The sequence below is a fragment of the Ochotona curzoniae genome, unplaced genomic scaffold (genome assembly GCF_017591425.1).
Source record: "Ochotona curzoniae isolate NIBS_2020 unplaced genomic scaffold, NIBS_Ocur_1.0 scaffold_3835, whole genome shotgun sequence".
NCBI classification, from domain to species: Eukaryota; Metazoa; Chordata; class Mammalia; order Lagomorpha; family Ochotonidae; genus Ochotona; species Ochotona curzoniae.
This window is the reverse complement of record NW_024467114.1, coordinates 3,079,426-3,182,319: the sequence shown is the minus strand read 5'-3', so window position 1 is coordinate 3,182,319 and position 102,894 is coordinate 3,079,426. Positions and strand designations below refer to the sequence as shown.

At 58.3% G+C, this 102,894-nt stretch overlaps 5 protein-coding genes, 1 long non-coding RNA gene and 3 other non-coding genes across 12 annotated transcripts; 1 reads left to right on the top strand and 8 right to left on the bottom strand.

Annotated features, from left to right (window-relative positions):
• Positions 1–12,588: 12,588 nt before the first annotated feature.
• MYO1G (myosin IG) lies at positions 12,589–24,585 on the bottom strand. Of its 2 annotated transcripts, XM_040964529.1 has the most exons (22): positions 24,387–24,585; positions 22,983–23,191; positions 22,631–22,724; positions 21,712–21,877; positions 21,496–21,549; positions 21,135–21,245; positions 20,896–21,012; positions 20,355–20,579; positions 20,127–20,272; positions 19,808–19,922; positions 19,554–19,724; positions 19,294–19,364; positions 18,001–18,075; positions 17,708–17,840; positions 17,079–17,245; positions 16,550–16,757; positions 15,139–15,362; positions 14,618–14,762; positions 14,060–14,164; positions 13,829–13,942; positions 13,214–13,368; positions 12,589–13,121 (listed from the first exon to the last, which is right to left on the bottom strand). In XM_040964529.1, exons 1-22 carry the CDS (start codon positions 24,479–24,481, stop codon positions 12,965–12,967), a joined length of 3,057 nt encoding a protein of 1,018 aa, XP_040820463.1. In that variant the 5' UTR covers positions 24,482–24,585; the 3' UTR covers positions 12,589–12,964. The 2 variants fall into 2 exon arrangements, with proteins under 2 accessions (XP_040820463.1, XP_040820464.1); XM_040964530.1 differs by lacking the exons at positions 22,631–22,724; positions 22,983–23,191.
• Positions 24,586–26,992: 2,407 nt separating this feature from the next.
• LOC121145673 lies at positions 26,993–28,704 on the bottom strand. Its single transcript, XR_005882065.1, has 4 exons — positions 28,582–28,704; positions 27,928–28,336; positions 27,335–27,477; positions 26,993–27,198 (listed from the first exon to the last, which is right to left on the bottom strand). It is a non-coding gene; the product is annotated as an uncharacterized LOC121145673 (long non-coding RNA).
• LOC121145969 lies at positions 28,053–28,184 on the bottom strand. The gene has a single exon (XR_005882126.1). It is a non-coding gene; the product is annotated as a small nucleolar RNA SNORA9 (small nucleolar RNA).
• An 11,761-nt stretch (positions 28,705–40,465) lies between the features above and the next one.
• CCM2 (CCM2 scaffold protein) lies at positions 40,466–57,934 on the top strand. The gene is made up of 10 exons (XM_040964511.1): positions 40,466–41,959; positions 45,960–46,133; positions 51,639–51,722; positions 52,050–52,233; positions 53,560–53,696; positions 54,351–54,486; positions 55,770–55,827; positions 56,106–56,244; positions 56,378–56,516; positions 57,384–57,934. The coding sequence occupies exons 1-10, from the start codon at positions 41,882–41,884 to the stop codon at positions 57,662–57,664; spliced, it is 1,410 nt and encodes a 469-aa protein (XP_040820445.1). The 5' UTR covers positions 40,466–41,881; the 3' UTR covers positions 57,665–57,934.
• Positions 57,935–59,080: 1,146 nt separating this feature from the next.
• NACAD (NAC alpha domain containing) lies at positions 59,081–66,018 on the bottom strand. The gene is made up of 9 exons (XM_040964499.1): positions 65,937–66,018; positions 61,532–64,060; positions 60,950–61,051; positions 60,257–60,481; positions 60,126–60,214; positions 59,974–60,045; positions 59,577–59,723; positions 59,350–59,496; positions 59,081–59,257 (listed from the first exon to the last, which is right to left on the bottom strand). Exons 1-9 carry the CDS (start codon positions 66,001–66,003, stop codon positions 59,081–59,083), a joined length of 3,555 nt encoding a protein of 1,184 aa, XP_040820433.1. The 5' UTR covers positions 66,004–66,018.
• A 6,899-nt stretch (positions 66,019–72,917) lies between these two features.
• On the bottom strand, positions 72,918–79,234 carry TBRG4 (transforming growth factor beta regulator 4). 3 transcript variants are annotated; one of them, XM_040964871.1, is made up of 11 exons: positions 79,191–79,234; positions 77,247–77,707; positions 76,033–76,356; positions 75,351–75,522; positions 74,979–75,136; positions 74,564–74,674; positions 74,289–74,433; positions 73,891–74,136; positions 73,658–73,769; positions 73,391–73,505; positions 72,918–73,198 (listed from the first exon to the last, which is right to left on the bottom strand). In XM_040964871.1, the coding sequence occupies exons 2-11, from the start codon at positions 77,658–77,660 to the stop codon at positions 73,097–73,099; spliced, it is 1,899 nt and encodes a 632-aa protein (XP_040820805.1). In that variant the 5' UTR covers positions 77,661–77,707; positions 79,191–79,234; the 3' UTR covers positions 72,918–73,096. The 3 variants fall into 3 exon arrangements, with proteins under 3 accessions (XP_040820805.1, XP_040820804.1, XP_040820806.1); XM_040964870.1 differs by having other exon boundaries at positions 77,247–77,980; positions 79,191–79,215; XM_040964872.1 differs by lacking the exons at positions 74,979–75,136; positions 75,351–75,522; positions 79,191–79,234 and having other exon boundaries at positions 77,247–78,354.
• LOC121145967 lies at positions 75,194–75,326 on the bottom strand. The gene has a single exon (XR_005882124.1). It is a non-coding gene; the product is annotated as a small nucleolar RNA SNORA5 (small nucleolar RNA).
• LOC121145968 lies at positions 75,673–75,808 on the bottom strand. Its single transcript, XR_005882125.1, has one exon. It is a non-coding gene; the product is annotated as a small nucleolar RNA SNORA5 (small nucleolar RNA).
• On the bottom strand, positions 78,856–83,495 carry LOC121145582 (WAP four-disulfide core domain protein 5-like). The gene is made up of 5 exons (XM_040964498.1): positions 83,367–83,495; positions 82,813–82,950; positions 82,259–82,470; positions 79,183–79,432; positions 78,856–78,944 (listed from the first exon to the last, which is right to left on the bottom strand). Exons 1-5 carry the CDS (start codon positions 83,446–83,448, stop codon positions 78,856–78,858), a joined length of 771 nt encoding a protein of 256 aa, XP_040820432.1. The 5' UTR covers positions 83,449–83,495.
• Positions 83,496–102,894: the final 19,399 nt, after the last annotated feature.

Below are 102,894 nucleotides of genomic sequence, written 5' to 3'. Positions count from 1 at the left end.
TTGCTGTTATGAATGCTCTGATATTCAGTGCTGACACTTGGTTGGAGCAGTTGATTAATTTGTTCTGTCCTCTGTCCTTTGCCATGGTATCAGGTGTCCTCTGGATGTTCCAATGTACTGCCATATCCTCCATTTGGATATGCTGTCCGCTGCTCCATCTGAGCCACTGAGGAGGCCCAGCTCTGACACATGCATTCCATGGTCAGACCATGGAACCTGCAATTTTCTCTATGGTTGTGGTTCTGAGTCCGACAGTTCATTTGGTAGGGAATCGTCAAAAAAACCTCATCTGAGGCCATCCCAGACCTGGTTCTTGTGTGTGTTTGCCAATACAGGGTCTGGCACAGTCTGGCACAGTCTGGCACGCAAATCAGCTTACGCACACACTGGTAGTTGCAATTGCTGGGTCAGTTCTATCTCCAGCCCTGTATTTTACACAAACCAAAGGATGTTGGAGTCCAGCCTGATCCTACCCACCACATACTTGGCCTTCATGCAAACCAGTGGCAGCTGCAGCCTAGTTGGAGTGACCCACAATAACCCCCACCAGGCCTGCCCCCTATCCTAGTTCCTGTGCGTGCCAGTATGTACAGGTGACTGGTCCCGTCTGCCCCATATCCCATTCGACTCTCATACATGTCAATGGACATTGAAGTCCAGTTCATCTCAACCAGCCCCACTATCCAGTCCACACTGGTGCCAGTGGGTACCACCATCTGTCCAGCCATGCCTGCACCTGGCAGAATTTGCCTCTCGTGCCAGTATCTGCCAGCTGATGCTGTGGCAAAACCCAACCCACCTACACCCACTCTGACTTATGCATGTACCAGAAGGTACAGTTAGCCCAGCCTGGCTTTTCCCTGATCCAGCTCACATATAGCCCATCAAATGTTGTGGCCCTGCCTGACCTGGTCTGCCCCCATCCCAGCTTTCATGCTCACCAGTGGGAGTAGTGGCCCAATAGGGGTACCCCCGCAGTCTCCCCACTGGGTCTGTCCTCACCACTCCCTGGGTTTCATATGTGCTGGTTGGGTGCTGTGGCCTAGTCTGGCACAGCCCGCCTCAACTCAGCAGGACTGTGTCGCTTCTCTGTCTCTACTTGTGCTTTCCAAATAAATAAAAAATGTCTAACAGAACAAGTGCTCACACGTGAATGCATGGCAGGAAGTGTGTGGGGAGAAGCTACTGGTGGCAGAGGGCATAGCCAAAGGCCACAGGGGCCCATGAGGCAAGAAGGGGTACCATGGGGTTGTGCCAGAAACCCCTGGAGGCCTAGAGTGGGCGCAGGGGTAGGCACTGGGGAGGGGGCTGGGGGCTTGGAAAGGGACCAGCGTCCTGGTGTGGAGACAAGGTGGCCTGAACTGCGTGTAGGCACTGAACCTGCCGATGGGGCTGCAGGCAGCAGATGGGAGTGGGCTTTGCCAGGGCTGGGAGGTGGGGCGGGGTGGGTGGGGATGCCAAGCTTGAGGGATGGCTTCAGATGGGCAGTCCTGAGCAGAGCCAGGCCCGGCATTTGATGGAGCTGGGCCAGGAGAATGAGGAAGAGGTGGTTACATGTGACAAGGAGGGAATGACCTTCCAGTTTTGGACTTTGAAATAAAAAATGTCAACTGACTGGGCGGATATAAGAACGGTGTCGTGCTAACCTGCCTCTTCCTCCCTCTCCATTTCCTTTTCAGCTTGTGTGTGTGTGCGTGCCTCTGTGTATGTGCACATATGTGTGTGTGCATTTTTTCATTTCTGTTTCCCAAAACAAGGCCGCTGTCTCACCCAAGTCAGAATTGAGAAAGCAGCACGCGCGCGCGCGCACACACACACACACACACACACACACGCATGCGCACGCACTGCTGCCGCCCCAGCTGGCGTTTCCTCCCTGCCTCGCCCAGTGTCCTGATTGCAGCAAGGGCACTTCCCCAGCACTCAGCGGCGCAGGCCTTCCTTCCCCTGGTCCATGGCTTTCTTGGTTGATTCTTTAGTATACCAACAGCATCTGGAGGAGCAGGGGCTGGGTCTTGTGGCCACTGTCCCCCTGTGGGGTTTGAAAAGCTGCAGGTCCTCAGAAGCTTGCCGTCTGCCCTTCCCCCCACCCCCACCTGGCACACAGACAGTGCTGCCTGATGCCCGGGTTGGCGGGAAGAGCTGCCAGGAAGGCCTGGGAGCCATCCAAAGGGGTTCATGCCTAACCTGGGCTGGAAGCCACGTACAGCTCCCAGAGCCCTTGCTGTGAGCCGTTGTCTTGTCTTTTCCACCCCTTGGCATCTGAAATGAAACTGGAGAAGCAGGTGAGAAGGCAGGCAGCTGTGTGGTGGGCCCAGCACCCTGGCATGGGCGCCCCCAGACGTCCAGGCCAGGCCTCTGTTGCAAATGCGTGGCAGCTGACAGAGCCTAGCATCCAGCTGGCGCAAGCCAAAGCCTCAGGCTTGGATTCATGTGCTCGAAGTACGATTGTAGCTCTCGTACAGTCTGAAGAGCTTGCCTCATCCTGACTCTGGTTGGGGACTTGCACCTGCTGTTTGTTCTGGGGGTTCTGTCTTCCTCACCCTGACACTGGGTTCCAGAAAATGCAATTTCTTCTTGGACTTGGGGCTTATTGGTCACCCTCAAACCCCTCTGTGATTTGGGGCACCCCCAAAAGTGGAGTTTTGATTGTGGAACCTGTACTCCCCCAGCACTGCCCCGGTCCTGGGAGCCCTTAGGAGACATGTCTGTGACAGAGCTGGAGCTGTGGAGTGTTCCAGACCGCTGCAGCCCGGCAGCCTGCGAGTGTGGTCTGCCTGCCTGCCATGTTCCCCTTTCCAGCTGCCTGGCAGGGATGCCCATGAGGTCCTCGCTGAATGGCCTTGAATAGGGAGGGACAGTGCAGCTGCTGCTATGTGTGTGCTGGGCGTCTTCTCGGAAGACCCGGCTTTTACCAGGGTTCCAGCCACCCCCTCCCCAACACACATGCCTAGTTTCAGAGGGCAAATGCAGGTGCCCCAGTGCCATGACCTCCAAGGGAGCGGTACACCCCACGCCAGTCGCCCGCCATGGGCAGGTCTGAGAAGCTTACTCCTGCTGCTGGTGTGCAAGCCCCGCCACCCCACAGGAAGAGGACACACGACAGCTCCTCCCAGGGTGGCCGTGGCTCTTGCAGGCCCTCTGGCCAACAGCTGAGGGGGAGGAGCTCCCGGCTAGACTCCAGCTGCCCTAGCCCGTGCAGCCAGCTGTTGTGTGGACAAAGCCTTGAGTCAGGACTCTGGTGCCAGCTGCCACAGGCAACAAGTTTGTCCTTTCCGGGTGCCCTCGGTCACTCGGGGACTTGGTGTGGGACCGGCCAACAGTCCATCTGCTCTGGCTTCTCACCCAGAAAATCTTGGTGCCCCCCTGTTTTCTTCCCTCCCCTTCCAGAAGCGCCTTCTGGCTCGGACCGTGGCTCCTGCCTTGTTTCTCCGTCTGCTCCTCTGCTTGGCCAATGCCAGGACCTCATGCAGGCTGGCCGGTGCCCAGGTCTGCACTGGGCACTGCTCAGAGCCATGTGACAAGGGGCTAAAGCAAAGTGTGCCCATAGCCTTTAAAAGATCTTCCCCGAAAGAAAGCGGCACATGGAAGGCGGTCTAGCCGTGTGGCATTGGGCTAGAATCAGAGACGGCGATATGAGCTCATGGCTTCATTCCACACGCGGGTGGATGTTGGAATACACAAGCGTAGTCACACACGCAGAGAGAGAAACCCGCGGGTGTGCTCACACACACAAGGAGAGAATCACTTGTGCCTGTTCATACAGACCTAAAAAGAATACACATCTTATTCGCACATAGATTGGTACCAAAATATACATGTGTATTCCTGCATATGCAAATGCAGCAACACCCAGGCACATTTTCCCATGTGCTGATGACCACGTGCATGTGTGTGCATGAGTGTGTGCCCCCTGCCTCCCAGCCATGCTGTGCTCTACGAGGAGCATGCCCTAATCGCCAGACCCATTGCCTGGGGCCCGAGCTCCTGGGAGAGATGGCTGGCGAGAGCAGGAAGTCGTGCCTGGAATATCCTGCGGCTGGAAGGCAGAACGTGCCCGAGAGCGAGGGCACACAAGGACACTCCTGCCGGCTACTGCAGTAGTAGCAGGGCACCAGCTGCAGAGTTAAATCAGAAGCCAGGGACAGGACAGATGTTGACTTGGCAGGTTCAGGTGAGCACCTGTCCCAGAGCAGCCTTCTCCCACCCGCCGCAGTGTGTTAGAGAAAGGATGATGGGAGGGAGACACGCGCTAGCTGGCTGCAGCAGGCTGGATGGGGTCTGGAAGCCTTTCCTCCTGCTGACTAGTTACTAAGGGACCAGCAGCAACTGTCCAGAGTGGACCGTGCGGTCGCTGCCTTCACCTTGTGGCCCACGACTAATGGCAGTGGGGCAGTATGGGCCTCCAGAGAGCATCAGAGTGGGTGTGTCCCTCTGCAAAGGCAAGCCCCGTGTCCGGTTAGAGCGGAGCTGCGGGCAGAGGAGACAGGCTGTGCAGCCTTCACCGAGATGCCATGCAGCAGAAGAGAAGCTGAGACACGGAAGAGACAGGGGATGCAGTGCGCCCAGGCTGTCCTTTGTCATGGAGAACGTGACCATGACATCGAGCGAGGCCTATAGTTAGGATACCCTCATTGTATTATGCTGATCCTTGTACTTTTGTAAAAACAAAACAAAACAGCCTTGCTTTGAGGAAACACTTGCTGAGCTGGAGAGCTTCCTCCCTTTCTCTCTATCTCTGCCTTGCAAATGGACAAATTAAAAAAATAAAAATAGGGCCCAAAGGCGTGGCCTAGCGGCTAAAGTCCTTGCCTTGAACATACTGGGATCCCATATGGGCTCCAGTTCTAATCCCGGCAGCTCCACTTCCCATCCAGCTCCCTGCTTGTGGCCTGGGAAAGCAGTGGAGGATGGCCCAGAGCATTGGGACCCTACACCTGCGTGGGAGACCCGGAGGAGGTTCCTGGTTCCCAGCTTCGGATCGGTGCAGCACCGGCCATTGCAGCCACTTGGGGAGTGAATCATTGGACAGAAGATCTTTCTCTCTGTCTCTCCTCCTCTCTGTATATCTGACTTTGTAATAAAATAAATAAATCTTTAAAAATAAATTAATTAATTAAAAAAATAAAAAGAAACACAGAGTGGTCTCCCTGAGTTCTCACACCCATCGCTGCTCCCAGACAAGCTACGAAAGAGATCTCTTAGGTCCACAACCTCTTCAGCTTTTGAGAAAGCCAGATGTTTAGTTTTGCTACTGCATTGGAAGTGTTCTGTCTGGTCGATCTTCAGGCACAGCTCCCCATTAGGCAGGGGACTGTGTCCTGCCCTCCCAGGCACACTAGCAGGGAGCTGGATCAGAAGCACGAAGCTGGGACTTAACTACTGTTCATATGGAATGTTGTTTTTTTAGGTGGCAGCTTAACCTGTTAATGGTGACTTTACATTAATTTTTAAAAATATTATTTTAGGGCCCGGCGCGGTGGCGCAGTGGTTAAGGTCCTCGCCTTGCACGCCCGGGATCCCATATGGGCACCGGTTCTATCCCGGCAGCCCCGCTTCCCATCCAGCTCCCTGCCTGTGGCCCGGGAAAGCAGTCAAGGACGGCCCAAAGCTTTGGGACCCTGCACCCGCGTGGGAGACCCAGAAGAGGCTCTTGGCTTCGGATCGGCATAGTATCAGCCATTGCGCTCAGTTGGGGAGTGAATCATCGGACGGAAGATCTTCTTCTCTGTCTCTCCTCTCTGTATATCCGCCTTTCCAATAAAAAATAATAATAAAAATAAATCTTTAACAAAATTAAAATATATATATATTATTTTATTTTTATTTGAGAGGCAGAATTATAGAGAGACAGTGATCTTCCATACTCTGGTTTACTCACCAAATGAGTACAGCAGCCTGAACTAGGCTGGTTCACAGCCAGGGCCTGTGGTTTTCCCAGACTGCTCATGTGGTACAGGAGTCCAAGGATGCAAGCTACTCTCCATGGATTTCCCAGACTACAAGCAGGGAGCTAGACTGGACTTGAACAGGTACCATATGGGATTCTGGTGCCACAGGTAAAGGCTTAACCTGCCAAATCATTGCAGTGACCTACTTTTTGAAGTAAAAGAAAGCCAGGTAGGGGCTCACATGGTGGCTCAACAGGCCAATTCTCCATCTGTGTGGCTGGCATCCCATGTAGGCACTGGTTTGTGTGCCACCTGCTCCACTTCCAAACCACTCCTGCTTATGGCCTGGGAAAGCAACAGAGGATGGTTCAAGTCTTTGGACCCCTGCACTCCATGGGAGGCCTAGAAGAAGCTGTGGCTCCCGGCCATCTGGGGAGTGAACCAGTGGATGGAAGATCTCTCTCTTTCCCTGTGTCTGACTCCCTCTTGCTCCCTGTCTCCTTCTGACTTTCCGATAAGAATAAATGAATCTTGAAAAAAAAAAAAAAGCTCCCAGTTGAGTTTCATGCACGGAGGGTCCAGAGCCACTAACCAGTGCAATAAGAACAGAAGCCCCGTGTTCACAGGTGCAGCGCTCAGGGGCTCCCAGCCACGGGTGGAGGAACGGAGGACAGGCACAGAGCTGAGGGCCACTGTCCTGAAGGTGGGCAAAGTGGGGCAGGGGCGCCTCCTGCCTTGCCCTGCCCGCCTCAAGCAGGGTACAGGTGTGTCCATTAGCGCCTCTGCTCCTCAGCAAACCCCGTTTGAGTGTGTCTCACGTCCCTTCGGTGTCCTGCTGACACAGGTGTGATTAGCACGACTTCTGGGAAGCACCAGGGTGCTCTCTCCCTGGGAAGGACCCCAACGGAGCAGGAGCACGCAGATGGTCTCCGGTAGCACTCATTGCCGCTTGCCATACTGCAATGTCACTCTGCCAATAGCCTGCCCCATCCAGGGACACCGCCTTCCTGCTTCCCATGTGAAACCCTGGCAGAGCTCTCCCTGGCTGCCCCAGGTGCCCGTTCTGGTTGTCTGCCACTGCTGACTTCTCTCATCCCCTCGAGCTCCCAGGGCACATGGCTGTACTAGCTGATACCGCTCTGCCTTTGCCATGGTACCCTGTCCAAGTGGTCAGACCTGGGCCTCCTATCTCTGTTGGCTTGCCTGCTCACTTTGCTCCTGGAAGTCCAGCCTCCATATCAAAGTCCATGTGCCTGAGGCCAGCCTCCTGGCCTCCGGCCAGCCCCCTCACCCCATGGTCCCCACTGCCGGAGGCCTGGCCACACCATCTGTCGGGGCTGCCGGAGGAGGGGGCATCAGAGAAAGAGGTGGATGCCAAGAGGCAGTACCCACCCCCACCCCAGCCCTGACTATGCCAGCCCTTGCCAGCTCCCACACTTGCCCCCTGTCGGTGAATGAGCGTAGTAACTGTGTCCTGCTCTCAGGCCATGAAACACTGGAAGGATTTATCTGCGTGGATGTATTTGCAAGACATAGTAAAAGAGGTGACAGAAGTATCCTTTGTGAAAATCTTACTAAAATATTGAGAGACGTTTAAAAGCATTTTTCACCAACTAAACAAATCTGTAAGAGGGCAAAGGCCCCGGATGGGTGTGTCTGCCAAGAAGACAGCTGTGCGCTGGCTCGTGGCACAGGAGGAGATGGCGCATGGAGTGCCCTGGCGCCCTGACTCTCTGGTGGGAAGCTCCAGGCATGTCTGATACTGTGATTGAAACACAAGAAAGCAGGTCCTGGCTCCTGGCTTCAGGTCAGCTCAGTGTTAGCCTTTGTGGCCGTTTGGGGTAAAGAAGCAGATGGAAGATGTCGTTCTATCTCTCCTTCCTTCTTTGTAAAATCTGCCTCTCAAATAAAGATGTATCAATCTAAAAAAAAGAAAAATAACATGAGGAAGCGTATTACTGGGAGCCCTGGGGTCGTTCAGATGGCAGCAGTTCTGCTGGACAAATGTTTAATCTGAGCAATCCACGTCACTTGCTCCCCCCAGATGTCAGCTCCAGGTTTGGGGCCAGGGGTCAGGGGCCAAAACTTGAAGGGGATCCAGGCTGCAACCCACACAGTGGGCTCAGCATCATCGGATATAACATCTTCCTCTCTGTCTCTCTTCCTCTCTGTATATCTGACTTTGCAATAAAAATAAATCTTAAAAAAGAAAAGAAGAAGAACATTGAGCCCCAATTGTTGTGACCCTTTGGGGTGTGAACCCGTGGACGGAAATCAATCTCTCTCTCTCATCACACCATTTAACTCTGGGTCAATAAGGTTGTAGTGCAATGCAGGTAGCCACAGCTGGCTTCCCCAATGGAAGCTTGTGGTCACTGTGTCCAGTGCCTTGTTGGGCTGTGGCCATCAGGATAGCCCACGTGTTGTGGACCCTGGCTCCCAGCTCGCAGGCCCACTTCCTGCTTCTGCCACTCCCTGGAAGAGTGCCTGGCCTAGGCCTCGTATTTGCTGTGGCCACCCACAACCATGCCCTCCAGGCCACCTATTCCAGTTCATCTTTTCTCCGGGGATGTAATGGCTACAGGCGACGCCATGCCAACGTGGCACACACACCTGCAACTGGATAGACTCCTCAGGGACGGCTCAAGCGTGGGCTGGGACCATCAGCTGCTGTTGGAGTCCCTGCTCCTACATTGCTGATCCAGCCCCGTGCTAAGCTGCTGGCAGCCATCTGCTGCGCCAGGCTGGGTGCGTGCAAACACTTCCAGGAGCTGTGCGGGAAAGACCAACCAGACATGGCTCACTTTCCCTGAGTGCCCACTGCTGGCTGCATGCCCCATGGAGAGCTGGACAAAGTACTAAGTCAGGGGTACAAGGGCCTGCCTGCCAGGTCGTGTCAGACGTAGCGCCACCTGTGCAGCGTGACTGTAAGCACCCCGTTCCTCAGGGTGAGACCTCCGGTGGGCCAGCTCCCCATGGGGAGAAGCAGCTGAAGGTTGCAGGAAGCCAGTCCGTGGCCGAGGAACAAGCTGGGTGCCACCGGGAGGCCCGAGAGCCCTGAATTCTCAGCAGGTTGCCGAAGATTCAGCCTAGCAGTTCACTGAGGCTGTCCTTGTGGACCCATTCCACACTGTGGTTGGGAGAGACCCTGATGCCAAACCCCAGTCGCCTGAGCTGTGACAGCACAGGGAGGTGCATGGCTGACACCTGCAGGGCCTGGAAAGGCCCCCCACTCCTGGCCATTCTCTTCGTGTGTCCCAGGGCTGGTGTGATCCCCTCCAGCTGCAGTTTCTCTAACACCAGCCGTGTCTGTGAAATTCATACCTCAGCAGCTATTCAGATTATTAAATAAAAAGAGACTTGGGGACCTGGCGCGATGGCCTATCAGCTAAAGTCCCCACCTTGAACGTGCTGGGATCCCATATGGGTGCTGGTTCTTTTATATATATAATTACACTGCATTATGTGACACAGTTTCATAGGCTCTGGGATTCCCCCAACCCCTCCCCGTACCCTCCCCCCCATGGTAGATTCCTCCACCTTGTTGCAGTATTACATTTCAAATTCAGTCAAGATTCTTTCATTGCAAGCATATACCAAGCATAGAGTCCAGCATCTTATTGTCCTTGTAAATTCAACAGTTTCTTGGGGAGACCTTCTCTAGTCTGAAGGCAGAGCTTCCAGAATATCAGCCCAATCAATTTAAAGTCACAACATAACATCAACGACAATTTACAACATTATGGAATTAATTGACATGGTATTGAGTAAACAATATGTTAAAAAAAAATGCAAGTTCTTAACCACATCCTATGACTACTTCATTGACATTTCAATTTTAGTTTATATACTACCGGCTTCTATACACCTTAAAATGGCTATAGGATGCTATTCAGCTGTCTCGTGTCTATTTAGCAGTTTATAGTATTGAAAGCATAATTTTGCTGAACTTGGCAGATTTTAGGATAGTCTAAACTGGGTTATAACTCTAACAAGGCATATGTCAACAATTGAGGTGCAGAACAGTTTTATGAGGGGTGTGCAGAGAAATCTTCAATACCTTAGTGAGGAGTAACTAATCTTTGTGTCCTACCTAGTAAGGTATGTGTGAGTCCATGCTGACTGTTTCCTGTCTGGTTCTAAGCTTTCCTTTTTGTTCTCTGTCTATCTATTCTAATGTGTGTGTGTGTTTTGGGGGGCGGCTCCGGAGCGACCCTGATGGTCATTGCAAGAGAGTGTGGGGATCCAAAGTTGGAACTAAGTAAGGACCAGAGAGAGCTCCTCTCCCTAGTCCCAAAGGAAATTTACTGTTCAGTTTCTGTGGACCGCTCAGGGTTCCTGACTGTTATTCTGATGACCTTGGATCCTGCAAGGAAGAATTTGGACTTCTTCCATCCCGTGTGGGAGATCCCAAGGGGGTGGATGGCCTCAGAGTTCTCGGCCTCCGAAGGCACTCCAATTCCCTGTGGTCTCTTTGGCAGTTGGGATGTAGTCCTTGGTGATGGGCGCCGGTTCTAATCCCGGCAGCTCCACTTCCCATTCAGCTCTATGTTATGGCCTGGGAAAGCAGTCGAAGATGACCCAAAGCCTTGGGACCCTGCACCCGCCTGGGAGACCCGGAGGTCTCGTAGAGGTCTCCCGGAGGTCTGGGTCTGAAGCTCCTGGCTTCAGATCAGCTCAACACTGGCCATTGCAGTCACTTAGGGAATGAACCATCGGACGGAAGATCTTCCTCTCTGTCTCTCCTCCTCTCTGTATATGTGACTTTGCAATAAAAATAAGTAAATCTTTAAAAAAGAAAAAAGATTAAGATTCCTGCTCCCAGGAACTGGGCAGTGTTAAAAAAAAAAAAATATTTGAAACGCCCACAGAAAGGCTGTGGTCAGCAGAGCTGTCTGGGTCCACCAGGGCCCACTGAGATTCTGGGTGCTCTGAGGTCCCCAAGAACACACAGCAGCTTTCTGTTGCCAGCTTGCCAGTCTCTGGGCACGGGTCAGCTTGTCCTTGCCATAACATCTGCCCAGAGAAGCTACCCAGGAAGGAAGAGGCGAACAGCGCAAGCCTGGCGGCCCATAGGTGCTGGGCCCGGGGGAGGGGCCCTGTGCTGGGAGCAGGGAGCCCCGGGGTTTGTTCCTGCCTGCCGGCCAAGGCCTGCTCCTCGCTGATGGCCTGCTGCTGCCCTGGGCAGCAGGTGACAGCCCAGTCTTTGGGTCTCTGCCGTCCAAACGATGGAGCTGGACTGAGTGTTTGGTCCTAGTTCCAGCCTGGCCCGCCCTGCCTGGCTACTGCGGCATCGGGAGAGAGACAGCACTCTGTCTCTCCAGCTTTCAACTAAAGCAAGTTAAAGGGACTAACTGAGCCCTCATTCTAGCTCTAAGAGTCAATTTTACCTTAATTCTAACTCATTCTAGCTCCCAAATGCTAACCTTATCCTTCACTCCAACTCTAATGCTAACCGTAGTCTTCATCCCCCCAAATATTTAAGCCTAACCTCAATCATAAATGTACTCCTGTTGTCCAACCTAATTCAAACTTAATCCTAACCCTTAATTTAACCCTAACCCAGTACTAATTTTACTCGATCTCAAATGTTAACCTAACTACAGTTGTAAACACCATTTTACTGGCCCTAACTCCAACACTATCATTAACTTTACATTGAACCCTAGCAATACTGCTAATCTCACCATGAATCCTGAACCTGATATTAATTTTGGCATGAAATGGACCCTAGATGGGGCCTGGCACAATAGCCTAGCAGCTAAAGTCCTGGCTTTGAATGCACTGGGATCCCATATAGGTGCCGGTTCTAATCCCGACAGCTCCACTTCTCATCCAGGTCCCCTGCTTTGTGGTCTGGGAAAGCAGTTGAGGACAGCCCGAAGTTTTGGATTCTGGCACCCATGTGGGAGACCCAGAAGAAGCTCTTGGCTCCTGGCTTTGGATTGGCTCAGCTCCGGCTGTTGTGGTCACTTGGGGAGTGAATCATTAGATGGAAGATCTTCCTCTCTGTCTTTCCTCCTCTTTGTATGTCTGACTTTGCAATAAAAATAAAAATAAATTTTAAAAGACTTATGTGTTTTTATTGGAAAGACAAGTTCACAGAGAGGAGAGACAGAGAAAAAGATCTTCCATTCACTGGTTCACTCCCCAAGTGGCTGCAACAGCTGGAGCTGAGCTGATCCAAAGCCAGGAGCTTCTTCTGAGTCTCCCACGCAGGCATAGGGTTCCAAGCTTTGGGCCGTCCTCTACTGCTTTCCCAGGTCACAGGCCGGGAGCTGGATGGGAAGTGAAGCTGCCAGGGTTAGAACCGGCGTGTTCAAGGAGAGGAGTTTAGCCGCTAGGCCATCACGCCGGGCCCCTATTTTCTTTTCTCTTTTCTTAGATATCTGTGTGAAGCTGTTAGGAAAGTGGCTTTACCCATCCTTCCCAGATACTGCTTTCCGATGCAGCCACCTTGGGAGCAGGGTTGCTGAATCACAAGCAATTGTTTTAAAAATACTTTGAGGAAGCACCTGCCTGCTCCTCTTGCAGCTGGCACCACTGCTAGCAGGTGCTCTGTCCCACCCGGTGGCTGGGCCCCTGCTGGCTGCTGCGACCAGCACTGCGGGCTGGGGCAGGCAGTGAGCGGATGTCCGGTCTCAGCCCAGGGAACTCGGGACAGTGAGCTTTACTGAAAGCCTTTAGCAACAAGCCGCCTTTTTGAAAGATCCATTTTATTTGTTTCAAAGGCTGAGTTAGAGTGTCTGGGGCTGAAGCACCCTTGGGCAGTGTTTTCGGGACCTTGGCCCCCTCGGCCATCCTCTCTCTAAGCTCCCGTTGCCCCAGATCGGACCAGATCCCCCGCCCTAGGGTGGGGGGAACAGGGTATGCTGGTGGACAGTGGCCAAGTAGGTGGGTAGTGCAGGTGGCCGCAGGCTTGAGCCACCAGAGTTTCACTCATATGGCAGGCTGCCCTGCGATGCCCATTCAGCTCCAGTCATGCTGGCAGGAACATGCACCTTGATTGGGGGCAGTGCATGGGCTTGGTCCTTGGTGTGGCCAGCACCAAGGGCAAGGATGGGCGAAGGTAGTTAGCGGCCTGGCCATAGGAGAGTGAAGGCCCCACGGCTACAGCGGAAATCTGGCTCCTGCTGCTCCGGGCAGGCCTCCACGGACACGAGGCGCCGGGCCCCACGCTGGCTCAGCGGGATGCAGTCGGAGACACGGACCTGTAGGGCTCGCCCCTCCCTGGAATGGGGGTAGAAAGGGTCAGGGACAAGGGTGTGCAGCACACCGGGCCACACACCTGTGCCTTCTTCCTGCCATCCCGCCAGACTCACCCTTGGCAATGTGCAGCTAGCACGCCCACCAGCTCCCCAATGCGGTTGTCCAGCGGGGGCTGGGAGCGGTGCAGACACACCACGAGGTCGTCCAGGCCCTGGGCATGCAGCACCACCAGCTGGTCTGGTCCACTGGTCACGCTCAGCCCTGTCACCTGACAGGCAGCCCACAGTCAGGGGTGCTGTGAGCCCAGCCCTGGGTCCTGCCCTCAGCCGGGTACTAGTGGCATAGTCCCTTCCTCCCAACTCTGGTCCCTGCTGACAAAGGGAAGCTTTGGGACACCACAACCCTCTGCTGTGAAGGAATGTTCTAGATGCTTTTTGTCTGACGTGGCGGCTACTGCTCCCCTGTGGCTACAGAGCACTTGGCTGGGAACTGAGGTTTTTCTTACATGTCATGTTCCACATTTAGACAGCTCCCAGGGCCATCCACCAGAAGACACCCTCACCCACAAACTACCTGAGATCCAGGAGGACCTGGTAGGCTCCTGCTCCAGGAACAGGAATTGTCAGGTGGGAAGCAGGCCAAGCCTCCACTCCCCAGCAATGAGAGCCACTCCCCAGCGGCTGGGGGAGGGAGACGAGGCAGGTGCCCTCCACAGTCCCGGGGCTCACCGCCTCCAGGGGCACAGCACGCATGACCCGGTACTGGCGTCCTGGCTCCAGCTTGTAGAGGTGCCGGTCTGTGAGCAGGAGGGCCCGGTCCCTGCTCTTGCGGAAGCGGTTCACCTGTGGGGGAGTGGGTGGGAAGGCTGTGCCCAGGCGGCCGCTGCCCCACTGCCCACATGCATGACCACTCCCAAAGCTCCAGGAGCCCCTGGACAGGGGCTGGGCAAGGCTGCTCACTTTGCGGACGTGGCTGGAGAAGAGCACGGCTCCAAACCCGTCTTTGTCCCGCAGTGCCCTCAGCCGCTCTGCAAACAGGCCCGAGGCTGTGGGGTTGTCGCTGGCCTGGGGACCAATATGGGGGGTGGGGAGGGCAGTTGGGAAGGCGCCTGGGCAGCACGGGTGGCTTGGCCCGTGTTGGAGCCAAGGCACCCTGGGGCCCGAGGGCACGGGGAATGAGGGCTGTGGGGAGCAGCAGCAGCGGCAGAGCCTGCTTGCCTTGCTTCCTGCTCCTGAGCCTCTCCTTCCCACCCTTCCCATCCTCCCTCTGGCCCCACCCTACAAGAAGCCCATCCCCCAACCCCAATGAACTCCTACTCCTGGGAACTGCCTTCTGGCAGCAGAGGGGGCTGAGGGTGTGTTGGGATGCTTGGGGGAGTGTGATGGGGGCCTGCCCTGTGAGGTCTGGTGGAAATCCTTCAGCCTTGGGCTTAAGCTACTGGGCTGCGATGGGGTCCCGGTGGGCCCAGGCACTGGGGGGCTCTCCCCGGCAATACCCCGCAGCCAGCGTGCACTCACCGAGGACAGGTAGTCTCGTGCCCAGGCCCGCCTGCAGCCCCAGTCCTGACGCAGGCCCTGCAGGGCTCCCATGGCAGCCACCTTGGCCTTGATCTGAGCCATGTCCGAAGGGGGGATGTTCTTCACCAACTGCCGGGCCCGCCACCTGAGGGAGTGCAGCAGTCCCCTGGGCTCAGGCCTGGGCCTCAGCCTTCCTGACCTGTCTGCTTCTTGTCCCTGGATGGCGGTCCCTGGGACCCAGCTCCTTCCTGCTCTGGGTTTCGGCTCTTACCCTGGGGAACTTGCACTCCATCCTGGTGGCCCTGACCTGGAGTGCCCTGCACTATGCCAAGGGATGACCACCAACCATGGAACTCGGGGACCTCGGCCAGTATGGCTCAACCCCACCCTGCTCAGCAAGGGCTTGGCAGGTCTCTAGGGGAAGCTGCAGGCTGGGTCGATGACGGGCTAAGGGTCAGAGTGTGCTGGCTGGGTCCTGAGCGGGCTGGGAAATGGGTGAGCCCAGTGGGTGGCGGTTGTACCTGCAGAAGAGTGCCTGGCAGGTGTCTTGGAAAGGCTGCAGCACAGCGGGAGGTGGGGGCCACACAATATCACGGCCATAGAGGGGCGGCTGCCGTGCTGCCTGGAATCGCCGCTGCAGCTCTGCCAGGTGGGCGCGCACCTTGTGTCTCCGGAACCAGCGCATGATGGTGTAGACAGCACGCAACCGGCGGCAGCGCCACCTGGCGAGGGTGCCCCGCCAGGCCTGGGTGGGCCGAGCAGGGTGGGATGCACCATCAGGCCCAGCCAGGTCTCTAGCCCTGATCCTGAATCCCTCTGGAGCACGCCCACCGTGGCACTCTGGAGTCACACCTGGCTAACACAGACTGTTTCCCAAGTGAGAGTACGCCTGCAAGGCCCCTGCGGACTCTGGGGCCTGGCCCTGATGTGGCCCATAACCCCTCAGTAGAGAGTTTGCCTGGACAGAGAGGTGGGAGCAGAGGGCAGGGCTGTCCCCCATGAATGCCTCTGCAGTGAGCCCACATGCTGTCCCAGTTGCTCTAGGCTTAAGCTCCTGGGAGACCCCGAGACAGGGGACACCCCAAAAATGTGGCTGCCAGAATGCAGACTGGAGACTCTACCAGGCAGGCACCCCACACCTACGTGCTAAAACAGCCTTCGGCAGTTCAGCAACTGATGCAGTGATGAGTCCTGCCTGCTACAGAGCAGAGTTCCACCATCACACGGCTGGGAACCCTTCAGCCTTGGGAAGGCTGAGAACGGTGGGCAGAGAGCTGCGCAGCCTGTTGCAATGCCCACCGCTGTGTCCGAGGAGCCGCAGAGGAAGCAGCAAATGCACAGAGCACTTGCCAGTCAGAGCCCAGAGGGCGGAGTGGGCAATGGGGCAACAGACTCACGTGCGTGTGTGTGCGTGTGTGTATGGAAGTCATCAGGAAGGGAGGGAGGGAAGGAAACCAGGTTCTTGAAAATCTTTCTATGGGCACCCGTGTCCACCTGGCCCTGAAGCAGCACTAAGCAGACCCTGACACAGCTCGCATGAGCTTACCTCAGCTGCCCTGACACACACACAGATACACACACATGCATTCACAGCTCACTTGAGCATGCGCCAGCCACCCTGACACACACATACGCCCCACATAGATACACACAGATAACACAGATACAGATATGTACATATAGACAAACATCCACACGCACACATAGCTCCTCCACTCACACCTGCACATTCACATATATCCAAATCCATACCCCTCACACCCACACGCTCATACACGCATACAGCTGCCCACAACCCCACACCCACACACCGATACACGCACAGACACCATCCACACGCCCCACACCACAGACACCCACCCACCCACACCCATGGGTACACCCCCAGCATCCCCACATATGCACTCCCACGCACCCCCAGTGGCCCCACACCTTCTGCAGCAGCAGCACAATGATGGGGATGAGGCGGGCTCGGCTCTGCTCCAGGGCCACCAGCGTCTGTGGCGAGCGGATGAACAGCTTGCTGTGGCCAAAGGCCACGTCTCCCTGCAGCCTGTGCTGCTCCACCAGGGCGCCCACGGCCGCCCGGTCGGAGCCCAGCAGGTGGTTGGGCCACGTGTACTCGCAGGTCATCTTGTACCTGTCACAGAGGTCAGGGTGGTGGGGCCTGGCCTCAGGGAAGTGTGTGGGGCTGGCTCATCCCTGGGTCTCCGAGGGCCAGAGTCCTCGCAGGATGTCCCTGTGCACGTGTCCTCACACACCCCAGTCACACACACATCCTCACGTGTCCTCACATACGTCCTCACATGTGTCTTCAAACACACATCCTCACTTACATCCTCACACATTTCAGTGTCAGGGGCCAGCAGAATGCCACTCCCTAAACACGTCAGTGCGCGGGAGATGCTGCGCAGGGACTGTGCTCTCCCTCGGGGCCGTGCCCGGAGTGCCGGCACCGTACCTGAGCAGGAACCGTGAGTAGGGCTGGCGGGAGGCAAAGCCCGCCCTGCGCACCCTCACGTTCTCCAGCAGCCCCAGGTAGGCCACCTGGTGGCGACAGTGCTCCTCATCCAGCCGCCCGGCCACCTTGTCCTCATTGGGCTTGATGCAGCGCACGTAGAAGGGCTCCTAGGGGAACAGAGGAGACTTGAAGGCTGGGCCTGTGGCTGCCATGTGTCCTGTCCTGAACGGGGGCATCCCCCAGCCCACGAGGGCTGCAAGGAGACCGGGCCCAAGCCAAGTGCCCACCTGTTTCCCTGGAGTTTACCATGCCATGCCATGTACCCTGTTGCTGCCTCTGACTTGGGGCTGGAAACTTCCCTGGGAAAATGGGTGTTGGATCCCTGGCTTGTGGTCCCAGCTGCCAGCAGGGTCTCCTCTCCTACCGACTGCCTCAGAGGCACTGGTGCAGGGGGAGGTGGGCTTGAAGTCCAACCCAGTTCTCAGTGGCTGTTATAAACTGACCAGGTCCTGGAGCCCCACTCCCCTAGCCCGACCACAGGCAGGGTCCTGTTGGAGTGGACAGGACAAGGATGGATTACCCCGCCCATGGCAGGCCCCCAGGGCCCAGAGTGAAGGGGTCAGGCGTACCTTGGATGCCAGGTTCTCCACCAGGGCCACCATGGAGTTCTTGAAGAGTGTGCCGGCCGTTAGGGGGCGCTTGGTCACTTCGGTGATGTCCTGCTGCCCATCTGGCCACATGGCCCGCAGGGTGGGGTCCGCACTGCACACACAGGCCGCATGCCCAGCCGCCCTGGAGGACAGCAGCCCCGCCCGTCCCCCCACTTGCCACTGGGAGCTGTCAGGTGTCTGCCTGTAGCCTCAGCTGTGCACTCTTCGTGGGGCAACCAGAGCCCAGGAGTCAGACGTGGCGCCACACTCACCTGTTGTACAGTAGCCGCTTGATGTCCTGGAAGAGGGAGTCCCGGTTCTTGTCAATGAAGCCCTCTGCAGAGTACCTGTGGGGATAGGGGAGGGTGCAGGCCAGGCCGCTGACCACCCCAGGAAGCTCCTGCCCACTGGCCCAGCTCTCTGAGGTCAGGCTGCCTCCCTGCCCATTGGCTCCTGGCCTCTGCCTCCTCACATCTGCTTTCTCTCTCATCACCCAAGGAACCCTCTCTCAGGAGACATTTCTCTCCTGGAAGGAAAATCAAGCAGTTAAGCTCTTGGCTCTAAAACCAGTTGTCCCAGGCTTGATTCTAGACTTGACATGTGCACATTGTGTGCCTGTGGGTGTGTGTGTGCCATGTGCCCATGGGTGTGTGTGTGCCGTGTGCCCGTGGGTGTGTGTGTGCTGTGTGACCGTGGGTGTGTGTGTGCTATGTGACCGTGGGTGTGTGTGTGCTATGTGACCGTGGGTGTGTGTGTGCTGTGTGACTGTGGGTGTGTGTGTGCCGTGTGCCCGTGGGTGTGTGTGCTATGTGCCCGTGGGTGTGTGTGTGCTATGTGACCGTGGGTGTGTGTGCCGTGTGACCGTGGGTGTGTGTGTGCCGTGTGCCCGTGGGTGTGTGTGTGCCATGTGCCCATGGGTGTGTGTGTGCCGTGTGCCCGTGGGTGTGTGTGTGCTATGTGACCGTGGGTGTGTGTGTGCTATGTGACCGTGGGTGTGTGTGTGTGCCGTGTGACCGTGGGTATGTGTGTGTGCCGTGTGATCGTGGGTGTGTGTGTGCTGTGTGCCCGTGGGTGTGTGTGTGCCGTGTGACCGTGGGTGTATGTGTGTGCCGTGTGATCGTGGGTGTGTGTGTGTGCCATGTGATCGTGGGTGTGTGTGTGCCGTGTGCCCGTGGGTGTGTGTGTGCCGTGTGACCGTGGGTGTGTGACTGGGGATACATGCATGCTTATATACCGTGTAGCCGTGGACAGGCCATGTGACCTCTCTGTGCTCTGAGTAGCTCTAACCCACTTGGCGATGGTGGGAACAGGTGAATGAAGAATCCTCATGGTGATGACTCGAAGCACAGCCTGGGCCATGGAGAGGCCCCATCTGGGAGAAGCTTTCAAGGACTGGGCTATGGCCCCTCTTTCCCCACCTCAGCTCCTGTCAACAGGTGTTGGCACCACACAGGCCTGGGATGAGGGCAGCCTGGGCTGAGAGCCACTCCTCTCAAGACTCTGTATCCTGCTCCAAGGTGGTCTGTGACATATGCATTGGCACTCCAGCGCGTGGGGACCCTTACGTGACATCCCCTGCATAGTGCTTGATGCGGAAGTCTCGGCCAAATTCCATGGTCTTGTCTGTGGGGCAGAGCTGCGGAACAGGCACAAGAAGGGGCAGGCTTTCCCAGGGGCACAACCTCGCATTCCAGCCTGCCCAGGGTGGAGGAGTAGGAGGCTACCCCCAAGGTACAGCGGCATCAAAGCCCCAGGAGGCCCAGTAGCATGGCATGGTTTGGCACACCCTGCCAGCCCAGCATGCCTGCTGGGACAGCTGGAGTACCTGGCGGCTGGTGTAATGCAGGTGGTGGCGATGGTGCGTGTCCAGGGTCTGCAGGAAGATGCGATCGGTGATGGGGCCAGCTGTGCTGCAGGCCTCATCCAGCACTGCCAGGATGCCCCGGTGGGGCCGCTCTACCAGCTCCACAATAGCCGCGTTGTTGAAGTACTCAACCTGTGGGGTGGGTAGGTATCAGGTGGCTCCAAGGCTGCCCGGCCAGCGCCCCCCATCCCTGCTCAGGTCCTGCGGGTGCTTACGCTCTGCCAGGCGATGCCCTCACGCTCGTATTCCTCCTGCTCCTGCTTCAGCACCAGCTGGATGAAGAGCTGCTGCAGCTTCTCGTTGCAGTAGTTGATGCAGAACTGTTCAAAGCTGGGGGGCAGAGAGCCTTCAGGGCAACTAGGACCCTCCCTAAGGGGGCTCCCAAGGTCTTGTCTGGTTACGCATCTTGCTCCTGATCAGTCCCCTTCCTGGGCAGACTTGAGTGCTGTTGCCTCCCCTAGGGCTCAGCCAGCTGGGCCATGGCCAAGGCTGCCTTAAGGTCAGCAACCTTGCGGCCATGGCCAGGCTGCCCACCTGTTGATAGAGAGCACCTCGAAGCCGTAGATGTCCAGCACACCAATGACTGTGTCCTTGCCATCATGCCGGGGGTCGCGATCCTTGGCTGCCATGATGCTGTTGATCTTGTCGACCACCCACTCAAACAGCCGCTGGTACACAGCCTGAGGGCAGAAGCTGTTTTGGCCCCATCTCCCTCCGGAAGGCCTCCTGGGTTTAGCTCCCTCTGCCCTCACTACCAGGTACCTTGGCACAGGCATCCCGCGCGTAGCTGGCCTCAGCCACACTGTGGCCTTTCTCGATGAGCTCCCGGCCTCCAGAGGCCACGGTGCGAGCCAACAGGGAGCGCAGCACCAGGTCCCGGGGTGTGGCTGTCAGTTCGGCCACATGGTCCACCAAAGACTCCTCCACCACCGCGAGACCCCCCTTCTGCTGCCCGTCCTGCTCTGTCTCCACAAATTCGATGTTGCCCTGAGAACAGAGGAGCCATGAAAAGTCTAGGCCCTGGGTCCCGGGGTGCTGGATCACCTGGGACAAGCAGGGGGCAGGGCCTTGTGGCCAACTACCTAGCTCCTGCTGGCCTGTGGGGCCACGCACAGCAGAGACGCGGCCAGGAGCCCAGCAGCACAGTATGTGCAAGGGACCTGCTGTACCTGCCGGGCACCTCGGCAGCCCAAGGCTAAACACCGACTTGTGTCCCACCCTGTTTCTCGGGTGGCGCCTGGCCAGGACAGCTACGTGGAGAGGGCTCCCACCGCACCGTCAAGCACGCCGGTGCTAGGCTCACCAGGTGCAGGATGGCAGCCAGGATGCGATGGACAGACTCCACCTCCTCAGCACTGAAGCCGATGAGCCTCATGGCATCTGTCACCTCCCGGTAGCTCCCTTCATCACTGTCCAAGGCCTGGGGAGGAAAGGGTTCCCCAGCTCGGGGTACCAGGGCACTCTGTGCTTTCTCCCAGGCACAGCACAGCACCCTGGCTCCTTGCCCACTCCCAGGCCCCGGGTCCCAGGCATATCACTCACATTGTGTGGTCCCATACTGAGCCCAGCTCCCTGGCGTGTGAAATTGTACAGAGCCGGGTTCCTCTCTAGGTGTAGCGCATCCAGCTCCTGGTCCGTGCTGCCTCTCAGCAGCTGGAGGACACACATACGCACCTGAGTCAGGACCACCCATGGCCACAGCCTTCCTTCCAGCCGTCAGTGGACACACGGGGAAGGTTCCCACACAGTGGGGCCCTGGGGTGCTGGGCCTCAGTGGGCACTCAGGACCCCACGGAGACACTCCCCTAGTGCAGGGAGCCTCCTTCTGCATGGGTCTTGCTGTGTCTCCCAGTAGCTCCCTCCCTCATGTGTGGGCAGAGGGGTGGGGAGTGGGAGTGGTCACCTGATAGAAGGCGTGGAAGTTCCTCTCGCCCACGTGCTGCTTGAGGACCCGAGACTGAGGAGAGAGGACGGCTGGGCTGTAGGACCGCTCTTCCAGGACCCCAGCCGTGACGGCCAAGCTCAGCCTCCCTGACCCGTGGCCTGGGGGTGATGTGTTCAGGTCCAAGAAGGACCTCAGCCAAGTCCCCCTTGGGGTCTCCTTGGCCTACCTGCCTACCTTCTCTAGCAGATAACTGTGGATGTGGCCCCCGATGGGGTCCCCCTTGAAGTCAAAGTTGATATCCATGTACTTGCCGAAGCGGCTGGAGTTGTGGTTGCGGTTGGTGCGGGCGTTGCCGAAGGCCTCCAGCACGCAGGTGGACTTGAGCAGCACGTCCTTGACCCTGTGGGCCAACAGCCAAGTCTGGAGCCGAGTTGCCTGGGGACCAGTGTCTCCCCCACACCCCTCTCTGGCAAAAACCCCAGCATTTAGGGCTGAGAGGGGCTAGGGCCGGCTCGGGGGTCTGTGGATTGGGGTGGTACTGGCCAGACCTGGGGCTGTCACAGGCCATGCAGCTGTCACACACTGCAGCTCTGAGGCCTGGCAGCTCTTTGTTTCTTGTGTCTCTTCCTCTTGCTCCTCCCAAGGTCACAGGGTGCGTGCCCTGCCTGGGGTGGGGGAGGGGGCTGCTCTAGAAGGCCGCTGGACCTCCAGCCTCAGCCCATGCCTGGGTGTGGCCCTGTGCACGGGAGCTCTATTTGCTGGTGCTCTCTGTGCCCCACCCTGCCACGTCTTGACAGGAAGAGACCGGCCACACAGGAAGGTGCTTCTGCAAGGGCTGTGCTGAGCGGCAGCCCTGGCTTCCCAGTCTACAGCCACAGCCCACATGCCTGTCTGGGGTGCCTGGCTGTCCCGGAGAGGCACCCCTGGCCCTGCCTGACTTCCCCTGACTCCAGGCTCTCCTGTCCACGCCACCTGCTCCCCAGCTGGTAGCCTGGATCCTTTGGCTGGATCTCATGCCACCACCCGTGGGTGGTCCCTGGTGTCTCCTAGCCAGGTTTTGCCTCTGAGAGTAATTAGGGGGTCCTGAGGGGTCCCGCAGGCCCCGCCCTTGGCCTGCACTGGCTGCAGGCTCCTGCCTGCTGGCCGTGCTCACCTCTGCACCTCGGCCCTCTGGCTGGGGTTGGTGACGGCAGCGATGTACTGCATCATGTGCTTGCTGGCCTCCGTCTTCCCGGCCCCGCTCTCTCCTGCCGGGGAGATGGAGCTGAGACCCCCCGCAGCCGACTCCCTCTTAGTGCATTGATTTAAGGGAGAGAGACAGAGAACCCTCCATCCGCCATTAGCTGGAAGCAGGACTGGGAGTGAAGGAACTGGGACTCAAACCGCCACTGCTGTCACAAGAGCAGCTTCACTGGCTGAGCATGGGCCCGCCCCACCTGTGCCCCAGCCTGCGGGAGAAGTCCAGCAGCCCAAGGCCCGGGTGCAGGTGGCCCAGGGAGCGGTACCTGAGATGACGATGCATGTGTCCCTGGCCCGCTGCTTCATGGCCTTGTAGGCGGCGTTGGCTACGGCATAGAGGTGGGGCGGCCGCTCATAGAGCTCCCGGCCCTGGTACTTGGCAATGGCCTCGGGCCCGTACAGGGGCAGCGGCTGGTAGGGGTTCACGGACACCAGCACCTCGCCGATGTAGGTGTAGATACGGCCCTTTTCGAACCTGGACGTGCAGAACTGGGTCAGCGTGCTGGACTAGCGGCACACACAGGCCTCTGGCCGCAGCCACATGAGAAGGGGGCGACTTTAGTCCTGTCAAGTGCCCCCCCCCAACCTAAGGGGCTGAGTGTGGGAAGGGAGAAAGGGGTGAGTGTCGCCTTGTGCTCCCCCTGTGCCATCCTGGCTGAGCTGGGCCCCCAAAGGGCACAGGGTGGGGTCCACACTGCTCATGAGGGTCTCTGAAGTCCTAGGATGCCGGATCATCTTGGGTGTGGCTGGGTCAGGGCTGTTTCTGGGCAGACCCCACAGGGCAGGACAGGTGGGGAGAGGAAGGGGCTGGGCTGCAGGAGGGAGAGGATTCTGCAGTTTCTGGCCTCAAGACCAGGGTGGAACCCAGTGTAAGGGGCCCCACCCAGCCCCACCCAGACCACAGGGATGGCTCAGGGCAAAACTGTGGAACCCACACTGGCTGTCTGTCCTTGTCTATTGCCGCAGCAGCACCCGCAGCACCTCCGCAGACTCCTGAAAGCCTTCCACTCCACTTCTAGACCTGTGTCTGTGTGAGCAGGGGTGGCTTCTCTGCCCCTCAGGCTGGGTGTCCCTGGTGTGGGGGAACCACCCTCACCTCTCGCTGTCAGGGTTCCTCTGACCAAGTCACTGACCTGGGCGTCTCCAGTAGCAGTGTGCAGAGCTCGGGACCTCGTGTCCCAGAGAGGAGCATGGCACCCTGCTCCTGGCCTGCCCCACCCTCCCCTCTGCTCCACCTGTGTGAGTGCCTGGGGCTGCCAGGCCAGGGGGCTTTCCAGCACACTGCCCTCGACCCTGGGCCCCTGCCTGCCTTGTCTGCCACCTGGAATGACAGCTCAGGCTCCAGTGCCCCTTCTGCCAGACATGCATGTCCTGTGGCAACCCCCCACACAGCTTCCCCTGTCCCGCCTTGCCCCAAGCATCTTGTCGACCAGAGTGGGGTCTACCTGCCCAGCACAGCACCCCAGGGTTCGGGCTCCAGGGTGAGATGGGAGATAGCATAGGTAGGCATCCCCTGGGCTGGGCTTCAAGGAACAAGGGTGTCTGGATGGGCGGCAGGAGGGTGCTGACCCAACCCCTGGTGACCCCTCCCTTCCTTGGGAGGTCTCTAGGGGTGATGGGTAGAGGGGAGAGCTGAGCCTAACACCCTGTGCCCCTGCCAACCCAGCTACCTGAGCTGCAGGTTCTTCATGAAGTCCTCCATGGTCACCTGGTCCAAAAGCACAAAGTCAGCCTTGCCGTACTCGGGGCCTTCATCATCCTCCATGCTGTGCCTGGAGACACCAGGGCCAGAGGGCCGGATCGCCCTGTGCGGCACGCGGGCAGTGGGTAGGCGGGCAGGCGGAGGCCCCTGGAGGTCTGGGGAAGGCCCAGCTGCTGCAGTCTCCCCTGGGGCTCTGAAGTAGGAAGTGGGTTCTGGCCCTGGGAGGGGCCTCCCTGCCCCCAGCAGCCGCCTCGCCTGTAGGTGCTCCAGCAGCTTCCTGCTTCCCCGCCCTGCCGTCCTCCTGCTCAACTCCCGCTAGGTCCTCCTTATGCTTGCCCACCCCTGGACAACCAGCAAGTCTTGGTGGATTGGTCTGCAGTGCATGCTGGGTGTGGGGGTCACCCGTGGTGCTCCAGAGACCTCTTCACATGACAAGGGGGCGTCGTGGTGTGTGTTTGTCCTCTCAGAACTCAGTACCAGTATACTTCCCGGCGCACACATTAGCCAAGGACAAGAAATGGCGCTGGTGTCCCGACCTTCGGGACAACAGGGTGTGTGTTGCCTAACCCTAACCCAAAGCCAGCAGCAGGACTGCCCTGGAGTGCGATCCTCCGGGTTGCCCAAGCAGGTGCAGGGTCCCAAGGACTTGGGCCGCCCTCTGCTGCTTTCCCAGGCCCTTAGTAAGGAGCTGTATGGGAAGTGGAGCAGCTGGGACATGAACCGGGTGCTCTGATATGGCATGGCAGAGTCATGAGACATGGTGTGACCCACTGTGCTCCGGAGCTGGCCCCAAACAGCTCCAAGTTTAAAATGAGATGACTGAGAGACACAGTGTTAAACTGGCGTTTGTGCGAAGCTCCAGCTCCTGGTTTCCGCCTGGCCCAGCTCTGGCCGTTGCAGCCACTTGCAGGAGTGAAGCAGGGTACAGAAGTTTCTGTGGCTCTTTCAAATGAGCAAGGTGAAACAGAAAACAGAACTTCTGAGTTGCTTGGTGAACAAGTCATTTTCTTCTTAAAGCCTTGAAACGAGTCCCCTCCCTGCAGCTGACAGGCAAGGTGCCCAGCAACCTCCAACTTGGAAAAGCGGGCTCTGGCTCTACCCTCTGCAGTCTGGGTGTCCCCTTGGGCCAGCGCCCCGGTATGGGGTTGCCCCTCCCTACGCCCACCTTTTGGGCTGGGGTTTTGGAGGGTTTCCCAAACTGAGTGGGAGCCTGGGGGAAATTCTTTTGTTTCACTTCCCCAAGCTCAGGAAGTCAGTGGGGACGACGGATTGTGTCACCGTTAAAGGGAGCCTACGGGGCCGGCCTTCCGGCTGTGCCCTCTGCGCAGGCCTGCACTCTGTGCGGCCTCATGACCCACGTAGCCTCCCTTCTCATTCCCGGAAACCAAGGCCCATAGATGACATCATAGTTGCTCCTTGGCCCTGGACAGACCTTGCTCCAACTCAGACCCTGTTCAGCAGCCAGCTCGGCCTGGTTCCCAGCAGTGGAAGAAGCAGATGCCCTGGAACCTGCTCTGTAATGACATGGGATAAACCAGAGGCTCCCAGAGGAAGGACAAGGAGGGGTATTCCCTCCTCCGCTGCCTGGGACTGAAACCTGTGACCATGAGAGCTCAGCCAGACCTCTCCCAGGCCCTTGCTTTGTGGGGTGTTGGCAGGGCTTGGCTGACAAGCCCGGGTTGGCTCTGCCAGAGTCCTGAGGCTGGTGTGGTAGCCCAATGGCTAAAGTCCTCAGCTTGCATGCGCCAGGATCCCATATGGGTACTAGTTTATGTCCTGGCTGCTCCAGTTCCTATCTAGCTCCCTAACTATAGCCTGGGAAAGCAGCAGAGGATAACCCAAGGAACCTGTATGGGAGAGCAGGAAGAAGCTCCAGCCTTTTTAGCCACTTGGGGAATGAACCAGTGGATGGGAGATCTCTCCAATTAGGTACAAAACAAACAAACCAAAACAATCCCCACAGAGCTTGGTTTGTATGCTGGGGGAGGGACTCAGTGGCATTATGGCAGTGAGTACAGAGATGCCAGCAGACACCATTCCATGTGAGGATGTCTGTGCCCTGGTCAATCCCCACCTGGCTTCATGCAGTTGACCTTGGGAAGCAGCAGCAGATGCCCGAGTACTCAGCCCCCACATGCAGAGGGGATGAGGTTCACTGCTGCTGGTTTTGGCCTGGCACTTGTGGCCATCTACAGCAGACATCTAACTCGGTCTTATTTTGACCTCACTGCAGGAACCGGTTGCAAGCATGCGCCCTAAAAGGGAGACACCCTTCCCCAAGCAGCTTCCTCAGTTTCTACTCTCCACAGCTCCTTAACACCCCACCTGGGATGGGTTGCACCCCTCTGCAAGTCTGGTGCATGCTCCCCAAAGCAGCAGTGCTTCCCACTGCCCAATGGGAGAGCGGCTGGGCCCCACCAAACCTCAGCTGCAGTGGACATCCAGACGGTGAACCAATCAGATGGAAGCTTTCACTCTCCAATAAGTGAAAATTTAAAGAAATGGGAATTTCCTTATCTCTGCATCCAGTATATGATTAAAAAAAAAAAAAAAAAAAAAAAAACAACCCAACCCACAGGTCAGACTGAACCGACTTTCAACACCACTTTTATTAAACATGAAATCTTCTTGTTCTTTCACCTACACGAGGACCTGGACATGGCATCACCTTTGGGTGTGACAACGCCTTGGATAAACACCATGCCAGGTGTGTTGCCACGAGGAGGTCTTGGCCTCGGCATCTGCGCTCTGGACTGTGTGGCCGCACGCACCCTGGAGGCCTGTGAAGACAAGAGCACAAGGGTTAGCACAGGTGAGAGTTCTCTAACTTTGTTAACCAATTAACTCATGGAAAATTAGCACATGGAGCAGAAGGACAAACGAGTGACTCACTAGGCCAAACTTCTGGGCACTTACCGTGCGCAGGCTCCATGGAGCTGGACCCTCAGGAATGGCACAGAGTTTCGTGCCATGTGCTGGGGTGGTGACCTACAGCAGATCCACGTGGATGTCAGAGACGCCGCTCACAGCCAACAAAGGAACCTGTGGCTTTCTGGACCCTGGAGACATGACAGTGATCATGGGCAGCAGCCTCACTCACCCTCCCACGGTGGCTTGAACTCTGCCCTTGGATCCCCTCAAGGAGACCCTGGGGTCAGCCCCTCCACACCCCCACCAGCTTCGGGACAGGCTGTCCCTGAGGGGGCCAGTCCTCTCAGCTTGTCTCACTGCAGACACCTGCAGCACGGGGAGTCCGAGCTTGGTCTCCCCATCTCCACCACCCATGGAGCCTCCTCGCAGTAATGGGGGGCAGGTGCAAGTTCCGGCTGCTCCACTGCCCATCCAGCTCACTGCTTGTGGCCTGGGAAAGCAGTCGATGACCGCCCAAAGCCTTGGAACTCTGCACCCGCGTGGGAGACCTGGAGGAGCTCCTGGCTACAACGGCCATTTGGGGAGCCAAGTGGCTGATGGAGGACCCCCCCAGCTTTCAAGTAAAATAAATCTTATACCTTGCACACAGCTATCGTCCAAGGCGTGGCCACCCAGACCCCGACACGTGGCCGCTGTGAATGAGAACTTGGTTTTAACTGTGTGCCACATCCGACAGCACACCCAGCAAGGGAGCAGGGCAGGCGACTGTCCGAAAGTTCTATAACCTCGCTCTGGATGGAGCAGAGCGAGGCCTCAAACCGTTCCGAATTGCTCTGGCAAGCACTGCAGGAATACATGGGGCCACGACAGGCCCCAGCACGCTGGAGGCTTGCTGCCCGCGGTGCTGGCCCCCGGATCCCGATAAGCCCGCAGAAGGGGCGCCTAGCCAGGGACGGTTCAGGCAGAGGGGCTCACTCACCCGCGCGTCTCTCCGGCCGTCAGCCCTCTGGCCTGCAGACACAGGCCCGCTGTCCACAACTCCCATCTCTAAAAGAGCACACGCAGTCAGCCGGGGGCTTGCACCCCTGAACACGTGAGTCTTACCAGCCTGGGGCCCAGCTGGGGTCCCCCGAGCTCACGCAGAGCCCCCATCTCCAACGCACGAGGCCCTCCGGGCACTGGGAGTCCCCCACCCAGCCCCGAGCCTTCGCCGGGAAAAACCTCAGCCTCCGAGCACAGCCCACGCCCCTCCTGCGGCGCTATCGAGGTCCAAGCCCCTCCATGAGCCCTACCTTGGCCCAGAACCGTAGGACTCCATCTGGGGCCCTCGATGGCGGCAGATGACGACAGGTCCGGGGCACAATACCTGACCATGCCGCGAACACAGTCTCCACCAAGGCCGTCGCGCAGCCCGTGACCGCGTCGCCAGGAGATGACGTATGCCCGCGGGGCGTGGCCTCGGCGCGGGCCGCCCCGCCGCGGGGTGGCAGTGTAGGCGTCGCTTCTCCCAGGGTGGAGTTCTCTGCATCCCGGCGCCCTTCCCCAGTGGCTTTCCGAGAGTGTCTGTGTTGTGTGTTTTTGTAGCCTCTTTCTAAAAATAATTTTTGTGCAACTTGACATCTTTTGGGGTGGTCTACCCTGGCCTCCTCACATTTGGGGGTGGCTTATCTTGGTTTCCTCCTCCTATTTGGGGGTGGCCTGTTCTGATCTCTCACAGATACGCCCCACCACGAGGGGAAAGCGGGGCTCTCACGTGGCCCCGAGGTACGGGGCGCACAGGCTTCACGGGGGTCTTGTTTGTTCCTTCCACCCCTGGGTTTGGTGAAGTCGCTGAGAACTCACTCGAATTGGCCCTAAAGGGGCAGACCCCCCCATTCAACGTGCAGCCAGCAAGGATTCCTGTCGGAGGTGTTGGATGGGCTTGCACACCCAGTTACCTCTGAGCAAGCCATTTAGTTCTCGTACGAGGGAGGCGGTTGCTAAGGTTGCCAGGGACAGATGGCAGACAGGGGGAACTGCAGTCGGCCTGGGAGCACTGAGCGTTTTAAAGCAGCTTGGGCAGCTGTTCGGCATCTTCCTGGGATGCCTATGTCCTCGGTTCTGGGCCAGCTTCCTGCTAATGTGAACCCTGGCAGGCAAGAAGTGATGGCTTAAGCCTGTGGGTCTCTGCCACCCATGTGGGAGAATGGGACTAGGTTCCTGGCTTCTGGAACCTGTGGGTTTAGGCTGGTTTAGTGCTGGCAGTTGCAGTCAGGTCGGAGATAAACAATAAAAAAAATACCCTTGAAGAAACAAATTGGTTGGAACCTGGTAAAGATGCAAATAGTAACTGCAGAGGCCATGGAAGGGTCAGAAGTTTCTGGAAAACAGAAGGTCTGGCTGGGCAGTGTCTCATGCTGCTGCAGGTGACCTGGCCAGAGCCCCTGCACCTCAGCCTGGGCACGTCCCAGGAGGAACACCCCTCCCCCTGCCTCCCCAGGAGCTTGCAATGGCCTCTGGGAGCTGTTCTCTGCGTGGTTAACACAGGGTCACAGGCATGGGCAGAGTGCTGCCTGAGTTGGGCAGCCAGGAGTCCAGCAGCGTGGCACTGCAGACGGGCCAGCTGGAGACACATGCTGTTTTCCAACAGCTCTGCCACTCACCTCCCTGGCCTCCTGCCAGAGCCCATCTACACAGTGGGCAGTGACGGGGGACATTCACGTGTTCCGCTTTAATGTCCTCTTTTTGGCCAGACCTCTCCTTCAAGGGTTACCTATTCTGGAAGTTAAGAAAGAGAGGGAAAGATATTCCATCCACTGGTTCACTCTCCAGTTGGCTGCAACAACCAGAGCTGGGCCAAGGTGAAGCCAGGAGCCAGGAGCTTCTTGCTGGTGGGTGCAGGGCCGCATGCACTTGGGCCATCCTCTGCTAATTTCTTAGACGTAGCAGGAAACTGGTCGGAAGCGGAGCAGCTGGGACTTGAACTGGTGTGCGTAGGGTTTGTGGGCATTGTAGGCAGCAGGCTAACCTGTGGGCCACGTTCACAGCTAGAGGCAGACCCGGTGTAGATCCATTTCCTCTCCTAAGGATGCGGGCCCAGCAAGAGGGGGCATGAAAGCCACCTGCATGCTTATCTGCACAGCTTTTCGTCCTGGCGGCTCTCTGCTTTCTCTGCCTCTGCTGCGCGGGCCCCCACTAAAGGCCTCGTGTCTACAGTCAGCTGAGGCTTTTTTCTTTCCCTGGTTGTTGGCGAACCTTGCAACTTCCTACACCAGTAAGTGGGGGAAAGGCATGGGCAAGAGTGGAAAGCTGTGCGAGACCTTCACAGTCCACTGTTGTGGGAATGGTGGCTGAGTAACGGGAACCAAACGCGTGGCTGGCACTGGTGTCTGAGTGTGGGAAGCTGGGGCCCTGTGGGAGCCTGGTGGAAGGGGCCGTCCCGTTCCGCTGCTCTGTCTACCCAAGTTACACAGTACCCAGGCCCCCATAGGAAGTGCAGCAGGCCTATTACCAGGCAGGACAGAGATGACTTCGTGGAATTACAAGCGGGTTTAGGGCTAGGGGATGCAAGGAGCCAGGAGCCACAGACGCGATGGACAGCTCCCAACGCAAGATCCCAGGCCCAGGGAGGCAGACAGGTGCTGGCACAGCTCACGGGAGCCCCATGCCCTGGGGTGCGGGCAGTAAGTATCCAGCGGCGGGAGGGCGCAGCAGGGGCCTCCCTCGGGCGACTGCCCCTCGGAAGCTGGAGTGAAACGGGCACCCGGGCCCCGGGCCATGCCGAGACCCTCACGCTGTCACCTCGACCAGCAGCTGGGGTGACTCCAATTCTCCGGGTCCCCGGACCGCGGTGCCCCGAGGCGGTCAGGACCAGAAGCGGCAGTTCTTTCCGAGACCGTGTCGGTCCTTGTGCCGTGTTGGACGTTCCGTGCCGCGGGTGGCTGCATCCGAACAAACACCAGAGAAGGGCTCCCCGGCGTCCCGAGGGGACCAAGCGCGACCCGCAAGCTGCAAAGCCGCGGCTCCGCGCCGTCCAGGCCCCGCCCAGCGGAGGCCCCGCCCAGCGGAGGCCCGCCCCCAGGCGAGGCCCCGCCCTCCGAGCGCGCGGGAAGATGGCGGCAGAATTGAAAAGTTGGAGCGGCTCCCACGCGCTCCCGTGGCCCTGAGGCGCGCGGAGCAGGCTGGAGGCGGGGTCGGTCACTCCCGCCCTAGCGGAGGGGGCGGTTCTGGCGGCCGGCAAGGCCAAGACGCCACCCGGCCCTCCCGACGGGCGCAGGGGGCTGGGGGCGGGGCCAGCGCGCGGCGGCCTCCGGGGGGCGGGGCACCAGGGCCCGGAAGTGCGAGTGCGCGGCGGCTGGGGGCGGGGCCTCCGCGCCTGGGGCGGGGCCTGCAGAGCGGGGCGGGGCCTGCGGGCCCGGAAGTGCGGTGCGGGGCGCGGCCGGGGCGGGGACTGCGGGCGGGCGGCGCCGGGCGCGCGGGGCGGCGGGCCCGGGGCGAGCATGTAGTGGTCCTGGCGGCGGGGCTCCCGGGGCGGGCCGGGCGGGCCGCGGGGGCCGCACGCGGCGACATGGAAGAGGAGGGCAAAAAGGGCAAGAAGGTGAGCGGGCGCGCCCCTGGTGGGGCGGCGGCGTTGGGCCGGGGTCCCCGGGTGTGCGGCGGGCGGGCCCGGGACAATGGGCGGGGGGCCTGCGGCCGCGGGAGGAAGCGCCGCGCCCTTGTGGGGTCCGACGCGGCTGGCTTCCCGGCCGGCTGCCTCCCCTCGCGAGGCCGGGCGCGGGGGTGCGGAGGACTCGGGGGCCTCATGCGGGGACCGTCGCCGAAGCGAAGGCCGAGGAGTGAGTTGGGTGACGTGACGCTTGGCAGGGGGATGTAGGGCAGAGTTGGAGAGGCCCTTGATTCGGGTGCTGTGAAGCTGTGGCTTTAGTTACAGGCCGAAGTAGCTTTTACCGAACTTTTTAGGGAGACGGTGGGCAGGGGGTCTGGTTAGACTGTGTCCTCCAATCAGTGCTCCTTGCCGTCTCGCCTATGGTTTCCTCGGGACACTTGGGTGTGCGTGTCCCCCCTAACGCGCTGGTTAGAGACAGACCTGGCCTTGTGCATGCCGCCTCGCCTTGGTTTCCGAAATGCCCCACTTTTGAGAAAGTTGTGTGTGAGGTGGATCGTGGCCAGGCGGCCCCCAGGGAACCCCGTGGGGCTGCCTCCCCACTCCTCCCGGCTTTGTGTTAGGTCTCGTTTGGGGTGCAGTATCCCCTGCGGTCACCTACACAGATGGGAACGAGCTGAGCAGTGCTAGTCCGGAGGGAGGGGAGTAGCGGGAAGGGAGAGACGGGACCATCAGTCCAGCCAGCCAGGGGCCTGGTCACCGCTCCTGGGGCTCCTGGCCCACCTGCTTCCTGCCTGTGGCAGGCAGCCGCGGAATCGAGCAGGTGTACTCAGGAACCCTCCGCTAGCCTTGGTGGGGACACAGGGAGTCAAGGAGGCAATTCTGAGTTGTTCAGTAGAGGCGAGGAACAGGTAGAGGAATCAGGAATTTGGCAGTGAGGACCTTGGGGAAATCAGTGAGTAATCTCTTGGCCTCTGTCCGTCAGGTGGCTAAGCTAGGGGGTCTGCCGTTTGTTTTGGCTCAGTCCCTATAGGCAGGACAGACCAGACGCTGGGCTTTGGGGACCTGTGATCCAGTCTAGGCCATGGCTGGACATCTCTTACCGGGTGTCCCAGTCCCGCCCTGGGCAGGTCCCTCTGACGTACCAGTGGCGTTGGTAAGTATGGTAAGCAGAGGTCTGGGTCCTGTGCGTTGTGCAGTGTTATGGCAATGTAGGGTGGATGCGAAGCTCCTTCATAAAATGCAGTCTTGACCCTTCACAAGTGTGGACTGCAGGCTTTCTGCTCTCTGATGCTCAGCTTGGGAATCACTGATTGGAGTTCGGATTTGATCGGTGTATGAGTTACCACAAAGTGTGTGGAAAGCAATGAGAAGTTAGCTGTGGTACAGAAAGTTGTGCAGTCTGGGTGTGGCTTTCGCCGTGAGCTTCTGGAAGCCCTCCTGCACATGGACACCGAGGTGGTGGAAGGTGCGTTAAACTTGTGAGCAGAAGGACAAGGGAGAGGAGGTAGCTGCCTGTCCCAGGTCTTTGTGTGAGCATCTGGGAGCCTGGGAGCCTGGCTCAGTTCTGAAGAACAGATTCAGGCTTGGTAGTCTGGGAGGCTGGGAGGTTCAGGAGCAAGGGGCTTCTGGAGGTGAGGTGGTCATAGGACAGGAGTGCAGGAGCGGCAGGTCACAGCCCTCCATATGCTGGCCAGTGTCCCTCCATGGTGACAGCCAGTGTCCCTCCATGGTGACAGCCAGGGTCCCTCCATGGTGACAGCCAGGGTCCCTCCATGGTGACAGCCAGGGTCCCTCCATGGTGACAGCCAGGGTCCCTCCACAGTGATGGTCAGGGTCCCACCGAGGTGCCAGCCAGGGCCCCACTGAGGTGACAGCCCCGATCCCATGGCAGTGGCAGCCATGGTTTCTCCATGTACTGGCCAGGGTTCTTCCACGGTGATGGCTATGGTCCCTCCGCGGTGACACTCAAGGTCCCTTTGCAGTGACAGCCATGAACCTTGCCCCAGCTCTGCCTGCTCTGGCAGTAGTGCTACATTTCCAGCACGTGACCTTAGGATTGGGAAGGCATCTTCAAATGATGGCAATGAAACAGTGTGTACATCACCCCGCCTGCTTTTGTGTATTTCAGAAATAACACGAAGTGGGGAGAGCAGGATCTGCTAGGTCACAGGCCTTGGGCTGTCAGCTCGCTGAGTTGAGCTGTGGCTGTAGGTTTGGGCATTAGGACATCCTGAAACGCCACTTCTCCCTCTGTCCCCAACCCTCCAACACGTGGAGATGTGTGTTTGCTTGTCAGTGCCCCCACAACCTGCACAGCTGAAACTATTTTGTAAATTTAAATTCTATTTTTATGTGAAAGGTAGAGTTACAGAGAGAAGGAAAAACAGATCTTCTATCCATTGGTTCACTTTCCAGTGGCTGGAGCTGAGCCAAACTGAAGCCAGGAGCCAGGAGCTTCTGGGTCTCTCACATAAGGTGCAGGATCCCAAGGTCTTGGGCCATTGTCTGCTGTCTTTCCAGCCCCTCAACAGAGAACTGCATCAGAAGTAGAGTAGCTGGTGGGCCTGGCGCCGTGGTCTAGCAGCTAAAGTCCTCGCTTTGAATGCGCCGGGATCCCATATGGGCGCCGGTTCTAATCCCGGCAGCCCTGCTTCCCATCCAGCTCCCTGCTTGTGGCCTGGGAAAGCTGTTGAGGACGCTGCACCCGTGTGGAAGACTCAGAAGAGGATCTGGGCTCCTGGCTTCGGATTGGTGCAGCACCGGCCGTTGCAGTCACTTGAGGAGTGAATCATCAGACAGAAGATCCTCCTCTCTGTCTCTCTTCCACTCTGTATATATCTGACTTTGCAATAAAAACAAATAAATCTTAAAAAAAAAAATTCTACTTGGGCCCGGCGCGGTGGCGCAGTGGTTAAGGTCCTTGCCTTGCACCCCGGGATCCCATATGGGCGCTGGTTCTAATCCCGGCAGCCCCGCTTCCCATCCAGCTCCCTGCTTGTGGCCCGGGAAAGCAGTCGAGGACAGCCCAAAGCTTTGGGACCCTGCACCCGCGTGGGAGACCCGGAAGAGGCTCCTGGCTTCGGATCGGCATAGCATCGGCCGTTGCGCTCAGTTGGGGAGTGAGTCATCGGATGGAAGATCTTCCTCTCTGTCTCTCCTCTCTGTATATCCACCTTTCCAATAAAAAATAAAATAAATCTTAAAAAAATTCTACTCATGAGTTAAGAATATTTGCTTTAAAAAAAAAAGTAGAGCAGCTGGGACACGAACCCGTGCTCGTATGGGATGCAGGCCATTAACTTGCTGAGTCACCGTGCACGCCCCAAGTGTTTGGTCTTTTGTTACTTTTTTAGATTTATATATTAGGTGCTGGCACAGTGGCTAAATACGCTAATCTACCTGCAAGTACTGGCATTCCATTTGGGCACCAGTTTGTGTCCTGGGAGCTTCACTTTTGATCCGGCTCCCTGCTAATGGCCTGGGAAAGCACCAGAGGATGACTCATGCTTGGTACCCTGAACCCCTTGTGGGAGACCTGGAAGAAGCTCCTGGCTCCTGATCGGATCAGCTCAGCTCTGGCCATTGCCGTCATTTGGGGAGTGAACCAGCAGATGCAAGATATGTCTTCCTCTCTCTCTCTCATTCTCACTGTAACTGCCTTTCAAATACAAATAAATGAATTTGAAAAACCAATGAATTAGTACTTTCCAACAAAGATTGATTTATTTATTTGAAAGTGATAGAAGCAGGTAGGGAGCAAGTGCGTGAGCATCATCAGTGGATTCATTCATCTTCTGTTTGCTGATTCACTCCCCACACAGCTGCAACGGCTGGGCCAGGCCAGAGCAGGAGTTGGGGACTCCGTCAGGGTCTCCCACGAGGCTGGCAGTGGTCCAGGAGCTAGTGCCGTCTTGCACTGCCTTTTCCAGGCCGTTTCCGGGGAGCTGCATGGGACGTGGAGTGGCTGGGACGCTGTCAGTGCTCCGCATTGTAAGTCCCTGACCTCTCCCCGAGCCCCGAGATGAAGCGTGACAGGACTAACACACATGGGTTGTTTTTTTTTGACTAACAACCGCTGGTCATGACTTGCTAACTTGCTTTTTTTTTAAGATTTATTTAATTTTTACTGGACAATCAGATATATAGAGAAGAGGAGAGACAGAGAAGATCTTCCATCCGATAATTCACTCCCCAAGTGACGGCAATAGCTGGAGCTGTGCCAATCTGAAGCCAGGAACCAGGAGTCCCTTCCAGGTCTCCCATGTGGGTGCAGGGTCCTAAGCCTTCTGGCCGTCCTCGACTACTTTCCCAGGCCATAAGCAGGGAGCTGGATGGAAATGGGGCGCTGGGATTAGAACCAGTGCCCATATGGGATCCCCGTGTGTCCAAGACAAGGACTTTAGCTGCTAGCCTGATACACTGGGCCTTTACTAAATTGCTTTTTAAACTGAATTGATTCTGTGACTGTCACAAGCTGTCACATGGGCCAAGAAAGCTGGCTTTGGGGCATAGTGGGTAAAGCTACCAGTGACACTGCCCTGTGGGCTGTAGTTCGAGTCCCAGCTGTTCCACTTCCCATACAGCTCCCTGCTGCTGTGCCTGGGAGAGGTGGCCCTGAGTGCTCGGGCCTCTAAGCCCATGCGACGATTGGGAAGAGCTTGGCCTGGCCCAGTCCTGCTTGTTGGTCCCGTCTGGGTAGAAACCAGTGGATTATTTGTGTTCTCTCTCTCTCTCTGCAACTTTTGCTCTTCAAGTGAATAAAATAAATGTTTAAAAAGAAGAAAACTGGGCCTGGCGTGATGGCCTAGTGGCTAAAGTCCTCACCTTGAACACACATGGATACCATATGGATGCTGGTTCTAATCCCGGCAGCTCCACTTCCCATCCTGCTCCCTGCTTGTGGCCTGGGGAAGCAGTCGAGGATGGCCCAATGTCTTTGAACCCTGCACCTGTGTGGGAAGCTTGGAAGAGCTCCTGGCTCCTGGCTTCGGATCAGCTCAGCACTGGCCGTTGCAGTCACTTGGGAAGTGAATTATCGGACAGAATCACCTGTCTCTCCTCTCTATATGTATGACTCTCCAATAAAAATAAATGAATTTTTTAAAATAGGAAGAAAACCAGGAAAGCGTTGAAACCAGTGAGTTTGCGATGTTACACATTGTTTTCTGCCACAGTTAACAGTGATTCTGAGTGGCAGCTCAGGTCACTAGGGTTGGTGACCAGGGCCTGAGGGGGCCTGTGGAGGCTCGTTACCCTCGGGCTTGGCGAATTAGCAGTCATGTGATATTATCTGCTTGTTAGTAGGTGGTCAGGGCCTAAAGTCAGAGTGCACTGTGTAAGATTTATTAGCAAGGGAAAGTGATGGGGAAAGGCAGAAGGAGCAAGGGAGAATCTTCATCCACTTGTCCCGTCCCCTCCCCCTTTGCCCCAACAGCCAGGGCTGGGCCAGGCTCTGGGTCTCCTACAACAGTGGCTGGGACCCACACATTTGGGCTATCATGTCTTCCCTTTGTAGGTACATATCCTGCTAATGGGAGGTGGAATAGCCAGGGCTGCACTGGTGCTCATGTGGGCTGTTGGTTGTCACTAGTGGTGTAATCCACTGTGCCACACTGTTGGCCCCTATGGTCAGAATGTGAGCCGAGAAGCACGTCAGGTCTGGCGGGGTGCTTTGACCCTGTTCTGAGCAGGGACAGAGGAAGGCAGGTATAGGACAGCAAGGCTCTTAAAGCTGCGTGGCGGTCGCTCTGCACACGGGGCCCGTGGAGCAGGAGACTTGGGGTTGCAGATGGGGCCCAGCGGGGCAGGAAACTTGGGGTGTCACTGTGATCCTGCCCACCCATCTTCCTTGTCATCCGCAGCACCCCCTCTTGGTCCTTGCTTGGCTACCAGAGCGTCCTGTTTGTGTCGCTACTCACATCCTCCCGATTTCATGCCCTGTGACATGCTTGCAGTGTTGAGAAGAGGTTAGGGACCTCACACTTGAGAGTGGCACACCTAAAATTAGATAAGCAGGGGCGGACGCCACAGAGAAGTCAGAGGGGGCGGCGGGCTGGGACGGGGCTGTGTGGGCAGGCGGAGGAAGGGCTGAGCCCTTGCCTTGGGGGGGCTGAGAGGGGATCCTGGATACGCTTGAAGGCACAGTGAGGAGAGTGCTGCTGGTGGTGGGCTGTGTGAGATGACCTGTGACCTCAGCAGGTGAGGTGAGGGCCTGTGGAGGAAGCGGATGCGGTGGCCGTGATGCAGGCAGCTGTTAGGAACATGGAGAAAATTGTGTCCTCAGGCCTGGTGCCTGACCTCCAGCGGTGCTGCCCCCCCCGCCCCCGGCCAGCGTGGGGTGCTCTGTGTCCTCCCCTCCCCTCCCCCCCACCAGCGTGGGGTGCTCTGTGTCTTCCCCTCCCCCCCGCCAGCGTGGGGTGCTCTGTGTCTTCCCCCCCCCCCCCCCCGGCCAGCGTGGGGTGCTCTGTGTCCTTCCCTCCCCTCCCCCCCACCAGCGTGGGGTGCTCTGTGTCCTCCCCTCCCCCCAGCCAGCGTGGGGTGCTCTGTGTCCTCCCCTCCCCCCCCCGCCAGCGTGGGGTGCTCTGTGTCCTCCCCTCCCCCCGGCCAGCGTGGGGTGCTCTGTGTCCTCCCCTCCCCCCCCGGCCAGCGTGGGGTGCTCTGTGTCCTCCCCTCCCCCCCACCAGCGTGGGGTGCTCTGTGTCCTCCCCTCCCCCCCGCCAGCGTGGGGTGCTCTGTGTCCTCCCCTCCCCCCGGCCAGCGTGGGGTGCTCTGTGTCCTCCCCTCCCCCCCGCCAGCGTGGGGTGCTCTGTGTCCTCCCCTCCCCCTCCCCCCCGCCAGCGTGGGGTGCTCTGTGTCCTCCCCTCCCCCCCGCCAGCGTGGGGTGCTCTGTGTCCTCCCCTCCCCCCCGCCAGCGTGGGGTGCTCTGTGTCCTCCCCTCCCCCCCGCCAGCGTGGGGTGCTCTGTGTCCTCCCCTCCCCCCCGGCCAGCGTGGGGTGCTCTGTGTCCTCCCCTCCCCCCCCCGGCCAGCGTGGGGTGCTCTGTGTCCTCCACTTGCCGTGCTGAAGCCTCAGGACCTCGGGACTGTGACTGTGCTTGCGCCAGGAACATTTGAAGAGGTGGTTGAGTTAAAGAAATGGCTAGGGTGGCCCTGGTCTCACATGGCCAGTGGCGTGCGAGGAGAGAGGAAGAGGAGGCAGGCTGACAGGGACAGCGTGTGTGGGTGCAGGGCAATGGAGACTGCCTACTGCGTTCCAGCTCGTTGCTGTCAGCTGCTACACCCACTGGATGGGCCCCTGTGATCTGGGTCCTTGGTCCCATGGCCTGAGCGGGCTCCTTCAGGGACAGACTCCAAAGCTTGGATCGGGGTAGAACAGTGGGGACATCACGCCGGGTTTTCGCTCTTTGCCTGGGATCCGGGCTCTGCTTGGGCCCAGTCCTGCACCTGTGCCCCTGTCATTGGGGTGACCCTGGGTCCCTGTGGGTGCTTCTCTCCCTGCAGGACCTGTCAAGCAGTTGCATTTGTTTTTCAGTTGAACCTCCAGCTTTTGTTGCTAAGTGGAAATCGGAGACTTTTCTTAGTTCTGTGCCCGTGCCAAGGGTGCAGCCCCATTTCCCGCCCACATGTGCTTCAACAGTAACAGTGCTGGCTGGGCTGTGTGCAGGATTAGGCCCTTTGATGGCAGGCCAGCATTAGGTGTGCTGTGGAAGTCATCCCCTTTCAGGACTTGGTGGGAGGGCAGGCGTGGCTTTTCCTGCTGCTCAGGGAGGTGGGCCTGCAATCCAGAGGGAGGGAACTTCGTTGTGAAGGGCGACTGTGCCTGGGGTGGCAAGCTCCTGTCGCTCCCACGTGTCATTGCCGCTGCTCTGAGGAAGCAACGGATGAGCTTGCCTTATTGGAATCTTTGTGTTTCCAGCTGCTGAATTCCATGCAGCTTCCTTGCTTCCTGTGAGTCTGGCAGCTGTACGGGACTGCATTTTCCCCACTGGGGTCCATGGTAGGGACACTTGTTAATGAGATGGCCTGGACAGGCCTTGGGGTCACCTGTGTGACCCTGACTTTTCAATAAAAATAAAATAAATCTTAAAAAATCTATTTACTTATTTTAAAAAAAAATTTAAACAGTCACAGATTGAATTTTTTTTTTTAAGATTTTTTTTTTTTTAATTAAAAGACATATACAGAGAGACGGAGACAGAAAGAATGATCTTTGTCCACTGATTCACTCCCCAAGTGGCTGCAACAGCTAGAGCTCAGTCAATCTGAAGCCAGGAGCTCTTCTGGGTCTCCCACATGGGCACAGGGTCCCGAGGCCCTGGGCTGTCCTCGACTGCTTTCCCAGGCCACAAGCAGGGAGCTGGAATGAAGTTGAGTAGCTGGGACATCATCCGGCGCCTGTATGGGATCCCGGTGTGTGCAAGGCGAGGGTTTAGCTATTGAACAATTACACAGGGCGCTGTTCTGCCTTCAGATACAATACATAGGTTTTGTTAGGAAAAAATACAAGTATATGTATGTATGTATGTATATACTTGAAAGAGTTTCACAGAGAAAAAGAGAGGTCTTCTACCTGCTGGTTTATTCCCCAAGTGGCTGCAGTGACGGGCTGGGCCAGTCCATAGCCAGGCGCATCTTCCCGGATTCGGTGTCTGTGGGTGTATTAGCAGGGAGCTGAGTCAGAAGTGGAGCAGACAGGACAGGAACCTGTTCCTGCTTGCACTTCTGGTGGCTTAATCTGCATAATAGTGTCATAACCCAGCCTGATTTTTTTGTTTTAAAGAGCCAGATAGAAAATATTTTACGTTGTGTGAGACAAGAGGCAGAGCCAAGGCTGTAAGTAGGTGCTTGTATAATGAGAAAACAAAACAAAACACATGTCCCCAGGATTTTTATTGGTGAAATTTGACCGTAGTGTTTTGTAGTAGGTTTCTCTGGCTGATTGTGGGAATCCTGCTGAGAGCAAACATGCTCAAGCAGGGCTCTGAGAGCGTTGCCCCTTGGCCCAGGAGAGCTCCAGGCTGGACCAACCATGTCAGTGCCCTGAGCCCTTGCTGTGGCGATCCCCTGCCTGCCAAGGCGCCCTGCACCCCGCCGTGCCTGCGCTGGGCTGCCCTCCCTGGGACCTGGACCTACTCGTTTTCTAACTTGATGCTGGTGTGAAGGTCACCTGCACCACGCACCGCTTTTGGTTGCCGTGTGGTGCTGTATCAGCCGTACAAGATAGCCTTGCCCTATTACCAAACAGCTCTGTGTGAGGTGATGCCCACGGAGGGCTGCTGGTGTTCTGAGCATGATTAGCAAGCTCTGGGCCAGGCTGGCACAGATGGCTTCATCTGTCACAAGCAACAGAGCACCTGCATTATAGCTGGCAGGTCTGTTTATTGATCTGGCAATACTGATGGTTGTAGTTGGTAATGAGGACGTTGAATTCAAGGGCCCTTCTTATTTGCAAACCCTTCTGGAATATTCTGCATCGTAAGGACATTGACAGCAAATCCAACCTCTTCAGTAAACTAGGAAGTTAGCCCTAAAGAAGCGTGGAGCTTGCTTAGGGGACACTGCTAGCTAGTTCCAAAGTGGTGACTCACGCAGCAGGCCTGGAGCAGACAGGTAGAGGGCTCTTCAAACTGCTGAGCCACAAGGGCCGAGAGCAGCGTGTCTGGACTGTGGCTGCCAGGTCCCCACTGCAGCACCGCTTGTCCCCCTGAAGGGGCAGCCCCCATGCTGTCTGCTGTGTGTCTAGCCCCAGTGTTCAAACTTGCAGGGTGGTCAGGCCTGCCCACCAACACAGGCCTGGACTGCAGTGCGGTCAGCTGCCTGTGGGCACGTGTGTTTATGGGTTTGCGTAGTCTGTGGGTGCTGCCTGCTTCTACAACTTCTCAGGCTGTAAACAGCCTCTGCGGGCCCTGCAGGGGAAGCTGTGGTTTCTGCTCTTCCTGTTCACTCGGGGTTGTCACAGGCCAGCTTGCATCGCGCCATGTTTTCCAGCCAGTTCAGAGGCGAATAGAGAATGCCCGGCCTGCCAGTGGAGGGAAGGAGCCTGGAGCCTTCCAAGCCAGCCCTCGGAGGAGCATCCATGGAGAGGGAGGTGGGTCCAGGCCTACGGGTTGGTGGGGGGCTGGCCGGGTGACGCTCACTCTGTGGCTGGGGTGGGTTTGCTGATGCCTTCTGACCAAGCAGATGTCCTCCGGTTTGCTGTCTGTGGGAAAGTTTCCTGGGGCTACAAAGTCGGGGGAGGGGGAGCAGAGATGGATTCCAAGTGTGAATTGGGCACCGGAAGAGCCCCTGAGACTGGCAGGGCTCTGGCCTGGAATCTGCCCACATGCAGGGTCCCCCGTGGGCAGCCTACCGCCCCTGCCTCTGTGGTGTGTGGGTGCAGATGAGACAGGCAACGACGGCAGCTCCTATCCCTCGGGATGTACCTGTCCTGAGGCGTGGCTTGCTGTGGCCCTGCTGGAGTCCCTGGGAGCCTTCTGGGACACGGTCTTGCCAACGGCTCATCTGTACAGCTGCAGGGCCTGGGCTGCTGCTGGCAGGGGCTGCGGTGCCTCCGACAGGCACCGTGGTGCTGCGTGGCCCTCTGTAGAGACGTCCCCTGCCCCATGCTGCTGAAGCTTCAGCCCCACCGAGCGCTTCTCTCAGACATGCCTGCCGAGTTGAGGGTGGTCTCCTGTGGTCCATGTAGGGCCTGGTATCATTGGTCTCTTTGTTGAAAGAGTTCAGAGTGAAATCTTCCACTGTTTTACTCTCTGCATGGCTGCAACAGCCAGGGCTGGGTTAGGCCTGTTTCTACAAGTGACAGGTCTGCTATGTGCATGCAGGTCCCAAGAACTTGAGCCATCTTCTGCTTCTTTCCCAGACCGTTAGCAGGGAGCTGGCCGGATAGGAAGTGGAGCAGCCAGGACTTGCCCTGTGGAAAGCTGGTGTTGCAGGCTGCAGTTTTGTAGTGCTGGCTCATGTCCTCCCCCACCCCCCTTTTTTTATTGGAAAGGCAAACATTCAGAGAGGAAGATCTTCCATCCGATGGTTCCCTCCCCAAGTAGCTACAACAGCTGGAGCTGAGCCGAAGCCAGGAACCTCCTCCGGGTCTCCCATGCAGGTGCAGGGTCCCAAGGCTTTGGGACCATTCTTGACTGCTTTCTCAGGCCACAAGCAAGGAGCTGGATGGGAAATGGGTATGCTGGGATTAGAACTGGCGCCCATATGGGATCAAGGTGCATTCAAAGCGAGGCGTTTAACCGCTAGGCTATCGCACCAGGCTTCCATGTTCCCCCCTTTTGATGGACCTACCTGGGGCAGGGGTGCTGGTCCTTTGGCCCTCACTGCCTCAGCATTCAGCACTTGGTGCCCGGTGGATGCCTCTGAGACGCTGTCTGAAGTTTGGATTCAGGGCACGCTGGGCACTCCCTTTAAACAAAAGCTGAAGCTGTTTCCATGACGGCAAGACCCATCTGCAGCCAGTGGTTCGAGACACGAGACACACGGGGCTGTGCACTCGCAGGTGTACTGGAGACCAGCTCCTGGGGTTCTTCCTTCTGGGACCCCCATCACTGTCTCCAGGTTGATTAGCTTGATGTTTGCAGCTCCTGCCCCTCCTCTCCCAGTCCCTGCTGTATGTAAGCTTGTAGCAGACTGGACGCCCACTGCCTCACTGCTTAGGACCAGAGACGTCTCCACTTGGGGATTTTTTTCTTCTTAATTTGGATTGCTGGCATATACATATGTGGTATCTTGGGCATGGGACACAACTCTAAGAAATTCTACATGTGTTTCACAAGCACCATAGATGCTCGGCCTGGAGGTCATTGCATGCCATGTTTTTTGCCCGTGTTCTGCCCAGCACTTGTCCTGGGGGTCAGGTTGGCAGTTTTCGTGGTGACATGTTAGAGTGTGAAGGTTCCAGGGTTTAGGCCTGTACCTGTGGAGCCAGGGCTTGCGTCCTCAGCCCTGGCTGGCTGTGTTTGTCTTGTGCCCAGCTCCTGTCACTCCACTCTTGTTTCGCTTTTCCTGCTTGACTGCCATCCTGAGGGGCAGGGACTGCCTCTCCTATACCCACAGCACAAGGCTTGGCCCCTGGCAGGCAGTGTGCTGGCTGCTGGGGTTGGAGCGGGCTGAGAAGCAGTCATGGGGCTGTCCCAGTTTCTTTGCCCTGCTGGAGCCCAGCAGACGCAGTCTAGCCATGCCTGCTGCCGACTGCAGGGCCTCTGCGTTCACAGCGGAGGATTTGGGTCCTTCCTGGCATGGACTGCAATTCTGTGTACAGTCTATAATTGCATGAGCTACCCATCCATGGTGAAATGACAGTGTGAGCTGCCTGTGGGTTTGTGGGCCCGTTGTTTTGGCTGGTGTGGCTTCTTGGTGAGAATGGGTTTTGTAAGTCTCTGGCTCGGGGCTGCCTTCCTGTTGCTCCCATGTGTGCATGAGTAACTCGGGCACCTAACAAGCCGACCAGGCCATGCCACCTGCTTGCGCCACTGGTGTCAGGGCTGAGCTGTTGCCCTGCCCTGGGGTTGGGGTTGAGGTATGCAAGCAGGTGCTCAGGGACCGCCTTTTGCTGTGTCCCAGCTGAGACGCTCCCTGGGGAGCAGGGATGTCTCCCGAAGGCCAGGCTGCTGCTCTCTGTGCTCCAGGTGGAGGGGGACTGCTTTGGAAGGGGGACTGTACCAGGTGGGGGGAACTGTCCCAGGTTGGGGGGACTGTCCCAGGTGCAGGGAGTCTGCTTCAGGTGGATGGGGCTGTCCCAAGTTGGAGTTCTGCTTCAGGTGGGGGGCATCTCCCAGGTGGGGAATCTGTCCCATGTTGGGGGGCTGTGCACATGTGTCTGCCAGAGGGTGTCATGTGTTGCTCAGAACTTGAGCCGGGTCACTTTCCCTGCCTCTGGGGCAGCAGCAGGTGTCCCGAACCTGGATAGAGGTGGTGTGAGCTCAGCCCACCAGCTTGTGAAGGATGGGATGGCCCAGCCCATGCTGGAGTGGAGCACGAGGTCAATGGTCCATAGAGGACCCTAGGCTACAGGAGCCCTGGGAGCGGGTGATGAGTGATGGAACCACATAGCCAGGCTCCCACCGCGAGGACCTGGGCTGTGGCCTGGCTTGGGGCCGCGGAGTGGGTGGCAGATCAGTGGGATGACACCCAGGCAACAGAGCTGAGGCTTTGGGCTACAGAGTGGATCTAGGAGCAGGGCTACTGGCCCTCGGCTGTCAGGGAGCAGCAGGGCAGACATGTTGGGGTTCACTTTGTGAGGGCTGTTTGTGTATTGACCCTCACTACTGACCTGTCGGTGGGCTCACGGGCTCATGAGGCCACATGCTTATGGAGTGCTGGGAACTTGCTTGGCACCCGTGGTCCTGGACGGCTGTCCCAGGCTCCAGGTGTCCATGTGTGCAGACAGTGGCTTTGGCAAGGTGTGCCCAGGTTCCAGGATGCCAGCAGGCATTGGCTTTGGCCTTGCTTTGGCCTCCCGTATGCAGAGAGCTTCTGGTAGGAGGGCAGGCGACCGCGCGTCCTGGATTGGTGGGTTTCTGAGTGTTGGATGCAGGGGCTAGCCACAGTGGTGGAGAGCTGCAGCGGAGGCCACAGCGCTGGGCTGCACGGCATGGCTGCCAAGGCTGCGTACTGGGTGTGTGTTGCTGGGATAACAGGACAGGAACGAGGCAGCATCCAGCAGGTCTCAGAAGCAGGGCCAGACCTTGGGCGTTACTGTGTCTGCCTGCTCTGTCCGGCTCTCTTTTGTTCTCAATTTACTTTGATTTTGGGGTTAGCCCCCAGAGCCCTGGATAGAGGGAAGTATTGGGCACGAGCCTGGCTGCTGGGTACCTGGTATGGCCATACCTCCTTGCCACCTTCTCCATGGCCTGAGGCCAGGCGGAGTGTGGAGTGACACCAATTTCCCGCTGGAGGGAATCTCCTCCTTCCGGTCTGTTTTTGCAAGAGAAGGTTACCCCCTTCCCGGGTGCAGGAGCAGGTGAGGTACACCCTGCCTGGCCCCAGGACTCGGGCCATTGTTTGCATGGGGACTGCGATCACACTTGGGCTACTTCCATGTCAGCGTCTAAGTAATGAACTCCACCTGCCACTCCTGCCTGCAGCCTGGAATTGTGTCGCCATTTAAGCGAGTTTTCCTGAAAGGTGAGAAGAGTCGAGACAAGAAAGCTCACGAGAAGGTGACCGAGAGGCGGCCGCTGCACACAGTGGTGCTGGCCCTGCCGGAACGTGTGGAGCCAGACAGACTGCTGAGCGACTACATCGAAAAGGAAGTGAAGGTGAGTTGCCAGGGCGCCTGCTTTGGCCGTCCCCACGACACTGCATCTGTGACCTGCTTGCTCTCGTAGGTACGGTTGTGTGCCAGCAGCAGCTGTGTGTGAGCAGCGGCTGTGCCAGCAGAGGTGGTTGGTGGGTGGGGCACTGGGGCCATGGTATGTTGAGTGGACTTGCAGTCCTGCTCTGGAAATAAGAGTGAATGAATGCCACCCTGGTCAGAGTGGGCATGAGGTCCAGTGAGGTGGTTGCACCTGAGCTTGGCTGAAGGCATGGGCAGCTTGGATGCCTGCATGGGTCATTCTGCCGCCACCTGCCGGCCTAGCCACAGAACAGCAAATGCAGCTGCGCCTCTAGGCCAATGGTGAGCACCCCTGCTGACCCCATGGGGACTGGGCACAGACCTGGCCATGCTCACTCTAGGTTCCACCACCATGCACGCCCTAGAGGAAGACTTGCAACCCCAGGCAGAGCCCAGTGGTGCCATGGTGCAGAGTAGCAGTGTGGGGCCCGGCGCGATAGCCTAGCAGTTGAAGTCCTCACCTTGAACGCACGGGGATCCCATATAGGTGCTGGTTCTACTCTCGGCAGCCCTGCTTCCCATCCAGCTCCCTGGGAAAACAGTTGAGGATGGCCCAGGGTTTAGGACCCTGTACCTGTGTGGGAGACCCAGAGGAGGCTCCTGACTTGTGGCTTTGGATTGGCTCTGCTCCTTGTGGCTGCTTGGGGAGTGAGCCATCATGCAGAGGATCTTCCTCTCTGTCTCTCCTCCTCTCTGTGCATCTGCCTTTCCAATAATAAATAAATCAATCTTTTAAAAAAGAAAAAAGTAGCAATGTGGACAGTGGGGGGTGGAGAGCACCCCATCCACCCCATTCCCCAGGTGGGGCTGAGCCACCACTGTGCTACGTGGCCACCAGGGCGCTCCCTGGGGATTGGACGTGTTCATTTGAGTTGGTCCTTTTCTTCTTTTCTTTTTTCTTTTCTTTTTTTTTTTTAAGATTTATTTTGCTTTTATTGGAAAGGCAGATACAGAGAGGAGGACATAAAGGAAGATCTTCCGTCCAGTGATTCACTCCCCAGGTGACTGCAACGGCTGGTGCTGCTGAGCCGATCCGAAGCCAGGAGCCTCTTCTGGGTCTCCCTTGTGGGTGCAGGGTCCCAAAGCTTTGGGCCGTCCTCGACTGCTTTCCCAGGCCACAAGCAGAGAGCTGGATGGGAAGTGCAGCTGCCAGGATTAGAACCAGTGCCCGTATGGGATGTTGGTGCATTCAAAGCGAGGACTTTACCAGCTAGGCCACTGCACCAAACCCATAAATATATTTTTTTAATATTTATTTATTTTTATTGGAAAGTCATATTTACAGAGTGAAAGAGAGACAGAAAGATCTTCCATTTTCTGGTTTACTCCCCAAGTAGCTGCAAGGGCCAGAGCTGAGCCAATCCAAAGCCAGGAGCCTGGAGCTTCTTCCGGGTTTTCTGCGTGGGGGCAGGATCCCAAGGCTTTGGGCCATCTTCCACTGCTTTCCCAGGCCACACGCAGGGAGTAGGATGGGAAACAGAGCAGCTGGGACACAACCGGCGCCCATAAGGATTCCTGGTCACTGGGCCCTCCCTCCCTTCCTTCCCTTTCTTTTTTTTCTTCCTTTTCTTTTTAAAGATTAATTTACTTTTATCTGAAAGTCAGAGTTACAGAGAGAGAGGGAGAGAGTGGTATTCCATATGCTGATTTACTGCCCAAATGGCCACAGTGACTGGAGAGCTGGGCCCATCTAAAGCCAGGAGTCAGGAGCTTCTTCTGGGTCTCCTATGGAGATGCAGGGACAAAGGACCTGGGTCATCCTCTGCTGCTCTCCCAGGCCCATTAACAGTGGCTAGATTGGAAATGGAGCAGCTGGGACTCAAGCCAATACCCCTAAGGGATGGGACATTGACTTTACCCACTGTGCCATGGCACTTGGCCCCTGTCCGTTTCTTAAGTCCCCGCATGCAGCTGAGATCCAGTCTGGCCACTGTGCTCCTGGCACGTATCCCGGGGCAATGCAAGTTTATGTTTGGGCCCAGCATGGTAGCCTAGTGGGTAATGTTCTCACCTTGCATGCACCAGGATCTCATATGGACATCAGTTCCCTGCTGCTTGATTTCCCTTCCAGCTCCCTGCTTGTGGCCTGGGAAAGCAGTCAAGGATGGCCCAAAGCCTTGAGACCCTGCATCTACCTGCATGGGAGACCTGAAAGAAGCTCCTGGCTTCGGATCGGCTCAGCTCTGGCTGTTGTGACTGCTTGGGGAGTGAAGCAGTGGGTGCAAGAATCTGTCTGTCTCCTTCTTTCTGTAAATCTGACTTTCCAATAAAAATAAACAAATCTTGAAAAAAAAGTTTATGTTCCCATGAGAAGCTATTGGTGACCATTCAGACCCATTTCATTCATAATAGCCCCCCAGTCTGAAGCTGCGAACAGTCCAGTCTCTTTCGGTAGGTGAGGGGTTCGACCAGGACAGCGCCTCCGTCCTCATGTGGGGAGATTGGCTTGAGGCAGGGAGCCAGGCCAAGCAGAACCTTCTGATCCGGAAAGGTGGTACAGAGCAGGATTCTGCTAATACGGTGTCATTGAAACGCACGGTCCCTGAGACGGGATGGCCTGGGCTTTGCTGGGCCGCAGGGAGTAGTTGTGCCTATAAAGCAGTGGGATCTTGGTGGTGACAGCTCCGAGGCTGTGTCCCGTGTGCTGTGCTGCAAGTGACCGTGGGATGCTGGCGATGAGTGCAAGGGGTTCTCTGTGTAACTTCTCACAACAGCATGCAAATGTACCGTGGTCTAGGAATGCAAAGTTTTCAACATAAAGAAATGAAACATTGGGCCCGGCTCAGTGGCTTAGTGGCTGAAGTCCTCACCTTGAATGCTCCGGGATTCTATATGGTCACTGGTTCTAGTCCCAGCAGCCCTGCTTCCCATCCATCTCCCTGCCAGTGACCTGGGAAAGCAGTCGAGGACGGCCCAAAGCCTTAGGACCCTGCACCTGTGTGGGAAACCCAGATGAGCTCCTGGCTCCTGACTTCAGATCGGCTCAGCAGCAGTTGTTGTGGTCTCTTGGGAAGTGAATCATTGTATGGAAGATCTTCCTCTCTGTCTCTCCTCCTCTGTGTATATCTGCTGTTCCAATAAAAATAAATAAATCTAAAAAAAGAAAAAAGAAATTACCACCCTGAAAAAACTAATCCTCCCTTTAAAAAAAAAAAAAAGAAATGGCAGATTGAACATGAGCGGAGTGTGCCTTTTGTTGGTGCTCCACCCAGCAGCGACACCAGCAGTGACAAGGAGCGTGTCTGCCAGAGCGTGCCCCTTAAGGAGGTAACAGGCTCAGCTGCTAGGGAGAGGGAGGGAGTGCTGACACGCCCGGGGCCGGTGGGCGGCGCCGTCAGTGGGTGAGCCCGCAGTAGCCACATACGCCTGTCATTCAGTAACTGGGTCCTGCATGCAGAGGCCCTGACTCGACAAGGCAGCCTCTGTGGGCGGACTGGGCTGTGCTGGTCAGGATGGGAGATTCTTGGTTTGCCCTATTTGTGTTTTTCTGGATTGTTTGCCAATTGGAACTGTATGTATTTTTGGCATTTATGAACAGTAGAAACAAAAATAACCTGCCAGTGTGGAGGAAGCATTTAGTTCCACGTCATCTAGGTGGTTCTGCAAGGTGCAGTCAGATAACAGACCTGGGAGGAGCGTAGGCGTGGCTGCTGTGTGCAGCGGCCTTGCATCCACGTCACGTGCTCTCCGCGGAAGGCTCCCCTACTCCTGCCTGTAGGATTCCATGTCTGGCATGTGACATGTCTAGAAGTTGCTGTTTACGTTCTTGCCTTCTGCATCTGTGCCTCAGCCCGCCTGGCTCTGTAGGTGGAGCCTACTGTTAGTTTTGGGGTAAATCGCATCATTGCTGCTCCTGGTATTTCTTCTGCTTCTTTCGAGGCTCCCACTGCACAGACACGACACCACTAGCTGGGTTCCACGTGTGCGCAGGCTGTTCCTCCCTGCTTTTCTGCATAGGACCTTCTGTCAGCCCTCCTCAGGCTTGCCTGTGCCCTCCGATGATGAGCCCGTAAGAGGTGGCCTCTGTTTCTGTAGTGCTTGCTCTCGGTGCATCATGTGCTGTTACCCATCGGCTCCAATGTGGTGTCCGTGCCTCCGTTGCAGCCCTTGTCACGGTCTCAGGTTCCCCAGTCGGGTCACTCCTGAGGGCCCGGTTCTGCTGCAAGTGGCCGTGATGCCGTGGGGATGCGATTCCGGGGTGCCGTGGGGACGGGATGCCGTGGGGATGTGGGGACGTGGGGACGTGATGCCGGGATGCCATGGGGACGTGGGGACGTGGATGTTGCCCATCAGGATGGGCCCTGGGTCCATCCATGCAGCTGTGGACATCAGAGGCTGCGTGTTCTTCACCCTGGGGCCTAGTGAGTTTTGGCTCATTGCCAGCTCCTGTGCCTCCCCCACTCCTGGGGAGTGGTGGCCCTGGGCACCAGCCGACTTGGGGCTGTGGTTTCTTGTGCACCTGGCAGCGCCGGGTGGCTCTCAGGACAGTTAGTTGTTCAGGGCGTGAAGCCTCAGGTCCTTTCCATGGCTTTACCCTCTTCAGATGGGGAGCCGGAGAGTGAGCTGGTGTGAGGCTGAGGTGTGGACGTGTGCACTGATCTGTCAGGAGTGCGCTCAGAAGGCACTGCGGTAGCGGGGAGCCTGTTGCAGACGACCCGCTCTGACCATGTATTCCAGGAAGCTCAGTCCGTCTGTGAGGGCCTGGAGGCCAGGACACAGTGGCTGGCATGTGGCTCGGCTCTTCTCTGTATGTTACTTGCAGTGGGAGGCAGCGGGAGGTGGGAAAGGGTGGCAGAGTCAGGGGGCCAAACTGTGCACAGCCCATTTGAAGGAAGTTCCTCCACAGTAGCCAGCTGTTTCCCAGGGGACGGCACTGACCTGCTGGTGCTGGGCGCTGGGGACGTCTGCAACACGAGGGTCCTGGATGGGCTGCACTCACAGCACGGCCCCTCGTTTCTCAGCCCTGCTGACCTTTGCCATTCACGGCCTGTTTAGTTTTAGTTTTTATATTTACTTATTGGAAAGGCAGAAGAGTGAGTCAGAGAGTGCATCCCCTCACTGGTGGGCTACCCACATGTCTGCAGAGGCTGGGGTCAGGTCAGGCTGAAACCAGCTGTCCCAGGTGTGTACCCCTCCCAGTGGTACATTAGCAAGAAGCTGGGCCAGGGGTGAACCTGGGCGTTCCCAGAGGCGGGCGCATCGTAACCGTAGGGCTGGACACCGAGATCTGGGGCTCTGCATGAGCCATTGTGTCTGGTTCCCTAGCAGTAACCAGCAGATACCCACTGGCCCTTCCTTGAGTCATTTCTGCTCACAGGGAAGGGGAGCCCACCCCAGCCAGGGGCCTCACTGAGAGCCTGGTGGCCGGGTCGAGGCTGTGGGTGCAAGCTCTGCTGCTCTGACTCTTTATTCTTCCTCTTTCTGTCAGTACTTAGGCCAGTTAACGTCCATCCCCGGGTACCTGAATCCCTCTAGCCGGACAGAAATCCTGCATTTCATAGACAACGCAAAGGTAACTCATGCTCTTTGGGGGCTCCCGCTGGGCCTGCCCCAGCCCCACCCTTCACCTGGCTGGGTGCCCGGTGGGTGACCTGGGGCATCACGCAATGCGTGTGCTTGGCTCTTGGCATGCAGTCTGCGCCTTGGGCTCCACGCTGGCATCATTCTTCCCATCCTGGAAGCTGTGGGCTGTTTGCAGAATGCATGCCCTCAAGGTGTTCCCTGCAGGAGCAGTGCTGTGCTAAGGGGAGCAGCACTCCCTCGCTTCCATGCGCTGTGGTTGTGGGGTGATACAGCCCACGGGGGGCCTGGCAGTTCTAACACCTGTGGTCCCATGCAGCGAGCCCACCAGCTCCCTGGGCACCTGACGCCGGAGCATGATGCCGTGCTCAGCCTGTCGGCCTACAACGTCAAGCTGACCTGGAGGGACGGTGAGGATATCATCCTCAGGGTGCCCATCCATGACATCGCTGCCGTCTCCTACGTCCGGGATGACGCCGCACACCTCGTGGTCCTGAAGACAGGTAGGGCCTGGGCACCCTTGGCCGGGGATGATGATGGTCACTGGTGCTGGCAGCCATGACTGTTGTGCCCGGGGATTGACCCTCCAGTGTGTGAGGTCACCAGGCCTTGGGGACTGGGTGAGGGCCAGTGTCTGAGCAGCCAACATCCTGACTGCCCGGAGGGGTGTGAGGACATACCCTTGTGTCCTTGTGTTGGGGACCTTGCTGAGTAGGGGTTACAGGGTCCCACACGCACCTGCTCAGGTCCTACCCAGAGAACATGGAGAGACACAAGGCATCTGGGTCTGCAGCTGGCAGTGTGCATGGTTGAGTGCCCACACAGCAGAGCTTTCTGTGTTGGCTTGCTGCTACCTGACTCTGGAACCACCCTGGCAAGAGCCAGGAGCTGCGTCCTGTAGGCAGAGAAATAAGTGAAATCACGTAGTGTCACCATCATCAGTATGTGAGTTAGTGAGCCAGCCCTGCGTCTGGCTGACATGTTACACGTCCGTCTGGGACCCCTGGCTGTTGAGGCCTCGGGAAGCTCCGGAGGCAGCCCCTGTCAGAGCAGCAGGTATAGCACTTGCTCGCGCTGGTCGTCGCCGGCAGCTGTGTCGGGACCCGTTCTGGCTGCCTCTTCTCCCAAGGGTGCATGCCAGATCCCCCAGGCCACATTGGCAATGCTGCCGCTCTCGCTAGTGGGGCCAGCCACTAGGTGCTGTCTGTGGGAAGGGCATGTCTTGGGCCTCCCACGTTGAGGCTGCTGTCCTGCACCCACACTGTCCTTGGAGAAGTGCCAGGAGGACCCAGGCCACCAGTAGATGTGCAGTATGGTTTTGAGCTGGGACGGGGTGGGTGGGGATGCTTGCCTGCCCTTGAATTTTCTTTTTGTAGAGATGTATCTATCTATATATTTATTTTGGAAGTCAGAGTTACAGAGAGAGAAGGAGAGACGGATTTCTCTCTGCTGCTTCACTTCCCACATGGCTACAACAGCCAGCACTAGGGCAGGCTGGAGCCAGGAGCTTCATATGGTTCTCCCTGCTGGAGATCTCTCTGGTCATCTGCTGCTTCCCCAGGCTATTAGCAGGAAGCTGCATTGGAAGTGGAACAACTGGGACATGAACCAGTGCCCATATGCAATGCTGGCACTGAAGGCAGAGGCCTAGCCCGATATGCCATGGCATCGGCCTCTCCTGTCCTTGTTTAGGGGTACATGGGGTACAGGCCCATTGCCCGTGTCTTGAGCCTCTACCCCCCAGAGCAGGTGACCTGCATGGCTAGAGCTGTGTGGGCCCTTGCTCTGCCTCACTTCACATGCTAACCTGCATGGTGTTGACTTCTCAGCCCAGGACCCTGGCATCTCTCCCAGCCAGAGTCTGTCTGCAGAAAGTTCCCGAGGCCTCAGTGCAGGATCCCTATCCGAGAGCGCCGTGGGGCCCGTGGAGGCCTGCTGTCTGGTCATCCTGGCTGCTGAGAGCAAGGTGAGCAAGGGCCACTCGGAGCCAGACCTGGCCGCAAGACCCTGCCCCACCTGGGCAGTGACCTGTGTCTGGAACCTGCCCAGGGCTGAAGGAGCTGGAAGCTTGTGGCTTAGGGTCTGGGCTCCCCTCGGCACCTTGGGGAGCCCCCTTGCACCTCTCATGCAGTGTCTGTTCCAGTCTCTGGAAGGTAGTGACCGGCACCCTGCATGGCCTATGCTCAGCCCCGCGCAGCCCAGGAACTGCAGATCCTTTCAGGAGATGATGCCGTCATTAGGGCTGCCGTGTGTTAGGGCAGTGTCCTTGGCTGTCCCTGGTCACTGCTGCATGCACCCTGGCTGGTGTGGATCAGCCCAGCAGGGAGCCTGTGCTGCGAACATGTGCCAGTTTGGACTACCCAACAGCCACTAGGTGTTCCCAGGTGACTATGCTGCTGATGGAGTCCATGGAGCCATTAGTCACCTTGCCCAGAGCACATGCATGTCCAAGGCTGCTCCTGGGATGTGGCCCACGTGGCTAGTCTCCTGCCTTGGCCAGACCAATCCAAGTGACTGCCCCTTGCCCTGCCCCGCTCTGTAGGTGGCTGCGGAAGAGCTGTGTGCCCTGCTTGGCCAGACCAATCCAAGTGACTGCCCCTTGCCCTGCCCCACTCTGTAGGCGGCTGCGGAAGAGCTGTGCGCCCTGCTCGGCCAGGTCTTCCAGATCGTTTACACGGAGTCTACCATTGACTTTCTGGACAGAGCCATCTTCGACGGGGCCTCCACCCCCACCCGCCACCTGTCGCTGCACAGTGGTATGTCTAGAGTGTGGGCAGCCAGCAGGACGGGTGGTGTGCGGTGCAGTGAGCTGTGCCTTGGCTGCCTCTCCCCCAGGTTGCTGAACATAACCGCCAAGGCAGCATGGGGTTCTCCTGATTGACGACCTGGCCGTGGGTGCTGCAGCCCCGGGCTCCAGGCTGTGGCCTGGCACTGAGGAAACCGAGTGTGCTCTGGGAACCTCTGTGGCAACAGGCCTGGGCTCTGGCTGCCATCATCTGTGGGCAGAAAGTCCTCCTTGGCACAGACGTCAGTGCTGGCTCGAGGTTAGGCTTGTCAGCACCGACAGCAAATGGCCCAGAGCTCCTGACAGTGGACCCAGCTGGCAGCAGGTCTTGGGGCACGCGTGCGCCCACTGCCAGTGCTGCCCCAGGGCTTCCTGCCCCTGTGGGAGCCCTGTGTGCACCTGCTGTGCTCCCATGATGTCAGGAAGGAGCAGTGTTGCTGGATGCCCAGGCACGTCTGGTGTCTGTTGGTCCTTTGTGGCTGCTCCCTCCATCCCTGTTTTAGCAACTGGCAGTTGTGGCTGTGAGGTCGGCTTGTCCATAGGAACCCTGCTCTGAGCCATGGGTGGCCTTGTGGCCAGACGTGGTCAGCATGGGTGTGGTGTGCTAGGTTCAACTCTGTGCATTGGTGTCCCATTGGGAGTTTGTCCTTCCAGACTGCATGAAGCCTGCAATCTCCCAGGCATAGCCCCCATTGGAAGCTGCCTGCCCCTCTGGCCTTCCTGTGGTTGCGTGTTCCATGGGCAGGCCACCACTGCTTCGCGTTGTTGTGACAGCTGCCACATAGCTCCCAAAGCTCAGTGAACACAGCAGCGCAAGCCGCCCTGGGCTGTAGTCAAGCCATCACCTACACTGGAGGTCACTTGCCGAGTGTCAGCTGTGTGCTGCTCCATGCCATTCCCTTTGCTGGTCGGAGGGTCTCAGGGATTCTGGGATGCTGACCATGTGGCCCCACGGGGGCCTCCGCTGTGCTGCAGAACTTCTATAGGGTCAGGGAGGACACGGCTTGGGCAGAGGCCCCAAGGCTCTACCGGCACTTGATCCACACCCCCAGGGGTGGCTGCTGTTCTTGGCCATGGGGGTCCTCTGTGGGTGAGTGTGGCCTCAGGTCTGGCAGTGCTGTCCTAGACAAACACAGCATGCTCCAAGGCCTGGACCAGTTCCCAGAGGTCAAGTGCCCGCTGAAGGCTAGGCAGCTGAGCTGGCAGTGCCACAACATGGCTGAGGGCTGGCTTTATTTCCTGGGCTGTGCACAGATGACTCTTCCACCAAAGTGGACCTGAAGGAACCCTACGAGGCAGAGAGCAGCACCTTGTGAGTATGCGTGTCCTGGACCCACGCTGGCACGGCCTCCCGGGCTCTGCCTTGTTGAGCCAGTGCCCTGGCTCTTTCCCCAGCATGTGCCCTTTGCATGCTCTTCCCCAGCACAGAGCCCCTTGGGGAGCCACACCCTGGGGTCTTGGGAGCAGACCCGCTCTCCCATGCCATCAAGGCATGCCCACGTTTCTCCCCACAAGGGCAGGGAGCAGCTGAGCTCCTGGGGGGGCTGCAAGGGGCAGGAAGCCCCTGCTAAGGTGCCAGTTCTTGCACAGCTGCTTCCTGGACTCTGCAGACACCGGGAGCCTACCGCCCCTGTCCTTCTGCGTGCCGGCCCTGCCACATGGCACGGTGGCCAGCGAAAGCGAGCTGAGCACCAGTGCCACAGAGCTGTTGCAGGACTATATGCTGACGGTAAGTGGGCTGTCACGGTCTGGGGAGCCGCCTTCCCAGGGCCCCCACTCTCATCCCACTTCCTGGGTCCTGGACCTGCAGCCCCAAGGCGGGCAGCTCATGAAAGCACTTCTGTCCCTGCTCCTCTCGGCAGCTGCGCACCAAGCTGTCATCACAGGAAATCCAGCAGTTCGCGGCACTGCTGCATGAGTACCGCCACGGTGCCTCTGTGCATGAGTTCTGCATCAGCCTGCGGCAGCTCTACGGCGACAGCCGCAAGTTCCTGCTGCTTGGTGAGCCCTGGCTGTGGGAGCAGAGTGGGCGGGCCCTGGGAGAAGCGGGGATGCTCTCCTGGGAGGTAGTGCTCAGGGGTGTCTGGGCATGTGTGCAGAAGCTGGCAGGGCAGGGTTTGGGGGACAGACCATACCTGGTATAGGGAGCAGAGAGGCCGTGGGCTGGGCGGCCAGGGCCCAAGTGGACAGCTTGGATCAGTCCCCAGTGTCTGCCCCACACCTGGCAGGTGCGATATAGTGTGAGTTTCCTGTTGCTGGTAGTAAGTCCTGGGGTCCTGGGCCTGTGCCCCCAACAAGCTAGAGTTGTTACCTGTATTACCCTTGTACCAGCTTCTCCAGCCACCTGCTCGAGGTTCCGTGACAGGCAGGCTGAAAGCCAGAGGCTAGGCCTACTGGCCTCATCTTGGCCTGTCCTCCGCAGCATTGGGTACTGAGGGTTGTGTAGGGTCTCTCTCATTTTGCTCTCAGATGGACACCTAATGCCCCTGGTGGGTTGGGGCTGAGCCGTGAGCTAGGCAGCACATCTGTACCCCAGGCTTGGTCTAGGCAGTACACCTTTCCATGGGGCCTCCCCTGCCCACAGAGGGAATGGAAGTTCTGGGATGCTGAGCCTCTTGCACAGGGTAGGCCTTGGGCTGGGACACTGGCCCCTTGTGGCCAGGTGCTAGCAGGCGCTCTCATCCTTGGCTCCAAAGACAGTGCAGGATGACCAAGCACCAGGACAACCATGGATGTGGTGGCTGGGCACCTGCCAGAGTTGGGATGTCACCCAGAGAAGTGTACTGCAGGGCATACCCAGGGTCTGCAGCCATGCCAGGCAGGGCACAGGCTCCCAGAGATGCCACCACGTCAGCACTGTGTCCACAGGTCTGAGGCCTTTCATCCCCGAGAAGGACAGCCAGCACTTCGAGAACTTCCTGGAGACCATTGGTGTGAAGGACGGCCGTGGCATCCTCACCGACAGCTTTGGCAGGCACCGGCGGGCCCTCAGCAGCACCTCCGCCTCCACCACCAATGGGGACAGGGCCGCGGGCAGCCCTGACGGCGGCTCAGCACCCTCTGAGGGCGACGAGTGGGACCGCATGATCTCCGATATCAGCAGCGACATCGAGGCCCTAGGATGCAGCATGGACCAGGACTCAGCCTGATGGGAGTGGGCAGTGCCCACTCGCCCAGTTCCTCCCGGACCCGCGTGGCAGCCCTTCCTGCTGACTGGGGGCTGCGGGCAGCCGAGTCCGCTACTGTGAAGGAGCACGGAGCTGCCTTGGGATATGCGCCTTGCCAGCTCGGGAGGCCCAGCCATGTCTGCACCATGTCCCTACTCATGGGAGCCAGGCCAGGCTGCTCTGTTTGCACACAATCTTGTTGCGACTCTCAGAGACGTAAAAAGTTTACTGCAATGTGAATAATTTAACCTCTTGGTGCCAAGCGTGTTTCTGACCCTTCTCCAGCCTGCTACACTGCGCCCGATGTCCCTGGGCCTGCACCTACTCCACAGTGCCCAGAGCTGGGCACACGGCTCCAGCATTAGGGCATGGTGGCAGCAGGAAGCATTAGACTTTAGCTTTGGCATTGTGGGCCTGGGGTTTCAGACTGGGTGTGAGTACACACCCAGGGAGACCTACATCTGTACACCCTGTGCACTGAAGCCCCGCCCCCAGCACTGCCTGCCTTGGGTGCCCAGGGTCAGTGTCTTCAGGACCGTTCCCCTGCTGCCCCTCACTGTGTTGTGCAGTCTGCCCAAGGGGCAGTGTCCAGGGCCAGGATGTCCTGGCACCTCCTCCACAGAGCAGCCTTGTTCAGCTGAGACCCAGAGGTCCCAGCTGCCATCTGCCTATGCTGTGCCTGTCAGCAGGCTGGGGGTTCCGTCTGTCTATCCTAGTGGGGGGCTTTGCAGATGTCCCAGGCACGTACAGGCCACACCAGGACACTATGCACAGATTGATTGCACACTATGTGATGTCACACTTCACCCAGGAAGGCCTGGGGGGTCCAATGGGGCAGATTGACCCTGACATGAAAGATCAGATCAGAGAGAGCCAAGAGGCTAGTGTGTGCTGAGGGCTGTCAGTCATCAGTGTGAAAGTCCAATGCAAGTCCTGACAGTGGTGGCCCTGCCGGGGCCAGGACACAGAATTCGGGGCGCCTTATGTGGCCCACAGGAGGGATGTCGCCCCCACCCAGAGATGCTGGCTTCCGCCCCACTGGAGCCAGATTGATGTCCGCTCCTCATACAGACTCAGTGTGGCCTAGCCTGACCTTGCTTGTACACCTAAGAGGCCACACACCCTCCCCACAAAGCCACAGGCCAGCCTGGTCCACGCGAGCCCAGGGAGTGGTGGGTGGGGACAGCAGGGAAAGGCAAGAGGCCTGCGGCGCTGGTCAGGGATGACAGGGCGGGCGGCGGGTGGGGGCGCTGTTTATTGAGCAGCAGGTGAAGGGAAGTGCGCCACGCCATGGCTCCAGTCAGCAGCTACATGGTCAGCTCCTGCAGAAGAGTGCAGACGGTGAGGGCCTGCTGTGGGTTTGCCAGGAGGGTTGGCAAACCCACAGCAGGCCCCAGGCTAGGCGCGGGGGCGAGGGGTGGCAGGGGTGGGGTGGGGGGCTGCCTCACTCACCATGATGGCGTTGACAATGTCACTGTGGTTGTCTCTCAGGGCCTGCACTGCCTTGGCCCTGGACACATTGGCCTGGGCCATCACCAGCTCAATATCCCGCAGCTCCAGCCCTGCCTCGTCCACCTGGGGTGGGGGTACAGCAGGTTAGCTACTGCCTTTTGTCCCTGGGACAAGGCTCACCCTGGGGACAGGCACTCAGAGCCTCCAAGTCTCACCTCCTCCTCTTCTTCTTCCTCCTCCTCTTCACACTCGGGCCTTACCCGGGGCCCAGGCAGGGACTCCTGGACCAGGGTGGAGGGCTCCGAGGGCACTTTGAACTTCTCAGCTGCAGCCTTGTGCACTTGCTGGGACAGGTCCTCGATCTGCAGCACAGAGCGGCTTTGTGAGCTGATCCTGTGGGTTCCCCCACCCTGCCCCAGGAGCACTCCCATCCGGGCCAGACCTTGGCCTCCCCAAAGACCACGTAGGTGTCGGAGGCTGGGCTCTTGAACACATCGGGCTTGGCGATGACAAAGAGGATGTTCTTGGACTTCTGGATGGTGATTCTGGTGACGCCCTGGATCTGCCGCAAGCCCAGCTTGGACATGGCCTGTGGGGGCGGGTGCGGGGGCGTCAGGTTTGGTGCTAGCCCTGGGCAATGAGGCAGCCACCTACCACTCTGACCCACTGCAGACTTGGGCTGGCCTTCCTTTTGGGTGGGAGTGGTCTCAGACCCTTCTGGCCTCAGCTCTTGGGAAAGGCGCAAGGGCTACGGAGCAGGACCACAGAGGTCCCTGTGGCTGGGATGGCCATGGCCAAGGGGGTCGGGAGCTTGGTAAGGTTACAAGCCCTTAGCCTACCTTCCGGGCCTTCTTTTCACTGCGACTCTGCTTGGCCTTGGCTATGGTCTCCTCGCTGCTGCCTGCCGGGGCCTGGACAAGGAAAAGAGCTAAGCACCTTTGGGTGGGAGGTATCCCTGCAATCCCCCAACATGGCCCCCCGACCTGGGCACCTGGGCTGAGCACTGCACCGTCTGAGGCACCGAGGCATCCTGTTCGTCCAGCTCGGCTGATGACTCTCCATGGCTATCTGAATGCTGGCCTAGAGAAGGGGGCAGGTGTGAGGGGGGGCAACAAGACAGACCCCCCGGTCCGCCCTGCCCCTCACCTTCCTCGGGGCTATCCTCATCTTCGTGCAGCTCGGGGGCCTCGGGCCCTTGTGCGTCAGCCGGGCTGCTGGGCCCAGATGCAGGAGGCACTTGGCAGGGGGGCAGGGGCCCCGAGGCCGCGTCTTTGGCATCCCTGGGGGCTGACTCGGGGTTGAGGAGCGGGCAGGGGGCCGAGGGGGGCCCCGGCCACTGCGAGGTTCCTGAGGTGGCAGCAGTGGTGGCCCACTGGGCTCTGGCCTGGGGTGTCCGGGGACCTGGAGGGTCTGCAGCCTCCTCATGGTCCCTGTGGTTTTCTTGGGGACGCTGGCAGGAAGCAGGGGCACCCAGGGGCCTGGATTGGGGTGTGCTGGGTGAGCCCCTGGCAGGGTGTTGTGGAGGCTGCTGTGGTGGGCAAGGACTAGAGGCTGGAGGAACTACCTGGGAATGGCCTGGGTTGAACATGCGCACCGGCTTGTTGCAGGGTGCTAGAGGTGGGGAAGGATCTTCAGGATAGCCCCTGTCCAGCTGAGAGGCAGCCCCTGCTGGCATCTTGGGGCAGGAGCCCCCAGCCTCTGTGGCTGCAGCTGCTGTGAGCTTAGGCCTTGGGGCAGCCTTGCCACCCTGACCCCTTCCCTCCCGGGCTGGACTCGGGGGCTGCCCCTGGCTGCCCTTGGGAGCAGCCCCTGCGCCTTGAGGTGTTGACCTGGGTCCATCTCCCCGTGCCCGTGGCTTGCGTCCTTCGCCCCTCCGGTCCTCAGCCCCCACACTCAGGTGCACAGACGCCACTCTGCCTGAGGGGGGGCCTGCATCTTGGGCCCTCACAGCCAGCTCTGGAGCATCATGTTGGGCCTGGGGTGGGGCTGGCGGCTCTGGCCCTGCAGACAAGGCTGTGTCCCTCCTGGCCACCCCCTGCTGGGATACAGAGGCCACAGGCTTGGGTCTGGTCCCTGGGTCGTAGCTTGCCTTGACCTGTGGGGCCTGTGGACCACCTTCGGCTGTGGGTTCTGGGCCTGAGTGGGGGCCTGTATTCTTCAGGGGCTGAGAGACTGCCACCAGACACCCCTGGACAACAGCCATGACATCTGCAGCTGGCAGGGGTGCAGGGGGTGCTGCGACAACGGGCCTTGAGCCAGAGGGGGGCACTGGTCCTCCTGCCTTTACATCCTGGGGAGAGACTGGGCAGCAGCAAGAGCTGGCTGCTTCCTGCCGACAGGGAAGCGCTTTGGCAGTGCCAGGAGCTGGGCCCTGGGTGGTGTCCACTCTCTTCTGACAGGGCTGGGGCTGTGCCCTGGTGATGGCTGCTCCCTCCACAGTGGAGTCCTCCCTTTCCTGCTCAGCCTCAGGGGTCAGCTGGGGCTCTGCCTCGATGTTCAGTGCTCCCTCCACAGTGGAGTCCTCCTCTTCCTGCTCGGCCTCAGGGGTCAGCTGGGGCTCTGCCTCGGTGCTCAGTGCTCCTTTCACAGTGGAGTCCTCCTCTTCCTGCTCGGCCTCAGGGGTCAGCTGGGGCTCTGTCTCAGTGTTCAGTGCTCCCTCTACAGTGGAGTCCTCTTCTGGCTTGGCCTCAGGGGTCAGCTGGGGCTCTGCCTCGGTGCTCAGTGCTCCCTTCACAGTGGAGTCCTCCTCTTCCTGCTCGGCCTCAGGGGTCAGCTGGTACTCTGCCTTAGTATTTGGTGCTCCCTCCACAGTGGAGTCCTCCCTTTCCTGCTCGGCCTCAGGGGTCAGCTGCGGCTCTGCCTCAGTGTTCAGTGCTTCTTTCACAGTGGAGTCCTCCCCTTCCTGCTCAGCCTCAGGGGTCAGTTGGGGCTCTGCCTCGGTGCTCAGTGCTCCTTCCACAGTGGAGTCCTCCTCTTCCTGCTCAGCCTCAGGGGTCAGTTGGGGCTCTGTCTCGGTGCTCAGTGCTCCTTTCACAGTGGAGTCCTCCCCTTCTGGTTTGGCCTCAGGGGTCAGCTGCGGCTCTGCCTCAGTGTTCAGTGCTCCTTCCACAGTGGAGTCCTCCCCTTCCTGCTCGGCCTGAGGGGTCAGTTGGGGCTCTGCCTCGGTGCTCAATGCTCCCTCCACAGTGGAGTCCTCCCCTTGCTCGGCCTCAGGGGTCAGCTGCGGCTCTGCCTCAGTGTTCAGTGCTCCTTCCACAGTGGAGTCCTCCTCTTCCTGCTCAGCCTCAGGGGTCAGCTGCGGCTCTGCCTCAGTGTTCAGTGCTCCTTCCACAGTGGAGTCCTCCCCTTCCTGCTCAGCCTCAGGGGTCAGCTGGGGCTCTGCCTCGGTGCTCAATGCTCCTTCCACAGTGGAGTCCTCCCCTTCCTGCTCGACCTCAGGGGTCAGCTGGGGCTCTGCCTCGGTGCTCAATGCTCCTTCCACAGTGGAGTCCTCCCCTTCCTGCTCGGCCTCAGGGGTCAGTTGGGGCTCTGCCTCGGTGCTCAGTGCTCCTTCCACAGTGGAGTCCTCTTCTGGCTTGGCCTCAGGGGTCAGCCAGGATCCTGAGGCTGCCTGCAGAGCAGGGGGTGTCTTGGTGGCCGTGGGCTCCCAGTCTAAGACAAGAGCAGCTTCTGCTGTTTGCTCAGCTGAATGCTGGCTCTGGATGAGGCAGGTGCCTCCTCCTGCACCCTGAAGGCCAGGCCCCTCAGCTGCGCCCCCGGACTCCCACCCTGCCCTCTGGGCTCCATCCTTGGGGAGGGGGCTGGGCTGGGCGTGGGGCTCCCCGCTGTACTGTCTCTCATCATCGGCCCCCGCATAGGAGGCTGAATCTGTGTCGGACGAAGAGGCCGAGGGGTCGTCGTGGAAGGCAAAGGCCTCGTCCATGCCCTCAGCAATGGACAGGTCAGACAGTGACTGCAGGAAGGAGGCCGATGGGCTGTCCTCCTCACCCTCCCCAGGCAGGTCCCTGTCGGATGCTGCAGCTGCCTCCTCCTCTGCCGCTGGGTGCAGTGGTGTCACCTCCATGGCCTCCACCTGGAAGATGAGGCTGCCCCGAAAGGGCAGGAGGGCAGCGGGGATCATTGGGTCGTTGGCCAGGAAGTCCAGGTCGAAGAAGTGGGCCTCCTGGCCCCAGGAAGAGCTGCTGTTGCTGGAGACGCTGGAGCAGGAGGAGGGTGGTGAGGGCAGCTCCGGGGGCTCCGGTAGGCTCGGCTCATGCTCATCCACCACGGAGCCCGGTGGGGAAACGCCCCAGCTGGAGGCCAGATCCAGGCCTTCGGTCAGGGCCAGCAGGCTGAGGGAGCAGGATGGTGATGAGGCCCAGCTATCCCCGTCAGCTGTGACGTAGGAGCCCGAGGGGGAGCCAGGGGGCGAGTCCTGCTCCACCCTGGAGCCCCAGCCATGGGAGCCATGGCCGGGGAACAGGGAACAGGTGGTTGCAGTGGGGGTGGAAGGAGGTGTGAAGAAGGACTCTGGGGAAGGGGAAGGCACAGGAGGCTCACCCTGAGAACACAGCTCGGGTGGTGGGTGCAAGCCATCATGCCCACCTTCCCGGTCCCTGAGCACTGGCTCGGCTGCCCCAGGTGATGGGAGGGCCTGGCACGTCTCCTCGCCCATGACAATCCGGGGCTCCAGGGCAGAGGGCAGAGTCTCTGGGGACAGGCCCTCGGGGAGCAGTGCTGAGCTCGGGCCGCCTTCTACTGTGTCTGCCCAGGCCGACGAGACCCCACCAGGCCCAGCATCCCAGCTGGCTCCCTCGGGCTGGGGCCGGGTGCCTGGCTTGCTGGGCAGGAATGTGAGGACCAGCGGGCTGGGTACTGGTGTCAGGGTATGGGACTCCCGCAGGCCCCCTCTTGTGCTGGGGCTGGCAGCCGCCTCACAGGAGCCATCTGTGGAGACAGAGTGGTTGTGAGCAACTTAGGATGGATGCCCAGCAGCAGGTGTGCTGGGAAGAAGGTGGGACAGAGAAAGAGAGAGAGAGGACGGTCCCCGAGGTCCTGACAGCTCCAGGGTGAGGAGACTATGTTGGGGCCCACCACTGTGGATTACAGCAGAGAGACTTGGGGACATTCGGCCAAAGCCAGCTAGCACCCATCTCTCCCTGAAGCCTGCCCTGCTGCTTCCAGAGGCAGCCGGGCCACCCAGACCCTGAACATTTCCAGTCCTGTGCTGGCAGCTCGGACACACTCTAGTCCATCTCTGCTCTCCTGGCTGCGTCTGTGGGGAGGGGTGGCATGCCATTGTCTCTGCTGGGTCCTGCCTCTGACCTCAACTCTCCCTGCCCCCCATACAATTTTGGAAAACTCAGGTTGAGTTAAGAGTATCTGTGGTGGCCAGCCGTGGGGACTGAGCCCAGCAGCTGAGCAGGGCTGCAGGACGGCCCTTCTGAAGCAGCACCACCCAGGAGGGTAAGTCCCAGGGCCTTTCTCTGGGTCCCCTGAGGGCTTCCCAGCAGTGGCCTCCCACACCTTCTGACATTCAATCACAGCAGGGCTCTGCTGCGAGCTTCACCATTTCCACCCAAAGGATTCCCCATGGACAAGAAACTGCTCCTGCACCTGGCCCAAGGCCAAGTTCTCCTTTTCTCAAGACTGGAGCTGGGGGCTGGAGGGTGGCGAGCAGGGGGTCTTCCCTGTAATCCTGCCCAACCACGCTCCCAGGGCCGGAGTGCACAGGCCTGCATCTCAGCTTAGAGCACAGCCAGTGTCATGGGTACAGCAGCTGGAGGAACCCTGGCTGGCTGCCCCAGCCACCCTTTGCAGAGTCAGGGTCTTGGGCCAAGGGCCAGCAGCTCCTGCTGGTCCCCTGAGGGTGGCCCTGCAAGGGGCCTGGGGTGTGCGAGGTAGAACTGGGGGGGGGGGCGGGGTAAGGGGTAGTGGGTGTGGCTGGGTGTGTCCCCCATGCCTATAGGCAGGGCTCCTAGGGCAGGGGAAGGCAGGGCCAGACCAAAGTCAGAAATCAAAGGCCAAAGGTCTTTTTGGGGGGTAGGGGAGTCAATTCAAGGTCACCAAGAGCAAGAACAGAGCCAGCACAGCGCCTGGGACTGGGGAACCCGGAGCTGCCTTCCAGCCAGGGCAGAGACAGCCGCCCGTGTCACTCAGCTCAGGCCCTGGACGCGCTCTGGGCCCCTCCCCAGGTGCCTTCTGGCCGCAGCAAGGTGCCCTTGGCTCTGCCCCAGCAACACAAGGTAGACTTCCAGCTGAGCCTTCAGGCTCTGCTCTGCTCCCCGCCAGCTGGACCCACGGCCTCCATCTCTGCTGCCAGATCTTGCCAACCCGGCCTCTCCAAGGACGCAAGCTCTGCACCCGGCCACCCGGACGACCCAGGCCCCGCCCCCCAGCTTCTCGCTTACCCTCGCCTGCCCTCCGGGCCTCCTGGGGACCCATCCAGGCCTGTCCCTCCTGAACCTAGCAGGTGCGGCCCTGGGGTGAAGTCGAGGGGGTCGGAGGTGCCCTAGAAGCCTTCGAGGCCACTGCCCCCACTTAGGGCCCTCAGCCTTCCTAGGTCTAGAGCGGCCCAGTCCCGAGGCCCCGCAGACAATGGGGCGCGGCCCCGCGAGCTGCACCGGCCGGGGCGTCAGGAGCCCAAGTCATTTCCAGAGGCGAGGCCCAAGGCGGTCCTCCTTCTTTTCCTGCCTCCCCACCCCCCCCGCCCCCCGTTCCCCGGAGCCCTGGGTTTGGGAAGCAGGGGTCGGAGTCCGAGAGGGCAGGACTGAGGAGGGGTGCGGCGGCGGTGGAGAAAGGAGAGCGCGGGCATCGGCCTCACCTGTGCGGGGCCCGGGCCTGCCCGCCTCGGGCAGCAGCAGCTCGGCACGCGCCGCCTCTCCGGGCATGGCCTGGCCGTGCGCCCGCCGGTCCCCCGATGCCTCCGTCCCTCGGTCGGTCCGTCTGTGCCGCCGCCCCGCGGAGGCTGCGCGGCCACCGCCCCTCGGCCGGGTGGGGGGAGCGGATGACGTCGGCGCCGCCCCGCCCGCCGCCCCCCGCCCGCGTGCGCGCGCCCGGCACTGCAGAGTGCGGGGCCGGGGGGCGGGGGCACGGCGCCTGGCCTCGCCTCTCCCTCAGCATCCTTCCGTTTACTGGCCAGGAGCTCTGACCCGTGCTGAGGCTGGGCACCACCAAAGCGGCATCACTCCCCCAGCCGGGAAGAGGTGGGGGTAAAGGAGGTAGTAGCGGGCGTCGCGGCCCCGCCCGGCCCGCTGCCTCCATCCCAAGGAGCTGCGGCTGGGCGGATTGGCTGGTCCTCGACCGGCGGTCTCCGTGGCAACCGCCTCCTGTCTCCGTGGCAACTGCTGGGGAAGGCGGTCCCGGCCGCGCTCCCGGGCAAGGATTGCCAGTACAGTGGCAGAGCCCCCCGGTTCTTGGGGCAGAGACACGCCTGCTCCCCCCCGCCCCCGCCCCGTTCCTGGCGGCCACAGCACCAGCTTCCCGAAGGCCGGAGCCCGCCCGTGCCGCGCCCCTCTCCTTGTGCCAGGCTCCAGGGAGACGAAAGAATGAGGCATTGTTATCACCCGTAGCCGGGTGGGGAATCAGGCAGGGCTCCTGCTGCCAGGGGCGCCCTCCAGCACAGCCCAGGACCTTGGCACCCCAAACCTGGCTGCCTTCTCTGGGCCTGGTGTCCGTGGCTCCTTCGCGGGCATCCGGGCCTCCCAAGCACTCACAGTCTCCTTCCGGTCAACTCTTGCGCCTTTGCAGAAGCTAAAGCCTCATCTTGGCACGGGAGGGGGCTTCTTGTCCACACAAGCCAGCCCCTCCTGACGAATACAGAGATTAAGAAAGAAGAGGAAACCCAAACAAAGCTAGAGGATGAGGAGGACGGGGACATGAACCTACAGGAGACCAGTGACACACACACTGTGTATGGGAGTCCCTCTGACCTCAGCTCACCCAGCTGGGCACATCTGGCAGGAGGTGGGTGAGAAGCAGCTGCCTTCCTCCTGGACCTGGGTCCCATCCCCATTCGTAACCCAGAGGCCTCCAGGGGCAGGCATGGCGAGAGGGCCCTAGAGCCAAGAGCAGGTGTCCTTGCCAGGAGTTGGGGAGGGGCGGGGCGGCAGTGTCAGGTGTGGAGGGCGGAGGGACTGGCCACCTGCAGCTCTGTGTTAGAGAAGGACAGGGAGGAATCCCTCAGCGGACAGGAAGTGAGACAGCATGCGTGAACGCAATGGGAAGCCTCTGCTCATGTGTTTTCTGACATGGATGTGGGGGTTAAAACACGAAACTGTCTGGGCATCACTTGCTACTGAGAAAGATTTAGAAGTAGGAGAGGGAGGGCCTGGTGCAGATGACTAGTGGCTAAATCCTTGCCTTGTATGCAGCGGGATCCTATACAGATGCTGGTTCATCTCCTGGCTCATCTTCCTTTCCAGCTCCATGCTTGTGGCCTGAGAAAGCAGTGGAGAGCACCGCCCAAGGCCTTGGGATCCTGCACCTGTGTGGGAGACCCAGAAGAAGCTCCTGGCTCCTGGTTTCAAAGTGGTTTAGTTCTGGCTGTGAACCAGTGGACAGATCTTTCTCTCCTTTTCTTTGTATATCTGCCTCTCCAATTAAAAAAAAAAAAAGTAGGACAGTGAACGGGACTGGAGTGAGGTGGCTCACACAACCTGCTAGTGTGGACCAAACACTAGTGCAAACCACGGCAACCCCGTGTTTTTAATAACCAGAATGACTGCTAAGTGGGGCGTGACATATCCGAACACATTGTACATCAGGCAAGACAGAGAGCTGACAGGAGAGAGACACAGTGGGAATCAGAAGCTGTAACACAAAGGGCAGACTTGCTGTAACATATGGAAACAGGCAGAACAGAGAAAAGGCAGTGTCTGGTAGAATGGAGGGAAACAGATCGAAATACATGTTGGTCACAACAGATTCATTGCAGGTTCAGTGATGGGGGCCAGTGACACAATGGATTAAGCTACCACTTCTGATACCAGCATCCCACATTAGCACCAGTTCGAGTCCCAGCTTCTCCACTTCTGACCCAGCTCTCTGCTTGTGGCCTTGGGACCCTACACCCACGTGGGAGACCTAGAAGAAGCTCTTGGTTCCTGGCTTCAGACTGGCTCAGCTCCAGCTGTTGTGGCCATCTGAGAGTGAACCAACAGATGGAAGATCTTTATCTCCTCTAAATTTGCTTTCAAGTAAAAGTAGCTAATTTTTTAAAAGAAAGCAAATAAACAAGCAGCTAACCGTCATATATAAAAACCACTTCACCCAGTAGCAGCAAAAGTCGTATTTTGAAGATACCATTGGATTGTTGCTCAAGAGAGGCAAAATTTTGAGCCATAAAATATGAGCTTATTTACTTATTTTAAATACTCATTTTGTTTGTTTTTCAAAGGCAAAGTAACAGAGAGAGGAGAGAAAAATAGTTTCTATCTACTAGTTCATTCCCCAAATGGCTGTCATAGCCGAGCTGAGCCAGTCTGAAGCCAGGAGCTTCCTTGGGGTTTTCTGTTTGTGCCCAAGGACTTGATTCATCCTGGACTGTCTTTCCAGGCCATAAGCAGGGAACTGGATTAGAAATGGAGCAACTTGGACTTGAATTGGCACCTATATGGGGTGCTGGTGCTGCAGGCAGAAGCCCAGGCTGCACACCAGGGTGCCAGACCTGGAGTAGCCCAGGCTACCCACAGCACACTCGGCTCAGAACGCGATCATGGAAACCCACAGAGAGCCTCTGAAGGTAGGGGATGAAACAACACACTCCCTGCCAGCCCGTGGGTGCAGTAGGCTACCCGAGGGCACTCGCCAAGCACAGGGCTAGTGGGCAGAGTTCCCGGCCTGGGCCCCAGTCCTGCTGCTGCTGCTTTCATGGACATTCTCTCATTGCAATCTTCAGCTCTCTGCTGATGTGCACCCTGTGAAGCAGCAGGTGATGGCTCAAGCTGTTGGGTTTCTGCCACCTGCCTGGGAGACTGGACTGGATTCCTGGCTCCATTGTGAGCACTTGGGGGAGTGAACCAAAGGAGAGATTATTCTTGGCCACAGCATGGTAGCCTGTGACTAAATTCCTTGCCTTGCATGCACCTGAGTCCCCTATGGGTGCCAGTGTGTGTCCTGGCTGTTCTTCCCTTCTAGCTCCCTGCTTGCGCCCTGGGAAAACAGTAGAGGATGGTCCAAGGCTGAAGGACCCTGCGCGTGTGTGGCTGATCTGGAAGAAGCTCCTGGCTTCAGATCAGCTCAGCTCTGGCCATTTCAAATAACTGCATCTGTTGCAGCAGTGTAATGATTACTCAGGCATGGCTAAGGCTAAGATGAGCTGAGAGCAGCAGGCCACAGGAAGTGCAGTCTGGTTGGACCTTCTGAAGAGGGAGATCAACAAATACTGAGGTTTGTTGAGGGAGAGGGGAGATGGCAGAGAGGTAGGGTGGCTACAATCTGAAAGCTAATTGTGGTGTTGACTGCATCTAGCTCGGGCAAACTAAAACCCAATGGTTAACATTAGTTTTAAAAAATTTTCCTTTTTTTCTTTTTATTTTATATATATATAAAATCTATAATCTAATTTATATTTATATTATATAACACTTACCTATTATAAACACATTATATATTTATAATATCTTAATATCATATAATAAAATAACTTATTAAAATTACCATAAACTACAAATTATTAAATTACCAAATAATTAAGATAAAAATTTAATTATAATATCTATGTTTATAATATTATAAATATATAATATATATATTTTAAAGATTTATTTATTTATTGGAAAGTCAGATATACACAGAGGAGGAGAGACAGAGAGGAAGATCTTCCGTCCGATGATTCACTCCCCAAGTGAGCGCAATGGCCGATGCTATGCCGATCCAAAGCCAGGATTCAAGAACAACTTCTGGGTCTCCCACACAGGTGCAGGGTCCCAAGGCTTTGGGCCATCCTCAACTGCCTTCCCAGGCCACAGGCAGGGAGCTGGATGGGAACAGAGCTGCTGGGATTAGAACCCGGTGCCCATATGGGATCCCAGCACGTTCAAGGTGAGGACTTCAGCTGCTAGGCCACGCCGCCGGGCCCTCCTTTTCTAAGATTTATTTATTTTTATTGCAATGTCAGATTTACAGAGAGGAAGATCTTCCATCTGATGATTCACTCTCCAAGTGAGCTCAACGGCCGATGCTATGCCGATCCGAAGCCAGGAAATTCTTCTGGATCTCCCACGCGGGTACACATAGGAGGATCCCCACGGGGGGTTCCAAGGCTTTGGGTCATCCTCGACTGCTTTCCTGGGCCACAAGCAGGGAGCTAGATGGAAAGCAGGGTTGCCGGAATCCCGGCACATGGAAGGCGAGGACTTTAACCACTATACTATCACGCCGGGCTCTAAAGATTTTATTTTTTACTGGGAAGTCAGATATATAGAGAGGAAGATATTCTGTTTTTGACTCACTCCCCAAGTTGCGGCTACTGCTGGAGCTGAGCTGACCTGAAGCCAGGAACAAGGAGGCTCTTTTGGTACCACATGGGTGCAGGGTCCCAAGGCTTTGGGCCACCCTCAACAGCTTTCCCAGGCCACAAGCAGGGAGCTGGATGGGAAGTGGGGCTGCCAGGATTAGAACTGGTGCCCATATGGGATCCTGGAGTGTTGAAGGTGAGGAGGCAAGTTGCTGTCAGTGTATCAAGAGGGAAAAGTGTCAGACTGGCCTAGATCTTTATGCCAAATGCAGGACTCTTCACTATACCTGACAGTAGGTCACTTTTTAACTATGGGTCTCAAGAATGTGTTTCTAGGGTCCAGCATGATCGCATAATGGTTAAAGTCCTTGCCTTGAATGTGCTGGGATCCCATATGGGCGTCGGTTCTGGTCCTGGAGACCCCGCGTCCCATCCAGCTCCCTGTTGTGGCCTGGGAAAGCAGTCAAGGATAGGCCAAAGCCTTGGGACCCTGCACCCGTACGGGAGACCCGGAAAGAAGTTCCTGGCTCCTGGCTTCGGGTTGGCGCAGCACCGTCCACTTGGTCACTTGGGGAGTGGATCATCGGATGGAGGATCTTTCTCTCTGTACATCTGCCTTTCCAATAAAAATAAATAAATCTTAAAAAAAAAAAAAGTGTTCCTAGGAGGGGCAGAGAACTTGGATCCATGGCACAGATGTCCCAGGAGATTCTTGTGGGACTGCCAGTGCAAGCACGCTATGCTCACAGCACTCTAACACTTGCAGGCCCAGGCCAGGGTTGGGCAAAGTTCTGGGGCTCCCAAAGTGTAAACCATTAAGCTGAGCTGTCTCTGGGCCTTGAGAAAGTTGGTGCCCAGGAAGGATGGCCTCTTGGTGGCAGCAAGCACTTGCACAGCTTATGGCAGAGAACTGACACTCAGAATACACAAAACTCTCAAACCCATGAAGAAGCAATCTAAGTGAAATGCAGGCCTAAGGCAAACCTCACAAAAACAGATGCAAATCACTTCTCACTGAGTAGAGGCGGCTATTCCACACCTGTCCCCGGCCCTGGGCTGCAGCCCTTGCTGGGCTCGCAGTGCTAGCTGCTACGCCCTTGGAAGCACAGGAGACGTGGCCACCCTTGTGGGAGCTGTGGTGTGAACTCCAGGCTCCTCCTCCAGCCTGGCCGTTCCTGGGGAGTGATCCAGTGTATGGCAGATCTCTGCCTTCCAAAGGTTCAAAATAAATAGCAACTAAGAAACTAAAAAAATTTAGTGACTCCATGTAATTTGCCCTTACCTCAACAGGCACTGTAGGTGGCTATTCACAGCACCCTGGCACACAGCCTGGCATGCGCTCCAGGAGCTCTGACCTGGAACAGAGCCCTGAACAGGCTTGAGGGTTCTACCCGGACGGCTCTCAAGGGTCCAGGGAGTAAGCAGGGTGCTCAGTGCAGCCAGCCCCAACAGTCATTTCTTCAAAGCCTTTCTGTCAAAGTGGCAGCCCAGGCTCCCAACAACCACCCTCGGTGCATGACAGTGGACACAGAGCTCACCTGACTGCCCCGGGGCAGACAAGGGAGGGGAGGGAAGCAGGGGCAGGCCAAGGGGTCCCGCAAGGATGCCCATGTACTCAATGCTTGAGTGTGACTTTGCATCTCTGAGCTGCCAGGAGGTAAACCCAGGAAGCAATCCTTCCAACTGCAAGGGAACCTGCAATTATCCCAGAATAAAAGCAGTTGATGCTGAATGGCAAACAGCCTTTATTTCCTCTCTCTCTAACACACACACACACACACACACACACGGATCTTCCCACGGTAGCTAGCAAGCTCCTTGGCCATGTCCACCAAGAACCAGGCCATGGCCAGGAACCGACATCCCATTCTGGAATATTCTTTCTCATTCTGCCAGGCTGGCAGGCAGTGCTCAGTGGTGTCTAGGTCTAGGAGGGCCCAGCAAAGCTCCCCTGAGGCCTGTCAGCCTGGGACAAGAGCACTTGCTGGGGTGGCCACACCTGACCACGACAACCTGCTCACGTCCACGGTGTCAGCCAGCCATCAGGGCCGGTCCACCCACCAAGTGCAGAGCAGCTGAGGCTCCTTCCCCCGTCCCTGTAGCAAAGGTGAGCACCCCTGGGTCTGGGGTCATACACTGACAGCATTCCCTGGAAGCTCCTCCAAGCTTCAGCGATCTGGGGACTGAGTGCAGGAACCTGGCCCATGGCTGGCTTGTGGGGATGCAAGCCCGAAGCAGCCAGGTGGTAGGGGCTGCCTTACATCCTGATCCCACAGCTGTCAGCCATGCCCTGGACCTCAAGCAGACAAGGGGCAGGGGAGTGGTGACAAAACCTGGAGTCTTCGATGGTGAGAGCAGAATTGATTTATTACACACAAGGGCCCCATCTCCCCCAGAGCTGCTGATCACCCCTGCCCAGGCCAAGTCTAGTGCAGGGGTGGTTTCTCCTCTTCAAGGGAGCCACCTCTTGCCACCAGATGCCCAGAACCAGGCCTGGGCATGCAGTCCTACTGATGGATGGATGGTCACTTGGCCAGCTCCTCAGCTACCACTTTACGCATCTTGTCTTTGAGGTAGGCACCCTTCTGCCACTCAGACTTGAGCTCCAGCCACTCGTAGTAGGGGACCTGAAGAAGGGATGGCCATGTGGGTACCTGTCTTGTTCTGCATCCCTGCCCAGGTCCCTGGGGCTCAGGGAAGACTTCTGGATGACAAATGACTGTTCACAGGAAGGCTGCAGCCCTGACCGAGGCACTGAGGCACGGCCCGAGTGGGCCCAACCGGCCCCTGCGCAGCGGCCAGCACCTGCGGGTACTCACATCGACCACGAGGAAGCCCGCGGCCAGCACGTGGCGCCGGGCCAGGGCGGAGCGGCCCATGAGGTCCTTGCTCCGGCTGCTGAAGCTGGGAAACTCCCACCTCAGGAAGGCGAGCCTGGCGGGCGGGGGAAGGGTAGCTACTGAGCGCTGGCCCTCTAGTCCTTGTGAGAGTCAGACACAGCGTATGAGGGCCATGCTGGCCTGGCCCCAGAGCTGCGGGGTGCTGTGGCTTGTACCTGAGCGACCACCGGGGCTGGGGGTCCTTACCTCTTGGCCCCCTCAGGCAAGGGCTGGTTCCCCGCTGGCTGGGTGAGGTGAGGTGCCACAAAGTCTCTGAGGGGCAGGAACTGGCCGTCAGCGTCCAACAGCACCTCTGCGTCTGAAGAAGGGACATGGTGAGCACGCTGTGAACAGGGCCCTGCCCCTGCCCCCTGGTGGGAAGAGAACCCAGGGTGGGGATCCATTTCGATTTGGGCACTGAGGCCAGGGGGTGCCCTCACCGAGCACCCAGCCGTACTGCGTGGCCACTGCGAAGCTGCCTCGGTCGGCACTGCCCAGCAGCCCCTTCAGTGTCTCTGGCAGCTCCCTTTGCAGGGGGGTCACCTTCTGGTCAGGGGCTGGGGGCTGGGCGGCCACAGCAGAGGCTGGCAGGAGGGGGCCTGTATACCCAGGGTGCTCTAGGCGGGCAGTGGCATTGATGTGCAGCAGCTTCTGGAAGGTGCTCTGACCCTTAGGAGATGTGGTCTCTGGGAAGGAAGTGCAAGGGGGAGGCAGAGCTGGGGTGGGCGCTGGGGTCAGCAGCGACCCCTGCCCCACCCAGGGCTCTTGGTCGGGAGGCCATAGGTGTGGATGGCTGCAGCTGGGTGGCCATGCCGCCTTCCCCGCTGAGGGCGCTCACCTAGAAGTGGGGTGTGGAACCCTGGATCGAGGACAGCTCTCAGCTGGGCTTCCTGTGCCTGCTGCAGCACACACAGAGCCCACACCAGATCCACCTGCAGTGCTGGCTCCAGGCTCACCAATGCCGGCCCTAGCTTCTCATGCACCTGGTGGACACAGCACTACAGTGGAGAGGCCGGCTGCCTTGGCAAGCCCCGCCAGTCTGCCCAGGGAGAGCATTCATCAGCCGGCAGCCAACAAAAGGGGTGAGGACAGGGACTGGGCCTGAGTTCGTACCAGGCTGAAGAACTTCTCTTCCTGCTCTGGGCGGAAGTTTAGGTGCGCAAAGGCCAGCACTACGTTGCACAGGTGGGGCAGGGTGACGTCCTGGGCTCTGTTCAGGATGTGCTGGGCCGGTCGGAGACAGCAAAGGACAGGATGAGCGCCCAGCCAGGAGCCGCCCCCTGCCGAAATAGTCCCTGACAAGCGCAGGTGGCTCAGAGTGGTCACTACAAAGACATGCCAGGTCAGGAGGCTTTGGAGTAGACTCCAGCCTCACGTGTGCTCTCCCAGGCCCTGCTGTGAGACGAACCTGCTCACATGTGGCCCAGAAAAAACCCAGAACTGGGTCCTGACACCATGTGGGTGCATCTCCCACGTCAACTTCCCAGTTTACCAGCTCCTGTCCCCATGGAACCAGCTCTGAGCTCACCTGGACAAAAGCCTCGAACAGGGGCAGGTTGAGCCACTTGAGGAAGGTGAAGGACTTGGCGCAGCGGGCTACCTCGGCAGGCGTCAGGCTGGGCAGCAGTGGCAGCAGGTCGGCAGCCAGGCGCTGGGCTACCTGGGTCTGGTGGAAGCTCAGCTTGCCTTTGGGACAGGACAGAGCACAGGCTCAGAGCTGCATCGGCCTTGGGCCCACAGGCTCCATGTCTGTGACCAAACTTATCCCTGAGCCCCAGTGCCGGGGAGCAGGGCCCATGAGTCACAGGTTTCTGTGGCAGCCTTCTGGGCCGGCACCTGCCATGAGTGGGCAGGTGCCGAATTTGACACAGCTGCAGGTGTGCCCTGGGGGGCCCCTCACCATAGGCGTAGGTCAGGTCCAGGAGCACACTTTTCGTCAGCGGAAAGGGCTTCTGCACGAGATGGTAGGAGATGGCCCGCAGCAGTGGCAATGACCGCCGGCCCTGCGCCGCCAGCGCCAGCAGCACCCTCCGCATCTCTTCAGGGCCAAACTGTTCCACCAGCTCCAGGCACTGTCAACCACAGCCGCGCAGGGGTCAGCTTGATGGCCTGGGGCAGGGCTCCTGTCCAGTGCAGCCCCTGTGAGACAGCAACTGGGCCTGAGCTGACCGACACGGGCCCACCTTTGCAAGGCCAGCCTCCTGCCCGCCCCAGGTCTAGAATTTTGTCTGCAGGGAAATTTATCCCCAGGCCCCAGCGGGTGGGGGGCCTGGGGCCCATGAACTGCAGCTTGCTGTGGCAGCCATCTGGGCCAGCCCTCACCACAACAGCACGAGGGCTGAATTTGACTTGGCTGCGGCAGGGGAGGGGGAGCAGGGTCGGCTGGGACACCCGCTGTGCCTCCTCAGGGCCACGTGCACAGGGAATTTCAGAGCAACAGTGTGGGCCTGCCACTGCGGCCTGGAGCTCTCCATCAGCCTGCGTGATGCCACAGGCTATGGAGATAAGCTCCCAGGACCCCCACAGCTCAGGACTGCCCCCTGGCAGGGCACAGGCCAGAGGCCTGGCGCATCGGCCCCTACCTTGTCTTCCAGGCGGTTCATCAGTGAGCCCGAAAGGTGGCCAGCCTTCAACATCAGGGTCGCCAGCGTACGGCCATCGTCCAGCTCTGTCCAGCGCCTCTCCAGGTGCGTGAGCAGTTCGGCCAGCAGCTCCTGCGACTGCTGCTCCTGCATGGAGGTGGCGCAGGTTTCGGCCAGGAAGGCCAGGTGTTTGTACTTGAGCCTTCGCAGGCGCCAGCGTACCTCCTGCTCCACAGAGCGCAGCTCCCGGGATGCTTCGGGCAGTGCCAGTGCATACAGGCTCCGCAGCAGCCTCACCAGGGTCCCATGCCAGACCAAGGTTATCTGTACAGAGTAGTGACAAAACCCCATCACCAGTGGCTCCCTGGAGCCCCATTTCCTGTTGTGTGTGAGTACCCCTCAGAGGACAGTTGGCTCCCACCCTGCTCTACAAGGCCGGGTGCCCAGCTCCTATCCTGGCCTGGCAGCCCCACATCCTGCCCAGTGCAGCAAGCACAGCAAACAGCACCCTGCCCTTCTCCCCCAGGTCCAGGGTAGTTCTGGGCCCAAAGCCTGTCCCTACACCTCACTACTGGTGCCCACTGGGGAGGCCAAGGTGCATGTCAGGGCCTGGGCCATCCTCACAAGAGATGGACGTGAGGCAGCGTCACTTACCTTCCGTGGCTGCTGGCCCTCTGCTGCAGGAGCTGAGCTGGGCACACAGGGCTGTGCTCTGAGAACTAGGCGATCCCTGGCTTCCACTTTGTTACTGCCTTAGTCTTGGGTTTCAATGTACAATGTTCAATACCAACTAGAATCACAGCATCTGAATTTAGACGCTAAAGGAGCATGTTTCTGTGACCTTGGCACACACACCTGAACTAGGGCAGAAAACTCCAAAGGAAGCAGCCTGCTGACTACACTCTCCCTGTGCCAGGCAGCTGCCATGGCCCACTGTGGGGCCAATAGCCGGTAGCCAAGGAGGTGCCCAGGAAAGAGCCCTTGTCACAGTGGAGCTGGCCCTGGTGGACAAGCACTGCCTGCGGTATCACATGAACAACCTGCCAGCTCTCCACGTTCTGCCTCTGTAGGTGGCACAGCTGGCTCAAGCCCGGGGCACCCTTTACCCCATGCTTGTCAAGGAGATGTGTGTCCCTGTGCACCTGGAGACACCTAGGGCTTTGTCAGGACAGACACAGACTCCGGGTCCTGCCTGCCACCCTCTCCACACCCACCTGGCTGCTGACCAGCTGCAGAAGTTGCTGGAAGCGGGCATCCTGCTGTAGTGAGGCCCTATGCTTTGGCTTCTCAGCCAGCAGGCGCGTGAGGCGAATGAGCATGATGGCTGCGTGGTTGTGGTGCAAATTGTGACCGCTGTCCAGTAGTTCTAGTAGCTGCTCCGGCCGGGTGGCCTTCTCGATGCACTGGTCCACCTCCGTGGGCTTGGGGTAGGGCGTGAACACCTGTTCCCTCTCCAGAAGCTCTTTCAGGGAGCCTGGGAGCCGGGAGCTGGGAGAGGTGGCTGAAGAGGTCAGGGGCCTCTGGGCCAGCGCCGCGAGCCTCGGCCGGCTTACTGGGGCCATGGCGGGGGCAAAGCGAGCCACTTCTCTCAGGAGGCAGGCACACTCTTTCACCAGGCGGGAAGCCATGGCGGTCCGGGAGGCTGGGAGGACGCCTGGCCAGCGACTCCCAAGCTCTGAAGGAAACAAGGAGAAACGGCTGTGTGTGCATCAGGCCCTCAGCCAGGAAGCATGCAGCGCAAAGCCGCAGCCTCACCCTCCGGAAGAGCAGCTCAATCCTGTCTGCGTGCACTGGCCACTGGCTCCCAAGGCAAGCATCTCAGAACACAGCCAAGGGCACAGGGCTGCTGGCAAGCTCGGGAGGGGCCCTCCAGTCCACCAGGTAGTCCACCCCTCCTGGCCAGGAGTCCTTACGGGCAGTACCAGAGACCTGTGGGCGCACAGCTAACCTGGGGAAGACCCGTGTGTCAGAAGGAGCTGGGAAAGCCCAGGGACACAGGTCAAGTGCGTCTGTTTTAACACAAACGTGGGTGCCGAGTACCGCACAGAGGCGGCTCATGCCTCCGAACTGACTCAATGCCCCTTCCCTAAACGTCACGCTGAGCACTTCAGGGGCCAGCAGCTGCCTTCTCCACTTCCAGTCCAGTGCCCTGCTAACCAGCCTGGGAAAGTGCCCCAAGAAGGCCCCAGTGCTGAGTCTTGCAGTCATGAGAGACACCTGCATAGAGCTTCGGCCTCCTGGCTTCACCCTGCCCCTTACCTAGTCCCAAGACTGTGGACATTTGGGGTGTGAACTGGCACGTGCATGTGCAAGATCTTCCCAATAAATTCATATATACATACATATAAATAAATGTATATATAAAGCAGCTCTCCATAACACAGTCCCCTTTCAAAAGGGTCTGCACCTTCACTCCAACCGTAGAACGTGCTGGGGGAGGGGCATGGTGGCTCAACTGACTAATCCCCCGGTCCTTGCAAACACAGGGATCCTCCATGGGCCCAGTTTGAGTCCCGGCTGCTCCACTTCCCATCCAGCTCTCTGCTTAATGGCCTGGGAGTAACAGCGAAGGATGGCCCAAAGCTTTGGGACCCCACACCTATCCAGGGGACTCTAGGCTTCGGATCAGCTCAGCTCAGGCTGTTGCAGCCATTTGAGGAGTGAATCAGCAGATGGAAAGCCTTCCCTCTATCTTTCCAAAAAAAAAAAAAAAATATATATATATATATATATATCTACTTAAAAAAAAAAAGGAGCTACGGGGGCCTATCACCTCGCCCTCCCCCACCCCGGGTGGAAAGGCACCCATCTCTGCAGGTCGCCTCATCGGGGACTTTGCCGGCAGCGGGGCCCAGGGAGACGCGTCGCAGAACCGTCCCAGTCGGGCGGGGACGCCAGGTCCGGAAGCTGGGCTGGGGTTCAGGCCGGCACCAAGGCCAAGACTCAACCAAACACGTCCGCTCGCCACAAGGAGGGCCCACGGGGCAGCGGTGCCTGCAGGCCAGGCCGCGGACCCCAGCCCGCCTCTGCCCGGGCCCCGCGCACCCCCCCAGGAACCACAGCGCCTCCCCAACCTCGGCTCCGGGGCCCCAGGAATCACGCTCGGCAGCCGCTCCTGCCCGCGGCGCCAGCCCCACGCCGAAAGCTCACCCGCTGACCTCCATGCGGCGCCCGCTCTGTCCCCGGGCTCGCCGCGCGGCGCGCCCACGACGTCATCAGGAGGCCGCCGGAAGCGGGGCCCGCCGGGCGCCGCCCTGCTCCTGCCGTCGCCATTTTGGCCGAGGGAGCAGGTCTTGGAGGGAGCGTGGGGAGCACGGAAAGGGCTGTGGTCAGGAGCCCAGATGGCGGACTGGAGGTGGCGGTCTTCTCCGGGCGGCAGGTCGTCCAAATGCGGAGTTCGCTAGGCGGTTCTCAGGGGTGGGCCAGGGCTCCCCCGCCCCCGGGCTGCGTGGGCCCGGTGTGGTGTTGGCTAGGGTGGCCACGTGGAGCTCACACGGACTCGGGGGCGCCGCGTGGAGCCCCGGATGCAATTCTGGATTCTGGGTCCTCAGGCGTGGTCTGGTGACTTAAAGTTCTGGGTGACCCAGTCATCCCAAAGTCTGCACATGGGCTTAAGGAATTTCCGTTTCTGTAGAGTCTTGTTTCCCACGGACTTGGTCCTTTTCCTCCCCTTTTTTAAGATCCCATGTGCTTATCGCAACTAGTACCTGAAGTCTTTGACTAGTTGCCTCCCAAGTTTAGTTAGGATCGTAATTCATGATGCAAGGTGGCCTCCATTATGTATAACCTATAATGTGTACACTCGATGTTGTTCTGAATTTTATGTGCACACACACTAAAGCACAGTGAGCACTTCCTGTGGGCTCTGCAGGTGGACGGTTTTGGAAGAAGGTGCAGTAAGAGGACGGTGATTGTAGGGGTTATAGCCGGGGAACTTCCGTATTAGGCCGACATAGGTAAGCTGGGTTCTGCCTGGGCAGGGGAAGCTGGCTTGCTTGCAACGTGGCTGTGTGGCCTTTGACACAAGCGACTCCTTTGGGCTTTGGTCTCTTGGGGCCCACACTGAAGCAGTAGTTGACTGTCATCGCAAATTTGCACAGCTTTCTCCAGACCTGCCAGATGCACCACCATTTTAACCTAGACTGGAGAAATCTCTCCCTGAGCTGCCTTCCTCTGCTCCAAGCTGCCTGGAGCTGCTACCCTGTGTGACCCCAAAGGCGTCATTGCTAGCGTTTTTGCTTTCTGCCTCCTGCACCTTCTTTTCCAGCTCTGTCCTCCAACAGAAGCAATGTAAGGGCGTGTCTTGAAAATGTCTTGATTGCCTCTCCCACTGGGTGGTGGTTTGGTTGAGCTCAGCCCCTTACTCCACGCAACTCCTGCTGGAGGCCAGCCACAGCCGAGTTTGAGTTTGGAGCTGGAGAAGGGTGTGTGGAGGAGGCGTAGAGAGAAATGAAATGGACCGCTACGATTTCATGACCGTAATGGACGTGCAAGAAAGCTGTCCCCTTGTTTATACAGAAGCAGTCATAAAGGGTGGGACAGGCTTTTTTTTTTAAAAAAAAAGATTTATTTATTTTTATTGCAAAGTCAGATACACAGAGAGGAGAAGAGACAGAGAAAGATCTTCCATACAATGACTCACTTCCCAAATGACTGTAATGGCTGTCACTGAGCCGATCTAAAGCCAGGAGCCAGGAACTTCGTCCAGGTCTCCCACATGGGTGCAGGGTCCCAAGGCTTTGGGCCGGGCTGTCCTCAACTGCTTTCCCAGGCCACAAGCAAGGAGCTGGATAGGAAGCGGGGCCACTGGGATTAGAACCAGTGCCCATATGGATCTCTGTGCGTTCAAGGTAAGGACTTTAGCCACTAGGCCACGGCCCTGGGCCCTGGCACAGACTTTTTTTTAAGACTTTTTACATCATGGTCAGGTGGGTGTTTCCAAGGATAATTCTGTTTGCTTCACCTTGAAACAGGATGTTATCCATCCTGTCCCTGTTGTCAGGAAGTTCTCAGTCAGTAACACATCCCTACTACACTCCTTATTCCTACTACAATTCTCGTTATACCCACGTTGGTGTGAGACCTTGGAGGAAGTCTCTGCTGTGATGTCAACTGGCCTCAGCCAGGCCCCAGCATCCACACAGAGGGTGGGCAGTTTTGGGGCCTTCTAGAGTGCAGCACCTGCCAGTCACGGTGCAAGCAGGCAGCTCTTCCGGTGGGGGCTGAAGCCCCTCCCCTGCCTCCCAGAAATCCCTTGTCTGGCTGATGGTTAAATTCATCTTGGCTCTGTAATGGAGCTTCCAGAAAATCTGACACTAAGACTTGGGGGCTCCCAGTCATTCAGGCGACCGCATTGCTGTGTTGTGGGAGGTTGGCCTTCTGTGGCCTGGGGACGGACACACTGTGTGCCCCCCACCTCACCTTCTGTGTCTCTCCTTGGGCTACTCTCAATCTCTTCTGGGTGATGGGATGCCTGACTGTGTACCAGGTGCTTATGGGGATCCTGTGAGTGGATCTTGAAAAATCTGAGACTGTGGGCATCCTTGCCTTCACAGCTGAGTGAGGCGGGAGTGTGGGTGGGTGTAGGCTGGTGGGACTGAGCCCCTCGCCCGTTGGATCGGACACACAGCTGGGGGCAGAAGTGGCCAAGAGCTGTAGGGTGCCCAGCTGGTGCCCTGGGGAGGCACCATGCAGTGCTGATTGAGGGGGCAGTCCCTGCCCATCCCTCCCCTGCCACAGCACCAAGACCTACCAGTGCTGGTCCTGCAGCTGGGCAGGGAGCTCTCTACTTGGTCCACAGGTGCCACCAGGTTGACCCCTGGCTGATCTTGCCTTGTTGTCCATTTGTCCACACGTGCCACCACTGAGGGTCACCTACTTTCAGCAGCTCCCAGTGGCAAGACCCTTTCAGCTCCCTCCTTCAGGCCCCTAGGTTAGACAGACACGCAGACAGAGCCTGAAGCCGAGTGATTTTATTAGCAGCGGGTGGGATGTGTCACACACTCTCTGAGATGGCGTAGCTGAGCTGCTCCTGGCCCGCCACTTGCTGCCACCACGGGTTCGTGGGGTAGTTTCCTCACTAGAGAGGGCCCCCTGCAGGAGAAGAGAGATGGGGAGGGGAGGGTCAGCGTCCCCCGCAGTTCATGCCCACTGCTCAGGAACCTCCCCCCCCCCCCCCCCCGTGCCCTCCATCCCAGCATCTGCGGGCCACAGGCTGGTGGCTAACGCCTTGGGTTCCTAGCTTGAAGCTGGTCCGGAACTCGGGGCCAGTACTCTCACCTATGACAGGGTCCATGCATCGCATGGCACAGCGGCTGAAGCAGCATTTCTTCTTGTTGCTGCACTGGTTATCGTTGTTGCACGTGTCCTTCTCTATGCACAGGTGGGGGAATAGAGGTGCCTGTACCCAGGGGCAGCGGCCGATCTTGGTGACAGGGACTGGGGAGAGACAGGCTTCATTACTCGGGCCCTTTCTGCCCTCTTCCAACAGACTCATGGCTGCCTCCCTGTCCGGGACCTCGGAAACCCCACTTTGGAAAGCTGAACCTGGGGCAGGGGGACTGAAGTCACATGTGTCTGAGGCCTTTGTCTTATTGGTCTTGGAGCACCCCCTTGCCCCCCACACACTTGTGGCATCCCAGGGTCCTCAGAGACCCGTTGGGGTGGCCTGTTCAGGGCACAGGAGTCTGTGGCAGATGGACGGGACTTGCTATGTGAAGTTGCGGGTATATGGGCTCCCAGAAGCCTGCACGCAGCCCAGGGTGGCCCCAGCAGCCTCACCAATGATGGGGGGTCTGCAGGAGGGGCCGCAGGCACTGGGGCAGCACATGGTATTGCCTGGGCAATCTTCGTCGTTGTGACAATTTGGGGTGCAGTTCGTCTCCTCAGAGGATGTAGGCTCAGGACACATGGCCTGCACTGTGCACAGGACGGGTTGCACACGTTAGTGGGCACTCGCTATCAGAGGACGGTAAGGACGGAACGGGGAGTCCAGCCTCAGCAGCCACTTCTCAGGAGGAAGGCAGACCATGAGCCCAGAACGCAAGCAAATGGAGCCAGCTGTGCAAGGTCATGGGCATGCTGTGGAGGTGGACAGCCATTCCCTGGCCAGAGGCGATCACCTTGGCCCTGCAGCTCCTGGCCTCCCTGGTGTGGGAACAAGGCTGTGACTGCTATCCTGGACCCCCTGCCAAGGGATGAGCCTCCTCCGTTGTTCTGCCCCCAAACCACCAGGGCTGGGAGCCTGGAGTGGAGTCTGGTCAGACAAATGGACAAGGGATGTAGGTGGGGGGCTGCTGAATGTGTCTCGGAGAGAAGAGGGCAGCTGGGCCTACCTGGAGCCTTGAATTCAGGGGTCAGGGCGAGGGCTGCCTCCAGGGCGAGCAGGCCCAGGGCCAGGATAATAAGACAGCGCATGGTAGCAGGCGGCAGGTGGCAGGTGGACGCTGGGCAGCAGGCAGGTGTCGGATGGTGTTCTGGGGCCCTGGGATGCTTATAAAGTTTGGGGCCGGGGGAGGAGCCTGGGAGCTGACTGAGCTGGCGAGGTGCCAACTAGGCCATGCTGCTTCCTCCTAGGGTGTGTGGGGAGGCTGTGCCAGGTTAGGGGGTCACGGTTCCAAACGGAGCAACAATAGCAACAAACAGTCCCCAGCAAGGGTGCCCTTTCTTTCCGTGTTGAACGTAGTGTTAGGAGACTTGAGGGAGATTCAGGGTAGGAGGAGGAGGGAGGAACCCAGCCGTTGTGCCCTGTGTGGCATAGCCTTCCCTTCCAGGGTGCCTGGAGCAGCCCAGGGGGCAGAGAGCAGGTTCAGGGCTGTCCTGGTGAGGAGGCTCTGCTGCTATTGCTTGCTATCCATGGAGGAGGCAGGCATGAGAGCGGGGTGAAGTCCTCTTCGAGAAGGGCCCTTCGGTGCCACAGAGCGAGGGTGGCCACATTCCTGGCCAGCTGTGGACCCTTGAATGTGGGCACAGAGCTGTGCTGTGAGGAGGCCCGGTGCCACATGCACGCCTGCCTGCATGAAAGCACCCTCTGCGTCTCAAGGCATGGGGACTGCTGTGTGGGCTCCTGAGCAATGGAGCTGCAGAGAGCTACCTAGGGACATGCTTGGCTCCAAGTCTGTAAAATGTCTCCTGGGGCTGTCCCGCTTCCTGGGAGCGAGGTCACCAGAGTAGAGGGGGCCCGTGGCATGGCCGTCGTCCCCACTGGTGGAGCCTGGCTGCTCCTGCCCACCTGAGCCGTGCATTGTTGGGCTGGGCAATCCCACTCCTTCTCACTGAGATGCTGGGTGCCAAGTCAGAGCAGACCACACCCGGCACACAGCCTCACCTAGACCCCTTTTCTGTGGCACCTACCAGATCCTCAGGTGCTCCTTGCAGCAGCTCCCATCGCTGCTCACAGGTACAGTTTTGGGGCTCCATGTTCAACAAAGAGGAAAAAGTATGCACAAAGGAACTAAAATATAGAGGATTTCCCTCTGCCCTTTCTTTCGTCTCTGGACGTCACACTTGTCATGGTGCCTTTTTACAATGAATTAACCTCAGTAAATGGAAACGAAAATTTCACATCACTCATTTGACATGAGTCTTGGGGGCTGGTGTGGCACAGTGGGATAAGCTGGCATCCCATGTTGGAGGGCTGGTTCGAGTCCTGGCTGCTCTGCTTCTGTTCCAACTGCCGCCTGATGCACCTGGGAAAACTGCAGGGGCTGGTGCCAGGTGTTGGGCTCCTACCACTCTCGTGGCAGGCCTGGATGGAGCCCCTGCTCTGGCCTGGCCCAACTCTGGGTGTTGTGTGCATCCAGGGAGTAAGTGCACCTGGAAGATTCCCTCCACCCCTACCCCTTCCCGCTCTGTCACTCTGTTTTAACTAAGCGAATTGATCATCAAAAGTGAACTAAAACTTGTGCCTTATCAGGTCATTCACATTGCACAGTGCCAGAGTAAATGCAAACCCAAGAGCATATGTTTAACTTGAGAATTTTGGTTCTAATTGACGAGTGACAATCACACATATATAAAACCCAAGAGCTTCCAGCTCCTGTACAGATGGGGCGAGGGGTGTGGGCTGGGCTTGTGCCTTGCAGGGGCACATGTGTGGGGCAGTGCAGATGGGCACAGAACCAGCCCAACTTGTTTCCTTCCACTTATTCCCCCCATTTCTTCCGTCTTATTGTTGGACTTGGTCTTGTTCTGAGGAGTCCGTTTCCTCTTAAGCAGCTTCTTGCACTCAATGACCCATTTGTCTGCTTGCTTCAGATGGGACTCCCCTTACCCTCTGTAAAGACACTGAGCCCAGCGACATGGCCACCCCGGGGGTTGGCTTCGTGTCCCACGGTCACTCGTTTCTGGTGGACTTTCACAGCAGTGAGGAAGCAAAGCTGTGTTGTTTCTTTTTATGTCAAGGCACATTTTGCCCCCAGGATGCCCAGGTCAGGGTTGGTAGGACTCGTCCCAAGTAGGGAGAGCCACGGCCTCTTCTGTCCAACCCCAGGGCACTTCTGTTCCCCAGAGAAATGCCTCCTCTTCACGAGCAGCCACTGCCTACTTCCTTTGCCCTCAGCCCCTGGCGACCCACAGTCCAGGGACTCGCCGATTCCCAGCACCCGTTGTAAACAGAATTACACCTCACCCCAGTGTGTGGGTTCACCCTCTTCCTTGGCTGGCACACGCTGTGGGCACATTCACCTGCTGAAGGGTGGGATGGTGTCCAAGCCCCTGGGGACGTGTGGCGGCCCCTCCCTCTGCTCATCTGCACACTCGCTTTGTGCGGACAGTGGCCCTCCCCTTTCTGTGCAGCTGCTGCTGGGGACGGGCAGGCCGTTGCTCCTTGGTGGCCCAAGGTTTCCAGAAGCCATGGTTCTCAGAAAGCCTCTGTGTCCTGCTGTGACTCAGAGCCTTGTCCAGCCGGGACTCCCTGCGACCCCTCAAGCCCCTGGGTGCATATGCGGGGCATGCATGTGTGGTGGCTCTCTGGGCATGCTCTGTCCTCCACACACGTACACGTGCTTGTGGGGACTGTGTAGCAGAGTGGGCAGGCCTGCTTAGGCCCACGTGGTTGCACACTCATCGGTGGCATGAAGCCCCTCACGCTTTGTCAGCAGCCGCCCTTTGGATGCCAGCCTGAACCTCAAGTACAGCGCCAGGCCTGTGAGGCTGCCACTGCACGTGCTGGTCCTCACATCTCGGAGGTGTGAACACTCCCTTGGCCTCCTCTCTCCTCTACTGCTGTCATCACTCCATGGACGTCTGGGGACAGGTGTTTGGAGAAGTGACACTGTCACATTTTAGAGGAGTGCTTGGGTGCCAGTCCCGGCTCTGCCTCAGCTTCCTGTGGTGTACCCTGGGAGACAGCAGTGGGGTGTCAGGCTCTGGTCCCTGTCGCCAGGTGGACACCCCATGGGCCCAGCTGCAGCTGTTGTGGGTGTCTGGGGACTGAGCTGGCGCCTGGGTGCTGTTGGTCTTTGCCCGTACAGATTTATTTCTGAAAAGGAAAATTCTCCTTCCTGTAAAACGACTGCTATTCTGTGCGTAGGGTTGTGTCCCTGGCGCTCCAGTTGGCCTGGTATCTCTCTGGCCAGCATCCGGCCCAGTGCCCACTTCAATGCCCTGCATAGCCCAACTCCTCTCTCTCCTGATGCCTTGTGCTACTGTCTTGGGTTTTCTGCTCCAGTGGCCCTCTCAGGCTGCTGCCCAGGAAGAGAGCTGTGGTGCCAGCCACTGCTGCAGCCCCCTTAACTGCTTGTCTGATCACTGTGGACCCTATTAGCTTGTTGATTATCTTGTCTGCTGTCCATTTCTGCAGGAGGCAGGACCTGGCAGCCAGGATACCCCTACTGCTCATCCCTCTTGCTGATCATGAAATCTGGTCTCTGGAAACTCTTTGGTCTGTGGGTGCTCACGGGTGGGCAGGAGGGGACAGGCGGGAGAGGGCAGGGAGGGCGAGGCCAGAGGATGGCATCATGCGCCCTTCTGCATGGTTCTCCTTGCTCTGTCCAACACAAACTTTCCACCTGCACTGGACCCTACCCTTGCCCGTTCTGGTCAAGGTGTCCCAGTACTCAAGGGTGGAGCCCAGGAGGGCCTTGAGGACCTCAGGCCAAGTGGCTGGAAGGAGGGCGAGTGGCGGGACCTCCAGCAGGTCCCGCCTCCCACCTCCAGGAAGGGTGCACGTGCTATTGGCTGACTTTGGAGCCTGGTCAGTGTCCTGGATGGAGCTGTTTCTTGGGAGTCTGCATGATGTCTGGTGTGTACCTGTCCCACGGCATCCAAAGGCTGTTGGGTGGCCCCCATGGGATGGGCCACAGCCATGAAGGGGCCTTGGGGTCTGGCAACTTCCTGCAGGCTGCAGTCCATATATACGTTTTTTTCCTGATTGGGAAAATGAGGCACATGTGTTGCAGGGGATGTGGCTGCCCCACAAAGAAGGCCACATCCTAGGGACAGCTGAGGTCGTGCCAGCTTATCACCACATGTTGCCCACTGTGTGGGCCTCTGCCATGGGCATGCAGCACCTCCCTCATGGATGGGGCATAGGCAGCCTTGAGTGGATGGTGGGGTTGTGGTCCCCGCATGTCCCTCTTGGGAGCTTGCCCTCACCTCCTGGACTTTCAAAAGCACTGTGGGCACTGATCGGAAGAGTCACTCCACTGTGGTCCACGCTGTTGTAACCACGTCCCCTCTAGGCTGCCACATGAGCCTTGCCCAAAGAGCCCCCTGCCCTGTCTGCCCAGAGGTGCCTGGCCCCAGGACCCAGGGGCTGCACAGTAACCAGGAAGGGATACACATGCTCTGTACGACTGGGGGGCAGGGGCGGGCCTCTTGTGCTGGCGGGACAAGATGTTCAGGGCAGGTGCATGGCTCTGCTCAGAGCCCCGGGCGAGGTGAAGATGCCAGAGGTTCCAGGAATGAGTACATGCCTTGGGCTCCCCAGCCCCCGTGGGGCCTTGGGGTTCAGCTTCCGCCCTGGGGCATGTTCCTTGGCCCCTCAAGGCCCTGCCTACGGCCCCTCTTCTTCCCAGATGTCCTGATTCCTCCCCATCCTGGTAGCTTTGTGTGCCAGAATAGATGGGGCCGTGAGACTGACCCAGACCTGGGGGCCTCTGGACTACACTGGCCCGCTTCGTCCTGTGGGTTGGCTGGGAGGACCAATTGGATTGCTTCCCATCTTAGCCCTGTTTTTTGGTGATTGCTGTGGCTTTGTGACATGTCATGACCCTGGGTGTGTGTTGGGGGGTCTGACCCTTAGCCCCTCACCCTGTCCCTGGGCACATTGGCTGTACCTGCTTTGGGGCTCTGGGGGAGGCTGCTGCCAATCCCGAGACCTTCACCTCTGTCACCTGCAGTGTGGGTTGGATGTCCCAGCAGGGAGATGGCTGGAACAGATGGGCTAATGCTGGCCTGTGTCCTGGGGTGCAGGTGCATGAGGGTTTAGGACGCAGGGTGCATGTGGATGAGATATGGCGTTGGAGGATTCCTGGGGCTGGTTAGGGGACGTGACTGGCTTTCACTGAGTAGTCCTAAGTTGGGAGTGAAGGCAGCAAAGAGGGATGCTACAGTCACAGGGGTTATGGCGTCGCCTGGTGGTCAGTTATGGTGTAGCCTGGTGGTCAGTTATGGCGTAGCCTGGTGGTCAGTTATGGCGTCGCCTGGTGGTCAGTTATGGCGTAGCCTGGTGGTCAGTTATGGTGTCGCCTGGTGGTCAGTTATGGCGTAGCCTGCATAGAGGGACCTCATGACTCAGGCAGGCGTGGTGATTGGTGGATGAGGTCCTGCTCCCAGGTGTGGTCTGGCCATGTGTCCAGTGGCTCCTGGCCTTGCTTGCGCTCAGTCTTCTTGGGCGATGCTCACCAGGCTGAAGGAGGGCAGCTTCCAAACTTTGTGGCATCAGAGAGCCAGAAGAGAGGCAGAAAGGGACAGGAGTGGGGTGGGCATGGGGCAGAGATTCCACTTCACATTGACCCCAAGGCTATTTCCAGCCCGGGAACCAGCCTGAGGATGAACTTGGCGGGCGGGCTTGGGCTACTGGGTCTGCCGAGGCCACCTGTACGCGGACTTGAGCAGCTTTGGCCGGACACACGTACTGGCGAGAAGGGCGAGCGGCCCTAGGACACTGGAGCTAAGCCTCTGGATGTGAACCTGGATGTGGACAGTGGCCGGAACACAGCACACAGGCAGCTGACAGCAGCTGACCACTTCCATTCCACGGGAGAGTTCAGACTCTTGCTGTCTCAGTTTGCAGCCTCCAGCCCCCACCTCCAGCCCCACCCCCAGCTCCCACCCCAAGCTCCAACCCCTAGCCCTCACCCAGAACTCCAGCCCCAAGCCTTCACCCTGAGCCCCCAGACCCTCACCCTGAACCCCCAGACCCCCACCCTGAACCCTAAGCCCCACAGCCCAAGAGGGTGTTGTAGCCTTTAGCTGGAGAGTGGGGCTTGGCAGGCCACAAATCAGGCTTATGTGCTTCTAACACCTTAGCAAGTATGTGTTCCCGGTACGTAGGTTGTGTGGCCCCTGCATGTAGGTTCATCTGTGTTCCTCTCAAATGACCACAATGACTGGGGCTGGGCCAGGCTGAAGCCAGGAGGCGGGAGCTCCATCTGGCCTCCCTTTGTGTGCAGGGGCCCAAGGCTCTAGGTCACGTGTCACTGCTCTCCCAGGCTCATTAGCAAGGAGCTGGATCATAAGTGGAGGATCCAGGATTTGAATCAGTACCCATATGGGATACAGCATAGCAGGTGACTGACCCTCTGCCACAGCGCCAGCACCAAGGATAAGCTTTTCAGCAGATGGCATCGGGCTGATAAGTGGTGCACTCGACACCGAGAGCTCAGCAAAGCCACTCCTGGCCCCTGTCCTGGCAGGGCTGGCAGGGAGCACTTCTGTGTGTAGAGACCTGTGCCCAGCTGTTTTCTGCTGTAGGAGCCTCGGACTGGGTACAGCCTCTTAGCAGCGGATCAGCTGACCTGTGGAGGGCCATGTGGAGGGGACCCAGGACACTTGCAGTGGCTCGGATGGGTCCCAAGGCCTTTCCTGATGCCTGTGTAGAAGCCAATTCCACAGGCTTTCCTGAGTTTCTACCGCGTATGCTCCAGTATTGTACGGCCCTGGAGCTGGCGGCCCTCAGGGATCTGAGCTGAGCCTGGCATGAGGGAGGAGCCCCTGCATTTTGGGGTCCCAGCTGCGCCTGCTCTACTGTGCTGGCCAGGATCCCTCACCTGTACATGGGGGTGTCTGGAACCCGCTTCCCCCCGGGACTGGGGGTCAAGTCTTACCCGAGGAGGAGGCACACAGGAAGGGGGTGCCACAGAGAGAGCTTTAGGTCAGATGATGTCAGGGGTAGGACTCGTGCCCTGTGGAGTCCCAGCATTCCTGTCCCCACGGAGGGCACAGCCACATCTGTGGCCTTGGCCAAGCCCTAGGGCCACACTGGACCCCAGCCCTGCCAGTTGTGTGCTGGTTGGAGGGAGGAGCAGTGCCTTCCTGGGTCTTGGTGGTCAAGGACACTCACACCTTGCAGCCAAGGCAAAGCCCTCTGGGAGAGCCAGTGGGACCCTGGAGTTGGATCCTGAAGAAGCCCACCTGATTCCAAGTCAGTGTGGTCTTCCTGGCCGCCTTGCAGGCATCTCCCACTGAGCCTCAGGTGCTAGTGGGAGCCCCTGTGACAGCACAGAGGCAGATGGCCTGGGTGGGGTGCTGGCGCCTTGAGGGGTCTGTGCTGAGATTCTGACGGCAGCCCAGGAGAACCAGGCCACAGCCTGGCAGGATTCTGCAAAGCAGCTGGCTCCACTGTGTCCCCTTCTCCAGGTGCAGGAATCCAGCCCCAGGGGCTGTAAGTGCTGGGTCCCCTCTCCTTTCCCTTTGATCCCCAGCAGAACACCCCTCTGCCGCCACCCCAGTCTCCTGGACCTAGGGTGAGAACCCACGGCAGGGCGAAGGCCCCTCCCTGCAGCTCCCAGCTTCCGGCACTGGAGGGCAGCAGAGAGGAGCTGCCTGTTAACTGCATTTAAATGAAAGTAAGTGAAATCGTTAATTCAACTGTTGGAAAACTTTCAGGTATGTTTATAAAAACTTGGTGTGGATGTCTAGTTGCGCAAAACAAGTTTTGTAACATGTAGAAACAAAAATAAAAAAACCCACAAATTTTGTAACATGTAAGGACAGATCAAAGACCACGGAGTGATCTTTATTTTTTATTATTGATTACGTTTCGTTTTGTTACACTGAATTAGCTGTTAGGTGCTTTTAGTACAGTTAAAAACCAGAAGGGGCGGTAGACGGTTTGGTCCTGAGATGGGTTTGAACTGGAAACCTCAGGGGTGGAAGGCCGGCCTCCCAGCACCCCCTGCGCCCCAGCTGATGAAGAGAAGGTGCTGTCATTTAAACCTGTGTCCAGCAGGAGGCAGCAGGCACCGCAGACCCCGGCTCCGCCCCAGCAGGCGGCTGCACCCTCAGGGCAGAAGCTTCGGCTCCAGGGGTGAGGGTGGGGGTGGGGGGCCGAGGGCTCTAACTGCTGGACACCCTTTGGTGCTGTCTGACCACAAATCCTCCCACCAGGCAAGCGTCAGGGTGGCCTGGGTACAGCCACAGGGCCGGGGTGCTTCTCCACTGGGCAAGGCCGCCCTCTCCCAGGCGTTGCTCCCCGGGCCCTGCAGGCTGGGGACACTTGCCATCCAGCTCCCAGAGGGCTGTGCGAGCAGGCTGGAATGGCCCGACCCTTTGGAGGGAGGCGGCATGGCCACTTCCTTGCTGGCCGTCCTACCGGGCTGGGTCCTGCCGGCTCCCACCTGTGCTTGTGGTCTGGACTCCCCACTGTTATCTCCGCCCACTCAGAATTGGCTCCTCTGCCCTGGGCCCCCACCTGTGCCTGCCCAGGGGAGATGGCCAAGGATGGACCCTCCTTGCCTGCACCAGCCTCTCCAGATGAGCCCTGCCTGTTAGCAAGGGAGCTGCATTTCACGCCTGGGTTTGTAACGCGCTCACGTCATTAGGTGCTGTTTCTGTCCACCTGGCACAAGGAGAGCTCTTGGAAGGACCAGAGGTAAAACAGAGGCCGACCGACATGGGTCATCCTGCACTGTCCCCTGCCAGCCTGGGGACCTCAGAGTCCTCATGCCCGGGGTGTGCTGCTCTCTGGCTGCCCTTGCCACCAGGGACACATCCTCCTGAAGTCCTCCTTCTTCCGTGTTTGTGTGAGGCCTGCAGGTGGCTATGGATTCCTTCCCACCAGAGAACAGACCTAAATGACAGGCTTGCAAACATCAATTAAGTCCTAATTACCTAAAATAATTAATATTAATTATTCATAATAAACAGAGGGGGTTTTGTTTTCAACAAAACAGATCTGACCTCAAGCAAACACCCACTAAAAGCATGGAACAGCTGAAGAAGGTGGTGGCAACATAAGCAGGTGCTGGGGAGACACCTTGAGTCTGGGTGACCTCCGTAGAGTCTGCGGGCACTAAGATGGGTTGCAGGTGCCTTAAATAGTAACAGTATTGTGAGAACTTGGCTTGCATTAACTTTGAAATACTGTTGGCTCAAGTCCAACTGCACTTAACCTCCATAAATCATCATGTTTAACTGAATGGCTCGCAAGCGCACCAAAGAACCTACTCAACATGTTGAAATCCAGTCCTGAAAAAAAAAATGAGAAAAACATCTCAACTTCTAGAAATATGAATCAAAGAACTGCTGACTTGACACTTCTCATCTGCAAATAAATTTTTTTATGCAAATGAAAGAAACAAAATCTATTTCTAGCAATGCTTATCCTCTGTCTCCTGAAGCAACGAATCCAGTGGCAGGTAGCGGCAGGGCTGGGCCGAGGGAACAGACAACACAGAAAGGCTGTCCAGTGGCACGCCTTGCTCAGCAGGTGCCTTGACTATGCAGAGGCCCTGGTCCCGGGAGTCAGTACGTCCTTCCTGGGCCTCCCAGGCCAGGGGGTCTTGGAAGGAAGCAGGGGTCTCCTGGGACAGCAGAGCTCACTTCTCTGCCAGGAGAGGAGCTCAGCTAGGATGCTGGGAAGCCAAGGGATCCTCCAGGGCAGCCAGGGGGACCTCAGAACAGCCAGGGAGACCTCAGGACAGCCAGGGGGACCTCAGGACAGCCAGGGGGACCTCAGGGCAGCCAGGGGCACCTCCAGGGCAGCCAGGGGACCTCAGGACAGCCAGGGGCACCTCCAGGACAACCAGGGGGACCTCAGGGCAGCCAGGGGGACCTCAGGGCAGCCAGGGGGACCTCCAGGGCAGCCAGGAGGACCTCCAGGGCAGCCAGGGGGACCTCAGGGCAGCCAGGGAGACCTCAGGACAGCCAGGGGGACCTCAGGACAGCCAGGAGGACCTCAAGACAGCCAGGGGCACCTCAGGACAGCCAGGGGGACCTCAGGACAGCCAGGAGGACCTCCAGGGCAGCCAGGGAGACCTCAGGGCAGCCAGGGGGACCTCAGGGCAGCCAGGGGGACCTCCAGGGCAGCCAGGGGGACCTCAGGACAGCCAGGAGGACCTCCAGGGCAGCCAGGGGGGACCTCCAGGACAGCCAGGGGAACCTCCAGGGCAGCCAGGGAGACCTCAGGGCAGCCAGGGGCACCTCAGGGCAGCCAGGGGGACCTCCAGGGCAGCCAGGGGACCTCAGGACAGCCAGGGGCACCTCCAGGACAGCCAGGGGGACCTCAGGGCAGCCAGGAGGACCTCAGGGCAGCCAGGGAGACCTCAGGGCAGCCAGGGGCACCTCAGGGCAGCCAGGGGACCTCAGGACAGCCAGGGGCACCTCCAGGACAGCCAGGGGGACCTCAGGGCAGCCAGGAGGACCTCAGGGCAGCCAGGGGGACCTCCGGGGGATCCTCCCGGGACTCCCCATCCAGCTCCCTGTTTGTGTCTTGGGAAAGCTACAGTAGAGGATGGCCCAGAGCCTTGGGAGACCAGAGGAAGCTCCTGGCTTTGGATCAGCTCAGCTCTAGTGGTTGTTGTCACTTGGGGAATGAATCAGGGAATTGAAGATCTTTCTGTCACTTCTTCTGTCTGTAAATCTGACTTTCCAATAAAAATAGATAAATCTTAAGAAAAAAAAGAGGGTGACTGCACCCCCCTCCAGGCACCCCCACTCTCTCCTTGCTGCTTCCTGGCCGCACATGGATCTAAGGATGAGATCTTTCCAAGGTCCCTCTGCTGCCACAGTCCACCCCTGGGTCTCCATTCACCCAGATGTTGGCTGTCAATGCTTAGCTGGGGTGGTAGAGCAATCTACTTCCTGTGTTATGGTACTAGATGTCCTCTGCAGGCCCCAGTGGACTGCCATATCCTCCACATACATCTGGGCATGCCGCCCACTGCTTCGTCTTTTCCACTGAGGAGGCCCAGTCGCTCTGACCCAGCTCAGCTTAGCCCAGCCCCCACCTTGGTCTTAGCCATCGGATGCTTAGCCTAACCTGCCCCAACCAACTCTCGCTGGTGGGTGCTGAGCCCTAGCCCTGCCCAGTCTGTTCCCATCCCTGTCTCATGCAAACCAGTAGGCCCAGGCTCGGGGTTGTAACTGTCTTTCAAATAAAATAAAATGAATTATTTTAAAAATGGCATGGTTCGGCCCGGCGCGGTGGCGCAGTGGTTAAGGCCCTCGCCTCGCACGCCCAGGATCCCATATGGGCGCCGGTTCTATCCCAGCAGCCCCGCTTCCCTTCCAGCTCCCTGCCTGTGGCCTGGGAAAGCAGTCGAGGAGGGCCCAAAGCTTTGGGACCCTGCACTCGCGTGGGAGACCCGGAAGAGGCTCCTGGCTTCGGATCGGCATAGTATCGGCCGTTGCGCTCACTTGGGGAGTGAATCATCGGACAGAAGATCTTCCTCTCTATCTCTCCTCTCTGTATATCCACCTTTCCAATAAAAAAAAATAAAAATAAATATTTAGAAAAAAATGGCATGGTTCTATAGCAACAAGTGGGAAATCAATGAAGAGTCAACAGAATGGAAAGTTGGTTCTTGAAAATGATCAAATTGGCAGAAATCTTACATGACTGCCAGCAAGGTGGGCAGCGTGTTATTGACGGCAAGCAGAGCACACCGTCCTTAAGGAGGGAGCAAACCTGCACAGGACCCATGGCAGGTGAGCTGCTCCTCGTCGTTTGGGGGAGATGATGTGGGGATACGGAGGTCCTGCAGCACTGCGGGCGGGAGTGACCAAAACTGGAATTAGGACCCATTGGCCTGGTGGTGAGATGCTGTCTGGAAGCCTGGGCCTGTATCAGTCTCTGGCCCCCAGGAACGGCCTGTGGCGGCAGCGTGAAGGCAGTCTTCACTTTCCTGAACGCTCCTGGCGTGAGCTCCCGGTGAGCGGCTCCAGCCTGACCCAGCTCTGTGTGGGTGCTTGCAGAGTGAGCCCACAGATGGGCTGTTGCTCTCGCTTCCTCCCTAATACATAAATCTTAAACAGAGATGACCTCCAGTCTGCGCGGGACAGCAGAATGGATTCTCCCTGCTCGGCCAGCGTGTGGTTCCAGCCAGGTCTCCCACGGGGATGGCAGGTTCCCAGCCACGTATGCTGCTTCCCGGTCTGCGTCTTAGCCCAAAGGTGGGATTGGATGTGATCTGGGACTCCAGCCAGGCCCTCTGATATGTCTCCAAGTAGCTGCCAGCGAGGTGTCTGGGAGGAGTTACACAGCATGCTGAGATTTCGGCAAAATCTGCTCGGCAGTGATGAGAAATTCACGGGGTGATGCTAAAAATACGCCTTTAATTTTAGATCGTTCCAGATTTCCAGAGATGCCGTGAAGATGGCACAGGCAGGACCTGCAGGCCTGGCATCCAGTTCTGCCACTCCTCACGCTCAGCATCACTGCCCAGTGGCTGCTCCAACTTGGGACCGATACCAACATGCTGCCTTCAGTGGAGCCTGTGTTCGCTCCAGCTTCCTTTCTTCGCCCCAGAGCCCGTTTCCTATCCCAGGGTCCCATCCAAGAAGTGATGCTACAGGACCAGCTTGTCACTGCCAACCCCTTCTGGCTGTGCCCCACTCGTGTCCTTGATGACGCTGAGCGTGGTGAGGAGTCTGGCTGTGTGCTTTGTGAAATAGCCCTTGACTGGGACCAGTCTCATGTTTGTATTAGCATTTACTTGACGAGGAGAGAGAGCAAGGGTGAGCGTGCACTGTCCATTTTGCAGACATCCACAACAGCATCTGCCAATGGAACCGGGAGCTCAGCCTGTTCCTGCTTGGGCGACAGTGACCCACAACTTGACCTGTCACCTGGTGGCAGTGACTCAGCGACTTGGCCCATCATCACCTCGTGGCAGCCAGGATTGGCTTTTATAGGAAGCTAGAATCAGGACTGGAACTGGGATTTGAACCCGGGCGCTGAGAGATGGCGTGTGGGCATTTTAACCCCTGGGCCCAGGGCCTGCGTGTGGGGTTGTTTTATGGTTCTTTCTGGGGGCAGATCTCAGAGGAAGAGTGTTGCCACCACGGGATGGCACCCGGTGTGTCTGTGGCCTGCACGGCTCACCCCTGGTGAAGGCAAGGGTGCTTGCTGGTTTCTCCTCTGTTCCTTTATGTGCCCTTTCTTCCCATCCTGCATTCTTCCAGAGAAGTCCCTAAGCACGACCCTCCCTGGGGCCTGGGAGAGGCTCTGCCCCAGCACCACCTGGACAGGTCACCATAGGTGTGTGTCTAGTCATTTCCTTGACTTTTCCTACTGGATATGACAGAATCATCTCATGTGTTTCCTGCCCAGCCACTAAATCATCCACTCCATGTTACAGACCACAATAGGGGCACTGGGACAAGCGCCTTTAGGTCAGGGTGTGTGCGCACACCAGCCTGTGAACGTGCACACATACACACACATTACATTTATCTGCGTCTGTTTCAGACTAAACAGTATCGCATAATCAGGTCTCCTGTTCCCACGGCTCGTACTGACTTCCTCCGCTGGCCTACCAAGGACTCAAGGTGTGCATGGAGCCAGCGCCACGTGGTGTAAAAAGCCTAAGATTTTGCTTTCAGGATGAATCTGGGAGAGCGTGGAGGCACCATGTCTTGCTCTCCCCACCAGGTGGCGCCCGTGCAGTGGGGACTGTGTGGGAGGTGGCCGCAAGGGGCCAGGGGAGCTGTGCTGGGGTGGGAGTGGGTGGTTGGCAGGGGGTTCCAGGGTTTCAGCTCCTTGGACACGTGCTCAGAGGCCAGCAGGAAGGCTTGTGAGCATCTTGGCGGGTCATCCTTCCTAGCCCAGTTGAGGCAGGATGGTGGGAGCCACAGCCTTTCCTCCCACACCTGCTCCGGCCAAGCGCCCCGCCCCCGCCTGTCATGCCCTCTGCCTTCCTGTGCCTACCTGGAGTCTGTCCTTCCCCGCTCGGTGCCGTGGCTGTGCTGGGGTGATACCCCCCTGTGCATTTTTCTCTCTCACTTTAAAAACCGGTTTTAGAGGAGGCCTGAGGCCAGAGCACAAACTCAATCCTTTTCCTGCCTACGGATTCTCGCTCCTGTGTAATGCAGAGATGCGTCGGGCTCTTGTGCAGGCTGCTAAGGGAACAGGGGTCACAGGGAGGGGATACACTCGTCGGAATGTGGCATTTTCCGCAGCCCTCTGTCCTGGCCACGCTAGCGTGAGCGACAGGCCAGACATGTGTCTTTGAATAGATAACTTGGCCCTTTCTGAGAAGAGAATGGCCAGGAATGTGGGAGAGGGAGGTGTGCAGACAGCCAAAATCCAGGTTCAGTTTGGAATGCTTGTGTCGTGGCAGGTTCTGGGTGTCAGGCGGAGATGCAAGGCTGGATTGGATGTGAGGTTCAGGTGAGTGACACCTGGTGGTATTTCAGCCACCTAACCAATAGGTAAGGGAAATCCATAAGCATAGAAAAGCAAATTATTAAGAAAATGCCTGATGAAGGCTTTAGATTGGGGCGGGGCCCGGTGATGGCATGGGTGCAAGCAGGGTGCGGGTGCACGACTCCCAGGATTGCAGGGGCACAGCCTGGCTAGGATCACGCAGCTATCTGGCACATGCCCCAGCAGTGGGAGTGGCAGGTGGCATCACGGGGCTGGTGGCTCCCTGCTGGGGACAGGAGCACTCCCTGTGCCGTCGTGTCGGGGCTGCAGAAGCACCTGCAGAGGAGCCCAGGGTTAGCTGTGGTGCCCACATGGGCACAGGCACATATGCAGTCTCATGTACAAGCATGCACACACGGGGCACACGTGTGTAACAAACAGGTGCACAGAGGTACACTTAGCCTCCTGTAGACACACGGGTTTGTGCACATGTGTGTACAAGTCATGGAAGCATCACGCACACATGTGTGCTCATGGCACATGCACAGGCTCATGAGCACATCCCATCTGCTCTCGAAACTCGGACAAGCAGGAGAGGTCCTGCCGGATGCACTCTGACCGAGACAGCCTCAGAGTCTGGGGCTCTGCCGGAGAGAGGCGGAGACCCACCAGGGGCCAGCCCCCAGTGAGGGACCTCCCTCCCCTGTACCTCCACCAGCCTGGAGCTCCTTCCCCACACCCAGGAGCATGGCCTTGGCCTCTACAGAGGAGTCCAGCAGGCATGGCTGCTCAAGGAGACGGAGTGGCACTGGGGGGAGAACCTGAGGCAGAGGCAGACGGAGGGAACCCTCCTGATTTCAGCTACTTTTATAGTCAAAGAAATGAATGGGGACGCACCCCGGGAGGCCGAACTGGCTGGCTGCAGCGGAGCGCGCCACGGAGCCGTCTGCACTCGGGCTGCTCTTTGTTTCCATGTCCCAGTGAGTGAGCACCTGTCCCAGGGAAACAGTGCCAAGGCGAACTCTGTGCCGAGTCGCCATCAGCCTTCAGCGCAGGTGGTAACGACCCAGGCCAGTGACGGGCAGCAGAGTCGTGCCTGAAGCAGCAAGGAACTGAGGCCAATGAGGAGGCCGTGGAGAACTGCAGGGGTGCAATTTACACACGTGTAGCCCAGGTCACACCCAGGGAGCCTCACTGAGACATGCCTGGGAAATCAGCATTCGGCAAGCCTGGATGCAGAGCGTACCCGGAGCGGTGCCCGCCAGTGCTGGTACTCAACAAACGGACCTTTCAAGATAAAAACAATCTGCCTTTTTTTGGTGCCCCGATGATGGCCTGGGTGTGGGAGGTCCCCCGCCGGCCCCATCGTCACGTCCAGGGGTCGTGTGGCCCTGGCTGCTCACAGCAAGGTCTGCGGAAAGCTTTCCCCACGGTGTTGTCTTCATGAACACGTAGCTCAGACTGCAGCGACCACACGAAACGTTGGCCCTTTAAATATGCAGCTTCGTTATTTGCAGCGTAATTTCAGTAAACAGTAGCTATTTCAAAGCTCTGTAGTGTGAAATTAAATTTGTTGGTTAATTAATTGGAAGAGTGTAGCAGCTTCGCACTCTGCTTGGAGATGGTGGCACTGAAATTAGTGTTCTGTGAAAGTACTCACAGGGTAGCAAAGTCACAACAATAGGACAAATAAACTTATCAACTTGGAGACACAGCAGGCTGCGTGTTCCTGGAACAATGCTCCTCTTGGTGACTGTGCTGGGTCTTCGGTCTCACGCACCCCAGGACCAGGGCGGGCGGCAGCGCCCGCAGCCTCGGAGGCCGCGTGCGGGGCTTCTGTGGACTGAAGGAAGGTTCCCCGTGGTTCTGCCTGAAGCTCAAATGCCTCGTTGTGCGAGCGCTTGCTGCTTGCTGCTGTCTTCTCCTTACAACCCTTCCTAGTGCAGACACGAACATGGAATCTTCTAGAGCAAGGGCAATGGAAACAGTGGGCTGGGAGGAATCATTACACTCGATGTCTCACTTCTGTCAGGATGCTGGAAACTGACTGGGATTAACGACCCGGCTGATCTGTGTGTGCCCAGTGAGAGCCGCTGAGCATGGAGGACGAACTGATCCCACACCGTGGCGTGCAGCTGGGCCTGCCCCTAGACGGGCCCCTGGGGGACAGACCTGGCAGGTGTCCTGCGGCCGTGTCTGCCAGCATCTGCTCGGGGCTGTTCGTGATGACAAGATGGCTCCAAGGCTGACTCTTTATGGACTCTGGCCAGTAGCAGCTGAATGTGGGGTAGATTAAACAGACTGCACAGTGTTCCTTCCAATGCGGGCTTGGGAATGCTACAGGCCGACATGACGGAATGCTACAGGACATCCTGGAACGACGCTCAGCCTCTGGCGGCAGGTGCAGGCCAAGCCTGAGTGTCCAGCAGAGTGAATGCTGCTCCTCCCCGGAAGCCTCGGCATCTACAGCCGCTCAAGAGTTCTCGCAGACACTCCAAGGGCTGATGCCGCAGGTGTCCCCACCCAGACCTGGGGGAACCCCTGGCAGGGAGTCCGTCTCCCCACTGTGCATCCACTGGGTAGAGACACACAGCCCCAGCCCCGTCTGCCTGTGCTGCTGGGGAGCTTGGAGGCTGGGCAGCCATTGGCAGCCTCAGTCCTGGATTTCCAGGATCCTCACACCTTCTGCTCCTGTCGTCCGGCTGCACACGCAGCCCTCGCCTTGCGGGCTGCCGAATTGGCCTCCAGTGATCCTGGAGCAGGTCGGGGTCTGGGCGTTGCGAGGTGCCGTTTCCCTGCTGCCTCCGTGGGAGCCCCACAGAGGTGCCTCTGGGATGATAGCTGCCCCTCCCCGAGGTAGCCCTGGGGGAGACTCCCAGCTCCACCCCCTGGGGTTAGGGCCCCACTCCTGCGTTCTGCCTGCCTGGCTTCAGACAAGTGGCTTCAGTATGAGTGTCTGTGTGTGTGGTGTAGACAAGCCTGGAGTGGGCTCTGTGCCCCCCAACTTGGCGCTGCTGTAGGGGTCATGTGAGCACTGTGGATGCACAAGTGGCATTGGCATCGTCATGCGAGGCTGGCAGGGCTGTTTCTGCACTGCCTGGAACCTGCACCTGCACCCTGTAACTGAGGGGTCGGCTTGGGGTGCGGGGTGTCCCGTGTCTGGAGACAACAGTGCTGCCCTCCCCCGCAGGGATCTGTCTCCTGGGAACCTTTGAACAGTGAGTGTTAGTGCCTGCCGTCTGACAGGGCAGGTGCCCGTGCCCTGAGGGTACGAGAGGAACGAGACAGAGAGGGTGATGTCCCCGTGTCAGCACACGGAAGCCCAAACGGAGGCGCACCGCGGCCTCTACCCCTCCAACGTAAGTCACGCCGGGATCGGAGGGCACTCCGGCAACCAACAGAAACATTCAATGCAAGGAATCCTGAAATCCACCCCTCCGTTCGCAGAGTCTGCAAAACCATGCCTGCCTGAGGTCTCCTTGTGTGTGTGAAGTTCAAATTCTTTCTGGCACTGAAATAATCTTGCCTTTTAATTGAATTTCCCACACACCCTCACACCCTTGTGTCTTTTGGGGCGGCCGCTCGGGCCTGTCTTGTTTAGGTTCTGGTCTCTGCAGACAGGAAGTTGGGAAGGTCAGTGTGCTGCAGGAAGGGTCAGTGGCCCCTGCACCCGCTCGGCTTCCAGCATGCGGTGTGCCTGTGCTGTCTGCTGGGCCGCAGCTGCTTGCTGGCCCTGGGAGCTCCGTGCAGGCTGTCTGTCTATCTCTGGTGCTGGCTCAGGGCTTCCTTGAGGCAGTGTTTCGAATCAGTTGGCAACGTGGTCAGGGCGCAGGCTCGACTGGCAGCTGGTTGCCACCCGTCGGCCCCAGAGGCTGATACAGTTTTGGCACCTGTGTCCGTGGACTTCCAGCTGCCCTGCCGTGCCCTCGCCTCTGGCGTCGGCCTCTGCTCACAAGCACCCTCTCCCTGAACCTGCACCACTCTGCCACCGCAGGCCCTGAGGGGTCAGCTGGGCTGTGGGCGAACAGCGCAGCCTCGCCGTCTCTTTGTTCTAACTTACATGCCAGCAGACTCTGTTGCAAGGTCCGGGGGCTGCCTCTGGTGATGGCCTGGAGGCTGGCAGGGTCCTGTTGGGGGGCCAACGTCTCTCAATGGGAGAGCCATGAATGCAGTCTTGTCTGCCCCAGGAGAATCCAGTCACGCCTCTCCACCTGCTGAGGCATCTAATTGCAGACACTTCCACAGGCTCTGCCTCTAAACACCAGGTGTGGACTAAGTTTCCACTGACGCAGCACCCACAAGGTGACTTGCCGAGCCCGGGTGCACGCGCTCAGCCTCTGGGGAGTGGTGGCCTCGGCTGGACTGCCCTTGACTTGTCTGCCTTCTCCAGTGGTGACACGCCTGCTGCTTGCTCACCGCCACCTTCAGCAAAGAGGTTGACATGGTGACGCTGCACGCGCTCAGCGAACCAACACAGAGCCACGTGCCGAGTGGCAGCGCGGTGCTCACGCATGCTCCCTGTGGTCTGTCCTCGCAGGTTTCGTTGATTCCCAGTGAGACAGCGTTACACGCTCGCTACCTCCGGATTCTTCTGCAGCACTCGCCTGTGGTGCTGGGACACCCTGGCTTTGTGGGTGACACTAAGAAATGTCCTTGAGATGTGACAAATGCTCACGGTCTCCCAGGGCAGCCAGCAGCCCTGAGGTCCACTCAGCTTTCCTTGCCAGAGTGTCCTGCGGCTCCACGTTCCAGCAGCTGTGCACCGGCTCCTTCTCTGTGCTCTCAGCCTGGCCAGTGCACCTGGGAAATGGGTTGCATGCAGGGAGCCAGCTCTCTCGCTCTGGCCGCTTCCATTTAACATTAACGAAGGCCTACACATGGCTTGTCTGCACCAAGTTCCCTGGGAAAGCACGTGTGGTTGTGGCTGGAAGGCCGGCCTGTCTCTGGACTCAGCGTGGTATGTGTGCTGTGGCCAACACTTGTGCGCAGGCTTTGTGTGACGGAAGTTTTCAGGTCAGTTGGCAAATGCGCGGGATGAGGATTCCCAGATTACAGGTGAAGGTCACATTGAGCTCTGTAGCAGGTGGCCACACGGTTGTCCGGAGCACTTG

Bases quoted from the DNA above. Each gene is read 5' to 3' on its own strand.
- MYO1G (XM_040964529.1), bottom strand. From the start codon at position 24,481: ATGGAGGATGATGAAGGCCCCGAGTACGGCAAGGCTGACTTTGTGCTT. The intron at 22,725-22,982 runs GTACCGCTCCCT...TCTCCCCGGCAG, and splicing joins CACATGCATCGTCATCTCAG to GAGAGAGCGGGGCCGGGAAG. The intron at 21,550-21,711 runs GTAGGCAGGTAG...CTCTCTCCTCAG, and splicing joins ACAGTTATCTGCTAGAGAAG to TCTCGGGTCCTCAAGCAGCA.
- NACAD (XM_040964499.1), bottom strand. From the start codon at position 66,003: ATGCCCGGAGAGGCGGCGCGTGCCGAGCTGCTGCTGCCCGAGGCGGGC. The intron at 60,482-60,949 runs GCGCAGGGGCTG...CTGCCACCTCAG, and splicing joins ACCCAGGTCAACACCTCAAG to GAACCTCGCAGTGGCCGGGG. The intron at 59,258-59,349 runs GTGAGACTTGGA...CCCCCACCCCAG, and splicing joins AGGAAGAAGAAGAGGAGGAG to GTGGACGAGGCAGGGCTGGA.
- LOC121145582 (XM_040964498.1), bottom strand. From the start codon at position 83,448: ATGCGCTGTCTTATTATCCTGGCCCTGGGCCTGCTCGCCCTGGAGGCA. The intron at 82,951-83,366 runs GTAGGCCCAGCT...TCCTGTGCACAG, and splicing joins CCCTGAATTCAAGGCTCCAG to TGCAGGCCATGTGTCCTGAG. The intron at 78,945-79,182 runs GTGAGCTTTCGG...CCTGAACCCCAG, and splicing joins CGCCGCATGGAGGTCAGCGG to CCCAGCTTCCGGACCTGGCG.
- CCM2 (XM_040964511.1), top strand. From the start codon at position 41,882: ATGCCCGGCCTGCCAGTGGAGGGAAGGAGCCTGGAGCCTTCCAAGCCA. The intron at 51,723-52,049 runs GTAACTCATGCT...GGTCCCATGCAG, and splicing joins ATTTCATAGACAACGCAAAG to CGAGCCCACCAGCTCCCTGG. The intron at 53,697-54,350 runs GTGAGCAAGGGC...CCCACTCTGTAG, and splicing joins TCCTGGCTGCTGAGAGCAAG to GCGGCTGCGGAAGAGCTGTG.
- TBRG4 (XM_040964871.1), bottom strand. From the start codon at position 77,660: ATGGCTTCCCGCCTGGTGAAAGAGTGTGCCTGCCTCCTGAGAGAAGTG. The intron at 74,434-74,563 runs GTACGAACTCAG...TGTGTCCACCAG, and splicing joins AAGAGAAGTTCTTCAGCCTG to GTGCATGAGAAGCTAGGGCC. The intron at 74,137-74,288 runs GTGAGCGCCCTC...CTTCCTTCCCAG, and splicing joins GTTCCACACCCCACTTCTAG to AGACCACATCTCCTAAGGGT.